We start from the raw sequence: 143,451 nt of genomic DNA, 5'->3' as shown, positions 1-143,451 counted from the left end.
CATTTTTGTCCCAGTCTCCTTCTGCAGACTCTGTCTCTCTCTGGAGGCTTTGATGTGGACGACCTCAACGCCCAATGTCTTGTAGGCGGACAACTCTTTTGTCTGGAGTTTGAAATTCCTTTGGACACATTTTTTCTATCTCATCATGAGGAGGCAGAACAAAGGCCTTCAATATGGTCTTTGTGCAGATTGAGGCGGTGCAACGTCTCCATTTTCAAAGTTGCTCTGAGTCATATACTAACATGGCAAACAAACAAACAATCATGTAGTGCCTGCAAGGATGGAGCACTGCACTTACATTTGCTGACTGCTATGTCTGCAGAGACCCAATCCTGGATCATGGCGTTGGGCTTAGCTGAGATGTGTGAGTTCATTCCCGTAGACATGGCTCTGCTGCCAAAGCAAACAGGGCTGTGGCATGGTCACTATGCAACCTTTTTCAACTTAATCCACTCAGCATGTGCGCCCCACCAGCTGGACAGAGTCCCCTCCCACTACGATTCACGAAAGGGGCTCTGAACAGCTCGCCGTAGAACTCTCGTGGGGGACGGAGCAGAAGTCAAGCCGAGATGAGAAGAACTAATTTGAGCTCACTGTTGGTTTTCCTGCCAAAACTCCTTCCCTGGCTGTGCACCCCTACTCCTCCATCTGCCTATATCGCCCAGAGAAAACAGACAGGATCTTGCATTTGACTTAGACGAGGTGGAAGACAGCTTGATTTAAATGCCATTCATGTTGCAGCCAGTAAGAAAGTTTGTATCTTCTTCAAAGCCTGTTTCCAACCTTCCTCTGAAGTTATGTTTAACTTCTCTTATCTCTTCTATATCCCTTCTTCTAAGAAACAATGAAAACCTGAGCTGCATTTTACAATTTCTCTCTATCAACATCCCTAAATACTGAAATATTACAGGGGGTCACACAAGAACAGAGAAAAGTACCACTCAGGCTGTGCGTGCACGGCCACCAGCTCAGCTGCAGATCCTGTAATATTTTCGGAGTTAATCAATAACTGACCGACTTTCTGTTAAATGCGTCCTGAGTGCATGGGAACTTGACATCTGCTGATAAAGCTGTTGTCTAGTCTTGTTACTTGGAAAGAGGAAACACTCGCTCATGCAGTTCATGTGAATTGTTGCACGGCACAGTCATGCAGCCGATGTGTGTGTTGGACTGGTGTCTTACAATTTCACAAACCTCTGGAGAAAAACAAAGCCAATTAGAATGGCAATCAGTTGAATGCCAAGTCCCAACAGTTCCCATGAATTCAATCAAGCCTTACAACTAAGCCAACAACCAAGCTCGCATTTCCTGGGAAATACGTGAAAATGTCAAAACAGACAAGTCCCCACAATGTCTGTGTGTAAAGAGATTTAGGTCCCCTCAACACACCAATACCTCGACCACACAAACACACCCACACAGTCTGTTTACACCCTGTGGGTTATAACAGGTTATTTAGTGTCTGGACGAAGGGGTTGTATAGTTATTAGATTGTGCTCTAGTTCGAGATAAGACTTTACAGACTCATGGGAACACAATCCACCTGTTGGAATCTGACTATCTTAGTCTAGAGTATAAAGAGGCCTCAACTTCTGTGTGTGTGTTGCCTTTATGCATCTATGCTGCCCTTAAAAAAACAAAAAACCAGCAAGACGAAAACCTAATACCTCTTTGATCAATGTGTCTCTGAAGAGCTCACTGTTTGTCGTTCATTCATTCTGCTTCTGATAGCACTAGAACTATTTTGTAGACACGTAATAGAGTGGTTTAATCTGTAGGCTTCTGGCCTTGTTTGATGAGAATTGGCTTCATCATGAAACACACACACACACACACACGCAGGGAGAGAGTGCGTGTGTGTCAGTGAGTTGATTAAAAATGGAAGTACCTCTCCCCGGTCTCTCTGCTGTCACCCGATCCACTAGTGCAGGCGTCCGCACACACGATGGCATTACCTAAGACCGGAGGAGCTTGGGTTTCTCATGCAGGACAGATACAGTCCGGCCCATTCGTCTCCACCATCTCCAACAGCTTCCCGAGATAATGAACCCCAAAAATGTGCCCGGAGAGCATCCATCACAACGCAGCCATTTAATCTCAAACTGAAGAATACAGTGTTTCTGCTTCTTTGTGACCGGGAAGAAAAAACGTATTTCAGTCGTTTCAACTGCATCCACATCTATCTATGCACCTGTACCTGTAGTAGCCATGGTGATTCCTATATTACTGTTGAATTGTGATGGAGTAGAAAATTATGACTTGATTTGAAAAAGTCTGACAGGTGGGTGCTCGGGTGCTGGAGGGTGAAAAAAATATCCACAAAACTCCATGCTGTAATGAATTGAAACCACTGTAAGAAAACATAAAGATTTATATAAGCCAGCACATAAGCTGCCAGAATGCTTTCAGTGTTTATACCATCCGTAGAAAATGAAACATGTAAACAACTAGAACACATGAGATATTCACAGCAATTCTTTACTTATATGAAACAACGCAAGTAGATTTCTATTATTCCTTTGAATTGATTGTCTGTAACATGTGCTATGGATTAGAACGGGGAAAATGTAAGGAAAAGGTCAAACAAATCACACGATCTGGCACATTGTTTTTCCAATGTTGCACGTTTGAACCCAGAAAATGAAACCTAAATGAATTGATTGGATATTGGTTGGATTGATTTAGTGTCTGCTGACCCGATGACCTCCTGCTCTGTTCCTGCAGGCGAGCGCCAAAGGTCCGCCATCTTATTACAGAACAGATAATAAATGAATAACACTGAGGTTGATTTATTTTGGTTTTCACTGCATTGTGCGAAATCACTCAACTATCAGGTCAAAGTGTGTCTGTGTGTGTGTGCACGCATTTGTCTGCTAATTGCAATAGACTTGTACGTGCATGATTGTGTCTGTGCTCATCTGACTGGAAATTCCTGAATGAGACAACAGAGGCAGCCGGGCGAACGCAGGGTTAAGCCTGGCGTCACTTTCGCCCTCCTCTGGTCGGGGTCGGTCACTGTGGTGTCCATTCTCCGTCGACCACTGGACCTGTTTGCATAGCGAATCATGCAGTGTCACCTGGTTGCCACAGCAACAGTGCAGTGTGGTCAGACCTTTCCCGTAAGTGTGGAATAATAACAGATCCGTATCCTGCAGGATCACCATCCTTTCAAGTGCCTTTGTGAGAGCAGCTTTTTTTCTTCTTCTTTGGCTGGTCTCTCTTACAGCTGCACCACTCGTCCACCTGTTTCTCTCTTTCTCACGTTCTTTTTTGCCTTCGTTGCTCCTTTGTTTCGCCTCAGCAAGTGGGTTTCCATGAAAGCCCCTACTCTGTGACTGTGGTGCTTTTGAAATGCTGCACCCTTTGCCTGGCACTGACCTGGTGATCGTGCATGTGCGGCATCTGTTTCCTGATTCGCTCGCACACCTCGATACATTGACCTTTCGGGAAATAAAAAATTAACAGAAGCAGGCTAAAGTTTCCACATACGCAACTTGTGTGTGCTACGTACTGGAAAACTCATGACTTTTAAAGGGGGCCTATTGGGGAAGCAGTGAATTCAGTTCCACATCTAAAGATTCATAGCTTTCCCTGCATTGTGTTGCTTTGTCATTCCAGTAGCACTTCACAATATTTAATAACTACAGCCAAGCTATCTTAATGGAATCGATAAGAACTGGCACGGACTTCTTTGGTATTAAGAAGCTCCAAAGAAAGCTGACGCGCCACAATACAGATATTATTGTTGCTTCCACAGAAGAGGTGTTATCAGTGTCCATCTGCACACCCTGAGCACACGAGCAGTGTCTGTGTGCACAGATGTTTCCTAATAAAGTCTTGTCCTCTCTTCAGAGTTGTGTTGTAAAAACCTACCCAGTTACAATTGGATAGGTCACCTCGACAACCTTCATCCAGAACGACAAATTGGCGTTCGTAAGAAGTATGCGAGAGAAGAGAAATTCGACTTGATAGCCAAGTAATGTGCTGCAGCTGCTTTTGTATATTCTACCATGTCCGTGTCTTGACTTCATAGCGAATGGAAAATTGAATGACTTCAGTTCCCCTCCCATGTGTAACGTTAGGTTTGATTATAATACAGTTTGCTCATCGTGGGCATCATCCTGTATTTGTTGTTTCCCTAATTTCGAAAGCTAATTTGTGAGTTTTTCACTTTTGGGAATAGTCTTGTTCCTGTGAAGAAAAAAAACATTTATACATTAGCAAAAAAACAAAGTTTACTGAGTCCAATGCTCATGAAGGATGTTTTGTGGAAAAGCAGTCAATCCACCATCTAAGATAGGTATATTGGTGCCAAATCTGTTATTGGACTATAAATCAAGAACCCTTGGAGGTGAATCAAGGGTATTTGAATAGAACTGCAGTGTTTCACAACAAAAATTGCACAATAGATTCAAGTCAGAATTCCTCAAAGTGTATAATTCAAAAAGAAACCTGCCACTGGACTGAGCCACGAGCACTAGAAGCTAGTTCTGCTCCTCCACATGTGCGGCCAGCTTTCCAGATGTGGTGTTTGTAAATGTGTGATTGTAATTTGTTTATGTAAAGACAAAATGAGAGCTTCCTGACCTTTGGGTCCCATTTGTTAAACATTTACATGTTGCTATCCCCCTTTTAAACACTGCAGCTAACAAACATGCTCTGTCTGTCCTTGAGCAACCGCATAGAAATAAACTCATGGTGACTTTGGGGGAGTGAGTAGGAGTCCAAGGATCTCAGACTCTTGGACCCAACTGAATATATTTGAATGGTTGTGGAAATAAGCAAGAAAGTCTCTAATATGAAAACTGACAGGAAGTGCTGAACGTGATGTAGAGTGTAATGAGGTATTTCCCTGTGTCACATCTGAATTACTGGAAACTCATGGACATTTGAATGGCACTCATGTAATTTGGCTTCCAAATAAGGCATTTGATTTCCAGGAAGAACCCAGCACAGGAGGCAGCATTTTAGGTTGTTCAAATGTCAAAATTGACTTTCTTCTACCATGTCACCACGATGTATCCCTGGCTTGTTTCTTTTCATGAGAGCGAGGTTTGTGATGTTGCAAGCCTGTTGATTATGGGAAGCGTTTGCTTTCTGCTTATCTCATGTGTTAAGAAAAAAACTCTTGGTTTGCAACAGCCTGTTCCAGGAAGCAGAGAGAGAGCCTGGTTGACACAACTCACCTGAGTCCGATTACCATAAAGATATAAGGTTTTACATCTCTGATGTCCGAAGCTGCCAGTGTTTCACTCTCACTTCCCACAAATGCACGGAAAGATCTCGTTGTGTTTCATGGTGTATTTTTCCTCTGTTTTCTGAGGCCACACGCACACACACACACACGCACGCACTCACACACATACACACACCAGATGATAAAGTGACATGCTTGAGAAACACTGCACCAGATGTGATAAAGCAAGTGCATCTGCTCTAACAATAAACAAAGTAAAGCTCGACTCTTTCGTATGACAAACATACAGGCATTAAGGAGGTTATGTTTTCACCCCTGTCTTTCTGTTGGTTGTGTGTTTGTTGGTTTATTTGTTAGCAGGATCATTTCCAAACTATACCGAAGCTATTTCCACCAAACTATGTAGAGGGATGTGGCCTGAGCCTGAGAAGAACCCTGGTGTAGATGTAGATTTATTTTATTAACTTTAACTATATTTTATGACAAATACATCGTTTTGACTGTCACACCGCTTCACTTTTATCTTTATGTACACAACCATTTTAGTTTAAATAAGGTATTGAGCCGCACACAGAGGCTGGAGTCCTCCTGCAGCAGCCGTGGGTTTGTTTCGCTTCCCCATTCAATTTCCCCATGTCGCTGGATATAAAGTACATTAAAGGTTGTGTTTCCATGAGGCTGATGAGTGTTTTCTCACTGTGTTTAGTGATTCAGTCAGTAGGTAAAGGAATTTACAAAAAAATCTGAAATCAATCAAACTCTCTTGGAGGGGGCTACTTACCACATACGCACTGTACCTCACGATACCACCACAGAGAAATGTGAAGTGTAGTAAACCTCAGGGGAACCGAGAGTACACTCATATCCACACTGCCGCAAACGAAGCAGTGGAATCATTCAATCTGACTGGATGCTTACTTTTTAAACTTAAACTGAAACAACGCAACACTTGTGGTAAAAGACTCACAAGGGTTTAGAGGAAACCAATTGTCTGGCAGGAGGGGGGGCCTCCGGTGTTATCATCACACAGGGGTCCCGACGGTGTCACTTCCTATCACTGCTGTGGGAGAGAGGAGGGGGAGGCTACTCTCGACCTGATGTGACGAAGAGAAAGAGAGAAACACGATTGTTCTTTATCAGAAGTAAAATTGTATTTATAAAGCACCTTTCATACATGGGGGTTGATTCAAGGAGATTTACAAAAAACAAAACACAGAGACAAATTTAGAAGAAAACAAATCGGAAAGCACAGTTCAAGACTATTTCTGAACAAAAATAAGATATTAAAGGGAGTTGTATAAAAGAGATAAAGGATAAGAAGAGGCAAAAGAAATAAAAAGGATAAATCCGTATCAAAAATTGAAAGGGGGAAATTAAAAGTAATAAAATAGGAAGAACTGTATAAAAGAATGATGTACAGTGATGGTTTGACTTTTTTTTAAATGTAAAGTGGATTTTTTTTTTTTAGAAGTGGGTAAAAGCGGCTGGTGGGGCTTTGACACACAGATTCCTGATGAATGAGTAAAACAGTGGTTGAAGCTCCGGGTCCTCTCTCTTGATTCATCTCCTCGTTCCCTTGGGGCAACTTGTCGTGAAAACGTTGCTTTTTATTAGTTTCACAGTTTACTCATGCACAGTTTACAGTCAGTAACTCAGGCTGACTGCATTGCATGTCTATCTGTTATGGGAAGTGGGGCCGAGGCCTGACTAACTGACGTGAGCAGTTTGGCAAGCGAGGCCAAATTTAAACGCCGCACTTCCAATCACAAATGTGTCAATATCCTGTTTGAGTTATTAATAAAACTGACACGAGAAGACGGAGGACCTGCTTGTGTCGGGGCCTGATGTTCCCACGTGTGGATTTGAGAGTGTGAATGATATTTACAGAAAAGAGAGAGAGAGAAAGAAAAGGAGGATGAGTTAAAGAGGAGTGTGATGGTTTTGCATGAAATGAATCCGCGTTTGCTCAAGACACACACAGGCAGTGAGCAGCATCTGAAGGGTTTCCTGATACGCCACAGGATGAGTCACACTTCTCAGAGGCCACAATCAGTTCCTTGAATCGTTACTAATAGCAGAGCAACTCCCCTCCCCTCCCCTCTTTCTCCTCCCATTCTTCTATATATGGACGTCATTTTCTCATTCATGCAAAGTGTGTCAGACCAGCTGGCGCAGCGGCTGAAGGCTCCATTGCTTTGTATTCCTAATCATATAAATGGTGTTTTCTTGTATCATATTTTCTTACTGATTACTACCTCCGCTGAGGAGATTATGTTTACATCATTTGTTTGTTTGTCGGCCATTTAGCAGGGGTACACAAAACATAGACTGGATGAAATGCCATGAAGCTTGGTGGAAGAATGTGGCACGGGTCAAAGGAGAATTCATTCAACTTTGGTGTGGAACTGTATCAGGACTATTTTCCTTTCTTTAACGAAACAAGATAGGTCATTTTCCAGTATTTTGTTCATGTCAGCCATGTTTAAGGGACTGAGACTTATGAGTTTGCATAATTTGGGGCAGATCCAAATAAAACCCCTGATCTGATGACCTGAAATGTGGAGGTTTGTGCTCGATCAGTGCATATATTCTAAATTAACACAAAGATTCTGAGTAAAGAGCAATTAATAGTTCCTTTCCTCTTCTTCTCTCCAATAAACTATGAACTGGTTTAAAATGGTTGATTATGAGGTCTAATTTACACACCAGAAAAAATCTCCCCCTCTTGAATTACTGCGTAGTGTAATATCGAGCATTAACAGTGATGCCCTGTTAAATACAGGCCACCACATAAATACACCCACTTCTTTTTGAAGGATTTCACTTTCAATTTAGTTGAAAGGAATTCACTATTTTTCATCAGAATGGAAGTGATGGTGGACAGGTTCGTTGTAACACAACTGTCTATTTCCAGATAATTACAACTCCTCTGCATGCGGTTTGAGGTAAGTTGTACAGCAAACCTCACGACCACACATGTGAACTCTGATAATGAACTTCACAGCAGATAACAAATACACACACTGTTCTCACTGTTTTACATTGATCCATTCACCACAGGATACCGCACATTATTTTCCCCTTTTTTTTATACAATGGCACCTATGCCTCAATCATTATTTCACACTAATCAGAGCTATTTCCACACTTCCTCTGGCTGGTAAATTGAGCAAGGGCATTTCTTGTTAGAAGCCTTTTGCAAACATAGACTGTACTTTGTATAGCATCGCGGTGCCAGGATATACAGCAAGTGCTGCGTGTAGCAATGTATTTTTTTCCTGTTTTGACCAATGTAGCAATTGTGACATTAGTTCCAGTATAGTCTGTAGTTCCACTTCCTACATGGACATGGTTTGCGGTCAACAACGATGTTGAAGTTTTGAGAGAACTCATAGCGTTTCTGTTACTGTGACTGGAGAACTAAGTGTGAAGTCACATTTGGGCAGAACGATGAACCAACATGATAAAATAAAAATTTTCGACACATAATATATCTACACAGGATGTGTGACTCTGAGTGAGCATGAGTGTGTGTGCCGATGATGGGAAGAGTGATCCTTCCCAGTTTACAGTCACCGTGTGTGCTCAGTGACTCAACCTGCTGGAACAGACGCTCAGAATCACCTTTGTTCATTCAAAGGGTTTTCTGACAGATCTCGCTGCTTTAGACTTTTCCTCTGACTGTGATCAATAATCACCAGCCAATTATAATAACCAGGGGTCTGGATGATTGTGTCCTCGAGGAGCTATTTAATGAGTTTGCCTCACACTCGATCTACGGTGGAGAGTCATTATGTAGCCGAATCCATGTTTCTGTGGTAAAGCGGATTTGTGGGACTGTGTGTTTTACACTTTTAAACAACCACCAGAACAAAAAAAGACAAAGGGAAACTTTTAAGATGATTTTGTGAACTACAAAGGGATGTAATAAATGCAAAAAATGATCCCCGCACAAAAAAGAAAAAAACAACGAGAGACAATGTATTAAATCCTCCTCCTTCTCTAAATCTCTGTGTATTAGACACATGAGTCAGCCCAGTGAAAAGGAGCCTGCCCACATGTATCCTGTCCTCAGCTGACCCCTGAGCTAATTTTTCTAAATTCCATGCTTACTTACCATCACAGGCGAAGCAATGGAATCCAGTAAAGGTTAAATATTCAACACATTTTGCTGAGGGTCCAATGCGCAACTTTATATTTTCTCTCAGTTTGTTACCAAGCAACGTTTTGGACCGTCCTCGTGAAGGGCCCAGTTGTTTCCAATCCCGTGAGTCAGTCCAGGTCAACTGCAGTTATTATTGTTTCCAAGAGGAGTCATGGGTTCACATCTCAACCGTCCCTGTCTTTCATTAACATGAACATGACGCTACTTTCAATGCATTCACGAACACAACACATTGTTCCATCTTTTTGCTTTTCGGTACGATTCAGAGGTATCTTGGAGGTTGGTCGCTCATGCAGTTCACGTGAAACGTCGGGCAGCACAGTCATGCAGCAAATATCTCATTCTACCTCGGCTCTCAGCAGCGAATGCTTGTGTTGGACGGATGTCTGGACAATTCAGAAAGCCTCTGGAGAAAAACAAAGCTAACTAGAATGGCACTCAGTAGAACACGCACCTCCGCGGAGGCCCAACAGTCCCCTTGTGTTCAATCAAGCCAACAAAACAATGTGGATCATGAAATCAGGTTGCAGAAGAATATTACCTTTTGTAATTATTATCCTGGGAAGTACGTGGAAATGTCGAAAACAGTCTCACAATGTTAAAGAAATGGAAAAAGAACGTTCCTGGATACATACCAAAATCAAATATGGTTAATCCTTTGAGGGTCTCGGAGAGGAGCTGGAGCCAATCCCAGCTGACTGGACAGGTCAGGACTACAGTTGTTGTCAGACATGCACTGGGCTCCGCAGATCCTTCGTATTTTCACCAGAGGAGGTGCGTGTGTGGACGCAAATGCCCGAGTGGGACGCTCCACAGTTTCCGAGAACTTTATCCACCTGACCTGCTGGTAGAAATCTAAGAGAAGCTGATGTGTGTACAGGAGTGAGGGGGTTAATGACGCGTTTTATGACGAGTTTGTGGTGATAAGAGCTGACGACAGTGTTGAAGGTGCTGTAAACGGTCATGTCTGCTATACTCTGACATTTAGTGTAGGGATGGGCATTCGATTAAATTGTCTTCATCGATCGTCAGGAGAGTTAATGACGAATTTTCGATTAATCATTAATATTTTTATATTAAAATACACTATTTATGGGCTGTTAAAATGCAGTGAAAATAGAAAAAATACAGCGTGTTTTCTCATCTTGTGGCAGTTAAACGGGATCGTTCAATGGTTACACTTAAAAATATGCGCTGCTGTACTCTTCAGCCCCGCGGAGAGAGCAGCTAGCCGCTGAGAGCTAGCTCGATCTGACGGTTCTCGACCTCTCAGTCCGGTCGTTGTCACGTTCTCACTCCCGGAACCCCTCCACCAGACCCGGCTTTGTCTGGGTCCGAAGAGGCTAGCTTTCGAGCTAGCCTCCGCTAGCTGCGGCGGCTAGCTGCGGAGCTCGGCTGAATGTCCGCACACGGACCCTCAGTCTACGGGGAAGGGAACCCGGAGAGACCCGGGTCTGGGTGAGGTTCCGGGATTGATGACGTGACAACAACCGGACTGAGAGGTCGAGAACCGTCAAATCCATCTAGCTCCCAGCGGCCAGTAGTGTTGCTTCGCAGTGTTGGCAGTGAACGCAACATAATTTCGTTGAAGACAAAATAATGTCCTCGACGAAATTCTTTATGATCAATAAATCGATCGTCCATTAATTATGCCCATCCCTAATTTAGTGCAATTTAGAGTCTTCAATTAACTTGCATGTATTTGGGCTGTGGGAGGAAGTCAGAGAAACAGGGAGAACACACAAACTCCACACAGAAAGGCCCTGGTCTGAAGCCCCTTCCCTAGCAACCAACCAGCCAACAAGGTTGTAGGTCCATGTAACTGTATTTGTTGTTTATCACACAATGAGAGCTGCAGTCCCCAGATGTAATGCTCTATTATGCTGTAATTCTAAATGTGGCTCTGTTGTTACTGAAGAGACAGCCCCTGGCATCAAAACACCATTTCGCTGGCCCTGCTCTGACATCTGGCGAGGTCCATCCCAGAGCTTTGCTTCTATATGTTTGTGCCACACTGAGCAAAATGAAATTAGCTTTGAAGGTTATTTAGGGTGTTGTTGTTTTTTTCGCAGCATTGGTGATCCTGCCGTGCTGCCGCCTCATTTCCTTGCTTGTGCTCACTGGTGTCGAAAAATCTTGGTGACGTCCAACGCATCAGACATGAGCGTTTAAAGCAGCTCTCATCAAGCATCGCTCTCAGCTTAATTAGAAAATGCACCTCATGGTTTGGAACTCATCACTGGATCTCATTAATCAAGAGTTTTCATGATTATTCAATTCTACTGACACTCATCATATACACGCACAGGACGCTGTGTTGTTTTTTAATTCATGTTAACCGGATAAAAACTGATGTAACTGATATTAAGCAATTTCTTTTCTATTTTTTCTAACGCACAAATGAAGACGACACTCTCATTTACACACACACAAAGCCGTGTCCCCATGAATTACATTAACTTACATTCAATTCCTGGGGATTTGCCTTTTTGACCATAACCTTAACCTTAACTTAAAACTAAACCAAACCTAATGTTACATTAAAACATGTCTTCACCTCAAAATATAATGGGGATTATTATTATTATGGGGATTTGTTTTTTTGGTCCCCATAAAGAAGACAACTCCCACAATGTGACTGTAAACAGATGTAGGTCCCCACAACATGAGCAATACACACACAGACACACACACTTGACTTTTGGAGAAAACAAAAATTGGCAAGTGTTTTATAGGGAAAATCCAAACATTCATAAAGTTAAAATGATCTTTAAAACATTTTCAACGTTTCATGCCAATGGAAAGCAGCAGTATCTACGTCCAGTAGGGTTTCCCCGGGCTTTGTTTCCTCTCAAGGCCAGTGAGCTCATAATGGTGGGCTTTATCATCATGGCACTGGCATTTGAGGTTTAGGTTTGTTGTGTTGTGAGAGCTTGCATGCAGCAGGACCTGCTCTGGAGTCAGTGTGTGGGCTGTGTGGGGCCCGCAGGGACACAAAGAGCAGTGTACACTATCAGATTGTTCCCTGCTCACTCTGTTGTGTGTTGAGCTGTTCCCGGAGCGTTCTGTGTTCCGTGCATTTCCCTGCAGTGGAAGAGATGTGTGTCTCAAGCGCACACCTCTGTGCCAACTGCTTGGATACCTGTCATGTCCTGACAGGAACTTTGTTCTGAAAAAGTTGCAGCAAGGCCACGCCTCTGTTGTGAAAACAAAGGGTTTTTACACAGAAGTTCTATGTAAAAATAGTTATTAGTATGGTTCTGCAGAAAGCCAGATCTGTCTCAGTTTGTACATGTGTTCTCTGGAAATCCTTGGTTACATAATTTTTTTAAATGTCACATGGGAAGTTAAACTCATCATGTTACCTCAACTTGCACTACCCTCAAACCAGAGAAATGTGTGGTAGAAAGTACGATTACTTTGCAACTTTACAACACTTTATAAGATTAATTCTATCTAACTTTGAATTGGTTATTTTTAACTTCAGTCTGGTTAACAAACAATGTATTACCACACATTAAATTAGCTGGCTATATACGAACCCCCATCAAAGTTTGTCCAACCTTCACCAGCTGCCCTATTAAAGGTTCATGTTTATGGATACATTCAAATTTGTCCTTTTTGCACATGTTTTTGTTCCCCCTATGATCCAGTAAGTGGTTTCCCTGTTTGCTGACGCACCGTCCCGGCAGGCCGCACTCCAGGTCATTCAAGGTCATTTCTGGTCACCTGATGACCCCTGTTACAGGAAAGGCCACCTGACTAAGCTTGTGTTTCAGCTTTTTGTTCTCTTATCATAACCTTGTTGCCTAATTTGCGCAGTTACACAGTGTAAATACTATATAAAAGCAATGTCACATACACACACACACACACACACACACACACACACACAACACACACACACAAGGCTGTCATAGTATACTCAGTGAGTGGCTTGATGTATTGAATGGCTGTCACGCTATCAGGGAGTTTCCAGTAAACCTCCCGACTCTGTCCACACAAAAATGTGGCTTTAGGTCTATTTTTCTCTCAAGTATCTGAATTCCAGAGTTTGTTCATGTTTCACGCTCCATGCTGGACATTCAAAAGCTTTGCTTGGAGCCAAACTGGTGGAAGAGCAGCAACTACACACAAACAACATGTGTTTACATAGATGCCTATAGCAAATCCAGTTTCTCCAACGGAAACAAGGATTACTCTTGTCTGCCTACAGTGGATGTGTTGTTGAAAACATTTTTATTGGAGTCCAACAGTCTGATTCAACACTGGCTGGGTTGTTATGGTGTATTTTAAGTGCCCGAAATTGTTTTCTTTGGAAATGTGTTTTCAGAGGAAGAGAGACAGTTCAACAAGATGGTGCGTGCTGGAATCACTAGGCGTGAAGAATATCACCGCCACCAGACTACAAAAGAAAAGCCTAAAGATTTTAAAGAACACGTCTCACCCAACTAACGGCCTTTTTAATGTCCTCCCTTCTCGTAATAGACTAGAACAACCAGATTCCACAATCCGTCACACTCAAGATCCAGCTCCTCGGTGCTATTTAAGAAAAGGGAAGTAAAGCAAATGTCTTTTTTTATCATGCACTTATCCACTTTAAATGGTGGGTCACATCTGCTGATTATCACTGCCGATTATCTTCTTATCTATGCATTTAACACGCTAAGTGTATTTTAATGATTTGTTTACTTTAACATTCTTGTATTTTCTTATGTCAATGTTAGCGTGAGCTCGCCCTGACGACTTCATATCTACTTTGTTTACATGACAATGAAGCAATGAATCTTGAATTCTGAATCAGGAATCTACATTAAAAACTGTGCATTGTATGTCTGAGTGTTAGTCAGGAAGTTTCCTTTGCGCACGAAAAACAATGAACGTGTTTGGGAGTGTGTTGATTGCTTCACATTAAGTGACACTTTCACGGGCGTAACGGTGAGAGTCCTCCTCACCATTGTAACTTGCAGAGGAAATGTGCGTAAAGAATCGCTGACGTAATGGCAAGTTGCGCGTGAGGTGACATCCTCACATGTCATCTAATTAAACACCTAGTTAAAGTATTTTCACACATGACTCACAGCTGCTGCTTTAAAGCGAGTGTCTCTAAAAGATGCCAAACACAGAGACGGTGCTAAGTCAGTCCCATATGGAGGAGCAGGAATACACAGGTGTTCGGTGCAACCACCAGATAAAATACTGCAAGTGGTAAGACAACCTGCAAGGTCTCAGCAGATTTGCAGTTCAGAGTTGCGAAAATGTCAGATGAACAACTGTAAATGCAGAATTCGTCACAGCAGGTTAATCAGAACACCTTTTCATGTCAGTGAATGAACCTAACAATACAGGTCATTCATGTGTTTTTAATCGTTTCGGGGAACAACAGACCTCTGTGGCACCGGGGCCGATCTTCGGTTACACAGACGATACTTGTTAGTGGTTTTAAATCCCTGGTTGGTTATGGTCCGTGAATGAAATATGAAGCTGTGAAAGGAAAAATACAGAGTATCACCACACTGACAAACACTTATGTGTGAAATGACCTAGTTCATGAGGTGGTGACAGTCACACTCTTGTTTTTGTCATGTAACGTGTCCTTCGTTTGCGTTGTAATGTAATGATAATGTGACGTGTGTCTGAATATCAGAACGGATGCACACAGCTGTCTCAACACACTCAACAGCGCAAGCACAGGCTCACCCCGGCTTTATTTTTAAAAAGTCATCTGCTCATGTATTTCGTGCTAAGCATCTATTATAAGTAAAATTCAGAGGAAATTTCTGAGGAACTACTGGTCATGCCCGCAAGTCATAATTGTGCATCTCACAGCTGTTACTGACTGTTTTGCCACAACCACACAGACAGCAGAAGGAGTGCCAAATTCTCCTTTAGGGTTGCGTATAGGTTACTCAGTGTTTGAAAAGAGTTTTTAGCTTAACACAACAGCACAATTCTCAAAGTGTTTGGCTACTAAATTAAGGAATGGCTAAAATGAAATTCCTGGGTTATTCTTGGAATCCTCCCGGGGATATTGTCTGGCAAAACTGTATGGTTCCTGTAATTGTATGTTTTTTTGGCACTGAGTGTGCTGATTTGATGTGTGTCGGAACACGCACAATGTTGTGACTCTCATAATAACTAGTATAATCGGTTTGTTTCAGTTCAGTTTATTTCATTCCACAACTGTCTGCTATACTTTGTATGAAATGTCTTTCTACTCCATGAACTTTCCTTGACCTTTTTTTTTGCATTCACCTTTCCTGATCTTGTAAGAAACAAAGATGCTGATGAGAGCAACAGAACTGACGTTGATCCAGTGCTGACTGCCTTAACGGAAGAATGTTCGTTCGCAGTGTTTCCTCTTTCTGACGACAGTTGTGTGACTAGAATATCATAAATATGCAAAGGAGTTAACCCCCCCCTTTGCCCAGAGTTATGCGTCACATTGTGGTGTTGAGAACTCTCTCCTATTCTGCTGAACATAGACTCTGATAGATTCTCGATTACATTCTTGATTATGTTCTTACATATATTCTTTTATTTTTGTTTTCTTATATTCTCTGTTTTATTTCCTGCTTCAATAAATACACAAAAGACGATATAAGATTCTTATTTAATTTCTCGTACAGAGAATTTCCACCAACTGAAGCATTGGCTTATTATACTCTTCATAGCCAGAATAATTCCACTGGTAACCCTATTAGGCCCTTCCAATGAATTCCAACAGAAATAAACAACATGTCCATCTTTTTTTTTTTTTTTTAAGAATGATGTTATTGTGAAAGTATTGTGAATGTCCTCAAAGCCGAATTCCATCTGTGGTTTCAGCGAGCACCATGTAGCCCTGGATCCTTTACGGCATACTGCAGATTAAATAAAGTACACATATACAAATACTGCATTGTTTGGTTCCCATGGTGATGAGAAGCTGTTCCCCACAGTGACTGGGAAGAGTACCAACGTAAGCATGCAGCCGCATTACCAAATTGCGTCACCAGCCAGGTCCAGTGTCATAACGTGACAAAGACACACCCTGTTCCAATAAAATACTTTCTATTGACTGAAATACACACAGGCACACGGTGTTGTTAAATAACAGTCAAATAAAAGCTCATGTTACTATGTTGATTATTTATAGAACAAATTGTTCAAACTTCTTTTGTCTGCAGACACTGACGACAGCACAAAATGTCACAGGTTTTCAAATAAATTAATGATTTCGAAGGAAAGGATGGAGCTTTTACTTTAAGGGCTTGAATATATATTTACAACACATGCAAGAACAAAGAGCATATGTAAACATGCATTATGGACTGTCTGCAGAGCGGCTTATTAGTTATATGTTGACCGTTCAAAGTGTTTCCCACGGAGACAAGAGGACCAGGAAGTGAGTCAGGGAACCACCTGAGTACCCCTGCACGGCAACAAGCTTGTTAAACATGTTGCCACATTTTCTCCATCGCACACGTATCTGTTTAGTGCTGTTTGATTGTCGATTACAGTTTGCATGTGGCTCGTAATTCGCTGCCATATGCGAAGCGGCCCCTGATTTCCCGTATTGTAACTCAGAAATGTTTAAACAATGTAGTAACGTGTCGTGTGCACGAACCAGCATCTAGAAATACGACATTTCACCCCCGGGCCAGGCCACAACAGCATCTAACTTCTGCAGCTGTGAGTCAGAGGGTGTTTCCCGTCTGTGCGGGTGGACTGTTAGGGATTTCTCTTCAGCTGACAGTGTTTACATTCACTACCTGCTTTGCAGCTGCAGTCACCCCTCACTTCCTGGAAATGCAAAGAAGAAATGTTATCAGTGATTTACCTGAAGCATCAGTTTTTCTGGAACTGAGTGATTTATCACACGAAAGCAAAACTGAACCAGTCAGACTCGTTTATAGTTTTATCTGCTCTGCAGTAAATTCTTGCACTTGTGGACTAGTATGAGTAATGGTTTCAACTGTAGTAATTGTGTTGAATCTGTCTTCTCACCTGCCGGCTATTGGCTCACTGTGTAGGTGTGTGGAGGCGCGCTGTGACACTGCCTCGCTGTGGTTGGCGTGTGAGACAGAGATCATATCCAAGGAGATGTAAACATTTCAAAGTGGCATGTTGGTACTTGTATGTCTGGTTTCCAATTAAACCCTGTAGGGAGGTTTTCACATTAGGACAGGCGCTGTAGGATTAACACATCAACTAGAATGGCAGGAAAGCACATACCTGCCGCCAAGAGCCAACAGTTCCCTTCAATACAATATAGCTGCTTCAGATTTCACACACTCGTAAAAATCAGCTCCCTAAATGTACAATTCTTACAAAAGCCTGATCTCACGCAGTTAAAGAAAGTGGGAGAAAGATCCTGACCCAGACCACATCCTTTCATCAAGTTTCATGGAAATATGTTCAGCTGGTTTTCCACAATCTTGCATCAAAAAACAAAACAGATAACAAAACAAACCGACCGACATGCAAACAGACAGGGATGAAAACATCACCTTGTTTCCAACCGTCTGAGACCTGATATTAAAAATACATGTTTACTATTCAGGTTGTAATTAGCGGTGGTGTTTGCCCACATACTAAGACGAGTGGAGAAGAATATTCGAAAGTAATTTGAATATAATGTGGAACAACAGCAACCCTGTGAGCTCAGCGATAAAAACACAACTTGGGACCTCTTCACCATTTTATTAGATTGTAAAGGTGTGCATTATAACACCTATATGACAGAAAAGGGATATAAAGTGGATCGTAAAGATGCTATAATCCTAAGACTATTGATATGAAGTAACACGGAAAAGTGTTTCCAATGCAGGAAACACAAAGATATCTCGGAACTCAGACTAAAATAGCTGAGGTCTTTTTGAGAGGTGCCAGCTGTGCTTATGTTCATTGTCGTCAGTGGTCGTGGCTTAAAATCAAACTCCAATTTTGCAGTTTTCCCTCTTATCCTTGATTCATCTGGTTTCCTGCTTTGTCCTCAAAGCAGAGCCGGGACCTAGACGTCTGCACAGACCTGCTGAAGTGGCAGAGCAGTCAGTTTGGATGAACACAGTGAAGATGGACATGCAGATTTATATTTTTACAGCCTGAGGTTGAGCCCAGGCTAGCACAGGGGGAGTGGAGTGCTTACAGTAAATCTGAAGGCCTGGAAGAGGAGGAGGAGGAACAGGAGGAGCGTGCCCGGAGAAGAGTCTTGGTGGGTGGGACTTGCGGCCTGTGGTGACTCAAGGCTTCTCCCTGGTTGGCTCTGGTACCTGGCATCTGGACCTTATTACTCACAATAGCTCCATGGCAACCAGCAGTTGTGGAATTGTAAACACACTGAGATACTGGAAAGATTAGTGGGAATGGGGCTCTTGACGTCTCTCCATATGCTCGCAGAGCACCAATGAGGCTCTCAGCTTTTACTGGGTGCACACGTGCTGAACACAAAGGGAGAAAATGAGGAGAAATTAGCACAAACAGACCTTCGCCTCTGCACAGGATTGTTACGATGTACGCAGCTCTCTATGTCAGAGTTACTTCTTCCACAGTAAAAAGTGAGTGCATAATAAATGCTTTAAATTCATAGAACACTGCAAACTTGTTCCAGTTCTTATAAAACAACATAAAACATTAATCTTGCGTGTGAACAAAATATCAGTCTCAGAGAAGATACTCTGAAAAATGAATGATCCTGCTCTCTCTATACGACAACAACTTTATTTTGTTGACTTGCAGTAAATGGTTTAGCTTCTGTAACCCCTAAAGTTGTTGTCGCAGAGATGGTTTCTATGTAATCGTTTGAAGAATCACCAGACAACAACATACATCATTCAACATATTCCAGAAAGAATAGTTCTAGACATTTTGGCATGGACCAGTTCCCGCTAAGTATTATAAAGTAAACTTAACTATAAAGTGTACCCCTGTTGATTTGTTGGTTCTGATGTTTGTTTGTTTGCCTGTGTGCAAGCATGATGACTCAAAATCAACAGAACGGATTAACATGAAACTCGGTGAGAGGATGACAAACGGACTTGGAGAAGAATCCATTACATCTGCGTCAGGGGGAAGATCCAGGATTTCTCTCTCTCTCTCTTTCTTTAAGACTGTGACATTTTGTTCCACATTTTCACTGTTTTCCCAGAGAATTGTTCAAGGATCTTGAAACGCTATCATGAGGCATTGAAAAAAAATGTACAATGCCTATGAGGCTTTTACATTTACATTTTGTAAAGACACCTACATGGCAAATTAGTCATAAGCAATAATAATGCTACATACAAAAGTGCACTGCTGGGCTTGTATTTATCAATCCATCCATTATCAACACTGCTATTGCATTGAGATTGTATGGCATTTTTTTTATTAAACATTAAAAGCCTTGAATAAGTGTCTTAACATTTGATGTAAACGCTATCCTTCCCCCTTCATCATCTTGTGCTTCGCCTGGAGAGTTTAATAAAAGCCAAGGAGGATTCATGAGGATCTTCCTGAGAAAACCCTGATGTGGAAGGCCTGATGGTTTCAGATCAGACAGAGAGCAGTGGGCGGGGAGGCCATGAGAATACCAGAGAAATTCTCCTGAGCAAAACACTGAGCATGTTTAATAGACTTCCTCTGGCGGTCGGATTGGTTTCAGATGTGTGTGAGGCCTTGGAGGTGTTTTAGTATTTAAAGCCTTTGAAAGGTTCCTCAGACTCCTCATTAAATACCTGATAAAGAAACATAAAGCGCTGGAAGACGTTCCAAAAGGCTCAGTTTTATTTTAGCAAAATTTACACTACACATAAACCCTCAATTGATCACCATATAGTAAACTATGCAGTGTTGTATACACATCTATCTGCTGCACTGTAGCTCAGGCTTACTTGGAAACAAGGAGGATGGGATGATTTTTTTAAGCTAAGCAAATTTGCAGTGGCCACGGACTTATTTGGTGTTATTATCACAGACAAAGAGAGGATTTAAAAGTCCCCAGTCTCATCCTGCACTCACCTCCTTAAAATGAATTCAGCCAGAAAAGTGATTCATCATCTGAACCACCACTTCTGAGTAAGGATTTAAAAACTGGAATATTTAATGTTTCACTCAGAAACGAAACGACCCCTGGCTCTGTCTGAGATATAATTCACATTCACGAAGAAGCGTCTGAATGTGTTTTTTTAATAGGACGGGTATTTCACATGAGCGCATTCCAAGAAAAAGTGGACACGGTTCTGAAGCACTCAGAGTGCAAATCACCTCGGAGACCCTTCATCTCATTGAACCCTCCGCACTGAGAGGAAACAGTAAAGTGCTGCTGTAGCAGGTAGCGCCGGAGCGCCTTCCCGTAACCACGCTGGCTATGGAGGTTATTGCGGATTCCTGTTCATCCATCATTTTAGCAGTTTGCAGTAAATGTGCATGGTGCATGTATTCCTGGTTTTCTCCTAATGATACTGTACGTGTGCAGCGGACATGATGGATCCATGTTTTGACAGGGCTGGCAATAAAGAAGCTACAGAAAGCCTCCGGGAAAGTAATTGATTGATAATCACAATCAATAGATACAAAATAGTTTAACCCTTGTACAATACAATATGATCAATCCTGAATCGTGGGGGGGTGGGGGGCTGGCTGGATCCAGCTGACATTGGGCGAGACACTGTGCAGCCTGGACATGGCCGCCAGTATATCACATGTCCAACATACAGAGAACAATAACCAATCGGTCACATTCACACTTACGATCATTTTTGAGTGTCCAGTGAACTTAATGCTAATCTGAATGTGTTTGGACTGAAGGAGGAAGCTGGAGAAAACCCACTCAAACACGGGGCAGAACCTGTACAATCCACCCAGAAAGACCCTGGCCAAACTGGGATCCGAACCGGAAACCTCTCCATTTTCTGTCTTTTCCTCTGACCTCATTAATATCACCCAATACAGAACTGACCACAGATCATTGCTAGTATTAAAACAACATTATAGGGTTAAATAAATTAATTCTTACCATAAAGATGGACAAGGTAAAAACCGTTTCTCTCCCATACACACACACCGACAGAAACCAGGCCACCTTTTCAGAGGAGAGACAGCCATGGAGTACAGGATGGGTTGTTCTAAGAATAATAATAATAATCCTAACAATGATGTTGATGCTAATGTGTTTCCCAGTTCAGATGCTTGGAGTTGACATGCTTCCTGATTGGAGGCTTTGTTAGCTTGCACTTGTTTTTTAAAGAAAGCTAAAAAAAAAGATGACGTCAGACTGTTAACCTGCTGGTTAAAAACACAGTAAGACAAACACGTGTTTATTAAACCCAAGAACAAGTTGATCCAAACAGTCGGAAGCGGTCTGTTTGATTACTGGACATGGTGCATTCATGTGTGCCGGGAAAATACAATTGCTCTGTATTGAGGTGCAGGTGTGTTTAGTGTGTGTATTCATGTGCAAGTTGGGGGACATTTCTGAGAACATGTGTGCTCCTAAAAAGTCACTCATGTTACAGGCAGACAGCTGCATCAATATGAATGTGCATGTGAGAGCATGTTAGGTCACGTTGACACCCACAGAGAAACGCTGTGTGTCACAGCAGAACAAAGGAGTCACCTTATGCCAGGCAGTTACCTCACAGTTCTGTTGTATTTTGTCTGAAGCGGCCGCGCCAGCTCTCGGTAAGCGGAGGATGTTATCTTTGAACATCTGTTTAAAGTTGAAACTAGGCAGGTGGAGTTTTACATCAAGCTTATCTCATAGAGGGAAAACGTCAAAGTGGTGATACACTGAGAGCTGCTTGTTGTCAGTGCAGCGTCATGCCGAGCGGCGCTTTCCCATGTGGGTTCAAGGAAGCAACTAGTGCTCATTTAAGTTTCCGAGGAAATCATAAAAAAATAAAACGGTGAACTTGTGGTCTGACCTCAGCAGCGAGTTGAGCCAAATGGGATGCATGCAAATAATGTATTTCAGTGTCAGTGATGTAAATCCTCAAAGGAAAAAGGGAAAAGAAACATCTAAATGGAGGCAAAGTTTGTGACAAAGCAAAATCAGACAACAAGATCTCATTTCATAGAAAAATAGTGCTCTTTATTATAAATTAACAAACGGTTCTCACAAATATAAATAAGTGCAAAATCGTATCAGTCTGCTCACTTCGTCAAAACTTGTCTTCAAGCATCCGCAGCCAGTGGTTTTCGGCCGGCAAGGGTTCATCTTTACAAAAGACAGCACAATAAACAGATTCACCGCTTTACCTTCACTCATGTAAACATTGTTTTAAGGATGAGATACGTTTCAGACTCTTCTCCTTATAGGGAAAAGTAAGACGCCACATTTCATACATTCATTCATTTGCGTGTAAGTGACAATCCTGTCTGTGGCACAGGTACTGCCTCATGTTTTTGGTATGCGTTTCCTCACTACTGGTTTTCACACAAACTTCTGATTTTGGTTATAATAGCTCAGCAGTGGTACTCCTCTCTCAGGTTAAATTCAGTCGTGTTCCAACAAACTGTTATCAAGTTCAGGCAAATCTGGCATAAACCTTCCCTCTAAACAGAGTATCAAAAATATATCTTCTTTCCACATTTGATGGTCTCATAAAATGTCTTTTGAGAATAAAAAGTCTGATCGTAAAAATCAGATCCAGCTTTTATGGATGGATTGTTTTCTGAGGCGGATGTGCGTGAGCTCGACAGCCTCACAGCACAATGGTTAGCAGCAGCAGCAGCAGCAGCAGCAGCAGCAGCAGCAGCAGGACACGGAACCTGTGTGTCATCAGACTGGAGACGGCTGACTGTGATCCTCACTTCAGTTTTCAGTAAGTTGAACGTCATCAGACGGCAGAGGGGAAGAGGAGGCCGACGGCGTCATCTCTCATTTCAAGAGGTTTTTTTCTCTGAGGCCTCTTTGTGCCTGAGTCCTCATCAGTCCAGTATTTCTGAACCTGAAGAGAAAGATGTCCACACACACACAACTTTTCAGTCCAAAACTGCTCCTTCTCACAAGCTCAGTCCCGGGCCCGACTGGTCCTGTCTCTGCTTCATCTTTACTCCTCACATGTCGTCAGACGTGGCTGCACTGGGACCATCACGTTTTTCCTTTGGGACACTTTTTCTGCTCCTTCAAGAGCATCAGTCCAACACTTCTAGATCGGATCATCGTACGCCTGGAGGAACTCCTTCAGAGAAAGAGGAAGTTGGTCTCTTTTAGATGAAATGTCCAAATGTCCGTTGACCGTTTTCCTGCACAGGTGCTGCAAGGTGGACAAGCTGCAGGAGAGAGGTCTGATGAGCTCCAGGGGGATCTTCTCCCCTCCAGAGTAAATGAAGGACATATTTCCACTGTGCGTGTTCCCCTTGCTCTGAGGCATGTAGTGATGAACCAGCTTCAGTACACAGTCAAAGGTGGGAGCAGACTGAATGTTCTTAGGGTCTGTTTGCAGGCGAAAAGAAGCCGAGTCGCATTGGATGCGCAGGTTCTTGGTGCCCGATGAGGTTTTGACGCTGAGCGTGAACAGGTGCCTGTTGTCGGAGCTGTCCCGGATGAGGAAGGCGCCGGTGGTCTCAGCCGCCAACATGGCATTGGCCTCCTTCCCGGTGATGGCGCCCCAGTAGAAGCCGCTCTCCTGGAGCTTGTTGTGCGTGGCGAGGACCATCTGGTGCTGTGCCTTGGAGGTGAAGGTCTTGTAACGGTGAGGCTGCCGCATGCTGGAGTCCAAGAGGCTGCTGCTCATCGCGGAGTCAAACTTGCTTTGAGTTACCATGGCGCTGTGCCCGATCTGTAGATCTCCTGGGGAGCACCGACAAGATGGAGAGGAGGTGGAGTCCAACAGGGGTTCAGAGGGTTGGATGGGAGGGCATGAGGAGGTCAGCTCTCTGTTTGTCTGGAGGAAAACACCTGATGAGAAGGAAAAAGAGGGAGACATTAAATATAACATCCATGTTTTAAGTTTTAACACACTGATAAAATAACTGATCTGCTAAATGTTGAGCTCTAATGTAAATCTCACTGGGACACTTTAGTTTTTTCCAGATGTGGAACTTGTGCCTTTAAACTTCACACAGCTCAATGAGGTTGTTCTCTCTCTCTCTCTCTCTCTCTCTCTCTCTCTCTCTCTCTCTCTCTCTCTCTCTCTCTCTCTCTCTCTCTCTCTCTCTCTCTCTCTCTCTCTCTCTCTCTCTCTCTCTCTCTCTCTCTCTCTCTCTCTCTCTCTCTCTCTCTCTCTCTCTCTCTCTCTCTCTCTCTCTCTCTCTCTCTCTCTCTCTCTCTCTCTCTCTCTCTCTCTCTCTCTCTCTCTCTTTTCTTTTATCATCTAAAGACCAGCAACAAAGAGCCAGCTTGTGTGACTCCTCCGTGTTTAACTACATTTCCTCCATTCATTGAACTTCCAGTCGTTTCGCGGAAACTTTCTGTAATCTGCCCTCGGGACTCGGTCAGTTCCAGTAAAAACAGCGTAATTCCCGATTGCGCAATTTTTACGCACAACGACCTCCTCCCTTAAACAAACTCTACTTGACTTTTTAGACAAACACTAAACACATTATGCTTGAACTTTTGTTATTTAAAAAAACTCCTATTTTTAATAAAATAAGCGCTGGAAGAAAAAAAAAAAAAAACCATAGGAAAAAGAGCTTTTATTACCTTCAGTGTTTCTCCAGAGGGGCTCGTATAATAAATCCAAAAGCGCAGGAGGGAGGAGGTCGTCCACACTTAGTCCTGAGTCTGTCAGGAGGTGGAAGGAGTTTTTAAAGTTTCTCACTTCAGATGTGTCTCCTCTGTGTGTGAGAGAGAGCGAGTGTGTGTGACAACCAGACTCCTGCCCTGTTGAGATCATATACCCCAGAGCAGAGTTGACTCCTCCCCCCGGTGTGAGCGGACTCCTCCTCCTCCTTCCAGTAAACCCTCTGGGCCTGTGTCTTTTTCTCTCTCTCTCTCTTGGCACGTTGTCAGGAAGCAACGATTGTATTTTTTTTACTCTGATTCCTGCTATGAGAAGAGGACACCCCCCCTCCCCCACCCACCCACCCACACACACACACACACACACACACACACACACACACACACACACACACACACACACACACACACACACACACCACCCCACACCCTCATCTGTTCCTCCAGAATGAAGTTAACGAGGGATTCCAAGCAATGGTCATCTACACTTTGTTATATATAAACTTCTCTTTTATTTTATTAAAAATTCAGATTTCAACCTTTTTTTGTGAATTCATTTTTTTAAGAACATGATCATATGTTATTCTTGCTTTTCTTTTCTCGTATTTCCTCCTCTTCTCTTCCTGGTTCTCAGTGGCCCTTCAGTGTGTTTGGTGGTGATTCATCCTCCACAGCCGAAGCGGTTTGTGTAATCGGGTTTCTGAGAAATTCACATTAAACACTGAGCACCGTTTCCCTCCATAGGGGGCGCCAGATTTTGAGGAACTTGCTTATGAGAGCAGCTGGTATCGCAGGGCAACGGTTTACTGTTTATGCGCTTCCCTTCAAGCGTTTCTGAGCATTGAGACAAGTTCCCCAATATTTGGTAATATCATAAATACCCGAAACTGTGAACGCAGACTCTTATTTGTTTATTTTAATAACATGGTCATTATTAGACTCTAATAAGTTCCATGTTGTTAAATGAAAAGAAAAGTCAGACAAGAGCACAATTTTTAAAATACATAAGTTTACCTCCAGCATCTACTAATAAAGTCTCCAAAAAGATTTAGGTTTTCTAAGAGACATAATGTAAAGTAGTTGTATAAGCAGATGTTTATGTATTTGTTAGGAAATAATAAAAGTGCAGGCTGGTGTATAAACAGATCCCATGAATATAGGTTATGGTAAACTACAGCTCATACTTCCGACGAGGGCAAATTATCAAGATTCATGAATTATTCTCTGGTAAATGCAAAAAAAAAAATTCCAAAGAAACCTTATGTCACAATGTTAAATCCCAGATCTGCACACCAAAAATGAGTGGGATCTTCCCTGACAAATAAAGCCTCCTTCAACCAAGTTTTGTTGAAATCCGCTCTGCTGTGTTTGTGTAGTTCTCCCTTATGTCTCAACACAAGAAGTTAGATACTGTACTTTAGTAAACATTGATGTTTTACATGTTTTACTTGTCCAAACAGCTTTGTGGGTTTCACATTTTGGATATAACATCATTCCTCTTTGCAGTTCCCCCGCCCACGGTGATGACCCGTTGACTCTACTACCTGTGAGCCTGTCTTCATCATCACTTTACCGATCAGTGGCTGTCTACATGCAGTGTGTGTTTCACAATTGTCTAATCTTTGGCAACATGCGTGTGACTGATAGAGTGCTCATATCATCTGCATCAGCTCACTCCCTGCTGACTCAGCAGTGACCAGCTCAAGCCTCAGGTGGTGAATTTGTTGTAGATCAACTCCAGGCTATGGTGTCGTGTCGTTGGAGGTCTTAAAGTGCTGTAGGGCGAACATACCAAAGAAATCTGACAAGACGAGAAAACCAGCTCTTAAACTTCTCCGAACAGACGGGTCCTGGGCTCAGAAACAAAAAGATACACGCCGTCGGCTTTGGAGTTAGTCTCAGAGACCTTGGGCAACGGATGGACGCCACAGAGTCGGATGGTCCCTGGTAAAAGCCAGCTGTGTCCACAGAGGTGAGTCAGGTGTTGTCTGATTCAGGCCATCATTAGGATAGAGAGCGGGGGGGGGGGAGGGAAATCACTACAACAGCCTCTTAACGGTCCGCTTGTTTCCAGAAAATCTATTGTGTCATCATTGTGAGGCACGTTTTTAGCATCCAAAGTCCCCCCTGGGATCCCAACTGGAGTCAATGGAAGGAAAAGGAGCAGAAAGTTATAAAAAAAAAACACTGAGGCGGTATTTTAGTTCTCCTGGTTTCCATGGAAACCACTATGCACATAATTACAGCATGCAGACTTGGCCTATTAGGAAGTCTGCTGTAATTTCCCAAGTCAATTTCCCCTGTTAAAGTGGAATAGAAGGTACTTTTGGTACAGCGGGAAGGAAAACACTGAAATAAAATAGACCTTTCCCTAGATATGAAGATTTGTCATAATAAAAAAAAGTAAAATAAATAAACCTAAAAACAGTGTGTACTTAACCAGAGGTCAACACTCAACTGGTCGGTCAGCCGAAGCCGACCGAGGGAGCTGGAGCAGAGAGGGGCTTCTACCGAGGGACTCCATCCAAACGTCTGAGCCTCAGGGTGTGAGTCTTGGCAGTTACAGCTTCGGCTCTGTTGTCTGTACGTGTGTGCTTCTCTGTGTGTGTTTTTCTTTTTTCAAGTTCAACGCAACCTCCCCTTTAATGTCATGAAAACAATAATAAAAGTTGAAATTCACATGCAAAGTCGACCGGTTCGGCCTGAGCGGAGCCCGTAAAACGAAGCCTCTGCATGATAGCTTGTTGGTTTAAACCAGTGTTTAGTGGAAAAGGCAGCTGTTTAAGTTTTCCCACACTGACTCAGAAATTTACTCTCATGGTTCCAGTAAACCCGTCGGGAACGAGAGGGGGGGAAAAAAAGGCAGAGCTGTCTTTTTTCTCGACTGGAAACGGGGCTGAAAAGCAGAAAAATGTTATTCGACAAAATATTTTGGAGCTGCTTTGGCGGATTTCACTGAACAGGGGGATCTCTAAAAAGCTTTGCAAGCTGTGCCAATTCTGGGAGATTATTTGCGGCGGTGGCAATTACAAAGGCGCCGCATATTGTTTGCACAGCTGAATATTGTCAGTCCTGAATTCAGGTTAAGTCAACAACGTCATTTTTTTTTTACCATGGCATCACATGAGATAAAAGGTTGTAAGCAGAAACGGAGCAGCTGCCGTGAGATATACAAAATACTGTACCATTGAAATCAGGTCAACTACTGTGGAAGTGTGAGTCACCACGAAGGTTCCTGCTTCATCACTCAGTCCAATTCCTGTGTGTGTTCCTTGTTGTAATGTCAGCACTAGTTACATAGTATTGCGCTTCACAGCCTCAGGGCTTTTACCGTAAAACTTCCTTGTTGGTTGTGTGATCAAAAATGATCTTACTAATTATTTCCTGGTTACTCTGCCTCCCTCATTGTCTCTCTAAAACTCACACACACTCACATTTTTCCTTGTTGTGTCACTGTCAATGCTGGTCTTTGTGTGTATCTGTGAATTACAGGAACTGTCATGTGTGATCTCTGCAGCTGAGAGTTAAAAACAAGCAACAAAACCCAGGGGGGCCTCACTTTTCTTCCACGATTCATACATTTTAACTATGTGTTTTTGGTATCTGTCTATTATGATATGCATCATGTTGACTACAAACATTTTAACATTTTTCCTTGGTATGTGAAGTGACGCCCGGAGTTCTCTAAAGAACATTTTGTTCAGAGATACTCATCGACAGCCTGATTGTGCAACTCCACTGAGGGTTTCAGGGAATTTACAGGGAAGACAACTTGTTGTTAGCGTTACTACATATTAGTCATTCCACTTTATTTGGTGGGAATTGACAGTGTTGTGCTGTGACATGCAGATATTTAAGAGTTTAAAAACAGTAAAACAAAAATAATTCTATAAAGACAAATGCAGAAAAACAGAGAATCTGAATTTGCAGTTAAAATCTATAATGTGCAGAAAACTATACATCCTATTTCTGTTTGTGTGCCAGACGTGTGCTTCACCTTGTGTGTCTGCATGTGTGTTTTTACTAAACCCGTGTCCACGCTCCTGAAACTGACGCAGAGTCTGTATATGCAAATGAGAGAGTTACTTGGCACTTCGTGTGAAGAAGTATGAAAGGCAAATTCAGGCCTAACACGTTGTGCATATGCAGTTCCAGCATTCCTCCATGCGTATCACGTGCGGCCTATTTATGGCTGCCAGGATCATTGCTGTGACGGCTTTCCTCTGAGAAGTGCTAAAAGAAGAACACAGAGCCATTAACTTGTGCCTGTCACACCCACAGCATTATCCACAATGAGGCTAGACACTCACAGCTGTTCTGGGTTAAGAAGGTGGCCTTGTTATAAGGGAAATAGAGAGAATTTTTCATATTAATATAGGAATGGACCCCATATCACTGATTCTAGGTCTCCCAAGTGACTGTTTGAAAACAGCAGTCAACAAAAGATTGCATAATATTTTAACATTTGCAGCTAGGAAAAATATTCTTGTGCAGTGGATTAGTGACAAGGTCCCTTCTGTCTGTGGTTGGCGCAAAATTATTTTTGAATTGATCCCTTTAGAATATCTCACCAACATCATGCATCACAGTGTAGATCAGTTCTACAGAGTGTGGCGCCCATTTTTGGATTATATCGGTCTAGACCTTTCTTCCACCCTATTAAAAGGACTGCTGTGGACTTGAATGACATTCGTGCACTGTGAGATTCATCACCTATTGTATCATGCCATATGTTTATCCCTTATGTAAGAGCTGTCATGTATGTTTTGTGCTTGTTTGTTTTGTGTCTAGTTTTGTAGACACTGTTTGTTTGTTGAATAGAAACAAAAAACTGCAATAAAAACAATGGGAAAAAAAAATCTCCTAACCACTCCATAGAAAATCACAACTTAAAGATATCTCTGTTCCAACAGGAGCCTGTTGCATCCACAACTTTTTCAGATACATTGTTGTGAGTCTTTGTTTTACTACGTCGGCGCTGCCAGATAACAATCGGCCAACTTATCAGCTCCAGGCACAGCTCTAATACCTGAAACAGGAGAACTGTTGTTATTCTCCGTTGGCTTTACGGCCTGAGTTCTTCTCCTGGCTTCTACTTTCCCATCATGAGCCAATGACACAATAAAAGGAATGTGCAGTGTTGTTGTGAGAAGCATGTGGGTCACTTACCAACACTTTGTCCATGTGACTGAGAGCGGGCAGCTTCAGGGGGGGGGGGCTATTATTGAAACCAGCATCACAGCACCGACTTCTCAAACGCTGCGCTGGAATTTCGAAACCCTATCTTTTTTTCCTAAATCACACACAGCTGATGTGGAAATGTGGAAATTACATATTTGGACATTCAGTGCTCACTCTCGAGAAGAAATACAGGAAATGCATGTTGTGATGGGAGTCAGTGTGCCTGCACAGTCATTGTGTTGGGGAACAAGTCAAAGGAGAGAATGTCACCAACGTAATCAGATCCTGGATGCTGGTTTGTCATCGGTTTCCACTGTGAGCCACATTGTGCTGCATGTGGTTGTTAAACGCAGCACACCTCAACACTTACTGGAAAAGTGAAGTTCAAATATTTGACATAACAGAGTGAAAGTCAACTGATGAACAGTGAAGAATACATGTCGTGAAATGATCTTGCTGATTGTAGAGATTGTTTTTGGGGGTGGGGCGGGTGGCGGGGGGTTGATGACACTTCTCACATGCGAACGAGCCTAAAATGAAAAGAACTTAAAGAAAACAAATATTTTTCCGAGCGATACACGTAGAAGACACTGACAAAGATGTGAAGTTTTTGGCAATAAGAGCTGAAGACGGCAACAGCCAGCCACCAGGGGGCGATTCATTCGCTTTGGCTTCACTTTTGGGCGGCAGTCATCATGACATCCATCTTTATCTACCTTCTTCTGATCTAACTCTGGGCGAGAAAAACAAACATGTTTTTACAATGTACAGTAGGTCATGTCGAAACTAGGACAGAAACCGATAAGCAGCCTGAAGGAAACCCGCATTTCCCGGATAACAATCTGCACTTTCCTTCTGACAGGATGTCACGTCACCCCGATGCTGCGTGTTGCATCTGGAGAATGCACTTCTCCCTCGTGTCGATGAGATCCTGATGAACTGCTGCCTCAAACATACTGGCTGCATCATGGCAGATAATTTGATTGATCCCACGCTGCCCGCCTAACTCGGCTCGCCTGCCACTGCCTGCCACCGTCGATTTATCAGGATCATGTGCCTGGGCGACGGAGGAAGGCCAATGACATAATCGGGATCCTAAAAATGGACTTTGATTCCCACCAACCTCAGAAATAGCCGGCTGATGTCATGGGGCAGATGGTAATGCATCCGTCTGCACTCCGAAAGCAGCTTGGCTATGGGATGCTGTTACCTGAGATCACCTTGTGGAATGCTCTAAAGCCAAAAGGCCGTGCAGCCCAATCGTACATTAGTGCCCGTGCACGGAACACAGTAATCATCTTTAATTTAAATATTACTCTGCTTATCCATATGGATCTGCACACACATGCAAATGCCACACACACACACACACACACACACATACCACAGCAGTAACTTGATCCCGAGCTGTGCCAGTAAGTCTGATATTTCCAGATAGATTGAATGCGTACGTGCAGCGTTCAAACAGCGGTTTTGTGGTCACTGTTCCGACCGGGGTGCTGATAACCGTCCGCGACAAGGACAAGTCCGAGGACTGGAAGGACTTTGACCCGTGTTTTACTTTACAGGCACGAGACCCTCAAGTCATGAGTCATCTTTTATCTCACACTCCGCGTTGTTTTTTAAAAAACCCTGACTCAGTCACAGATGTTGGAGGATAGTATGCACACAATGCCTCCTCCGTCATCCCGAGGACGGCTTTGATCCCCCGAAACGATTTCCATCTGCGTGCATGACTGGTCCTTCGGTGACCTTGCACGGAGTCTTTCACGGCAGACGGGATGAAGTCATATCAGGGGACAACTGAGTCCCGAGCCGTTGGTTCTGCTGAGTAGGCTATTGTTGCCGGTGCAGGTGTGTTCCTCTTTAGATTTGCCTCATTCATCTCGTTTATTCAAATTGCAGCGGCCTCATTGGTCAACATGGATGTGTTGCTTCTACAGCTCTGTTCTCTTTGTATCTCACACAGACCCATTCTTCCCTCTTCCCGCAATGGAGAGTTGCAACTCCCACACTTTGAGGATTGCGACCCCTTGACCCTCGGGAGGCCGCTGAACAGGGCCAGCTCCTGTACGAATAGATTTCAGAAGTGTATCCTGATTGAAGGCCTCACACAGAAGAGAATAATCGCTTTTTACTTTGAATTTAACCCTCAAATGATGCAGGCTTTTGCTGTTTTGCAAGAGGTGCAAACAGGTCCTGGATCAGGCATCTTAAAGGAGCTCAACAAGCTCAAACCTCTCTCCCTCTTTCCGAGGCACTTCCTCTTGTCCCCTTCTCGGTGGGCACTCCCTGTAGACAGGAAATACGACTGGAGCCGCCCCAAACCACTGCCTCCTTTTCCCTCTTTTTTCCCGTTTTTAGCCAGAAATCTTGGAAGGAGGGGACGCTCTGTCCCAACTTTCGACCTGCACGTAAACAAACAATCCCCCGGTTCCAGAAATCACCGAAGCTTATCCTTCTCAGCCGAGATTATTGCGATGCCACCCATTGCCGTGATTATTGTCCCGCACAATGAGCTGCAATCAACGCGCCTCATTTAGTCGTCAGATAAATCACGAGGAGAAGAAAAAAAAAAGGTCTCACAGAAACAAATCACTCGGCTCCTCAGACCGCATTAAACAAATTCAGAGTTTCCCTGAATTAGAGCCACCCACAGTTCAATGAATGTGCAGAAAAATCCCACATTACCATTTCCCCCATTGGGACAAACAGCACTCTGTCTTGTTGACATGGTTTTTCTGCAGCTCTGCATCAGCAAGTTCACAACCAAAAATATGGTATGCGAGAAAAAAAAAGCGAAGTTTCACTTTCCAGTAAATCTAATGAATGTGCCGCACAGACAGCATCTGTCTCGACTCAGACTCGGTCCCTTCAGCTAATGTCATACAGGAACAAAGGTTTTAGACTCGAGGTGGCTGCATCATTACTCAGACAGCAACTGCAGATAGTTCCTCTTATAAATACAAATATTCCCAGCTTTTCATCACTTGTCTGTCTATTGTTTGGCGTCATAAATTCCAGCATGCTCCGGTTATAGATGGAGGGAAGTGGGGCTTGTGTTTCTTCACACTCTCATATCAGGGTCAGTTTGTCAACAACCTGCAGACAGAAGGTGAAAGAGGTGCTGCAGTTATCGGAGGGAAAAAGCTTCTGTGACAATTGCTCTCAATAAGAAGTCTACATCAGGGATATCTCAAAATCTGCTCACTAAGCAGTTTACACTCAAACAGAATCATTTCAGCTCAAACTTAAAATTAGGGCCACAGAGCTATTTTTCAATTTCTGCTATTATTAAATGTGTTGCAATATTGCACAAGTGGGCCATTTGAAAAACTTGCACAACTGCATGTCTGTGGGCAAATGATGTGAACTGATTCGGTAAATCATATCCCGCCGATGTTTTATTCTCCTATCCTGAGCACAAGCCAAAGTTTAACAACTTTTCTCTATCACTGTCATAACAATTTACTACCAACGGCTGGCTCACGAGCAGCGTCAGGGATATACGGTAAATACCTTGTTTGCACGTTTATACGAGCGTGCGTGTGCGTGTGAGGCTGGGAGGTAAGATAGTGGACGGGGGTGAGGGAGGGGTGAGGGAGGGGAGGGGAGGGGGGCGTAGGCTTTGTTGTGGCTGCTTTTTAACTCCCTTTCTCAGAAACCCTGCCTCCAGGATGAGTTCAGGGTCTCTCAGCAGAGCAAGGAGATTCCTGCCAAGAGCATTAAGTTGGATTTATTCTTACAGTAAGGCAACAATGCATCTGTCGGGCGCAGCACCTGAACAGAACCTCCACAGAAATCACTGCAAATATGTTTTATCCAAACCAAAAAGTGAGCACGAGCGGCCCAGGGCTCCAGTCTGTCTCTGTGTGTTTCTTTTTCTTTGTTTGATTTGCATAAAAATGCAAAGGTGTTGTTTCAGGAATTCACTCTGACAGCTCATCTAATTATTTGACGGTCCCGTAACAACGATGAGTCACATGATTGGTAGCTTCTTACCTGGTAATCCTCAACTTCAAAGGAACACGCTGTTCATGCGAACAAGTGAGACCGCCCCTAAAGGAAATTCTACACAGCTGTGACCTGGTTTTTGCGTGAAAATGTCAACCATGGCACGTCGCATATAGGTTCGCGTGACAGTGTTTGTGCGTGCATGCCTGTCTGCGTGTAACATTCTTTGCCTGCATGAGCCCGCTTGGAGAAGGAGCCCGACGTGTGTGCCAGCTCAGGTCAGGCCCGGACACCGTGGGGTGCACCCTGCCTCCCGCCACGGTGGGCCAGGAGGCAGGGGGAGGCCTCCAGAGCTTCTGGGAAACAGTCTGGGCCTAATTGGAGCCTGACTGGTCTCACATGTCTCCACTTACTGGAGGAGACGGAGGATCCCGCCGCCCCGGCCAATGAGAGCTGCAGCGGGCCCAGGCCTTTCCCCTCCCGGCATCAGCATAACCACAGACGAGCAGACCTGACATGACAGCATGACTGAGCGCTTGTGGTTGAGTGCGTCTCGGTGCAGTGAGGTCAGGTACACGGAGCCGGGCCAGGTTTTATAGTGTTTTCAAAGGAGACATCTGAGCTCAGTAAGAATCCCTCTGTGTACGGTTTGTTCCAAGGATCTTCAGTCTGGACAGTGTGTGTGTGTGTGTGTGTGTGTGTGTGTGTGTGTGTGTGTGTGTGTGTGTGTGTGTGTGTGTGTGTGTGTGTGTGTGTGTGTGTGTGTGTCCCTTCACACACTCATTCTGGGCTACAACTGATCAAAGATTTACAAAGGTCCACATTCTCTGCAGTGAGACATACGAGAAGTGAAGAACAGCGCAGATGGTTAAAAACAAACACACCACCACCACCACCACCACCCCTCCCCCCCCCCCTCCTGCTGCTGTTACTGCTGCTTCCCCACCACAACCACACATTCACCAACTTTTTTTTCTCACTTTCACCCCCCCCCCCTCCTCCTCTCGCCGTGGCAACCCGCCTCTCGTTTCCCATCAGTCACGGTCACCTCCTCGGCCCGTGACTGTAACTCTCAAAAATGTCATTATCATCCTGTTTCACTGCGGTGCTGCAAAATATTACAGGCAGTTTGTTATCCGGCTTCCTTTTTTTTTTTTTTACAGGCAAAACTCAATTTATTTAATAATAACACAAATAACCAAAGATGCAAAGCAGGAATTTTATTTGTAAAAAAAACAAGTCTTGATTTTATTGTGCACATCTGGAACAAGTTCTCTCGTAATTTGTAGCAACTTTCTCCCAAAGCACTGCGGGTAAGTTCTCAAGGGGAAATATCATGCAGCCATTAATGTTGCCATGGTTGAGGGCATGATTGGGTTTTCTGAATATAAAAATAAAAATATTTTTAATCTTGCAGATCAACGGGTGTTTGAAAGCAATATCTTTGTTTTTCTCTCTTTTTACGCCTCAGACAAACTTAACAATTAGAAAAAGCTTTGAACCCTTTACATCCCATGACACAACTGTTGTTGCTTTCACTTTATTACCTGCTTAACATCACCCAGAGGTCTCAGCAGCTTCAATCAAGCCGCACTACATTGCACACACTCCTGGATATCAGTTCCCTAATATTCCAGATTTTTTTATTCATCAAGATCCATGAATTATTCTCTGGGAAATAAGTGAAAATGTCAAACAACGCAATGTGAAAGAATGTGATAAAACAATCCTGGATCTGCCCCCTGATTCAGATCGGCACCACATCCATCCACCAAAATTTGTGCTAATCCATTCAGTAGTTTTAGGGTAATCCTTCTTACAACCAAACAAACAAACAAAAACTGATGCAGCCTGGTAGTCTATATCTGCGTCTCTAAGTCTATTATTGTGTCGAACTGCCCTTGTGGTGCCATAATAGCTCTGACCCATTAAGCTTTGGAATCCACATGAGCTCTGAAGGTGTCCTCTGGTGTCCTGTGAGTTTGAGGGTGGCCCCATTGTGGCTTCCACACATACTGCATGAGATCTACAGGACATCAACACCTCATGTTCCCTCGAGAATACTCCTGAAGAACCTGCAGTGTGGCATGATGCATGGTCCCTGCCTTTAGGGAACATGAAACCACCTTTACCATGAAAGACTTGGTGTCCAACATAGAACATGCGTCCTACCCAGGTACATGACATGGTCCACGTGATTTAAAATAAAACGTGATTCATCCGATTAGATCCCCTTCTTCCTGTTGCTCCATGTTGCAGGTCTGATGCTCATGTGCTCATTGTGTAGCAGTGCAGTCACTCGTCTCTGGAATCGGACCACACAGGCCAATCTTCCCATCAATGAGCCTTTGGCGCCGTTTGTTGCCACTTCACAGGTTTGTTTGTTAGCAACCAACAACTGGAAACCAGCCACACAGCAAATAACCTGCTGTTCTAAAGATGCTCTCATCCACATCTCGCAATCTTGTCCATCTTCTTCAAGCACTGACTGTTCTCAGTGTTGCTGTGTCACATTCCCCATTTCCTTAGAGCTGCAGTTATAACAATGTTGTGTTTTTTTACAGGACATATGAAATGGAAAAGATTTTACAATGATGGTAATTGGTGTAAATTGTTTAAAATGTCAAAACAATGTATCCCTCATGATATAGCGTGTACGGTTTGCCATGGTAACCTCACCTGACGGAGCGCCAACACGTCCTCAGATGGGGAATTTAGTGTTATATATATATATATATATATTATATATATAAAGGTTGGAAAGCCAGATGAGAGGAAATTAATGACTTAATTGGTTCCATATTATAACTTGTAAATAGATAGTCTTCATTATCTTTTCTTTTTATTACACCTCTTCTCAACACTTCAATCCACGCATTCACTGTTGAACCTTATACGTTTTTTCAAATTTCTGATTAAATTGAAAACTTAGTTGGAAAATGTTCCCATTCATCTTCCCACTCAAATTCAACTAATTTGAGCTTTGAGGCCACAATACTTTCAGCTCTGGAATTTGTATTCAGGTTTTAAATGCGTCAGAACCATAACAATCTTTCCAACAAGGACTCCAACATCATAATGAAGCTGACGTAGTAACTTGCACACACACCTGTAAATACCTCGTAGTATTTCTGAGTTGGCACTGACCGAGACTTTTCTAAAGAACTTCTGGTTTACTAATTTGCATTTCCTTGGTAAAAAGTTACAACCTAGTTCCTCCTCCACAGAACGTAGAGAATTCTAGATCTAGTGGTTTGGAACATAAAAAAAAATAATTTTTTAATAATAAAAAATAAAGATTCTTCTCTTTGTCATCTAAACACAGTAGTTGAGTGAAAATAGTGCTTTGTTTAAAATGTGTTCAAATTTGACAGGAAATACCTCTACAACTATAAAAACCTTTGTGTGAAAGTTGTCTTTGTACACAGAACTTTAAATATTTATTTAACTGTGAAACTTTAAGCTGGAATTCATTTGATTATATTTGGATATGGCAGCAAGCCAGCACCATTTCCTCAGAAATTGCATCATCTTGTTTCATTAGTAAGTGATTTGCATACTTGTTAAATAGGTACTAGAAACTGAATGTAGAACTTCCTGGTTTCCTGCAGTCCTATCAACTGTACAAAGCCCAGTGCCTCAGCGGTCCTGGTACCATACTGCCACCTACTGGAGCAACATGAGCTTGCCTGACATTCATTTACACTAACACACCGTTTGTGACAAATCTTTATTTCAGCTTGATTAAATGTCGATGATAGAAACCTCAAATCAAACATTACTGAATAGAAGAACAAACAGAAAATGGCACAACTAATAAGAAACTAGAATTAAGACAAAATAACCACTATACATTTAAGTATGTACAACTCTGATAAATAAACCAATACTGTCTAGAATTATGATTGCTTAGCATTTTTTCCATATTTCTCTAAGATTAGTGCGCTGAGAGGAGAAGAGAAAGGGAGGGAAACAGGAGGGGGGCAACTGCTCGATACACAACTCACGCTGCACTTGCAAAAATTGTACCTCGATGCAGTTTTGGATATTTGACAAGACGTCGCGTTAGAACGGCCATCAAATCAGCCTCAGTCCTCCATCTTTTGGGGTCACCACCGTTCCTGATATGAGCAGTAGTTTTGTTTTGTTTCACGTCGCGCTTCCTGAGACGGGGGACAACCCTGTTCCTTTCCGGGCATCGAGCTTTGCCACACGTTGATTTGGGCTGCTTTAAAGCTTCTGCAACAATAATGTCATATATATATACTGTATATATATACACATCATCTTAAACATAAAACAACCTGAAGCACACAGTATTGTACAATGATCGTGGGGATGGCTGAAATGCCACTCGAGTCATTTATAGCTCTGAAAAGGCAGAGGACAAAAAGATTAAATGTTCAAGTGGGAAAAGAAAAGAAATGAATTACTGTCGCTAACCAGCAGCATTTCTCGTCACAATTCATCTAGAGCGCCAGGCACCGTGCAGCAGTAAAGTTACTTTTCCCCCGAAAAATAAAATGATACAGTAATAGAAGGGGTTCTTGTGTTTTGAGACGAGGTAAAAGCATGAAAAAAAAAACATGTAGGGGAGCGGAAACAACATCTAGAGCTCAAGAAAAGGCCCAGGGTGATGGGACACTCGTCCCTTTAGAATAAAAGACACTAATGCGCGGATATGCATCTCCGAGACCTTCAGGAAATGAACAGATCTGACGCTGAGACCCGGCCCAGACAGGCAGACACCCTCACCTGCAGCGGTACGCTTCACATTTACAAAAAAACTGAATAACAGTTGGGTCTGGGACACGGGCTGAGAGGTTTTTCACGGCTGAGAGGATCCACGTCAGCGGCGACACGGAACAATCTCCTGAGTGGCAACTTTTTTTTTTTTTTTTTTTTTAAACAGACAAGTTTTTGTTTTCTTTTTAATATAAAATCACTAACAGTTGGCAAATTATCCCCCCCAGTAGTTTATCTTGCAAGACCATTTTATTTTACAAAAGTAGACAAAACAACAACGGACTCAAGAGGAATCTACAGTAAAAGCTGTAAAAAAAAAAGTATCACCCAAACATGTTAAAGCACGTCTGAAAAGGTCCTAACTTTTCTTCCATAAAGCGAGCAATATTTTGGTTTGGGGCGCCACACGCGATCAGACCTGCTGAGTTAAAACGATGTGTGCTACGGGTGAGAGTATGCATGTTGTGCACATTACGCGTCGTAATGCGGGAACTTGTGTTTTGGATTTCGCTGCAGCAAGATTCCCTTTCTGCTTCCGGGACAGAGAGCGCACACAGAGCTGAGACAGAGAGAGAAGGGAGACATTCAGACGAGAGGTTAGAGGAAGCTTCGGCCTTGACTCTTATTGACCATGATCCCCGGCATGCTTCCTGTTTTTTCTTTTCTCGGCCAGTAGAGTCCCAAAGCCAGAGCGAGTGTGTGTCCAAGAGAAGTCCCCCTGGAAATTGTCTGAGGATGTCCTTAACCGTGGCCTCTGACCCGGCCCGGAGAGGGCGAACGGAGACCCGGGACCCCCCTGCTCCGGCAAGCGCAAAGTCAGAAAAGCGTTCAGTGGATCTAGTGCCTCTTCATGGAAGACACCTTCTTTTTCCTGGCCGCTAACATCTCGTAAAAGGGATCCCTGCTGATTGCAGCTCTGTGGGCAAAGGCGGAGAGGGAAATGTCACAGAGAGGCATAAACGGTTTGAGCGTGCAAAGTGCAGCACCCGGTAGAATACTGTAATTTGAGCTCCTTTTTTTTCCAATGTTTTTCTAAAGTTTATCTTTCGCTCTGATTTCAGGTCGACGTTGAAATAAAAATTGTTAAAAATAATATTTGCATGTGTCATTAATCATTTCTTGTTTAATTGGAGGAGTGGAGGGAGAGACGCTTAATCTGGCCCCCCCACTAAATTTGTGGGGATTTAGTTCAACCTATACTTTGTGAAGATGCCTAATAAACACCTAAATAAACCTTAATTCATAAAACATGGTTACAATGCAAACAGGAACTGCTAATGATGTATTGGGAAAACTTCTAGGTTTAACTGACTGGACATGCAGACATTCTTTTCTCATCCCAACAAAGCCCCAAACTGGTTGGAGCTTCTAGTACCAGTATCAGGCTTTGAAAACTTAAAAAAAAAAGCTTAAATAAAAAACCATTTACTTGATGCTGTTCATCCATTCATCTTTCATCTCAGTGGTGGCGGCAGAAATGCGGTAGAAGGTATGGTTCCCCTCCACGACGCGTCCGTCCGCCTCGGTCTTACAAGCTTTGATCACCTGGTCCTTATTGTCCGGGATGAAAAGCTCAAAGCAGTTCTGCAGAAGTAAGAGGCGGCAAATTACAGCAATCCCCTCACAGACAGATTTAAACACTGTAATGCAACTTCCTGTCAGGCAGTTTCATTCCTCTGAAGTGATCTTAAAATGTCAACGTGAAATAACGCGAGTGCCATTTACTAAATGGACAGAGAGAGGACTGCAGCAAGCTCCTCTTTTGATGGCTCACTTATGCAAAGGATAACTTGCACTTTTACCGGGCTGTGCATCAACCACTGGATAATTTTGGCGACATTTTGCTGAGAAAGCACAGGAAGGCAGCGATTAACCCGTTAATTTGTCATCGAGGGGAAGTGAATACTATTATTTACCAGCCTTTCAATCAGGACGGCTCTCGTCAAAAGTTATTTGAAGTCAATAATTGCAAGAAGTCGTATTTAGTGGTATGGCTCTGTGGAGGAGGGGGGTACCTGAGAGAATAAGAGCAGCTTAAATAGAGAGCACAATATGAGCTTTGCAAATTGAAGCTGCTGGAGCCAGCGTAGAGATCTGCTACCGTCAGATCAGATACTGGATCGACTTTATCACCTGCCTGAACCAACGCTTTGCTCAATTCAATTATCTTTGTTAGTTCCACTGACAATAAACATCTTTACATATATGTATATATGATGTCCGGTTGCTATTCGATTCCACAGATTTACCTGCGTTTGGTAAAAAGATGGGGCTTCAGCTACGTCTCCGCTTTTAACCAATGAAGGAGTCATCAAACATTTAAGTCAGTTACAGGATTAAACCAGGAAAAGTGGACTTTTTATTTAGATGGGACCTTTACATTGGAGTCAATTCCATCTCCCTCACTGTGTGTAACCACATAATAAACCAGCAGAGGGCGCTGCACTTACTGGCTTCTTATCCTCCACCTCCTTGATGCTCAGGTTCTCCAGGGGGATGATTCCTCTGGGCTCTTTGTCCTGCACAAACATAAAAAAGGTGTAAATCCACACGGGCGACAACATCATGAGCAGCTTTCCGCCCCCCCCAGTGGGCCTCAGGAACCGAGCTGTACTCACTGTGGTGTACTCAAAGTAGTACAGACAGTTGTCGGTGAGGATGAACCACCTCCTCTTCCAGGTTTTTACTCGTCCCCCTGTGGAGCAGAAAGCGAGCGTCAAAGAGGCTCAACGAGAAAAAAGAAGAGAGAGAGAGAGAGAGAGAGAGAGAGAGAGAGAGAGAGAGAGAGAGAGAGAGAGAGAGAGAGAGAGAGAGAGAGAGAGAGAGAGAGAAGCACCGAAGCACCGGGTAGAGCAGCAGACAGGCAGACAGATGTATGGGCAGACAGACAGATGACGGCTCCTTTTTACCCAGATCATCCCCATATTCACCGCATTGCAACCATGCACCTACCATCACCACGACTGCATAGCCTTCAGCTCTCTGCTTCACTCCACCACTTAATAACGGTTTCTTATTATTTCCTCTTTGATGGGTTTTATGATAATTGGAGTAGATGTGGTGTTGTAAAAGCTACACATCTCCATAAACGTCTCTCTGGATCTGGAAACTCTCATCACGTGGCCCCCGTTTATTTTTCTTCGTTTGCCGACTCGGCGTAAAATCAGATGTGTCGAGTCAGGACACAGATCTATGAGCTCGCTGAACTTAATTAATTAGCGTAATTACCATAGAAACTACAAAAAATGACTAAGAGGAGTTACTGAGGATTAAAGGGAGAGTACACAGAAAAATTAAAATTCACTCCACATCAATTCACCACTATGCAGATGGAGGCGTGGGTGAGTAGATAATGAGTGAAACTATCCCTTTAAGTTTACTCCTCTTTCACGCCCAGTGGGAACTCCCTGGTTAAACTCTGCTGCTCGCTGATCTGTGGCTGACCTCTGACCTCCTTTTGTCACCCGTACTTCCTGTGGGAGGATGGGACGCCAACAAACTGAGAGCGGCAGGGAGCTCGGCGCCTGCAGCTATGCTCAGCTACCTTACAGGCATCTCAGACTCGAATTTCCTGTCTCGTCTTTGAAAGGTAACTTCCCCGGTGAGCAGGGGGACAGGATTTCATGGTAATCATCCCAAAGACCTGAGCCTTGACTAGACCAGACCAGACATTCCCACCACCACTGTTAGTAAAAAAGCTGCATTGTGAAACCCCATCTACCAGGATAGGAGGCTTTACGGATGAATATATACACACATATTGAACACACTTGTACTATCATATAACAGCGCTGGCACTGTATATGATACCCCATCATTCCACACAACTCGTGATAGGTCGCACACTTCAGCCTACACTTGTTATTGTCTACAGACGCTACCGCCACACTTCAAATGGGACAGGGCGGAGACGGGCAGCTCCTCGCCGCCTCATCCGCACAACAGAGAAGCAGACAGACAGACAGACAGACAACACACAGGCGGTGGCAGAATCACAGAGCCAGGCCTATACGGCTGATTGGGTTGGCCGGAGGGGTTCGTGATTTGTGGGTTTTATGGTCAGTTCCTGTCATCGCTCAGAGAGAGAGAGAGGTGACCGACGTCTGATGAGGCGGGGCGTCCCTGCAGGCTGCTGCTGAGGGTGGGGGGGGACGGCGCTCGGCTGGAGTGGAGCCGAGCGGAGGGAGTCACCCATGCAAGACGGAACTGTGGGAGGCCGGACAGGTGGAGGATAAGAGGGAGCGGGTTTTCTCGTAACATATCCAGTTGCTGATTTTTGTGAAATGTTTTTCTCACGACGATGATTTTTGCATTTGGTTGATTTATTTGTTTTATGATTTTTGTGCCCAAAAAAAAACATTCAGACCAATCTAAAGACTCTAAAAATCGAATTTAAAGAAAAGCTTTGTTGTTGACTACAAAAATGCACAAACTATTGAGCATATGAATCATCCCTGAATCCCTGTTCGACACACTCCTCTGCCCACGCTTCTCTCCCACAGTCTCGTCCAGTCCGATCCAGCACCGCACGGTCGCCCTTCAGATTAAATAACGGCATGAGATAAGGAGAGCAGAGCCACATTTGCGAAAAAGGTGCAGTATTCCCTTTCCATGCAACCGGAGAGCAAACAACAATAAGCCAATGGGTAAATGGCTTCATGATCAATTTGGAGAGACAGGCAAAAGTGCTTTTGTTGTGCTGGCTGCATGGAAATAAGGTATAATGCAGCTTCCAAAAAAAACAGATTGAAGAGAGTGACCACCACAGCATACAGAGAAAAAGAGGGTCGGACTGCTGGGCAGAGTGGTCACAAAGCATCGGCTCCCAGAACCAGGCCCCCGGGTGGCAAACGCACCCGGCGACCACCCACAGAGATAAAAGGAGTGTGGTGACACCACCAGCTCAATGGCAGACTGAACAGACAAACAAACATCTGAAATCCAAATGAGTCAGTGGAGACACAATGAAAAAAACAACCCTGTATGGATGTAAAAAAAATAATAAAAAGATGAGAACGAAAAAGCATGGCAGACCACCGAAAGCACCTGAGAGCTGAGAGACGGGCTAGTGTTTGGGAAGAGCAGGTGTACATACCTCCTGAGGAAAGACAACAGCCAAAATCATGGGAACAAACGAACAAACGAAGAGGAAAAGGAAACAAAAAAATGTAAATTAAATGATAAAGAATTACAGCACCACAGTCCTGTCCGAGGAGGCTTTGATGCACTGCTTCACAGACTTTATTCAGGAGGGTCAGTAGATTTTTACCAATCTGCTGTTAATACATCGGTCCACAAGGGGGAGTTTCACTCAGTGTGAACTACTGTAAAGCACTACATGGATTAATCACCTCTTCTTGTATGAATTACAGTTTTAATCTCCGGCAGTTTACCTTCCACCATGATTGATCAAATCTGTCAACATGGAGTCATTGGAGAAAGAGAAGTCTTCACACACTTGTGAGTGGGTTGTAAAGATTCACAGCGATCTGAAGATTTAATGTCAGTTCACTTATTATTGTTTTCTTCTTGTTTTTTCTTTCAACTAAAGTTCATTGTGAATCTGTACAACCGCGAGAGATCTCAGAGGAAACAGAGGATGGAAACAGACCAGAAAATGTACCAGATCGAGTGACTTCCTGTGAGACCTTGGTAACAACAAAGGTTGGCCTACGTGTGTGTGTGTGTTCGTGTGTACATGTGTGTGTGTGTGTGTTCGTGTGTACATGTGTGTGTATGTGTGTTTACATGTGTGTGCGAACAAATGATTCAGTCAGATATTGGCAAAGGATCAGGAGAAAAATACGATGGAAAGTTCATCAAACACTCTAAAACATTAATATGGGACAAAGTATGCATTTCAAATCTTAAGTGAAAATCTTCTCGAGACTATAATGTCCCACAGGAAAAAAAAAAGGAAAGGTTCACATTTTTATTTATAAATATACATATATTTACAGTAACATGAAATCTGTGTATGTGCACACACATGAAAGTCAGCATTTGTGCATGTCCGTGTATGAAGATGCGTCTTAAATAATTTAGAGAACCTCTTCATGTAGTGCTCTGATCTCAAGGCCACATTCATAATACATTAAAGGAGGAACGTCTTCAGATGTCAAGGGTCGAGTGTAACACACACGCCCTCACAGGTGCTTCTCACACACTCGCAGGTTATCGACCTCGGGGGCAACATTTCGTTATTACGTTCTGTTGCTGATTTTTGTGTTGCTACGAAACGCAATGCAAGGTTATCTGTCAGCGTAGTGATGAAAACCAACTTTTTTAGCAATTATACATTACAGTGTACTGAGCATACGCTGCATTTCTAGTGCCACTCACCCAGTTTCAGCAGCCAGCCCTCCCTGTCGGGGTTGAAGAACGTGTGCGTGAGGTCATTGCCGTCGTCCTCTGGGATTTTGAAAGGCTCGTTCTTGATGCTATCATACAGGTTCTACGGCGAGAGAGAGAGAGGTGACCGTAAATAGAGAGCTAGTCTGAGGTCTGCGGAAAGTGCACACATTCTGAAAAGAGTGCAGCTCGGGTCGGAATTTTTCTGTCAGAACCCGACCAAGCCAAAGACAAAATTAGCTGAGCCAGTCCCAAAAGAGATATTTTCCCCGATAACAGGCACGTGCAACATAACAAAAAAAAGGAGATGGCCCTGCTGAACCCAGCCTGACTCGTCGGGACCCAATGAGTCGGATCAGGTCCCCACTCACCCTGAGCAGGTCTTCAGGCAAGTCCCCTCCATCGTTGATTCCTCTGTTCATGGAGATGAATCGCTCCACAGACGGCTTGTCCTTCACGTTGGGGTTGTGGAGGCTGGTGTTGAGCATGATGATGGCAAACGACAGGATGTAACAGGTGTCTGTAACACACACACACACACAAACTGAGCGGTGAGATTTGACCAGATAGCAGAATGTTGCCGTTTACCATAAAAATGCAGCCAGTGTTTTTAAACGTGCTGTTTAAATATGAATGGAAATTAGCTGAGCTGAAAAGACTGCACTTTGAGGGCCGCAGTGAAATGGATTGGAGAACAAGTGGGTTGGAGTGAAAGGCCGCATGTGGGCAGCTAAGTATGCATATGTATAAGTGTGTGTGAGTGTGTGTGTGTGTGTGAGTGTGTGTGTGTGTGTGCATGCTAAGAGACAATGTGGCCGGCACACAGCTGACACAGCAGCACTTTATCTGGCCCGTTAGGCTGTTGAGAAGTCCCATGCATTATTCACATCCATCTGCAATCATGTTAGAGGCAGTCGGGCTGTCTGCTCGGAGCATTATTTCCCAAAAGCCAGACACTCTTCCAGAACACAATTAACCTCAGCAGACTTTGTCCAAGTTAAATAAAGAAGGTTCGATGCCACTTCTATTGATATTCCACTAGATCTCTGGGAAGTATGGAAAAAGATGGCAGAGAATAACAGAGAAGAGAAATATTTATCTGGTTAAGTTCCTTAAGAATATAAAAAAAAGTTAGAATGAACTTTTTTTTAAGTCAGATTAGAAATGTAACTCTATTTATCAGTGTTGCTGGCACACTAACAGCTCTTTTATCTGAGGACTGCACTGAAAGTCCGGCTGAAAACAGCAGGATAGAGTTACCTGTGGACTGGAAAACGCCGGCATTGCACTGGCAGTAGCGCTGAGCGAAGGCCTCCATCATGCGGTCGATCTTCTGAGCTTCTCCCGGCAGTCGAAAACTCCACAGGAACTGTCTGTCAGGGGGACACGGCTCAGTCGTCAGCAAACACATTCACTTCCAGTGTGAAGAAAAGCTGAATTATTCCGTTCGGGCAGAGGACTCCAACCGAGAGCTGCATCCTAACTACATTTAAATGAGGTGAGGATCATGCAAAGTACTCGATATAGTGTGGCAACACGCTGTCTTACCTAAGGGCCTGAACCAGGTTGAGGTCTGTGAACTCATGAAGCTCCACAAAGGCATGGAGGACTTCGATATTGAAGTCATCTCTACAGGAGAGAAAACATAGATCTTTTACAGGCTAAATTTAATATCGGCACAAACTGTTATGTCTAACTAACTAGTATTTCTGTTGAGTATTTAACAGATAATAAACAGTTTATAATAATAATATAATATATTCATGTAAAGAAAATCCTCATAATGAGAATCTGGAACCAGTAAGATAAATGTGCACTTGTGCTTGGAAATAAACCTATAATAATAAATCAAACAATAATCCAAACAGCAGGTTAAGACCATCGAACGATAAATTCATAACCCAGATCTGTCAGAGTGAATTTTAATTTAATTTCATGGATGTTAAGACCAAACCGAGCCTGTATTGTTGTGGTTGGCTCGAAAATCTTGAGAAAATTCTTATCACTGCATCAAAATTGAATAAAATTAGATCTCATCATAAACCTGTCTGAGGATTTAGCTCAGGGTGTGATCTGGCTCGAATGGGCTTCTGATGTCAGTGATATGCTGCGTCCTCCAATCATCCCAAAGGAGGAGGCCAGGCCACCTTTCACTTATCATCTAATCTCAGTCATGACATCATTCTTGACCTTCGCGCCCTTCAGAGTAAACGATCCGCCCTGTGGGATCCTGGGGCGGCTCTAAGGAGCTCTCGTTGACAAGAGGATTATCCAGTCACTGCTATTCCCAGTGGAAAAGTGACCAATCATATCGGAAGAGCCCCTCACTCCTCAGGCTCCTCCCTAAAAAAACATTACTCAGACACCGTCCCCGGCCTGTGACAACAATCAAACAGAGACTGCTCCATTTCCCGGTTTTCCCTCACAGACCACGCCCCCTGACTGTAACGCCCTCTGACACAGAGCAGGGCGTACCGGCCATTTCCTGTATTGTGCGTTTACTCTACAAAGCATTGCTCTCGAGCGAGAACTTCAAACGCATGCATTTCCAAATCCTGTTGTCACCGTAACTAAGGGATGACTGAGATAATCAAAGACAGATGGAGCCCATTGAGCAACAGGCAGGACGGTCTAAATGTGGGACCAATAATCTGTTTGGGAAAGGAAGGGTGTGTCCCTGACCCAGAGGAAGCCGAGCAATACAGAAAGTATGCGCTCGCCATTCGATGATATTATCAACCACGTGGACGGGAATGATGACGGCGGGGGTTAAACGGAGAAACAGAGAAAAACTAAAGCATCACAGAGACAGTTTAAATCCAGACCTCTCTCCGAGGTAATCGCCGATGGCTGTCTTGTTCAGGCCCTCGCCCTTGTAGAGGAACTGAGCGATGTCGCCGCTGGTATTCTTCAGTAAGTCGTTCTCAATCAGGAACTGGATCCCCTGAGGAGGAGACAGGAGCCCCAGGTTACATCCTGCTCGTGAGGAACATGTAGGGGAAAGTAATGTCTCTTCAGTTACTTCCTCCTACCTTTTTGGGGTCCATGTTGAATTTCTTACGGCCCATCGCCACCTGTTTGCTCCTCTGCATATTTTTCCTGAAAAATAAGAGAGTTGTTGTTAGTTTTTCCCTTTGAAAACCTAATGTAGCATATGTCAACAATTGTTTTTTATTATTGATTCATTAATAATCCATCAATAATGTATGTCTTGATTAATTGATTAAACATTTTGTTCTATATAATATGAGAAGACAATAATATACCAATCACAACTTCCCAGAAAATGTATTAAAAATGGAGTGACCCAAATACAGAGATATTAAATCTGATTAAATTACTAAGAAAACCAGTAATATCATCTGAGAAGCTGAAACCAGTGACTCTGGACCTTTCGCCCAAGATCAATCCCTCTTATATTGCATTCAAATTACATTCACATTAATCTATCACAATATCTATTCATCATGGCTCAGAGAACTACAACAAATACTTAATTTCCTGAAAGTAATTTTCCCATTCACATTTTTTCATGTATTTGTCTGGGACCGGCGTTTATCCCCCCCTTGATGAAGCGTTTGACATAATGCATATGGGAAAGTCTCATTTCTCAGGGCCTGGAGTTATTCAGGGGTCAAAGTGCGCTCCAGAAGTCCGCCGTCACTATGGCGACATCTCCATCCCCAGCCGGTGAGAGGTCATGATTTCTTCCCACTGACTCACTCACACCAGCATTCCTCTGGCTTCCGTCTGCCAAAGTCCGACACTCAGCTGAACCGATTCAGACGGCCTTTTCGTGGACAGTCTTCGAGCCAATCAGCGGAAACTTTGATCACAAGAAGGTGCCTTATCCCTTAATGGGGTTGAGATCCAAGTGCTGTAGGAATATTCGGCCTCTGATGGGATCCCTATACACTTGAGTAGACCGAACGCGAGCGCTTCCTCCCCTGAGACCGTCCATTGTCTGCCTCTGCCCGTACACCCACTGCATTATTCAATGAGGCGGGGGGGGGGGGTGTGCCTGATGAAACATTTAAACTGCCTTAAAAGCATAGCCAATTTGGGGAGGGGTTTTCGGTGTGATGGGCTGGCCCGACCTGGCCATCAAACATGAATAATTGACAGCTTCATTTGCTAAGTTAATAGAAGGCAAACAACACGCCGATTTAGGCAAAACAGGGAGGGAAACGTGTGTGATGGGGATGAGGAGGAGGAGGAGGAGGAGGAGGAGGGTCGGGTCCGGTTCTCTTACCTCTCCTCAGTGGAACCCAGGTTCTCGATCTCACTTGTCACTTCTGCTATCTCATCCTTCAGCCGCTGCAGAGAAAAAGAAAGACGATTTATGAGTAATGGGGAGTAGAAGAATTCATTCATCATAAGTATCCTGACACCAGGGGGGTCAAAAAAAAACATGAGCGCTCCATTAAACAGTGCTCAAAGGCAAATATCTCTGAGCTTCAGAATGGTGGCATATGAGCGTTCACTTGCCGGTCGCCGATCAATCAATCAATCATCAATCAAATTTTATTTGTATAGCCCATATTCACAAATCACAATTCGTCTCATAGGGCTTTAACATGGTGTGACATCCTCTGTTCTAAACCCTCAGCAAGAGTCAGGAAAAACTACTAAAAACCCTTTTAACAGGTAAAAATACGTAGAAACCTCAGAGAGCCACATGTGAGGGATCCCTCTCCCAGGACGGACAGAATTGCAATAGATGTCAAGTGTAGGAAAACATCATCAAGATTACATTTTTTTAGCAGCATTGATAGGGTAGATCACAATGTGTGAACTTAAAAACTTGAGAGGGGGGGGGCCAAAGCATCATTGGTTTCTCGCATGCGTATCCAACTGGATGGGAGACAACTACACCCAATCCCGGTACAGGACAGGGTGAAGGTGCAAGTAGTATTGAGGTGATCCGTGATTTACTGAGGCGGTTCACCTCACCCCAGTCGCTCTGAAGTATGAACTCACAGTGACTGCATGTAAGTCATATCAGATAGTGTGTGTGTGTGTGTGTGTGTGTGTGTGTGTGTGTGTGTGTGTGTGTGTTTGTGTGCGTCTGCCTCCCATTCTGAATTTGATTAGGGGAAGAACATTTGGGGATAACCTCGATACAAATGGAGTAAGAAAGCTTAAAAGTGGATTATAGTTTGTGTGGCTTTTTTGTAATTGACAGCCTTAGAGGCAGATTTAGTCGATCAGGCCTGCTGGTGCCAGACTGACGCAGAAAGGCAGATGCAGAGGCCAGGAGGGATGGAGAGGGTGATGTCAGGCTGATGAAAGTCTGGAATAATAGAGTGTAGCATAAGAGAAGTGCTGTATACAGTCAGAGCTCTGTTGCTATTGATCATAAGACACTACAACGCTCCCAGTAAAGGATTACAAATATCAAGGCTCTCTATTCATATCCAGCCACAGTGTTAGCTTATTATTTCTCATGCATAGTACCAACTCACTTTATGCCAAACCAGAAAGGGAACATCTGTGTTTTCTGCGCAATCACAACACATTCCTGAGATGCTTGTCTCTACAAACAAAAGGCCATGCTCATACAGGAAAGTGGGTGGTTGTGGTGGTGGAGGGGAAGTTTCTGGCATGCTGACCCTGGGTGTGGGAGTCAGGGAGGAGGAGAGGGGTCAGCGTGCAGACCACGGAGGAGCAGGAGGAGGAGGAGGAGGAGAAGGAGAGGATTGGGTGGTAGTGGTGGCCAGAGAAGAAAGGGGAAGGGCCTGGGCTCATAAAAGAGAGAGTGTCGGATCACGCCTCTGATATTTGTCTGTCAGGTTCCAGCGGAAGTTGAGACACCCACTGGGACATCTGGAGGCCGGCTCTCCTGCCAGGCCGGGCATGGAGCTAGTTACTGACTGACAGAACTGACCTGACCTGAGCTAGAGTAATCAGCTGCAGTTTCACTTGGGTGAAGGCAGCAGTCCAAAAAAAAATCATCGTCATAGCTCATGGACAGGAATCAAACAAACCACTTAAGGGAAATTCGGCTGAGCTGATTTGAATCCTGGCTCTGTCTGGGAACCGGAGAGTACACGAGATTATTCTAGCGGCTGCACGAGCACAATCCTCACAAGAGCATAATGCTGTTTTATCTGCACGTAGAATCATTTGCATGATTTATTTTATTAAGCACATTATATTCAAAACCACATTTCAATGAAAACGCCCAAAAAAAAGACAAGTTGCACTCATAAAAAGAGAAGGGTGGGCACTTGGTAAGAAATATCTCACATTCCACTTCGGGTAAAATGTATGAAGGACTCAGAGGAAAGAGGAACTAGAGCAAAGGCAGTGAGTCTGGCTATGAAGTAAATGTTTAATCACAAAGCAGAGGAGGAGACAAACTAGTGCAGTGTCTGCAACTTGTAGGTACAAAACAATCCGAAGATTCTTGGCCATTATGTCTCAAACCTGGTCATTTTAATGGGGCAGCATCTAGCATATTTTGCTATGGTAAGTTCAACTGTGATTTATAACTATGTGTATGGGATTTCACTTTCACAATGACTTGCATTTTGACACTCTATTAAAAATGCTGATATTTTAGTTTTACAAACCTCTACTCATCAGAATTAATAAAAATCTCGTGTTTTAATACAGTTTTAAAGAAGCCCTTGAATCGATGCTCAGTGTTACCTGAATGTCCTCCAGCAGCTCCTGTTTGCGCCGGCGGATGTTCTCCAGCTCCTGGTGCTCCTCTGGGGTGAGGTCGTCCGGGACTGTGGAGACATGAGAGAGAAGACGAAGGGTTGAAAAAATGAATCCCAAAATGTATGAAACCTTTATCCTTTTGTATGTATATCTGTCCCTTGAGGCATATCTCTGATATTACAGTGTACGGGAATAACATTTTGTCGCTAACATCTCTTGATTTTACAAGGTGAATGCCGGCGATAAGAGGTGTTGAACCACAGTGACATTCAACAGGAGCAGGTGATATGTGGTCAGAGGAGAGGAGGGAAGGTTCCATGATTTGTTACGGCAAAATTAGCCGTGCCTTTAACAATCAGTGTGCAGGGCTCCTACACCAAGTCTGCAGCAGCACAGCGCCCTTTGAACAGGATTTAACTTTGACTAAACGAAACCACTCAGGACAGCGAGGCAGCATCAGTGCCAGAGTAGCACAACGGTGACAGGTCTCCCAGCTCCGTCACTCCTGTCACTCACTGTACGCAGCTATAATTATCTTTGTCTGTTTCAAGGACTGAGGGCCGAGCAACGTGTCCCGGTTGACGGAACTGAGAAGCGCCACTAGTATCAGCACTCTGATCATAACAGCAGCACAAGCACAATCTCAGTTTCATTTACGTTAGCACTGCACCGCACGCACTTCCTCTTGTTTTTCTTTCAGACGCCATTTGAAACCGAGTAACTCATGCATCAGATCTCCTTCATTTGTTGCTTGCTTGCATGTGATCGGTTTATTGTCAGTCAATATGGAAAGAATGTAGTGACTTGAGGGAACAAACTTTGATGCGTGCACGTTTTCACTTGCTGAAGAAATGCATGATATGCTGATGCATTACACAAAGTACAACAACAATAGTCTCATTTAATGACTCCAGACTACAGAAATAATGCAGAACTCATTAACAGTTCCAGAAAAACTAATAATAAACTACACAGAGTGAAATTGAAATAAAAACACAAATAATACACAAATTTTGCCACGATTTAAGTGACAGACTGAACTTCCTTTTGGCGTGAAATGAAAGTCTGTGATCTCTGAGGTGAGAAACACTAACCATTCAGCCGCTGGGCTGCAAAACAACTTTTGCAGTTTCACAAGACAATTTTTTTTTTGCACGTGTAGCCCCAAATGGCAGTTGAACCCTCTGAACCCAAACAGTGTCAGGAGCTGCTCCGGTCACAGCGGTTGTTCTCTGTTAGAAGATCATATCTGTCACTCAGGGGCTCTTCCTCCGATTCCCCCAGTGGCCGAGCACACGTCTCCTCCTGTGACCTCTCCTCCTCCCCTCATTACCTCAGGAGCAGGGTTCAAAGGTTGAAGGGGTCTCGGGCCGACTCTGTGAATGTCTGCAAACGGTTAACTAGGTGTTGGTTATAGAGTGATGGAGGCTGAGGACACAAGGTCCTGTTTAACTCTTTCCCCAGTTTTCCATGATTCCACCAGTGAGTCAGTGACCCAAAAAAACAAAGCTCCGTCTTCCTCCAACTTTTTGAAAACATGAATTCGACATTAGTCCCACATAATCCTGACAAAACCGATGTGAGTGGCGAGGTGGCGTACGTGCAGTAAAGGGTCAGCGGACTTAAGGTTACAAAAACTCAACAAAAAAAAAATCTGGCAATCAATAAAAGCAAGGACGCAACCATCCATCCAGAAATTATGAGCTTCATAGGGCTTTGAGAAACATACACAAACACACCATCATCAGCTAATTTCCAATTTCCTCTACAGAAGCTTAAATCCAAATATAGGATATATATATAGTCTTTCCAGCATTTTTTATCCACTCCATTTAATAACAGCAGGCATGCAAACCTAAACATCTCGAGGCAAATACCCATGACATTGACTGGAATGTCTGCTAGTAAACGATGAAAAGCTCCAAACAGGAGCCTTATGTCAGGAGTCTCCAAAACAAAGCAACACAGTCTTCCAGTATTGTTTTCAGACAGCTGGGGTGGCGCTCCGTTCCGGGTTGACCTTTCACACACCATGCCTCACAGCCTACAGCCAAATGTTCCGGGTTTCCATGGAAACCACGAGGACGAGATGACGGCGGGTTACAGCAAAGATAGGAACCAAAATAAATTGTTTGCACGGTCTTGTTTTCGGTCTTGTTTCTCACTCGGTCAAACAGGTCCCTCGAGAGCATCTCATACAGTACCAGCGAAGACATGAGTGTTTAATATGCAGACTGGGGAGCACAAGGAGGCACAAGTGCACAAACACAAAAGCCATGATGTACGTGGGTGTTCTTGCATTTATTTCCTGCTGAACACAAGAAGATAACTGGTCCAAGTTCGTGTGGGCGCTGGATGTTGTCTTATCTAACCAACGATCCTGTAGTGTGAGGAGGTTACGGAAATAATATCAATGTCACCAACTGAATCTGAGCCTCCCTGATTTTGAATCGTAAGTATCGAAGATGTTTGACATTTTTCCTTCCAAATCGGGGAGAATGTAGCATGAAATCAACAGCTATCCGGGGAACAGAAACACACGATTTCCAATAACAGCGAGCTGATGAGGGGACGCCATCAGCTGGATGTCATGTGCGCGTGTTTGGAACCAAAACATGTCTGTCTACAGCGTAAATAAGACTTTTGTTTCCCTGTACAAAAGCACAACAAACCTGGTGGTTGTGCAAAAGTCTCTCAGTCTCAGTTTCTGCGTCTCGACTGAATTAAAGATTATAAAAGATTAAAAATCAGTTACACGTGTTGCTGTGACTGTGAGAATCCTCGTGTGTACAGCTGGTATTATAGATTTACTCCCGATCGACTGGACGACTTAATGTCAAGCTGAGCAAACCCAGATCTTGGCCATGTGTTCCGACGCACAAATAAAACCCAAAGATAGCACGAGCTCAAAGCAGGAAGTATACATTCCTCTCTCTGAAAGCGTGAGGTCAGGTTGGTTGGCTGGCAGAAGCTAAAAGAAGCTACGCCACACAGCACAGGACAGCGGGATCTAACAACTGCCACCACAGAGTTCTTGGCGGAGAGGAGCACCACAAAGTGAAGGAGAAGAGCGACGGAACGGACTATAATTTGACACAGAAGAGGAGACGGAAAGAAAATGCGCAAAAGAACGTGATCACTTGGGGATGGAGACTGTCCGTCTCCCCTCTTGAAGGACGGGAGGACACGGACAAGGAGCTTTTGGAGAATCCGTGTCTTACCCCATCGGCAGCGCAGATATACGATGACACTCTGAGCCTGCGATTAAAGAGCAGGTTTTCTGCCCAACGTGCCGCCCTACCCCTTCACCCGTCATCCGACATCACCCACACAATCAGGACTTCACAGAGCCAATCAGGTGCACCCCTCACTGCCTTCCTGACTTCGCCCAGAACTGTCGAGACCACATCGGGGGAAGGGAAAGGCCCCACCCACGCTTGTGCCAAGTGGGTGTCATTTTCCAGGACACAGCAGATGAGAGGGGGTGGGGGGCCCATCCATTTAGGTAAGCGCTGAGAGCTGCTGGTTTCTCTTCTGCCTCCTGGATGTTTTTCAGCAAAACCACTGCACTGGCAGGGCCCCGTGAAAAGAGGCCGTCATCAGAAAAAAGACAGGAAGTGAGAAAGACGGGAGGGTAAATGAGGTCAAGATAGAGCGATGAGAAAAGCAACCGGTTCTGTGAAGACACATTTACTGGTAGTCTAATAAAATACACGTCTCGTTGATGCTGTGACGCAAGAGGACATTTGGTGTTTTCTGCTTCTTATTCACGAGATGTGATTCTCCTCTTCTGTCTCGTCTATATCTGACTTCAGGAGCCTCTTAGAAGCAAGGGGCCCCTTCAGTAATGTCTGGGGCGAGCCTGTAAGTGCTGATTTCCACAGAGCCGCCCACATCTTCACTCGTTTGAGCACTCGAGCTATCTGGAAAACAGGTCAATCAAGGGGAATATGCACATGGGGGGTGAGCATCCAATGAGTGGAGCCATATTAAATCAAATAAATACCACGTGCACACACACACACACACATCCGCAAAGGTGATGTTTCCTTATCAGAGGAAGTAGAAGAGGCTCAGTGCAGAGGTCCACAGACTCCATTTTCTGCGTGAAATAAGTTGCTGAAACCAATGTGGGGCAAATTGATAAAAAAAGCATTCAGATCAGATTCAGATCACGACCTTATGTCCACCGTAAATGCTCTTTCGCCAAATCCAGGACAGTATTATCTGAGATTTGTCCTGACACAGCCTGGGCCTCATTACTCTCGAGTGCTTTGTAGCCTAAATTTATCCCTCACTACATCCCATTTTAGAGGAAGATCACATTCAGATCACATGCATGCCGATCCCCTTCAACTCGACACAATCCTTCACTTGAGCGGCCAAATCTTGTTTAATTTATATTTTTGACCACCTCATCTTGTGTTTCTAAGAGCGTCTGCGGATTTCACGAATGGGCGAAGCAGTTTTTCAGGCGAGGGCTGGGTCAGCGGAGCGAGCTGGGGAGGTGACATCAAGGGAGATACCAATTATAGCTCCCTGTCCCACAGCGGCGGAGCCCACTAATACGCACCGTGATTACCATCCTGGCAGTAAAGGCAGATGTCTCATTTCCACCCAGATCCCTCAAGAACTCTCCTCGGAAAAATAAGGAAATTAGAAGTCTGAGTGCTCGCAGGGATGTTTCACCCTCCTCCTCCTCCTCCTCCCTCCTGCAAATGTGACCCAATTGAGGGAGCCCAAAAAAAAAACACAGACGTTCTACCTAAATAAGATCCGCATCGGGCTCCCGGGACGTTTTACACCATAGTGTGGACTCTTGAAGCTCCACAGCCGTAGATGGAGACTTTGTTGAATGTGTTTCCACCTCAATACTGCCTGTGATTTGTTGACTTTGGGAACATGCAAATACATACAAATCCATTTCCGTTGCCACTCGTTTCTGTTCCTGTACGTGATCACATTTTGATGTAGAGCACAAACTGCTTGGAGACGGATGAATGACCCTGGTCACAGTGGTCGCTCCCTGCACAAGGTTCTTCATTTGTTCTTGTTCACAGCTTATTGCCTCCATATCCAAACAACATTAACTTGGTCCACACACACACTTTTCATTAGAGTTGTTCATTCACCTCCTGCTGGTCCTCCATCATCTCCCCTGCTCTTTCTATCCAATCTCATCTCTAAAATGCAACCGGGAGCATCAGTTTTCTCCACCTTCTCCCATCCCCCATGCCCCCCTGGGCTCTTGTTGTGGCTGTACAGCCTTTTGTCTTCATATAGTATCATGGGCAGTTCTCTTTAAACTTGTTAAAAGGGCGACCTCCCAACCCAAGGTCCCAATCAATCGCCCTCGAGCCTAAATCAATACGAGCGCCAGATGTGAAGAAGAAGCAGCCTCTACTTCATGAGGTTTAATATATCCAGCATAAAACACACACACACACATGGGATGGACAAACAAATATAATCACACAGTCAAGATGACACAAAGTGTATTAAATAGATGTGAGGTTGCTGATCTGTTCTGCTGTTTCCTGCTTGAAGCAAAGGTGATTTAAAACGGGATTGTCTCGGCTGCAGATCTCTGATATGAGACTAAATCTCATTACTAAAGCAAATCCCACAGGGACCCAGCCTCATATATATTTTACACACACACACACACACTAACATTATATTGATTTACATTCATTTCCAGAATACATACTCCAGCCCTAACCTGAACCTTGAAATTCAATGACTTGTGATTTAGGGACATTTGCCTCGTCCTCATAATAAAGACAGTCCACAGAAAGCAGATGTGTAAGCAGGTCGCCACAACATCTCTAGACACACACACACACACACACACACACACACACACACACACACACACCTTCAGCCTCTCAACCAGACAGTCTGTATCAAAGCAGAGTGCAGGGGGTGTGAAGGAATGCAAGTTAATAAACCGGGCATGATCCCGAAAGAACTCGTTGAACTCTGACCTCCTGATCCATAGCTGCTGCTGCTGCTGCTGCTGAACTCAAAACAGAATCAGAACGAGACCAAAGAAAGGGACCCCCCCCATCCCTGGATCAAAAAAGCCACAAAGCGTCCAACCTGACCTGGCCCGAGGGTAGGAGGAGGTGAAGGGGGAGAGAGAAGGAGCCCTGTGTTTGGTCGGGGGGACAACACAGAGACAGTGGGCAGAGCGGTGGGACGATCACAGCTCTCCCTTTGTGTCCGCGAGCCGCCTCTGGGGACATTCCTCCACGCCAAGTGACGGCTTAAGCGTCCTTGGCGTTACTTCCAAAGTTTAGACTCTTTGTGTCCGATGAAGTCGCCTGATGTGGAGTGAAATGTGAAAACTTTGTTCCACCTCCAACAGGGTCATAGGGTGCATCTGGATTTTTACAGCTCCGATATACGAGCGATGGTACCCCCCTCCCACACACCCGCGGAAAGACCCCTCACCCACACTGACAGCACCACATTGCCCTGTCAGTGTCAGTCAGTGGAGCGACAGTCACTGGCCTGAAGGCAACAAGCTACAACCAGGGACCAGGCTGGAGAATAGAGAGAGCAGCAGAAACAAAAAGTCAAACCTCCTCCTGGTTGGATGTACACTGATTATCCTACTAGCTCTTTAATAACTCAGAGAAGCATTCATTAGCTTCACTGACTCGATCATCAATGCTGTCAATGTGAGGAGAGAGCAGGTACACTCAATGAAAACTGACCCACATGACAGCAAGGGCTACAACCAGGGACCAGGCTGGAGAATAGAGAGAGCACCAGGAACAAAAAGTCAAACCTCCTCCCGGTTGGATGTAAACTGATTTATCCTATTAGCTCTTTATTAACTCAGAGAGGCATTAATTATCTTCACAGACTCGATCATCAATGCTGTCAATGTGAGGAGAGAGCAGGTACACTCAATGAAAACTGACCCACATGACAGCAAGGGCTACAACCAGGGACCAGGCTGGAGAATAGATAGAGCACCAGGAACAAAAAGTCAAACCTCCTCCTGGTTGGATGTAAACTGATTCTCCAATTAGCTCTTTATTAACTCAGAGATGCATTCATTAGCTTCACTGACTCAATCATCAATGCTGTCCATGTGAGGAGAGAGCAGGTACACTCAATGAAAACTGACCCACATGACAGCAAGGGCCAAAGACCATCAGCTCCACACACACACACACACACACGGGATCAATTCAGCAAACACAGACACACACAGGCATCGGCAAATCAAACTGCTGACCTGAACCGAGAAATCCCCAGAAGTGTCACTTTGTTCCGTCTTTGCAGGAAGCTCCTTGTCTTTTTCTACTCCATCTTCATGTAAATCAATTTAAGAAAAAATAAAATAAATATAAAAACACCCCGGCAGTCCGTGTTTCTGTCAGCTGCTGTTCGATGCCGGCCGGCCGCACGTCAACATGTCGAGCGGCAGAGAGAAGGAGCCTGCTCCCCCGATCAGGCACGGAGATACTGCCGGCGTTTTCATACATGCAGCAGAAGTATCAGCTCCCAGCCGGCTCACAGCACACACACACACACACACACACACACACACACACACACTCTGACTCAGTCCAACTGGGGAAGGAGCCTTACTCACTTACTCACTCCCTCCCTCCCTCCCTCCTCACTCTCTCCCTCTCTCTGTTTTGCTGTCACTAGCATTTAACATGGAGGCTCCACCCAGTGGTCATTCCCTTTTTCTGCCTCCTGACTCACACACGCCCACACACACTCACGCACACAAACGCACACACATATACAAGTTTATACAAATCAATAAAAATTAGGGCTGGGCAAGTTAACTCGTTTCAATCGAGTTAACTCAAGTGATGAGTTAACTCGATTGTTTATCCGCCAATTATTTTCTTTTTTCCTGTTCTGCAGCAGTCAGCAACAGACTTTCACAAAATAAAAGCCTGACTTTCACAATAAAACAATAAATAATCAAACCTGAGTTAATGTGAGAAAAAATAATTAATCGAGTTAACTCATCACTTGAGTTAACTCGATTGAAACGAGTTAACTTGCCCAGCCCTAATAAAAATATGACTTTCTTCCAATGCTGAGTTGATCTAATGTTATTTTATATTTGATGTTTATATGTCTTCCTGGCGAATTCAAGTTTGGTAACGTTTCCTCAATGGGAAAATCAAATGTATGTTCATAATTTAACATTTAATCTAAATAACTTCTGCAAAACTCGTCAGGTTACTATTTTTGTCGAAGATCCAAATGACAGTGATATCATTTACTTTCCCAAAAGAAAACAGGTGCTACATTTCTGAATTTCATTGGCAATAAGAGAAAGCAGAGATTATCTTCTTTGCCTTGTAGCTTCTTCATGTTTTAAGTGTCTCAATCCGATGGCTGAGCCTCATCACGTGGCCACCGGTCATGTCTGATCGAGCAGAAAACCGGCCAATAATCTCCAGCCGATCCATCGAGATGTCCTTAATAATAAACTAATATTGACTGACCTGATGGGCACACTAAGTGTTTTACAGGGCAAGATGCACTATCATGTCCACCAGGGCCACAGAGTTTGCATTTTTAAGGCTTAAACCTAAATAATGTTTCATTTTCAAAGGAGGAAGATAAACGAATCTTAATTCGGTGCCTCCAGAGCCAATATGTCAAAAAAACTTTTAATTAAGATGAGTATGAATTGTTCTTTGGACACATCTGGTCAGGAAGTGATGAGCAGTTGTCATGAGTCAGCACTTGAAGCCAGACCTGCTCTTCCCTGACCAGTCATCCAACCAGTCATACTATCACTACCACCTCAAAAGTCCACATTAACAATGGAGCCTGTGCTGATGACAATCATGTATTCTTGTCACGTTCAGGCTGGTGTCTGAGCATCATCCCCGTGCTAATGATGAACTCCCAGATGCATCAGCAGCACGGAGCAGACGGAGCTCTTGCCTCATGTCTGTGTGAAGTGGGATGAGTCAACCTGGAGCCCTCTGCTGTGCGGACTGAACTCTGCAGGCCCCCAGTGACGGGGCTTCCTCTGACTCATGTCAGTATGGGATCCATGTGTTTGTTGACAGGTAATGATTTATGTCCTGCATTAAGAAGCTGTATTTCCAGACAAGTCGAGTGTCTCAACATTAAACGGCAACAGTAAAGACATAATCCTCAGAAAAACACATCTTTGTTATACCAACATTTGAAACTTTTAGGAAAGTCATTTAAGCTTCTTTATGATATAAGGAATCTAATCAAAGTGATTTTAATCTACTGTTAGTCCCTCTTTTATACATGTTCTGTGTTTTATGCGTCTTGTATTTTTATTTAAAGCACTTTGAATTGCAGTTGTGTCTTTTAAATACAGATAAAACCTCACATTTAAAGAGCAGGTGCCTTGTCTCTGTGCTGTTCTGGGAAAATCACAGAGAAATTAAATATTAAGTATATAAACAATGGATTAAAAAATATTTTGGCCTCTGTTCAAATGAAGCAACGTCTCATTTGAAACAGGCTCATCTGCTGAAAGACAGTTTGTCATCTGGCACAGCAGCAAATCACCATGACAACTTTCCAACTTGTAAACAACGTGTCTGTGAGAAGTACATTTTTGTAATTTGTTATTTGACTTCCTAAATTTTAAGAATCTGAGTAAAGATGTTTTAATAGAGGGTTAAAAAATCAAAAGTTACCCATAAAAAAAGATAAATAATTTTAATCTGAAAGAAAATCCGGAACTTTTCTCTAACTTTCTTTCTTTTTTGTTCTACAGCACTTAACAATTTTGTTGAAAAATAAAAGTACAGCTGAAATAAAATCTCTGCCCGGATTTTTAACCATTGCTGTTCCTCGTTATTGTCTGTCACTAAGCAACAAACTAAAAATAAATAAACCGCTTCCTCTTTACATGAATGGTCTGGGGATATTTTCATGTGTGTTTGTATGAGCTGAGATTTATTCTGATACGATTTGACACTTGTCTGGATGCAGATGGTTTTAAAATGACCCTGTCAGACCCCCAGGAGAACAATGGCCACTCCCCCAACAGTCTGCTCGCAGTGGTAACGCTGCTCTGCAGGAATGCTGGGACCAGAGGATGTGACAGGGTGGGAACTGGGAGCTGGAGAACGTATAGCTGGACCCACCACCACACACACTGCTTCAGTGTAAAGCAAACATAGAGATTCTTCCACAGCACAAACATCCTGCAGCTGCTCACACACACACACACACACACACGTTCAAGCCATCATTATACGCACAAAAGCATTCTGTACTAATCTCCATTCTATTGCATTGGCGTTTATCATCATTCAATGTTTTGATAGACCAATATGGAGTTGTCTTATTGTTTTCCCTGAAAAGCGGGACAGTTATTTCTATCAACAATGCGTGCTTTTGTCCGCTGATGCTATTGGCCTTGATTCTTATCGGGGTTCTGCTACTGTCAACATCCTCCCTGGCCAGTAGGAACAAAAATTCACACACACACAGATTCAGAAAACACATGATGGGAAAGCTGAAGGAACCACGCATTTTTCTACATCCCTTTCAGCTTGTCTTGTGTTCACTTTTTCTGTAGCAGAGCGGTCTCGAAAAATGTAGCCCACACACAAACTTCAGGGCATCACTTCCCGTCAAGCATAGACTGTCGAGCTCTCGGCTTCCTGTTTGTGAGCAGTGAGATCAGAGGAGTGAAAGCTGTGGCTGAACCCTCCCATCCTGTGGGAAAGGCAGTAAAATAACCGTTCTTTCTTACTTTAAACCTTCTAATCTATCACAACACATTCTTGAGCGGAGCAGCAAAACCAGAGAGATACAGAACGGTTTCCAAGAAAGCAGCGACAAAAATATCTGCTAATCCATATCAGGAGGGAAGCATGTAATGTCACGCAAACATGCTTTCAGTTTTATGTCTATATTACCTGCAGCGCAAACACAGAATAATGCTGAGTATCACTGAGAGCGTCAGCCGCCATCTTGAATTTCTGAGCCTTATCAACACGGCGGCTCACAGAGTTTATTCCTGTATGAAGAAAAATGACTCCGGGCGTGTCTGTACCTGCTGCGGAACAAACCTGAGCCACACTCATATCAGTGCTGGGAGAGAAGAGAGGGAACTGAACAGCAGGCTCGGACGGACGGAGAAAGAAAAGCTGCATGCCACACTCGTATCTAAAGTATCGTCTTGTTCAGTTAAATGTTCAGAACAAGATGATCTATTCGTGGAATAACATGTCTTGTCCCTGGCCTGTGTGACGACAGGTTGAGATAGAGACACATGCAAACCAGTCATTACTGTCAACAGTAAGTGTGCAGGTATTTAGGGCTCTGCGGGTCAATCCTCCTGTTTTCCTGACAGGCAGCAGGAAGTTTCAGCAAGGCCAACAACTTACAGTCGCATTTGTTCACATTTAATCAGTCACTTGATACTTGAGTTCATAAAATGTGAGAAAAGTTCCTGGATCCAAAGGTTAAGAGGTTAAGAAACTTGACTTTGACTTGAAGATATCCACTTACAATCATAACAGGGAGAAAAACTGTAAAACATCATTGAAAAGCTTCAACCAGGAGGAAATCTGGAATTTTATCTTAAGCAATTAGTACTTTATCAAACTTTTTGTGTTTTCTGTTCATTTGTTCTCTGTCAAATGAATAATTGATATATTTTTTAGCATTCTTGAGCTTTCTATTATTAAAAGTGATTAAATAACAATGAACAGTTGAATCCCACAGGTATCTTAACGTTACCATGACAGACAGTTTATAAATTACTATACTATCGTTTTTTTTTTAACCCTTTTCATTGACTTGTGAAACATCCTTTCCTCAAAAATGTCAGCAGTTTAGCCTTCTTTGCTTTTTTCTGAGCTATAAAACATAAAACTAAGAACGCCATGATGAACTGGACAGTAAATACTTTTTGTCTACTGCAGGAACTATAAAATAACTCAAACTGAACCTGGGTGGAAAAAGGAGAACTGCAACTGATACAGAGTGAAGGCTAAAAATGTGATTATAGGGCGAGGATGAGGGTTATCAAACGGCCGGGGCATTAGTGCCAGGCAGGGCACATTGTTCTGTAGGGCCCATTAGAGCTCTCAGCACCGCTCATTAGGGAACCATTACTGACAACTACGTTAACTTCCCAGACCACCCAGCCCATAAACGGCAGAGACAAATGGAGTTGAAGAGAATCGACTGTTCCCCCCTCTCTCTCTCTCTCTCTCTCTCTCTCTCTCTCTCTGATCTGTGTGCATGTACCAACAATGCAGCTGTGTGCCAGCCGGGCCGAGCCGTGGGGCCGGGGAGGCAGAGAGAGTATGCAAAGTTCTCCTGATCCATCAGCAGCAGAACAAAGGAGCAGCAGCGTCTAACAGGATCAGTCAGTCAGACGTTCACTGTTCACTAACACGATTAATAGTGACGCAGGTCCAGGCTGCTGCTAATTAATGCTGCGGGACTCAGAAACAAGGGGCTTTCTGTCGGGCTTCAAAGGCGTTTGGTGCTAATGCGATAATACACTCCATTAAAAAAAAAAAAAAAAACTCATGTCAAAGTGTTACAATCGTCTTTTCACACAGGTTCGAGGGATATTACAGCTGCTAGAACGGGCTTCAGAAAGGGAGAAATGCCACTTTTAAACTGAGCCAAGCGATTTTCAAAAGCAGGGATCACACAGGAAATTGAAATGCAACATGTGAAACAATGTGTTGCCTCCAAAGCTGACACTGCAGGAGTGAAGCGCCTGCTCTCACACCTGTTGCTGCCCTCGCTGAAAGCCGACACTGGGGATGTTCCCTTCGGAGGCAAAAGCTGTTAGACTGGGACCACTGTGTGAACGGCTGAGCTCTGACTCTGATACCAAATGAATACATAATAACACACGCAGCTATACAACACAACGTATTAAACCTGGCAATGCAGACTCACAGATGCTAAATGGGGACAAAATAAAAAGAAAGGGAGCAGCAGATACTTCAATAAGTATACAAATAAAATGTATAACTTTGATATCTAGTGCCTGATGTGGTGACAGATTTGAGAAATATTAGTATCTGTGTTTGTTTAAACATATGAAAACTTTTAATTTGCAGAATAAACAATTACATTTGCATTTGATGTCAATTCAAGGTCTATATATCTGGTTGTTAGTCAGTTGGTTACGTTTTATTTCAGTCTCAAAGGTCTGTATCAGTATATTAAACAAAATAAAAGTGCCTAAATACTTGCATTTGTGTTTCCTTATAATCTATAGTTATTTATAATAAAAGTGTATGGTTTAACTGTGTGTACTTACAGTTTGGAAATGACATATTGGGAATAAATGCCAATTTTATCAAATATATATCAGCTGAGTAGTCAGTTTTCAAATTGTATTACACACTTAGTGTGTCAATATCAGTGTCAGCTTCAGGAAACACCAAAACATAAATATTTTGTATTGTCCATTATTTTTGTGGAATCTCTTATTACTATACAGATTAAAATATAAGTCTTTTTTAAGTAGCATATTTTTATTAAGTCTATTTTATATATTTAGTTTAACCACAGCTTTTTAATGAATCGTACGAGGATCTGATTGTGAACACAACAAACCACAGTGATAGTACAAATGGCAGAGGAGTAAACACTGTAAACAAGGCCACACACACAAAAGTACACACACACACACACACACGACTACTCCACACACACACGTTTGGTTCCTGAGAGTGACTTTTATAAAAGCTGCTGACGCCTCACATATTATAAACATGTAATAACTGTGCTTTTCCGGTGAAGACGTGAAAATGTCTCTCACTCACCGATCCCGTCTTCCGACTTCAGCACCATGGTGTCCCTCTGTCTGTCCTCGCACGTCCGAGAAAAGTTTCAGCCGAGTCGGCAACTTCGTCGAGTACAATCGAGATTATCGACCAACGAGGAACGTATAGATTTCTTTTAAAGTTTCTATTGTGTAAATGGAGAATTCCTCCGGGCGGCGGATCGCTGGCAGAGTGTCGACAGACTGAAGGAGTGGTCTGAGCAGCCGGGGGAGTTTAACCAGCCGAGGTTTCCTGTGAGAGACTTTCTGTCAACGCCAGACACAGACAGGAGGGAGCTTCCCCTTCCACGCTTTCAAAATAAAACTCCACCACGAAGCAATTCCGTCAATCTGACAGTCCCACATGTTGCTTTGGTGAGAATAGGAAAAGTGTATTTGCTCTAATTGATTGAAATGTATTTATTTTTTATTATTTATTACACTTAACGGCAGATGCATTATATTACATATATATCACTGTATTACATTGCATATTGCAATTTGACACTGTTCACTGTTTTGCTTTTTGCATTGGGCATTGTGCATTTCACCTTTTAATTCACTTTTTATAGCTTTTATCTTTTATATACTTTTATATATATATGTTTATGTCTAAATAAATGCTACCTTGTATAAATATTAGAAAAAATTAGTAAATAAGAAGTAAATAATGACTAAATATATATTGTTTTTTTTATAATTATTACTATTGTTTTTCTTATGTGTGGTGTATTTATTGTGTTTTTATGTTTCTATGTTCATTGTATGAACCAATAACCAAAGCAAATTCCAGGTAGGTGTAAACCTACTTGGCAATAAATAAATACTTTCTGATTCTGATGTGTTTTGAATTATAAACTATAAGAAAATGTTGTAATAAAATACTTTCCAGGATTCAGATTTCACTTTAATCAAGTGTAATAATATTGAGGCATATCCATTGCAGCCTGAAGATCATAATAATAACAATACATTTTTATTTAGCACCTTTCTTACAATAAACACAGCTCAAAGGGCTTTACAAAAAAAAGTATTGTACAAGTAAATCAAGAATTAACAAGTTATGATCATCGAGCATCAAGTAAAAATCAATAAGCACATGGTATTGGTTGACTACAAATGGGGTTCAATTAGAAGCGTATAATAATTATTATTATTATTATTTATTCGACTTATTTTGAAAGAGAGCTTGATCTGTATCCGGTAACATTCCCCTGTCCCTGGTGATGACACTGCTCTGCCTGAAGGTGCAGAAAACGGGCCAGATGACGCGTTTGGTGCCGCCTGCGTTCCCACCCTGTTGCTCTCTCTCTCTCTCTCTCTCTCTCTCTCTCTCTCTCTCTCTCTCTCTCTCTCTCTCTCTCTCTCTCTCTCTCTCTCTCACACTCACTCACACACACACACACACACACACACACATATATGTATCTTCTGTACTTTTGGCTGATGTGCAATATTTATATGTGTGTATTGATTACACTCTCCCTGCCCCCACTCATTCCTGTCTCAACAACAGGGTGTTTGTGTGTGTGCGTGTGTGTGTGTGTGTGTGTGTGTGTGTGTGTGTGTGTGTATTTAAAGGGTCAGGAATTGTCCTCCCTTGATCTACTGACTTCAGATCAAAGTCAACCTCCAGAACAAACTCTGGAGTGTCCACCGTTCTGGACGCCGCCTGGAAAATCCCACTCCCTGGAAATCAGTCACCATGGGAACCCTCACCCATTGTGTGTGTGTGTGTGTGTGTGCGTGAGTGTGTACGTGCAGTCAGCCGAAGTCCACTGTTACACAAGTGAAAGTGTGGTCCCACCCTCTCCAGGCTGCTAATACATTAATTTGGATGCGTCATTTAACGGTGAAACTGGTTCCGCAAAATCGTGGTGAGACTGAAAAATATATTATATATAACTTTAACCAGCTTCTCGTCATAAACATTCCCTCTGGATTTATTGTTTCAACACACAGTCACCTATCTGCTTGTGAGAAGTGAGTTTATCAGCCTGCTGCTTGTGTAAGTACAACTGTGCTGCTGTGAGCCAGGAGCAGGCCGAGCTTGTGGCTGCCTGTTGATGAACACATGAGGCCGAGAGGAATGCTGCGCTCACAGCCAATGAAAGAGGCCAGGTAGAGGGAGAGAGAACAGCTCCTCTCTCTGCGTTTATTTCTCTCTCACCATCATTCTACCAGACGAACGATGGGAGAAGACACAACAGTTTCTTCCCTCTCGCCGTCTCACTTCTGAACAGCCAACCCACTGTGGCACTGTGCAATAACCCTGGATCTTTATAATAACCACTGTACAGTTTCTCCCGAAATTATATTATATATTATATATATTATAATTATATTTAATTATGTTTATTTTATTTCATCCTCACTGTATAACCGTAATACACATACCGTTTAATAATTATCCCCGCACTTCTTTTCTTAGACTGTCGCACTGTTTGTATTTTGTATCGTTTTTGTGACTGTTTGTATTGTACTGTTTTGTTTTTTGATGTGTATTCTGTGTAAGCACACTGAGAGCCACTTTACCGAGTCAAATTCCCTGTTTGTGCAAACTTACTGGGCCAATAAACCTGATTTTGATTCTGATTCTGATGTTGAGTAGGGACAGCAAATACTGGGCTTCACCTCTCGTTTGAAGACTTCATCAAGACTTCTTTCTGTGCACAGCCACTCCATTTCAGGCACTCTTCTTCAAGCTGTGCGACGTGAATGGCTTGGTTGTGCGTCCCTAAACCCGCAACGACGGACAATGCGGCCCTTTGTGAAAGTGAGACCCGTACACACAAAGTTTCAATTCATTGTCATGGGTTCGTCTGTTCCCCAGAGCATTGCTGTAGATCGGTGCTAAAGAAGCCGGAACAAGTGAAAGCAGAGAGAAGCGGCGTGACCTTTTCTAAACGATCAGCAGAGATCATGAGTCGATATCAAGGAACAAAGTTATCGCTTGCGACTTCCGTGTCGGCACAAAGACTGTGACAAATTTATCGAAAAAACATCCAATCGAACGCTGAATTATGGAGTGGGCAGAGGTTTTGGTTCATGCATGTTAAAAGATAGAGAAGAAACTCTTTGAAGGACTTTCTGCTGCTTTACTTCTTTTTTCAGCAGTGAGTGACAGTTTGAAACAGGAACACCAGACAATTTAAAGTCATGCACATGTAGGGGAGGGCTAACCTTCATCAATAGCAATACAACATTATCTGAATTTAACCTTCATCAATAGGAATATAACAAACATCCGCTAATTATCGATACAATGCTATCACAGTGCAGAGGTATAACACGTAGCTGATCAAGTATTTGTCTTTAAGTAGGATAAGTGATGGATGGATGGATTGTTCCTTAAGGAGATATAGAATTAGCTCTGTCTGAAATGAAGGAATGCTACAGCGTCACATCTTTCCAGCAGCAAAATCAACAGTCTCAGTTTGTTATAGACTTATAAAAAGTATACTCTCCTAACTCAAGCCAAGATGACACTAATCATATCATGGGGTTGTGTTCTAAAGAGTAAACTCCTCGAAATTAATGAGTGAAACAGAATAAAATAGCAGCACCTAATAGGATGAATATTAATTGTAACTAACTAATATTATGAATAAGAGAACGTTATTTTATCTAGGCTTTTGATTTGATTGATTGGAATTTAATTTTATTTATTTGTATTTGTATAATTATGTCTTTATTTACTTCCATTTATTCTTATATTTTTATATATGTATATTTTGTTTTATTATTTTATTTAATCTTATTTAAGTTGTTTAATTTCTGCCTCTTTTTCTTTACCCTGAGTGTTTGATTGTGGGTTGGGGGCGTTCATAAACGTTTGTATGTTTATAAATGTTTGAATGTATGTTTCTTATATGTAAAACTCAATAAATATATTGTTAAAAAAATTAAAAAAAAGAGAAAACTCCCTCCAAACAGACAACAACAGGTAAAGTGATCAAATTCTTTAAAAAAATCTGTGGAATGACCCTTTACATCGCTGCTTTCCTGAGGAGAGTCCTCACTGGTTCAAGCTGTGTTCGCCTGAGGCAACGTAAGCTCAACTCTCTTCAGTCATCATATCACCGAGCCAGCACGGGGCTCTGTCCTCTTCAGACAGAACACTGCTGTGACAGACCCTGAGTTGAGATACACTTTGTGACATTGCTGAAGGTCTGAGTTCTTCTTTTGTGCCAGAAAATAACCTCTACTCATCCTGTGAGAGGAGATGCCAATAGTGACCCCTGCTGATCATTTGCCATATTTACAGTTGTACCAGCAGGAAAAAAAACTGAAGCAACATGTAGGGAAGCATAACTATTGACCTTTACCAAAGGTTATGTTTAAAAAGTTTTTTTCATTTGTTTGCTTGTGGGCAAAATTGCACAAAAGCTACTGATCTGATGGTCAGATACTGTCACGCAGACAGATTTATCCTCACATTTAGAAACATCGAGTGGTTTCGTGAGCTGCAGGGTGTTGGGTCATCTCACACGATGACATGCCTGTTTTTGTTCTCCGCCTCTTTCACATACAAACAACAAGCCCAAAGAGGCTTGTTGAGAAACAGGAGCTTACTATGTGCATAGCAGACATTCTTTGGCAAAAGCTGTTGCTGGTGTTTTATTGCTCCATGCATGACTAAATGCACGAGCTGATTTCAAAAAACGCTGCCCTGCTGACACAGGTAATGAGCCCTTTGGATCAATCCATCCTATAATTTTCTGGGCGTGAGGGAGTGTGCCCCTTCAGTTCGATTGCTGACACGAGCCATGTAGGAATTCAAGTGTATATTTAGCTTTAATATCACTTTTCTTGTGTGTGTGTGTGTCTGTGTGTGTGTGAGGGAAAGAAAATATATACCCAGCCAAATACTTTGCAATGAAGAACACGCTGCAAATATAGCATGCACATCACATATCTCAAACAGCATATTTCCTTAATGTCAGCCTGCAGCAGAGCTCGCCCCTGCCCTTGCACATATGCATGCAGGAAAACCGCTGTCAGAGCCTGTGACTTTGCAAATCAGTTTTAGGAGGAGGATGCGAAATGCAGCGAGCGCCTGATGAAGAAGGACGACTGGAAGCCTGGTGAGTCGCTCTTCCTCAGGCCAGGCTCACAGCAGTTTGCACGGCGTTCATTGCTGCACTTGACATGGTCACCAAACACGAGCATTGGAAGACTGAAGGCTAAGGAAGCAATCATCATTATCATCATAATCAATCGGGCGATCACAAAGTCCCTGCTGGGAGTGGATCTGCAGGCATGTCAACACAAGGTCTGCACAATCACACAATAACAACAGGACTTACAGTTAGAAGAGTCTTGTTGCCGTGTCATTTTAACAGCGGTCACTGCACCATCCTCCCCTTTACAAAAAGCTGATTTGGCAAATATTCCAGAACAAGCACCCCCCCCCGCTGCTGCTGCTGCTGCTGCTGACGGACCTGTCTGAGCTCCCAAACAGACCAGTGTGTCCCCAGCTGCCCCTGGAGCCCACATGACTAATTTCTACTGTCAGAGAGGCCAGGAAAATCCTGGGCACACCTGCCCGACTCAGCAGATGCAAATGTGTGACTCACCACACATGTCACCGTCCTGCGCCTCAATCCAGCTGAATGAAAAACTCCAATCAGTAAAACCAGCGCCTCCACCTCTGTGTCACTGTCAGCTCTGTGTCCCGTGAAGATTAAGTTGGCCAAAGATTCACAGGAACCTTTAAAGTTGGGAAGAGCAACACCACTGCTGAAATCAAACGAGTTCTCCCCCCCTGACAAATATCACGAGAGAACTTCTTATTTATAATTACATATCTAGGAGCGATGTCATCGTGCTGCTGATAAAATGTGCTGGTGCCAGTTATAGATGAGTCACACATGAATCACTCGCATGATTCACGATTAAAAGCAGAAACAGAAACACCACCGTCCAGCCTCCTCCCACCAGTAGAGGTGAAGGATGTATAATGGCTGCCAGCACAACATTAGTGTTATCACAGTTTATGACACATGCAGGCGGTCGGCAGCTGAAGTGAATGAGCCGCTTCATGTACTGGACTGGAGGCTGAATATTAAACTCACAAACCAGTATTTTAAAATTACAATTTGTAAATTCAGCCGCTAGGGGTCTCTCAATCAAAACAATAACAACAGCTATGAAGTTGTTGACTTCAGCACTATTGCTGATGAAAATCTCATATCGTCTTCACAGATGATTCCATGTTTGAGTTTAATTCACATCGTGCTGTAAACGACAAATAATAAAAGTGATTTATTACAAAAGTTACAGCAGCGGCAAAGTAAACAGACATGAAACAGCCTGTTGTGGATTCCTCTGGGTTCGTTGGAAACATTTTGAATATTGTCCATACAAAAGTAAACAAAATATATAACATAGGTCTGGTCCTTTTTGGAAATTTCAATGAAGACCTGTTTCATATTCAAACTTGAGCTCTTCTGCATCATTTATATTTTTTGCTTGATCAAAATCTGTGAAATGTTGCTGTCACCACCAGAATCCGGATCACTTCCCACTCTTCAGTTTTCGTGACAATTTTCCCATATTTCACACACGTGCCCGGCTGCTGATTCAGGCGTTCTTAAAATCCCTGAGACAGCACCGCTTCCCCATTGGTACACACTCGGTCAGCTGATTCACCACAAGACGGGGAGGTTAAGTGATGTCAACACTTCAAGGTAATACAGCTGCAACACCTAACAACCAACACACACACACTCACACACAGTATTACTACAAAATTAAAGAGCAAATCTGGACTCAGACGGCGAGTATAAACAATCTCCTGAAGAGACTAAGCCAGTTTCACTCGTGCCTGCTCCTCCATCTGTAATAAAACTGGGAAGTAGTGAAATCTGTTTATCCAGGTTTGAGAGGTGATCTCCTGTAAACACAACCTCACAGCCAACACGTCAACTATCAACTGGAGAGAGAGGATCAACTTTAACCGTGAACACAGTCAGTTGGAATGACTTCGGCTGTGAACGTGTGTGAGACCTGCTTAAGATTAGATCTGCTCGGTGGAGTAATTACTTTAGCTCGGCCTCTCTCAGCGTGTGTGTGTGGGTGGGAGGGGGAGAGGTTTAAGTTGAGCTAAATGAGGGAGCCTCATTAAGCCATGAGAAGCTCCCGCTATTTCTGTCCAGCTGCCTGTTTGTTCGGGTGAAAGATGGTTTGAACATGATCACTCAACACTTGCAGCAGGACACCACCAACTACACCAACAGCAGAACCACCTGATGTCAATGGAGCCTGCACCACCCGGCCCACAGGTGTGACTTTACTCTACCTGGAGCTGGTTGGAGCGCCTTCACAGCCGGACACAAGAACGTCTGAAGACTGGACACGCAGAGTTCACCCACTGTCCCCATAGCTGCAGCCTGGTCTGCGAGCGTCGAGGTCTGAAGTTTCTCCCTCTCGAGACGCACTGAGGGAAAGGGAAGTTGCGAAAGGCCCGGACTCTGACGCTCACTCCGAGCCCCTGGACATCGCGTCCAGCAGAGAGACTTCCAAGTGTCGGGTCCTGCCGGGCGTCACCTGTTCTCCCAGTCGGATGAATTCCCCTCCTCTCTCCTGGGAGGCCGATCCCTTCACGTTCACTTACTTTCTCATCCTCCCTCGGCTCGAATGTGCAACTTGCTGAAATCACTTCTGCTTTTTCTCCCTGTTCCCCTTTTGTGCCGCTGTCTCAGCCTCCCTCTATCCTCCTCTGTTCGCTCTCTCTCTCTCTCTCTCTCTCTCTCTCTCTCTCTCTCTCTCTCTCTTTCTCCCTCCCTCTCTCTCTCTCCCACTTGCACACTCTTGCTACTTTTGCATGCAGATATTGCTGCGACCCAACAGACATGCACATACAAATACAGAAAAGCCAGATTGAAATCTTATTAAAATGTCCTTTAAGACAATCCCTGTTTTCTATGACTTTTGCCATAGCCGGACCAATTAGAAAAAACACCATCACAGTGAAAAATCAACAGAAGAAATAAAAAAGAAAACAATTAAGAATAAATTGAAAGTTTCACACAACACGGGATTCCCAGTGACCCGTCGTCGCTGCTTCTGTTTGGTGCTGAGCAGTTTTAAGTTCCCTTTCTACCCTCAGTTGCTTTTAGCTTTTGGTCGTTCGTCGATTTTTTTGGCTTCGCAGTCTTGTACATAAAAGTCAAGATTTCATTGTTGCTTAGCAACAGGGCGGAAGAAATGATTTGCTCCTGGGCAAAACACTGTGAGCCATTTGTTTTGATTCGATTATTTTCACTGCTATTGGGAGTCATTCACCATGGCGAAATCACATTTTTGGGGTCTTGGAGCCATGTTACACATATGGACACACACACACACACACACACAAACAAACACACATTTGCACAGTCATACAACATAATTATCGGTCTGGTTCTGGCACAGATGTGCTCCTAATCAGCGACATTTAATCACTTCGTCTTATGTGGAGCAAATGATAAATATTTACCTCCACTCCTGAACCAAGTCCGCTCCGCCTGCCACTCTGAATTAGCCCACCTGTCAATCACACAGAGTCTCCTTAACAACAGCCCCCCTCATTCACCCTCGGTCATTAGCAGACTCTTTGACCGTGCCCTCTCTGTCAATCACGCCATCAAGGGCAGCGTGTTGGCAACAAGCCGACCAGGCCGTGGCTGAATGCGACGAGGTAGCTCTGTCACTCGCTGCACCTGTTGGTTGTTCACGTGGGCTTCGACGTTGATGTGGCCATCATCGGCCCTGGTTCAGTACCACGGGGCCGAGCGGCTCACGCTGACCCCTGGGTGAACTGCAGAGTCAGACCTGGCTACTTTTAAAACGCTGCAGCTGCACATCACCCAGAGGAGCAGCAGCCCTGTCACAGAAGGAAGAGCAGCAGAGGACACAGTGAAGTCAGCACAAATGTTTCTCTTCTCTTTTTTAAACATGCAGATTCCTCTCCCACTCGTAAACTCCACCACACACAGCTTCATTTGCATGTTAGATAGTTAGATAGATGGCTAGATAGATAGATAGATAGATAGATAGATAGATAGATAGATAGATAGATAGACCGATAGACCGATAGACAGATAGATAGATAGATAGATAGATAGATAGATAGATAGATAGATAGATAGATAGATAGATAGATAGATAGATAGATAGATAGATAGATAGATAGATAGATAGATAGATAGATAGATAGATAGATAGATAGATAGATAGATAGATAGATAGATAGATAGATAGATAGATAGATAGATAGATAGATAGATAGATAGATAGATAGATAGATAGATAGATAGATAGATAGATAGATAGATAGATAGATAGATAGATAGATAGATAGATAGATAGATAGATAGATAGATAGATAGATAGATAGATAGATATAGGGTTGCAAAGGGGAGGAAAGTTTCCGGTAAATTTCCAGAAAGTTTCCATGGGAAGTTTAGCTCGGGAATTATGGGAATTTTGAAAAAAAAAAAACTACACAAATTAAACGCTGAGCAATAAAAACATCATTCAAAACTCTATTTTAAAGATGTATGGAATGCAGCACACGCTGCACGTTGGATTTCAACCCTCAACTGTGCATTCTTCCATCACATGCACAGATAACTCCCAGCATCCTTCACTCTACAGCAGGGCTATTGAGGCCTGCTGTAGAGTGCAGGACTAGTCAGGTAAGTTTCCATGATATTACTGGGAAAATATATTAGCATGCTGATTGAGTATTGTTCATCTGTTCATCTAGCCTATTTCCATTAATTTATCCATTAATTGTAAAATATGTTTACAGACTATTCCAATTGTTTGGCTAACTATTTATATCTCTGGCATTGCATTAGTGTTTTTTTACAAACTTTTTTCTCATCTTATTCTACAGAACAATGCCACGTGCACTATCTCATGTGTGGAGACATTTCACCCCATCCAATGTAGAAGGAAAGGCTGTGTACATTTGCAAATACTGTGCAAAGACCTATGTTAAGAATGACACAACGATGCAGAAGCATATAGTCAAGTGCCCAAAGTTTCCTCAGGGCTCAAATCAGCCTATGACAAAACAAAATGTTTATATTTATGTCTGTATATGACAAGGTAAACACAGTTAGTATAAATTACCCACAACATTTCCAGTTTATTCCCGTATATTCCCGTTTATTCCCGTTAATTCCCATGGAAAGTTTCCAACTTTGAATATTCCCGGAATTTTGCAATGGATGGATGGATCGATAGATAGAAAGATAGATAGATAGATTACTATTACTTACTGACTTCTATTTTTGACTACCCTCTTGCTGCTGTAACACTGCAAATTGGGACAAATAAAGAATTATCTTATCTTTTCTTGTCGTTCTATTGGTCACTCATTGAGTAGGACGGTAGGCTTACTATTTAACCATTCATGAGTCTCAAACTTCTAGGTTATTTTATAAAGCTCAAAAGGACGTTAGAGACTCACAGCACCAGTTGCTCTCACTGACAAACCCACAAGGGCCCATAGGTGCCCAGACTGCCCACACTCAATGATCACTTATGCAATAGTTCTCTGAATGACTAGATCCCACAGAGCTCCGGTTGCTCGTGAGCTTCACTGTCCAAAACACTCTTCAAATAACAGGGCCGGATTAATAATAATTTATAACTATCTTTAACTTCTTATAGACACATTATATAGACTTATTATTATCTGGCACAATCTCAGAAATGCTCAGATGAATTGTAAATAGTCAACAGACCCTAGTGGAAATATAACAGAATTGCATAATTGCTATAAAGGCCAATCAAACTCCACAGTAGCGTGACAATACAGAAGATATCCTGTCTAAACTCAACTGGTAACTGAATCTATTCTTTTATAAAGTGGAGGGTGGGGAAGCATAACAAAAATTATCCTCAATCTGAACCTAATCCGTCTATTTCATTAATTACTATGAATCAAGACACCTTCAAATCAGAAAAATTATAATTATAATAATCAGTGAATGTGCCTCTGCACCATGTTGCAAACATCATGTTTTAAGTGGCTGTTCTCAGTTCCTTTTCGATATCTTTGTGCAAACATGCCACCATGTGGACAAACCCGGCAACAACACCCTTATTCTCAGCTTCCTGGAGTTGACCAGACTTTGCTTTAACTCATCTGTCACAAGTAAGTGAAAAACCAATGTGCAGACAAGTCAGGGAGAAACGCTGTAGTCTGTAGTTTCCTCAGCTGGATGCAAACCTGCAGAGAGGTTGATGTTCTGTGTTGGCGGAACTCCCACACGGCCGCCTAATGTTAGCATCACCTCCAGTGACTAACACCTGTCTGTGGTGGGAGCAGAACAAGCAGCTGGCACGGCTCAACCGAACACACTCACACCACACGAGGAAAAAACTCACCCACCTAAATAAAGACTGACTGGGCTTAGTCAGGCCTTCCTGTAAAGTTGCAGCACTTCCAGGTTTCCATTTCATTTCCCTGTTCGATGCAAAAGGTTTGATATCCTTGTTTGTGGGCAGCTGCATCAATTGAATGATACAAAAAAGGCATAAGGATAAATTTGTTGCCTGTGTTATCGGGATGTTTATTTCTGGGTTGTGTCAGAAGATGAACTCCGAGAACTTTCTCACACTTTGAAGGGATAGATTTCAAATTCTCATTTATATCTTTTGATTTTTTTTTTTTGTGACACACTTTGTCTGCTCGGCTGCGTGAGTCCACAGAGACTCTGCTGCTGCTGCTGCTGCTTTGACAGTGTTTCTGCGAGTGTGCTTTGAACACGAGAGGAGCTTAGTGCCTCGCTCATCACGTGGGCAGAGTGGCATAATACAACCAGAAAAAACAAAAAAAAACACACAACACAAGCCAGTGGAGACAACAATTATCTTCTTCGCATGTCAATCACTCAGTCGAGGAGGGAGGAGGAGGAGGAGGGGTCGGGCCGAGAGCAGCGATGGCACATAACCACAGCAACCACACGTATACCTGCCACGCCCATGGACTTCCTTCTGTGTGTGCACGTTTCATTATGCAAAGAGGAACCAGGGCTGCATTGACAAGTGCAGGTAGATGGCAAAAGTGCAGCTGGGACCCGTTTGTTGGCAACCTGCAGTTCAGAGCTTTTGAAGCTTGAGCTAAACCCAATGAATTCACCAAATAACTGATGTATCAGGCAGCAGCACCTTAGGAGCATGCAGTAAAAAAAACTCACTATTTTAGAAGGTTACTGCACTTATATCATAGAAAAGCTATCAAACAAACAGATTAACAGATCCTGTCGCATAAGTCCTGTCTACACCGAAATAAAGAGTCTTGACAATGGATGGAACAGTCCCTGTGCTCAGGGTCAGACGAGCTGCTTTGACTTCATTCACATCCAGGAGCAGCTGATTTGACTGAGGAGGTGTCAGGGACAGTGTGAGTGTTATTTTGCATCTGCTGGGAGCGTCTACGTGTCCCTTCCCTTGCTGCCTCGCTCTTTCACAGATAATTACATAACCATCCAGCAGTTGTTCAGCTGAATTGAATGCAAGGTAGGTAAGAAAGGGACAGCACTGACGAGGCGAAGGCTGCTGCAAACAAATAGGATTATCCAGTATCGTCTCTTTTGGGCAGCCGAGAGGTGTCGATGATGGTGAAGTTGATGTTGAAGGAAGAATTCTCCGCGGACCCAAAACTTGCTTGTATAGTTTAAAGTTTATTACACAAAGGTCTTACAGGTCAGGACGGACTCTAGAGATCCGGAGACATCCACACGCCAATAATGGAAGCCTGGAGTCAAGCCCACATTATATAGAGAGGTTGCGACCCAAGGCAAAACAGCGTCCCAAATCTCGTGGTTCAGCAGGACATAACTGCATATGTATTAAATAAAATAGTGTATTCATAAAGACATGCCTCATCTCTAATGATGATGTCCCATGTTCTATACTCATCCATTAACAGGTCAGAGATCACTCCCTAGAGGAGAGAACTAACTCAAAATACAAGGAGGAATTACTGAGAATCTTAAGATGAGGGCTGCATACTTAAAGATGTGATTCTGGTTAATACCCAGGTTACAGGGATCTATTTATCTGAATTTACCACACCAGCTGCAGGACTGAGGAGACACATGCAGGATGGGCTGTCCAGTATGTCAAAAACATTCAAGGAGAATTCCTCGACACTGCACAAAACATGTATGAAACTGCAGATCAATAATCTCACAGAATAAAAACTTTTTTTTGTTTTTTCATGCAACCCAGAGAAAAGCCCACCCTCCTTCTGATTCGATTTGAAACCTCCAAATGAGGCCATTGCTGCTGATTCTATTTTGAGATGCATTATTCTCACAGAAAAACTAAAACTGCTAAATAATTGAGATGAAGACTCCATCACGGCCTGAGACATGCAGCCATCAGCTCGATGAGATGATGTCAGGACATTAATACAGATGACTCGTCTCAGCATTGAGGGCCTGTGTACGAGAAGGACTCAGAGAGGAGATGTGTGGATCAGTTCCAGTTTCCACCGAGCTGTCAAACAGCTGCAGTGTGATGCTTAATAATTCATCACACAGATCTTTTTTATATTGAGCTCCATGCATGAAGGCCACCTGCACTGGTTATGAAATTAGCTATTATTATTATATATACTGTTGCTGCTATTATTACTATATACTGCTATTATATTGGTATAATTACTATACTATATATACTGTACTATCTTTATATACTGTCTAACAATAACATTACCATCATATCATCAGCACTATTACCATCATCTTGCCACTGCACCTTATCTACCTATTTATCTTGTGTTTCTGTTTTTATTCTTTCTACCTCAATATTTTTTATTTTATTGTATTCAAATATACCGGCTGCTATGACAACTTAATTTCCCTTCGGGGTTGAATAAAGTATCTATCTATCTATCTATCTATCTATCTATCTATCTATCTATCTATCTATCTATCTATCTATCTATCTATCTATCTATCTATCTATCTATCTATCTATCTATCTATCTATCTATCTATCTATCTATCTATCTATCTATCTATCTATCTATCTATCTATCTATCTATCTTAACTGCCAACATGTCCTCTCCTGTGCATGTATTCAACTAATCAAACACCACAGGAGGAGATGTGTATTAGACTGGCACAGGGTTCAACACATATCAGATCACTTGGCACAGCAGCGCATGGACACTGACGCTGAATAGAAACTCTGTGTGTGCGTGAGGAGCTTCCTCTAAATGTCGTGCAGGCTTGAAGTGAGGGTGGGTGGGATGGGGGGTGGGATGTAGAGTTGACCAACCGTGATTCTCGCCCTCCATCCTGGTGGTCCTGATGCTGCTGCACGCGTCACTGTCCGGGGATGTCTCTCGCCAAAGCGCCCTATGGACTCCTTCCTCTTCCTCCTCTTCCTCCTCTTCCTCCTCTTCCTCCTCTTCCTCCCTCCTCCTCTTTCCTCCCAGACTTGAGACACAGGCTCGACACTTTTTCTCAGCTTGTTGATTTGTTGTGTTTTGTCTAACCAGGGCAGTTGGCCGTGCCGTGCCGTGCCGAGCCGCGCTGCGCTGCGGATGCTGCTTCGTCCGCTGTTACGCACCCAGAGGAGCCGGTGGGGCACATGCTGGCCCCACCCACCCCGGGAGTGACGTCACGCTCCAACTTCTCTTTTACCAGCAAACTTTGCTGAACGAATCTGAAACTCTCACAAACGTATTTTTAACATTTCATCCATTCATACACACGCAAACTGTCATGCATCCACAATGACTTTTGGACTGTATACAGATGCACACACAGGCAGACAAAATTGTAAGCTATAAAAAACATAATAATAAAAATATATAACAAAAAATATAAAGAGTCTGAAATCAGCTGTACTGATAGCATATCATGTCATGTCGACAAAAATAAGCATTAATGATGTCCACAATCGGGGTGATTCTTACCTCTATATTGTTCTTTCTTCTCCTCCTCTACTTTGATCTTTCGTGCCGGCAATATGCTGAACTCTTAAAATTGGCAGAATTTTAATCACCTATCAATTGCAAAATATATTACACTATGTACATTTAAATTAATTAAATATATAAAAAGAAAAATTAAATTAAATTAAATTAATAAAAAAAAATAAAAAAACTGCACGCGCATTTCCTGCGCAATGGGCTTCTGCGCAGGATGTGCGCGCGCAGTTTTTTTTAATTTAATTATTTTATTTAATTTTATTAAAAAAATTATATATTTAATTTGACATGGTTATGGTTCATTTTTGTTTTTAAATTTACATATTATTAGATATTGTGCAATGAATAGGTGGTTGAAGTCCTGCCAAACTTACCCATGAGTTGGGACCCAGCTCCTGAGTCCACTGCTGTCCTGGTTCCACCCATGGCAGCGTAGTGGCGTGGGGCTGGCTCATCCCTGCGGCCCAGGGAGCGCATTTCTCCGCGCTGGTTCAGGGGTAAATGATGCTGGTCTTCACAGGTGAATGACCTACGCAAGCATCCATTCAATCACTTTGTGAGACCAACTAAACGGAAGGATTCTATATTGCGTAGATCAAATCTTAGCGAGGAATCTGACATTTCAGAGATGAGAACTATAACATTGACTTGGTCATGGTTGGTAAACTTCACATCCAGGATGTGGCTTTAAAAAGAAATATCAAGGCTTTTAGACACACACACAAAAAAAAAATAAAGATAACACCTGAATGTAAATTGAACTTGATCTTTTCTCTCCTTTGTGTGTATATTAAATATAAATTTAGATGTGTTTATGTAATTATTTATATACTTATCTACATGACTGTCACTCAGCTGGATACTTTCGGTCTTGATCACATATCTGCAATGTTTATGTATATACACATTTGTAAAGTCGTAAACTGCTGAGTTAAATGTAATAACAGGCCTCTGAATCTGCACATGGAGATATTTACCCTTAGGTTATGAACTTGCTTTTGTTTATCATCTGTGGATATTTCATTTATTTTGATGATTAATTTAACTTAACAGTTTTCATTTTACAGGTATTGGATTTTATCTCATTATTTAATCTGAAGTATTGTAATATTGGACTTTAGTCTCTTCATGGTTGACATATTCTGTCACCATTTGCCTATTGACAAATGGTGACATGTATCATTGATATTTGTCCAATGCAAACATACATAGAGGAATTATAATCATGAAAAAATATATATTCGCTCCCGAAGTCTTAAAGGGACTCTTACCTTTGTTGCATTTGAGAATTACAGCACATTCAAATCATCCCGCCTTCCTCCAATGCCCCACCCCCTCGTTCCCATCCGCGGTGTTTTTTTGAAGAAACTTTATTTACAAGCAGACTTTCAACCTATTGCCTCCGCGCACGCACGTGAGTTTTTGTTTACCAAAGCAATGGATTCGGATTCAGAAGCACCGGTAAGTTATATACATTGATGACGTGGGCCCGAATGCGCCACAAGAAGCAGACGGAAAACCTGCATGTCCATGCAGCAAACAGACAGGTCTGTCGGCCAATAAGGTCCTTCGGTCCGAAGAATTTTATTGGTTGAAGTTTTCACTAAATATTATGAGAGTGAAATAATTGTTTGTTTTTACTCCTGGTGGGTCAGTCTTGCATTTTAGAGTGTCATTACCTTATTAATACCAATTTAACCTGATCCAAAAAAAGTGTAAAAATACAACAAAGGTAAGAGTCCCTTTAAGTGGGAAAACCCTTCTGTTAACCAACTTTCCAAAGGCTTTAAGAAAACTGCGGAATGTGCTCACAAAAGTCACAACTTTATTGCACCTTTATAGTATAACTAGTGTGGTAAGAGCCACTTTTCATTATGAAAGGTATCCTCCTTGGTCAGAAAAGGTGGTGCAAAATATAGAACCATCAATGCAAACATGTGGACCGTCCGTTCACAATGGTAAACGTTCCTCTAAGTGAGAGTCACACCTTACAAACACGTCCTATGGAAATCAGTCAGTCCTGGCCTCTCCTGTACTGTACACACTACAGTGACATAGGGAAGGTCTTGCATGAAAACAGACAACTCTCTTTTACACAAATGAACAAACACATTTGCAGATAAATTCTCAAGTTAACATCCACCAACTGATCCAAGTATTAGTAGCACATTAAAGATCTGTCTTTTCTTTTAAATTATATATTTATAACATCATATTCTATAGTTTTTTTTGTAGCCAATTCAAGGCAACATCTCTAGAATGAATAGAAATGCATGGGCAAATCTTTACAGCATTGGGAGGGAAACACAGGTAGCACAAGATGGACTGTACAGTCTTCTACACTGGCAAAGCGTTTTGTTGCGACGTTAGTTTCTCTATATGCATCTGTGTCTGGATTGGTGCAAGATGATCCCATGGTTTCCACACCTGAAATACTCGGTATAAAACAGTTTCTACAGGATGTACAGGATGCAAAATGGTGGTTTGTCATCGTATGAAACAGGGGGGGGGGAGTCTGAACGGAGGTGAAGATGCGATACAGGATGTCTGATTCCTGAGTCTCAGCCCAGTTTGTAGTGTGACCAGCATGAGCATCAGAAAATTGCATAGAGATACAAGGGGGAAATAAATTATTAGCATGTGGCAGTCCCGGTCTAACACAGTGCCTGAAGTAAAAAATGTAACCCTTTTATTTCAGTACATTGGTTTTGTGGTGAGGTTGGTTACAGAGTGGAAAACATCCTGAAAGAGCCTCCGAACTGTGGGACTGATGAGATGAGCTACAGAGTTGAATAGCTGCACAGTAGAAAATAAATGCTCTTGTCCGATTTCCTCAAGCAACCACAACGTCTCCTCTGCAAATGAAGGTTGAACTAATGTGTTGATCTTCAATGTTTCCAGTGAAAATGTTCAGCTGAGCACTTATTTGTGGTCTTAAATGTATCAAACAAACAGTACATAACATGGCATATAACCAAGAGAACAAAAATAAAAACAAACTTACTGTATCATGTTTCTGAACCAATTTAAACCCTAATTTTTACCAACAGGCAACATCTGGTATTTTAAAAACAAACCATAGCGCTGATGGAGGTATAAAATAAAATAAAATAAAACATTATAGATTTAATATAAAGTCATTTTGGATCATTTCAATTTAGAATAATTTCAGGGGAGAAGGATCTAAAAAGGTCACTTTTTTAATGTCCAATTAATTGAACCCTTGCGTCTGCAAAAGCAACAGGTTATGCTCTAAAACAGATTTACTGTATTTAATTCCATTGTCATTCAGAGTTGCAGGGCAATAACTGAGGCTCACAGGATGCCAACATACAGTAATTCATGTGACATGGATGTGTGAGGCTTTTCTGTTAAATACTGCATGGATAAAAAAAAAAAAAAAAAAAAAAGCTTGCGCCACCTACTAATGCATTCCTGATTAAAAAAGGGGTAATGAGTTGTTAAATCCAGCTATGAAGACACTCTTCATGTTGGGTAATTGGAACTTGATGGTGAATGTGCTGTCAGTCAAACAGTTAACAGTCTGCTGTGCTGCTTTTGGCTCAATCCTATTCTTAAATTTGGGTCTGAGGTGAACACAAGACGGATAAAAAAAAGTTTAAAAATAAGAAGAAAAGAAAAAAAAAAAGGTAGAGAAGTTTGGTATACAGTATTGTCTCAAAATCCAGTCGGCATGATCTCAACAGCGCTCTGGACTCTCAGCGACGGACTCCAAACACTCTCTTCCCTCCGGGTGTCACAGACCACTTGCTCCTCCGGTCCTGGATTTTCTGGAAGATGCTGCTGCCACTCCTCCAGCTTTCTCGTTTATAGTTCTTTATTTTCTTCACCTGTTTATTTAGAAGGGGGGAAAGATGATAAAGTGAGAAAAGAGGAACTCAAATTTAAGAGATTATTCCTACAATTTTCTGTCCCGTTTTTTTCCCCACTCACCTTTCCACTGTCAAAGTCTTCATCCCACTCATCGATCACAGTGTCGTTCTTTGCATGGTGCACGTCCTCGATGGCATCTCTACTGATGGCAGATGTGTCTCCATCCCAGCTGAGGACTAGATGAGACAAATAAAATGTGTAAACGCATACAAAATCTTTTGGTTAAAAATGACAAAGTATGCAGGAGCTCAGTTTCTCACCGCTGGCTCCGTAGGCCTTATCTGTGGCGTTCTTGAGCAGCTCCTCCACCACACCACTCGTCTTTTTTCCATCCCAGGCTACCGGAGCAACACGGGTCGCGGATTTATCTCCACACTCACTTCTATCAGCCGCTGGAGCCTGGCTGCGTTTGTAGCCGTCCTTCACTTGGCTGTCCCACACTACCACTGAGGCTGGATATGAATAAAACATTTAAAAAAAACAGTAGAAATAAATAAACTAGAACAGATTAGGCAGTGATTAAAGAAGGCATTGTCAAAATGAAATGAGAAGATGAAATGACTGAAAATCGTGCTGTCTTAGTGTCATTGTGAAACGACCGGTCACTCGCATTAAAGGCTGAGAGGCTGTGGTCGCGCTGCTGGGATTTTTGGCAAATAGCTGATCAGTATAGAAAGATATTACATGTTTTGTGTTGGCGCTAGGGTTGCAAAATTCCGGGAATATTCAAAGTTGGAAACTTTCCATGGGAATTAACGAGAATAAACTGTAAATGTTGTGGGTAATTTATACTAACTGTATTTACCTTGTCATATACAGACATAGATATAAACATTTTGTTTTGGCTGATTTGAGCCCTGAGGAAACTTTGGGCGCTTGACTAAACGCCTCTGCACTGTATTTGCAAATGTACACAGCCTTTCCTTCTACATTGGCTGGGGTGAAATATCTCCACACATGAGATGGTGCACGTGGCATTGTTCTGTAGAATAAGATGAGAAAAAAGTTTGTAAAAAAACACTAATTCAATGCCAGAGATATAAATAGTTAGCCAAACAATTGGAATCGTCTGTAAAAATATTTTACAATTGATGGATAAATGAATGGAAATAGGCTAGATGAACAGATGAACAATCCTCAATCAGCATGCTCATATATTTCCCCCAGTAATATCATGGAAACTTACCTGACTAGTCCTTCACTCTACAGCAGGCCTCAATAGCCCTGCTGTAGAGTGAAGGATGCTGGGAGTTATCTGTGCATGTGATGGAAGAATGCACAGTGGAGGGTTGAAACTCAACATGCAGCGTGTGCTACATTCCATACATCTTTAAAATAGAGTTTGAAATGACGTTTTTATTGCTCAGCGTTTAATTTGCGTAGTTTTTTCTTTTTCAAAATTCCCAAAATTCCCGAGCTAAACTTCCCATAGAAAGTTTCCAGAAATTTACCGGAAACTGTCCACCCCTTTGCAACCCTAGTTGGCGCAGCAACAAAGTCACACGTTTCTCACTGTAGTGTGCACCGCATGAACGCGTGTGTTCATGCGAGTCAACACTCACGTACCTGTGCTTTGTTTGCCCAGTTTGTCATTCTCTGTGATCTTCTTTTCGGAAAGGGGCTCGGCCACGTCACGCTGCTCATCTTGCCCGTTTGAGCAGCGCCTGCTCTCCTCCCACAGTCTCACTTCTTCTTTTAGCCTCTTCTTCTTTTTCATCTTTAATTTCTTTTTCGACTCTCCCTCGTCATCCTGAACAGCTGCAGCCTTCGCCTCAGAATTGCTGTTGGGGAAATAAATACTTTGAGGAAATGTGTTTATTGCAAAGAGTTATCTTTGTATATTTGTGATCATAGATGAAATGTCATGAAGCAGCTGCACTTGAGATTTTTAGATGGGAGAGCAATAATAACAGTGATGAACTACAATAACTTCACTGTGGCTCTATGCCTCCGCTAACCAGAGCAGTTTTAATGTAAATATTTCTTCATGCTTTTCCCCACAGATTGATACAAGGTCTCTGTGACCTTTGACCTCTGAAACATTATCCCTTTATCTTTGAGTCCAAGTGACAACTGATCATAAGTTGAAGATATTCCCTGAAGCAGTCACTCAAGAGGCCAAAACATCTTTATTAAGCCACCGTGACCTTTTACCACTGAAATCTGATCCATTCATTAGTGAGTCCAAGTGAACTTTTGTACCAAATCTGGAGAGATTCCCTCAAGCTGATCTTAAGAAAAACATAAACATACTTTGAAAGGAAATCCAAGTGAATGTCCCTCTCAGCGACACAAGGACAGACATGGATCAAACAGAACCTTCCACCAACCTTTCTGATGCCGAGCACGTCGACGTTGTGTCCTGCAGAGCCTCCGTCAGTTGCATCTTCTTCTTTTTCTTCTTCTTCTTCTTCAACAACCCAGAGTCCCCTTCCTGTTCTTTCTGAGGTGACTCACACTGCGTTGGAACTGTGGAATTTGACTGAGGCTTCTGCTTGGACTGTTGTGCACTGGGATTGGACGTTAGACTCCACATGCCGCCCTGACACCAATCCTCCTCCTGATTATTTGATGTCTCCAGATGAGACGAGACGCACTCCCTCTCCGTCGCCGGCTCTTCGTTGTCGGTCTCCCTCTTCCGCTTTTTCTTTTTCTTCTTTCGCTTCTTCTCACTGGCTGACTCCACAACAATGGCCGGTATCACTGTAGCCGGAGATGTCACTGGCTTTGCGTCACCCTCCACTTCCGAATGGCGCCGCTTCTTTTTCTTTTTCTTCTTTTGGTTGACCTTTTCCGCTGAAGGGCTGTTGAGGTCTGGCTCTTGGGCCGTGGAGCTGAGGTTGTTGGAAGACTTGGGGCTCTTTGGGCTGGGACTGTGAAGCCCGTTGGTTTTCGGAGAAAGGCTGGCGTTTGGTTTTTGCAGTGTGGAGTGAAGAGACTGTTTCTGAGGGCTCTGCTGTTTGAAGGAGCCACTTGAGTGGACAAAAGGCGATGACTGGACTTTAGGGAAATGGAATGGACCAGCTCTGAGGAGAGAACAAGAGATAACATCTGGATTTACCCTGCCAATGTCATTTCACATGGACAAATCTGTATTTTTTGTGCTGTTTTCCTACTGATGTGATATCAGTGTTGCATTTCGTACCTGTGAGCGTGAGAAGGTGAGGCGAAGGTGGGGGGATTAAGTTGATTTTGATGCGTGGGGTCACTGGACAGCTGGCGTGACAAAGGGGGCAGAGCATCAATGTTGCTCGGACTCCGGTTGCGAGCCTGCAGTTATCGACATAAATAAAAACTTGGTGGTCTAAAGAAAATAGCCATGAATGTGACAAAAACAAGGAAGAGAATCAAATAAGGAAAGGGGGTGATTAAAAAGGTATGGCAGGAAAAGATGGAGGGAGGAAAACAAGGAGGAAAGGGTATGGCAGAGAAGAATTAGAAATGGTTAGAAAAAAAGAAACTAAAAAAGGAAAAGAAGACAAACTCTAAACAAGTGCTACCGTGTGGTTGATTAGACAGGAACACTGGAGAAACAACACGTTACGTACAGCAGAAAATAAACTAGGAAAAGGAGTTTACTTGCCTTCATAAAACTACAAATTGAAATCAATGGTCAAATTTGGGACAGCAGTGTGGAGTAAGGGAACAGGAAACCAAGGTATCATGAGCTTGTACAAAGACAGGAAGTGGTGCTGCTGAGGATGGACAATGAAGTTCACCTTCTTGGCTGACAGGGCCAGTTTCTTGGCAGGTGGAGGTGACATGGTGCTGGTGGCTTCAGACGTGATGTTGTTAAGGGCGGGGGGTTTTATTTTCGCCGTCTTCTGCTCCTCCGTGCTCTGAGAGCGCTCCACACTCTTGGCTGGAGACGACAGGCCGTTGGAGCCTTTCCGAGGGGTGGAGGGCGTCTCTCCTACCGGCGCACTTTTGGTAGACAAGGAGTCCTGGCAGAAAACAAGGCTGTGGTTAAGCTTCTGTGCATCCACGTGTGCTACCAACTGCATCGATTAGCCACAAAACAGGTACATGGATGTAATGTAATAACTGATCACTACTTTTTGGGACTTAATCAAACCACAAGGGAAATGCGGAAAATAATTCAAACTACACAATACGTTTTAAATGACATTACTGATGGTTCAGGCCACAGATCTACACACAGCTCTGCCACAGCATGTTGTGGCTGATCTGAGCCAGACTCACTCAAGGCCTTTACATTACAGATGGGTAAACATTATTTAGTAGATGAAATTTGCAACTAAATGGATGTTATTCCATGCCCTTAAATAGGTTTTTCACAGATCCAATTTCTTTATGACAAGGGTTTTATATAAGAATCTGTGTCGTAAAGCTTTCACATCTATTTTATATAGTAATACTCTTTGCACAAGAGATTGTGATCCGACGAAATTTACCTCGATCCTGCCTCTTAAGATTTGTGTTTGTTCTTTTTCACTGCAAAACTTACCTTAGACTCAGAGGTGTCGGCAGAGGAAGAGTCAGACAGAGACTTAAATGAGGTAGATGCCGCAATGCCTCTGCCCTCGCCACCTTGCTTTTTATCTCCCTCCGTCCTACTGACCCCGTTGTTGGAAGGGGTCGGAGTGCTGCTGCGGGACTGCACTTGGCTCTGGGGAGACGGCTTCTTCAGCTTCTTGAAAGGTTCGTCGATAACCGTGGGTCCACCTGGCGGCTTTGTTGGGCCACTAGACGATGAAGTCCAGTTGGAGAGTCTTGGTTGTGGCTGAGAGCTAAAACCGTTCCTGGAAACGGGCAGGCCCAAACCACCATCCACAGACTGGATCTTACGCAGTTGTGCGGGCTCAAGTTTCTGTCAGAAGGGGAATTGCACCAAAATCATTGAAAAGCCAAAATGTTGAAAACTGTAAAAAAAAAAATAGGGCACATCCTTTACCAATATACAAAATGTTTTTATTAAATGACTGTAGTGTCTTATACCTTTGTGACCTGCGGGGAGGAGAGAGGCCCGTTCATGTTGGCCCTCTTTATTTGCTCAGACGACGTGCTGTTCTTCCCCTGATACAGCATCCCCTGTTTGGTGGTCTGACCCTCTCCATTCTTTTTAGTTTCAGGGATCCTATAAGGCATTGAATTGAATTAAACATCCAGTAGGAGCAGAGAAGACATCTTTTCTGATCTGTTGCAGTGCTTCAGGCTTACCTCAGGTAGAAAAGCACATAGGCCTGCTGGTTCAAGACCACTTTGATGTTACTAGAGTGCACCATTGAATCATTCATTTGGTACCACTGTCCGTTGCTTGCCTGAGAGAAAACATGGAAGATATATACTTTCTTTTTAAATTAAGATCACAAGACACCAGAATTCAACCATTTTACAATAATAAGCTTTAAAATGTATTTGCTTTGCTTGTTTATGCTGCTCTACTCCCCAAAAATATGTTTTATCCATGTTTTACAGTCCAAGCTAGACATGCTTTCAAAGTTAAAGACATAAGACACAATTGTACAGTTTAAATCATAGCATCAAATATGTATGCTACTTCTGTGTTAAACAATGTAGTTCTTGAATAGTGGTTACAAAAAAAACCATTGCTGAATCATTGAAATTTTTGCCAGTTGCTTTTTCTACTACGGTGATGTTTCGTAGTACTCCTATTATATGAATCCACCAGATATGGTCGGAAGACGTTTTAAGTCAGGTTTACTTTCAGCCTTAAAACTATTTCCCTCAGTTTTTGTTTGCCTTTATTGTCTATTGTTTCTATGACAAAAAAAATCCTCCGGGAAACTTCGGGACTTTAAATAACTTAGCAGAAGCAGATGTGCATCTATTCGCCTCACCTTAACATAGCAGTAGTAGTGGCCAGCGTGACAACTGTACCCAGAGTGCACCAGGACAGCATAGAGGCCATACATAACAGGGTCGCCTGAGCTCTGAGACATGTAGGGGCGGATGTTCAGGAATTCTGGGTATCCGACATCCTGAAGTAAAGGAACGAAAGACGAATAAGATGGTAAAATTAGACACGCTGAGAAATGAGACAGTTCTTTCAAACGTTCGACTGTGTGAGGATTTCATTGTTAACCTTTGTGATTTTGCCACCGCTGAAGTTGGCGAACCTCTTCAGTGAAAGAGTCAGTACGTTGGATGGTCGATGGAGCGTGAAACGCTTGGTTGCTGGCACTTTCTTTTTGCACCTAGAGAGGGGGGGAAAAAGATGGAACCCAAAAAGGATGTGAATAAATGAATATATATGTATAGGAAAATATTTTGATGTTCTGCTCTATTTAAAAATGTCACCAGACTAGAAAAAGTGACACTAACTTGGCACACATGTAGGCATTCTCTCCGCATAACACGTCTGGTTTAACAAACAGCTCCAGGGCTCGCACAATGTTTGCCGCTTGCTAAAAGACAATAAGAGAAATCTACTGAGTTCTGCTGGAGTTAAAATGAACAATGATCAAGTATTTATGTAATATTTCCATGAAAATTTGACATTAAACTCTTGTGAACCTACCCGAATCTCCACAGCGATGTCCAGGTAAGGGTCATACGTGTCAGACACACTTTTACAAATAGAGCATTTCACTGAGAGACAAAAGCGAAAAAACAAAATCTGACTTTGTGACTTGGGGTCATTTCTGAAGAAAGAAAACCTGTTTATGTCAAAGGTTCACAGTAGTGGTTAGTGCTCTGTTCAAACTTTTATGAGCCACATGAAAATATCTTAACTTGATATAATTATGATGAAATCATTTTTGCATCTTACAAACATGTTAAAGCTTGAAACTTGAAGAAACCGTAATAAATCAATTTGTCTAGAAATATGCCAAATTTATGCATTTAACTTGTGTGCTCGCAAATCTCATGGACTATAAAAGTATCAACACTTACTGAGTCAGTCAACACACCAATGAGATGTATGAGGTTTCGAGATTTTAAACTAATGCTGAGCATCAGAAAAAACAAAATGAGACAGTACAAGAATTAAGCAGTGAGAGCATAGAGAAAGACTTGCTAATTTCCCCTGACAACTTTTTCACTGGAGGCATCTTAAACCATGACCAGATCCAGATGTGCAGTGTGGTTCCATAATTGAAAACTACAGCAAGCATTTTTCACAATAAACATTTTGTTGACAATGACATAAGACCTACTGACGTCTGCAGGGAAATTGATTAATAGTGCAATACTTAAAGTATTAAAGGTGAAAATTCATGGACAGTTTTCAAACATTATATTGGTGAAACATTTTTTTTATGAAAACTGTTAATACCTCTTGACCTGAGGTAACCTCCAAAGATCTGGTGAACCAGCGTGGTGGCCTGGGTCTGCCTGTCAAGCCTACAGACAGGAAGTACACAAAGAAAAAGATCAAATCAATCATCATAACAAACAAACAAAAGCTTATGAGACCATAACGATCATAAAAGAGCTTTACTTGGGGTAGCCATTGAGACAGGCTTTCTGCATGGCATCGATGGTGTACCGCAAAAATTCATGGGCATCCTCCTGGCTTCCAAAGCGAAAATGTCTGGCAATTTCTGTGGGAGACAAAAGTGGATTTTTAGCTTTGCGTTAATTCCATGTTTTTAAAAGGTGCTTTGTGACAATTACTCAACACTGAGTCAAAGCAAAAATGTTCATGCACCTTTAACTGGCAGGTTATGATCATTGTAGTGAGTTCAATAAACTGACTGACCACTGACTGGTCAAAGTCAGTCTCTGTTTAGTGGTGGTCTGCGGTAGCTGAGGCGGTAGACTGGTCGTCCTCCAACCTGAAGGTCGGTGGCTCGTATACCAGCCCAAGCCGAAGTGTCCTTGAGCAGGATGCTGAACCCCGAATGGCCCCTCATAGATGTTGAATGCACTAATTGGAAGTTGCTTTGGATAAAAGCGTCAGCTAAATGATAAGTTATGTTTGTTTTTATTGTCACAGACAAAATATCAGCATCATCACTTATGCTTTGTTCTGTAAACACTCATGTCTAAAACTGCATTCTTACGAAACAACAAAGTGAAGGGACAATAAAAAGACAAGCGATCCACACAGTTACTGCCACTAGACGGCTAACTGAAGGTCTTCAGTTAAAAAAATACTCATACAATTTATTAGAGCAGGTTACAGTGGGACTTTATCTATTAAAGGACGTTTACGCATGGCCAGCAGGCACATTTATCAAGTACTAATCAGTAAAGATTAGAGACTACTCTTTCGTGGGTACTTAGAGGCCTCTAATGTTTGTACCTCATGCAACTCAGACAAGCAGTTCAATAATGATCTAATAAAAAGCTTACAGTCACTTAGTGACTTCAGAAGCCTGACGTCTCGTCTAAAAGACTTGCATTAGAGCTAATGCAGCTGTGCCTCTGCTGTTATTTCCTAATGGAAAAGAGGGGGAAAGTATGAGCTGGTTGGTCATCACCACATTCCCAGCATAGCATCCCTCCAGATTTATGACAATGAGTCACCCTTGAGTGGGAAAAAGGATTAAGAGACCAATCACTATTGACCTTTTCAGGGAACATAAGAGAAGAGGACGTCCTGAAGATTGGAAATTTGGTGGCAATACACTGGAGGGCTGTGGTTTCCTTTTTTAGACCCCCTGCTGTGAGATCCTGTAGTGATTTCACTATCAGTTGTAGTAAGCTTTTTGATTTTTATATGATGACATTGTGCTGTAGTAATAATAATAATAATAATTCATTTTATTTGTAAGGCACTCTTCATCCGAGGATCTCAGAGTGCCACAAGTACATAGTTAAAAACAAAGTCCTAAAAAACTCAACTCAAAGTAAAAACGCCTTCTTGAATAAAAAGGTTTTTAGGCCAGTCTTAAAAGAGTAGTGTTTAAATGAGAGGGGTGGGGGGGCATGCTGAGCACAGATGTGGATTTGTTCAGCGTATGCATTTACATCGTTCTCACAGCTATGGCAAATCTCATGAAGGTGGCCAACAACTAAATAGATGGAGAGGGAGATTCTGAAACACGTGCGGTCATGTTTTGGTTGTTTTTTTTGAAAAGGGGATGGACTGTACATGTTTGTGCTAAAGCTGCTCCCCTCATCCTGCAGTCACAAGGAGACAGAGAGGGCATTGGGGAGGGAAAGGAGGGGGAAAGGAGGGAGAAGGGAGGGAGCGGCTGAGGGAAAAAGAGGCGCAGGAGGTGGAGACTTGATTGCAGCAGCACATAAGGAAGTAGCTGGTAGGGAAGGAGGGAGGGAGGGCTCCTGTGAGACTACAGCACAGTACCTCACCATGTCAAGGTTTAACTTGCACCTCGTCCCTGCTCTCTACAGATTGTTCACTAACCCTGCAGCCACACCGCTCCACTTAATCACAGCAGTTACTGGCTGTCGTCACATGGGATACTGTGGCCTATTGTTGTATCATTGTGCCTCTGGCAATATTCAGCCAAGAAGGTGGCTGTGACTCCTGACATAACCCACAGTGAAACTCTGGAGAAACTGCAAAGACCTAATCACACAGTGTGGTCGCTTCCTTACTTTTCAGGTCTCTGATGAAGGAGACCGGCTTGATGGCATTGCCTGTGTTGGCAAAGGCTTGGATGATATGGTTCTGCATTATACAGATCATACAAAAGCCTGGCTGGTGACCTGAAACACAGACAAGAGCAACAACACAAATGAAAATTTAAACTCGGCTAGTGGACGATGTATTGTTGTAGAAGAAGAGAGAGGAAAAGAAAAGGCAAATGTTTTGGATGCAAGGGAGTGAAAATCTGCCTGACAGAAAGTTTGTCACAATCCATATTCAGGTATAATTCATCGAAAGTTAATAAAAACTGATTATAAGCCTTGAATATGCATTGTAGGTAGAAAAGTGAGTCTTTATCAAGAACATTCTGCCCTTCAAGGCATTTATGGACACATTTGACGCAATATCAAAGGCTTAAACCACTTCAAGTCTTTTTCCCTTGCAGGTCTTGAAAATGTGTTTATCTATTTTAATTCTATTGAATGTATAAAGGTTATTTAACTGCAGCTTCGTAAGGACCAAAGTAGAAAATAATTTGTTTTTGTCCAGTTTCAGTGCTTATTTGTACAAACTAAAAGGCCAGTGAGTTTTAGTTTCCTTGGCTTGTTAGGAGTGATCATAGACCGTTGAAAGAGTCGGGGCCTGAATACAACAATCAATGTAAAGAGCATAAAGCAGCTGTTTTAGTTTTTTCTTCTGCAGCTGCTTTGGTTTGTATTTCACGGTGACGTTCAGCGAAATCTGTCTGCCTGCAGAGTAACAGTTGCAGGGTAACGGCCCTTTTCTAAACTTAAACCTCCGTGTCCCCATGCAGTGTTTAGAAAATGTAAATAAATGGGGATTGTAAATGTTGTGACACTGACAGCGTTGAAGATAAAGAGACAGGCACTCACAGGCACGGCTGTGCTCCTTTGAGAGTAAGTAGTTGGCAAGTGGCGGGGTGTAGGTGAGACACTGCACTGTGGAGTTGAGGAAGCAGGTGTTTCCCAGGTTGTGGAGGCCGGCTCCCACCCTGAACACACGCTCCCATTTGAGGGTAAGCTTGTTTCCTGGAAAGAGCATCTTCTGTGGACCGGGGATCCCATCGGTCTGGCCACCAACCATGTTCTCTGAGACTGAAACGAAGTGCGGTCAATTTTGTGACACAAACAAAAAGAAAACATGACCTAGGCTTTAAGAGCTAAACTCAAATGACAAAAAGGAACGTATAGAAAATGTCTAAAGAGAGCTTACCTTGCCTCTTAATTTGGAGAGGCTCTGTTGCCTTCTGCCCTGTAGCACCCTCATTCCTGGGATTGAGGATGACATACTTGTTCTTTAAGCTGTCCAGTTGATAAGAGAACCCCTTGCTGGCAGGCTCGAACTCTATCTTCTGCAAAAGGACCTTCTTGGCAGAAGAAGCCAATAGTTTATTAAGGTCACCCTCATCTCCTGTCTCCTTTCGGCCGGGTTTTAATGCCTCCTTGAGTTTATCCACTATCGGCATTGTTGGAACATCACTGCAGGGGAAAATAGACCGGGTGTCAAGTGTCGTACATTTTCTTTTGAACAGTCACGTCACATGAAGTTGCACTAAACAACAAGGCTGGTTCACCCAAATTCCCCAAAGGGATCTATAGCAAGTTCTCTGATCACGGCTACACCCCAACGCACCTCACAGTACTGTGGGGTTTAAAGCGGTGAGGGTAAAACTTGTGTTGATCTAATTAATGTTGAAATAATCCCTCAGCTAAGTGTTTATTACCACCCCTGTCTGTTTGTGCTACAGTAGGTACCTCTCCGGGCTACATATCCTGACGTAGCTCCACAACAGATATGAGTGCATCTGAGGAGCCAGCTGGGTCTTGGCAGCTGTCCCCACAGTTATGCAAGCCATCAGATGTCGAGAACAGAGGGTTGGGTGTGTGAATGAGAAGGAAGAGAGCATGAGCATTGAGAGGACATGAGGTGTAAGCAGCTGCTGTTAACTGACAAGCCAAATACATCAAATTCTTACACACCAGTATTTTCCTGGATACCTTGATTCTGTATTGCGGCGTGATTCCTACTGTACATTTTGTCATCAGCAATATGAGAGATGCAAAAAAAAACGGCTTGACAATTGGAACGCATTTGCATCATTAGCCGTCAGTTATCCCCTTTCAATACAGTGGAGCTGAGAGCACTAAAGGGGCCGTTTCAGTTCAGATAATAGTGTGTGCACATTTCCACAGCAACCCTCTGCCAGAGCCGGTCCAGTGAATGACTTCTGACGTGTCATTTTCTACAAAAGGCAGCAGGCTGACAGAATGTTTTCAGTGCTGACTGAGCGGTGAGTAAAGCAATCATTCAGTCCCCCTTTCGCCTCAATTTACTCCCGGTGTAGCCAAGGTGCCCCGAACACAACACAACCCCCACCGACGGGGAAGGCAATGCATCATGTACATTTTACTGTACTGCACTAAAACACCGACACCAAAAAGGCATGGAGCGGCATAAGTGTCGTGCTCGTCAGAGTGGGCCGTGACGTCAAGAGGAGAGAAGGAGGCCTGAACAAGCACTGTACATACAAGGACACGCTGACCTTCACGTGCTGCTGATACTGATACGAATAAGAAAGACACAGAGCACAGCCACACAGCTAACTGCAGGGATGCTACCGCTAGGACCAGGCTGCATTGTTGTTGTATTTAGCGCAATTCAGGTGTTTGATTTAATTATAAGGTCGCGACAATTTGTCATTTTATTATTTCACGGAGACACTTTTTAACGTTCACACTTGAATATTTAACGTCTCAGCAGCTACACTGACAATGAGCCAATGTTTTGATAATTTGAGGAATCTACTCATGAATCAAAGTATCAAAATTAGCTGAGCAAATTTCCATTTATCGATAACACTGCCGACGACTCAGTCAAATCCTCTTATGTCCAAAACATACCAACACGTTTAGACTCAGGTATTAAGATATAACCCTACACTTTACTTAAACCACTGCAAGTAATTAATATGTAAAAAATGTAATAAGATAATTGTTTTGCAGGCTTAGATACCAGTGGCTATGTTAATATGGCTGCTTTCAGATATGAGCCCTGAACTCTGCAGTTCCTCCGTATTTTCTTTGGAGGAGGTGCATGTGTGAACGCAAATGTCCGAATCAGACGATACGCAGGTTCTGACGACTTTCTCAGCCTGGCCTCCTTGTATAAAGTCTGTAGAAATCCAGGAGAAGTCCATGTGTGAACACAGCAGGGGATCCCCATTGGATTCACCGCAGAGAGTGGGGTTATTTTTACGCCAGATGCAAAAAATGAAAAAACAACAAAAAGAAATCAAATATCTCCCGATAAAAAAGCGGTGACACACATGTAGAAGACACCAAAGAAGATGTCAAGAGGGTTGGTGGTGATAAGAGCTGACGCCGGGTCTGTGAATTGTGAGTTAATACGTCACTTCCTGCCTCTGTCTGCTGCACCCGGCTGCTCCACCTCTCTTCTGAATAATAAAGAGGATTTGTTGCTGTTGTGAACGTGTCTGTGCAGAGAACCTCTCGCTGTTTTGTGCATGTGTGAAAGGCAAACTCCGGGAAAATTCCGTAACCAAACTCCAGATTCTACTAGCAGCAGGTCATGTCTGAAACGTCTTATTTTAGTCCTCTTGTAGAACTGATGCAGTCATCATTAACTCCTAAATCTGATGATGCAAAAACAAGCCAAACGTTAAGTTTCCCTCAAATTGCAGGCAGTGTAAATAAGACCAAACAGGTTGGAGAAAAAATAATCAGCAACGTGGACTCAAGGGTCATCATTTTTATTTATCCATATATCCAGAGTCCTAACAATATCTAATCTAAACAGCTTTCTGAAACAGTTGCGTTTAAAATATATAGATTTTATGCAAGTGGCAAAACACCTGCAAATCCCCCCCTAAAAAAATGTCTTGTATTGAAGTGAAAGTAAATCTGAAAGTTTGGGCTGCCCTGAAATTGTATACGACAAAAGGTATGGTGCTTTTGTGTTGTTTTGTCTTAAGTTTACGACAAAATCCCTTCAGGAAATAAGTATCAAAATAGTTTCCCCCCACCTTGGTCAATAAAAAACCAAACACTTAGTTAAGGAGGTGTGATTAGAGCTGTAACAATGAGTTTATAAATACATGTACAGTCCTTGGGTCTCTTGAAAGGCGCTACATAAATGAAAGATATTATTACTATTTGCCAGTAAACTGCACATCTCAGGGTTTTGGACAGTTGGATGAACAAAAACCTTTGTTTAAGTCACCTACGGTTTTCTGCCATTTCATTTACAAAACAGCAAATTAATTTGGGATGTGTTTGGAGGTTTATTAGTAAAATTACCAAATACTGATATTACATGTTTGATAGTGTCCATATCACTTCAGATCACACATGGTGAATTACACCTGAATGCCAACAGTGAGTTACATGTGATGACTTCAAGAGCTTCCAAAAAGCTTGTAAATGTGACAGAGAAAAGTCGGATCAAGTCAATGGCGAAGTACAGATCTTTGGATAAAGGATTTACCCAGACGGGCTTAAAACAGTACTTTTAATTTATAAAATAAACTTTCTTTAATCAAGTGAATGATCGATACAACTGGTTTGTTGGCACTAAAGCTACTTGTGAAACACACACACACGTCAGCCACCAAAGAGCAAACACAGATCCTACAGTAGGATTATTTACAGGAGCACCTGAACGCACATGTGTTCACTCGTGGATTGCAGATGGGGGACTTTAGAGGGAGCACCTGAAGGCAGCACCGTTACTGCTGTCACTTCTAAAACCCCTCTTTCAGTTTAACTAGTCCAGACAACTAGTTAGCTCCCTGGTTCTGCTAGTTACCACTTCCCCGGGTTAATAACCAACCGTTATAACCACCAACCAGCAGCCGGGCAGCAGCCTCCTCCACACAGGCTGGACTCTGCTCCCCGCACCAGTCATCTTAGCTTCGAATGCTAACATGCTAACCTCCCACCACAGCTAACATCGACCGCAAGGGTCCCGAGTTCCCACATAAGACCCCGCGGTCACCTTGACAAAGACTCACACGCTTCTCTAATGGAGGATTTGGTATTTCCGCTGCCGACCGGGTCTTATTTGACCGGTTTTGCTCGCTTGACAGCGGCTGTAGCGGGTTAGCATGCGAGCTAGCTTAACGTGGCGAGCAGCCTCCTTCCTCGCTCACTGCAGCAATGTGGGTTAGCATCTCCGCGTCCGGGTGGCTAACGTGTCCCTCCGCCGCCACATCGCGCCGGTCTGCCCGGCAACACCAAGCCGGGAACAGCCGCCGACCCCCGGCGAGTCTACCCGCGGCACATCGGTTCACTCACCTCGGCCCCAGTCGTGCTAAATCGTTGACGGTAGCGCGGCTCGCTTCCTCAGCTGTAGCTTTCCGATCTGCTATTTTCGCCCATGCTGCATTATCAGAGGGCGGGGACAAGCGGTGATTGACGGGCATCAGGAGCCAATCGGGAAGCAGGTCGCGCCGTCGCTGAGCGGCTCGGCCAATCGGAGGCTCGGGAGAGGAGCACACGTGACCTCCAGCCAGCGCTGTTTACCACTGACACTGAACATGTCTAAAAAATGATTAATGTGAGCACGAAACAAACATCCTGTGTTGTGTTTGACATGTCCTGCTTGTGTACATGTTTGTCTACATGTGTGTTTACATGTGTGTTAGGGATGCAGCGCTGTCACACGCCTGCAACAAAATCCCTCTGGACAACAAATCGCTTCCCCTGTGATAACTTCCCACATTTCTACTGATGTATCATGTATTATTATTCTTATTAGTAGTAGTGGTAGTAGTAATATTATTACTGTTATATAGACCTCCTGATTAGGGTTGCAAAATTCCGGGAATATTCAAACTTGGAAACTTTCCATGGGAATTAACGGGAATTAACGGGAATAAACTGGAAATGTTGTGGGTAATTTATAATAACTGTATTTACCTTGTCATATACAGACATAAATATAAACATTTTGTTTTGTCATAGGCTGATTTGAGCCCTGAGGAAAATTTTGGGCACTTGACTTAATATGCTTCTGCATCGTTGTGTCATCCTTAACATAGGTCTTTGGTGGATAAATGAATGGAAATAGGCTAGATGAACAGATGAACAATCCTCATCAGCATGCTAATATATTTCCCCCAGACATATCATGGAAACTTACCTGACTAGTCCTGCACACTACAACAGGCCTCAATAGCCCTGCTGTAGAGTGAAGGATGCTGGGAATTATCTGTGCATGTGCTGCATTCCACACATCTGTAAAATAGAGTTTTGAATGATGTTTGTATTGCTCAGCGTTTAATTTGTTAATTTTTTTTTTTTTTTCAAAATTCCCAAAATTCCCAAGCTTAACTTCCCATGGAAAGTTTCCGGAAAGTTTCCGGAAATTTACCGGAAACTTTCCGCCCCTTTGCAACCCTACTCCTGATGCAGGCTTGTAATCCAACTTTACCCTTGTGTTTTTTTTTCACTTCACTCTCATTTCTTGTTTCGATAAATTCTTGCACTGCTTATATAATAAACCATAACTGATTTGACATTGTGTCACGGTTGGGAATAACGCATGTGTGCACATGGATGGGCCCGTAGAGGAATGTACATGACTGTCACATGTTTTCTCCAATAGGTGGCAGCAGACTGCTGTTGTAGTGTTGCAGTGTTGTTTTACTGTACTGGCCTTTACAGATCCTGTTAAATACTAGTTTAAGAAACTAATAATAATAGATTATCGATGGTTTAAGTATATTTTACTGTTTATCTAGTAGTTTTTTCTTAATTCATGCCTCCCTCAAACCAAAGTGAGGTCTTAACATTAACATTTTGAAACTAACAATTTAATATCTCTTAAATGGTACTTACTTAGGGCACTTTGTAGTTTTGCTTTATTTTTGAATAAATTGTACTTTCTTGATTCTTGTTGTTCTTGGTTTGTACCCTCGGGGTTGAATGCACTTATTGTAAGTCGCTTTGGATAAAAGCGTCAGCTAAATAAAATGTAATGTAATGTCTTTTTCTCCGTGCCTGTTTGGATCATCACAATAAAGTAACGTTAACGTGATTGAATTTGATTATTCAAATTACATAACTACCAATTAAAGGCACTGTGATTCTCTGCTGGATTCAAATCCCCTTCGGAATAAGATGTAATCTGGAGTTTTTCCTCAGTCTGTATACAGAGCATTGATGTAAAAAATGACCAGAGCAAAGAGTTATAACAGGGTTTGGGATTTAATAAAAAAGTCAAATGTACAGTATTAACTCAGTCAGACATGCATGCAAAACTCATCTCATATCAAAAGTCCCATGTGAAACCAGCACAAGACATCATCATACTTCACTACAGATTCCAATCAAGATTGTTTTTTCACACTCGTTAATTTATAAAGTCACTTATCATCCGTTATACACGTTTATGTTCATTCCCATGACTCTCAAATAAAACGAATACTTGGTTGGAATGTGTTCTTGAATTCAGTGCCCAACAGGATAAGCCCGTAAACAGTAAGGCCAACAATTTGACGTCTTTCAAACTTTGTGTATTTTGAAAGAAACTGTTAAAATAAACTGTCTTCTGTGTCATTTGTCTATATTTTTTTAAAGTATCAAAATAAGGGTTTTTCTTTTGAATACATGGTTGAATCACAATATCTTCTTAAATAAAATATGTTCTTACAATTACCAAAGCATTAAGAGAAGAGCTGTAATATTAAAAAAACAAAATACATCATACAAAAAGGAGGATTCAATCCTCTTTTTTTCCAGACAAGAGACGATATGACTGCTGTGATCATTGTGTTCAAAGTGCATTCTTGTCTTTTCAGGATTGTTAAAAAAGAAAAACAATATCCAAAGCTTTTATCGAGTGCACAGGCAGTAACATGCCACTCTTTTATTCTAAACAGATTTCCCACACCTTAAAAAAACAAAAGCCAAAATATTTGCATATAATTAGCACATGAAGAATACGAGAGGCAAAGGATGTCATTAACTCCGTGGTAGCTCGGCTGACGATTATCAGTTCATGTTATTAACCAACACAGAGACTCACAGAATTAGTACACTGAGTTTTAGCTATGTTTGTATGTATGAGTTTCATTATAAAATCAAAAGTTCCTTTGGTTAAAACAGGAAATGAAAACTAGTAACAAGAAATTACTAGTGCAAAAAAAATCAAAAGGACAGCAAAGAGTAACCTTAAGCTGTGATGATTATCCCTTTATTTCAGCAGAGGGAGAAGTGGTTTATGAGGAAGTGCTTTAGAGTTTGGGGTAGAAGCATCAGAAAGTGCTGAATTCATAAGACTGATCGATAAGAAAAAAAACAAAACAACGAATGAGTCCTGCAACTAAAATAATCCATTACATTATTTCCCCCCAATCTGACCAGAGTACACACCCTGCAGCTTTCTTGTGGCATTTAAACCTTTGTTCAAACTGTGGACATCCTCAGACCATGTAGGACAGTGGTGGATTTAAGGATCCTCGATGTCCAGGAAATCCTTTTTGGGCGGCGCGGATCCTCTGTACCAGGCACAAGAGTCATCGCTCCTCTTGATGCAAGCGTAGTGTTTGGCCTGCTCTCCGTAGACCAGTGTCTCAGTTAGCCAGTCCGTCCACAGGCACTCGGCTGGGCCGCTGACCGTGCAGGGGACGGAGGTGCAGCGGGTGATCTGAGGAGGAGGGGGAGAGGAGACCGAGATCAGGGGACTGAGCTTACAACACACAATGCATCTCAAGATTTTTTTTTCCAACATCTGATTCAACACTTTAGGTTCTCTACCTTGCATTCGCAGCCCATTGAATAGCGCTCGGTCAGGCTCTTCCTCTGGGTGGGAGTCAGGGCATCCCAGGGCTCAATGAATTGGCACAGTGTGACGTGCATCTTCCCGTCACTCTCCAGTCGACCTAAAGGGAAGAGAGAGTGATGAAGAGGCAGTTAGAGGATGTGAAAACTGATAGGAGGGAAACATTATATTCTATAATGCACGATTTAGTAAGGTTGCATGGTTCGAATCCCGGTTTGGCCAGGGTCTTTCTGTGAGGAGGTTACATGCACAATGGCATTAGGTTGGAGACCCTTAATTGACCCTCAAAGGGGTAAGCGCTATTGATAATGGCTGGATGAGAAAGGCAGGCGCATTATACCTGTGATCAGGTACTCTTCGCCATCAGTCTTCAGATTCACCCCACACAATGCGGAGGAGGAGGCGGTGTAGATGGCTTCGATCGGCTCGCTCGGACCTTTGAACATCTGAAATTTTTTAAACAGAGGAGTAAGAGGTGAGAAATGAGAATTGGATGTATGACCAAACATAAACGGCTAATTAATCCCTTTACTCCATGTACCTTGAGCTGTTTGACGTCATACTGGATCTGTGTGATGGGATATCCATAGATATTGTTGCCAACTTCAATCTGCTGCGATCCAACTATCTTTGCCCTGATAACTGGAAAAAGACAGAAAAAAAGAAAAACCACACACATTTAAAAAAGGCATTTTGTTTGAAAACAGAGTCTCTGAGTGAAACACTATTGACATGTTAAAACTGAACTACATCTAGGTCTGTCTGCGTCTGATCTAGGCCTTTCCCTGGGTTCGGCTCGCCACAGTTGGCCACAACACATTGCTGCGGCTTGGATCTGTGGAGTTTGCATGTGCCAGGTGCTGGGAAGACAGAGGCACATGAGTGTTTCATCAGCTGCAATCAGAGGGAGGAATGTGTGCTGCCTTCTCCCCGGCTCCTGGGCCGACACAGGAGGAAGCCAGTCAGCAATCTTAAAAAAGCTGAACTAGAAAAGCTCCCCTCGCCCCGAGGCCTCTCTGCCAGCCTTGCCTCTCTGTCTGGATCGAGGTGCTGACATGCAAATACACCCCTCTCTCTTTTTGTGCACAGCCCCCCCCCCCCCCCCCCCCAACTGTCCCCTACTCTCTGTCTCTCCCTCTCTCTCTCTCTCTCCAGTAAAGTTCCAATTCCTGGATTCGTTGAGGTTTGGACGGGCAAGAAACATAATGGTTCAAGTGGAAAAATATTATCAGAGCCATGTCAGATGAGCCTCTGGGTATTCAATAAAAAAAATATGACTAATGTGTTCACACAAACATGTTTTCCTTCCTGTGAATCCAAAAGCTGAAGTATAGCATGTTAATTAACATGCATCAGTCATAGCTAAATACCTATGAATTACAAGTATTTCCCAAGTTGCAGTGATTACTTTAAATGCACATGGCTACTGCTGAGAAAAAGGTTTACAAAATCTATATTTTAAATGAAGGAGGCTAGCGACAGAGCTGAGGTTAACCAGATGTTCCATCTGTTGTCCCAGATGAGTCGTCTCTTTCCCAAGGTGTCAGCTCCCGTCTGCCTCGGACCATCATAGACCAAATAAAGATAAAGCCCTTTAATTTGGTTTTTACACGGTGAAAGGCATGAAGCTGTGAGCCACATGTGCCCTAATTCAATGTCAATAGAGTCTTCCAGAACATCTCCTTTTAAGGGTCTAAAGAGTCGACCTTTCACGAAGGCAAAACAAGTGGGGGGGGGGGGGGGGGGAGACGAGAGTGTGTGCACAGACGGGGAGAGTGGCAGAGTGATGAGTGGAGAACAGACGGGAAGAGTTTCATAAAGAGATAGTAACAGTGTTCCGTGCAAACAGGGAGAAGACCTTCAAAAGCAGAACTGAAATACTGTCACAAACATACGAGTTGACAGGGGGAGGAGGAGTTCGAGAGCAGAAGAGACTGGGGGGGGGGTGGGGGGTGTTAGTTCGCAGCCAGGAAAATGTGCAAAACACTGAGCTGGCACGGCCTGCGTGAGCCTCTCTGCGCTGGGAGCCGCTGCAAAGTAGCAGATACACTCGCAAACAAATACGTGGTTTAGAATGACATGCTGCACCTCGTGATGATCCGTCTGCACCAGTCAAGATGGTTCTGGTTTACAAACTGCCTCACACACACACACACACTCTCTCTCCCGCCCGGAGTTAAAGACAAAATAAATAAATAAAACTCTAACTTCTCTGGCTACACAGTGGATTAGTGGTAATCCCCTTTGCCTGAGTTTGCAGAATCGCACACAGATCACTTCTCATTCGACTGCTGTAAAGTAGACCGGGTGGAAATATGCACAGTATGTACAAAAAGAAAAACACTGAAATATGAGGCTTTGGGAGAGTTAGAGTTAGCTCTTTTAAAAAACATTCAATATGCTTGAAAATAGACAAATTATTCAGATAAAGACGTGGATTAAAATTCTATGTGTTTTCTCCTATTTGTCAATTGCAGAACATCCATAATAAAGCAATTTAAACAGTTATCCATCAAATACGAGCTCTAACTTTGCCAGTACAGATTCGGTTCGTCCTCTGTAGTTGAAGAAGTGTAGGATTACAGCAATTCTCTGTCCTGATATCCAGTGCAAATTCTCTCAGGAAAAGACGGTGTTTACTGGAACAGGCTGACCATGCCCTTTAACAAAATGATGCGTTTCGTAAAAGCGCGAGCTGTGGGGAAACATCTTCTAGTTGCTCAAACAATAAACACATTATTGTGTACGTAGTATAGTGGTCGTGTGTGCTAAAGTAAATGCATTTCATGTAATTGCAGGGCCTGTACATTCATTTAACTCTCCGAAAAAGCCACAGAGCGGTCAGACCCTGAACGAGGGAAACTAACCAGTGAATTCAAACCAGCTCCTCTGCTCATCCTCTACAAGGATGTTGTTTTACGTGAAAAACTGCATTTTCCCGAGTGTTTAAAACCATCTTCTACCAGCAGAGTCGAAAAGTTACATTTCAAAGCGATGTTTTTTCACATTGACGTGAACCTGCCGCACAGATTGATCCATTGCACTCTCACCAGAGGATGCTGGAGTTTAAAGCAGCTGTTGTGAGAGCTTGCACACAAATTCAAAGAGGAAATCTGGTTTTAATGTCAGCTCTGTTTGCACAGCTTGCAGGACAGCGTTTATACCGGAAGCCACGTCAAAGCCGGCTTTCCTTTCAGGGTCCCGAAGTGACTCGCTTGCCCTCTTTTCACAGAAGAAAGCAGGTATAATCACAGAGGATTGCAAAACAAACTGCAGATACATGATGAGCGCAGCATATGACTGCAGGACATTCCTGTTCCTCGGCCAAAGACCCAGAGGATTGGATTTTCGATTTGTGAGGAAAGATTTGTTTTTTTGTTCTTGCTCTGTCAGATAAATGAAATAACGTGTTTACAACTCAAGTTGATCTGTTATTTTCTTTTTGTCTACCGGAGGGGGAAGATACATGAAGCCAGGGTATAATAAAATAAAAAGTAAAGGTGTATTGTAATGAGATAAAACTAGATTTTTGGATTCATGGCTCTGCTACTTCAACTTTCTAACAGCATCTTTCAAAAGTCTCTGCTTTGACCTTATTCACTGTGCGCTGACTTTTCCTCACGCATAGGAAACTATTTACAGTGTGACGTCATCAAAACACACAGGGAAAGTGACACGTTCACACATATGACACAAACCTTCACTTCTCTTGAGCAACTTCAAAACCCTGAAGCCAAGTTAGCAAGCTACTCTTGTTCTTGTTGTCATCACTACGCAGGAATCAATCAAGGCAATGTTTAACTGTGTAGAAACAGCATGGGAATAACATACATTGTTTGTGCTTCACATTAATACTATATTGAATAAGTTCCCTGTGATATTAATTGCTAACTATTTCAGCAGAGAGTAAACAGAGTTCTAAAGAATACTAAAAAAGCACGATGATGCCGGGGCAATTAATGGTGACCTTCATTTTGAAGAGGACCACTCAATATAATATTGTAATCACTTAATCACACAACTGTTAATCCACTCACTAACTGTCAATGGACCAGTGACTTTATAAGCAAATGAACTACAATCGTTTCTCTCTGAAATTACTGTTGGCTTTTTAGCAAGTTCACGATTGTTGACCGAACTGGATCTCGTCAAACACCACATCTCACTGTTCTTTATCCCCATTTGACTCTAGATGGGATCATAATTATGAAATAAACACTGTGCTGTATTGAAGAAGACTTGAAACTAGCTATTGACACCATTAACACTTTTTGCAACCAGTGGAGTCGCCCTCTGTAGGTCATCCAAGAGAATACAGGTTTTAGGACCTTCCGCATTGGCTCCACATTCCGGACACAGAGTCTATGATCCTTTTTTTATATGAAGCAGATGCCGAGGGGGTTAAAGGTCAGTTAAGGACCTGACCTCAGAGGCATGTCAGTGGCCCCTCTGACCAAATGACTCCGGGAATCCATCGGTGAAGAGAAACCTGTGAATGAGACAACTTCTGTGCACAGGCCACACATTCGGCAGCCAGCCCACGACCAAGAAAAACGATCCTCGGCAAAAACCTCAATTTAAATAAGTGGACAAGCCGGTCACTGTTTGAAGCCGTGAACTTACGGCCTGTGTTGAAGGCGGCAACAAGCAGGGTTTTGTAATAGGGGAACTTTCTTCATTGGGCTTTGAGCGAGAGTAGCATGAATGACCTTTCAGCAGGATCCACTTTGCAAGGGAGGAGGCGAGGTAAATACTTAAATTACAGGCTGCTTTGTTTTGTCTGTTTGTTTGCGTGACACATAAATTCCAGAAATAACAATTATAAGGAGTGTAAATAACACTGATGGGAACTCTGATCAGCATCAGGCAAGGGTGTGGCAGAGGTACTAATACTTTTGAGGGCTTCTTTTTAAATATAGGCTCAGCAATAATTACCTCATGAAATACACATGAAATAGAAAAAGTAAAGTACATTTATGTGGGTTATGAATCTAAAATTCTATATTTACAGCTGATTCGAGCAGGAGAGGAGGGCAGTGGAAAAAAAAGAGTGAGGGAGAGAACTTTCCATCCTCCTCATCCTGTTGTAAACATGATGAGAGTAAGGAAAGTCTGGAGAAGTTTCCCCCTCGGTACTGAAACACACTTTGCATTCAAGCAGCTTGAAATCCATCCATCAACTTACCGACATCCGAGCTGCAGAGAGCCTGCTGGGGATGAGCCGGGGAGCAGCTACAGGCTTCTGCTCCTTCCTCCACCCGCCACAGACACAGGATGGCCAGGGTCACAAAGCAGCTGCTCAACGTCCAGGTCATCTTAGAAAATATTAAAATAAGGAGCTGGAGGAAAAACAAGCGTGAAGGCAGCTGCGCCAAGTTCCTGAAGAGGAAGTTTTTTAAAATGTCCCTTTGCCTCAAAGGAATCAAACACTGATTGTCTGATTGTCAAACTCTAGACATGCACAACTCGTGTGAGGTTCCAGCTGAGGTCTGCAGCACTGACGCCTCCTTCTGTTTTCCTCCACAGTCCCGAGCAGCCTACTACTTTATACCCGCAGGCTGCAGCAGGCTCCTCCCACACTGAGGCCTCAGCCAATGAGGAGCAGGCTGCGGAGGTCAGGGTCTCCCAGAGTTTACACATCCACCGCAAAACCCACGTCACCGGAGCTGCTCCGTGATGGGCTGCCTCACTGTTTACATCTAAACACTGGTGCACACAGAGACATGCATTTATCCTCCTGTACGTTTCCTATCAACCCCCCCCCCCAAAAAAAAAATAAACACATAACCTTCAGTTTTCCAAATCTAAAATTCCACCCAACAAAATACCCAGATTTAGATCTAATAACAACTTCAGCCATGAGCTCATTTAAGTTTACTTTTATTGTAACTTTATAAATGTAGTTACTTTATACGTTTTATAAGAAAGTATTAAATATAACACATGCACAATCTTGTGCTAAGATAACATAACACCAAAAAACTGTAGACAATAAAATAGAAAGAAATATGACTATATATTTATACTATATATATGAATATACACAGAGCTGTTATATTCCAAAATGAATGGGAAATAAAGATAGGGATTAAAGTTACAGAATGTCCTACAGTTCTTTCTTGAAATATAGATTTTAATATAGTTTAACACTGGTTATATTAGTATAAAAGAGAAAACTGGTCATATATTATACAACGGAAAAATACAGAGAGGGAATAATTTATGTGATAAATAGTGTATTTTCATTACAAATTAAATATTGAAACATTTGAAACCTATCCAACCATAACCCTGAACAGATAAGAGTTAAGGTCATTTTGTCATTATCGCAGGAATGTCTTCGTCTAATTATCTTTGCGAGCACATTTGTGTCTCACAAAATCAGCACACAAGTATTTTGTGGTTTTGTCGTGCCAGTTTAACTATTCACGGGAAATCGCCAAATGGTTCCTCTAGGGAACGTGAATATGACTCAGTTCAGTTCCTGACAAAGACAGACAATCAAAGTCAAAAGGGGGAATAGGGTTTCTACAATTCCTGAACATCTGCAGTAGGATTATGGATTGGTTGTTTGACATTTTGGGAAATATGCTCCTGAGAAGATAAGCAGATGAGAAAATGTGAATCTCCAGTTGCCAGTCGGTTAGTTTAGCTTAATCTTTTAAAACCTGAAACAGCTAGCCTGGCTCTGTCCAAACCAAACCTGCCTTTTACCAGCACCATGTTATGTCTTGGTTGTTTAATTAGTCCAAAAACCAAAGGCGGCACGGGCCACCTTAAAACCGCACCCCTGTAATCATTATAATTATCTGTGAAGGTGTTCTGCTCTGGTCTGACCTCCATCTGATCCACTAATCGCAGTATCCGTAAGGAAGCATGAAGGATGAGTGGAGGAGGAGTGGCGCAGAGGAGAGAGGTGACATCATCCCCTCAAAACTTAATGGATCCAATCTGGCGGCATTTCCCCCGGTGTAAGCTACCCCGACCCCTCCACCCTGTCTGTGAGAGAAACATTATGCTATAGTCGAATTCCTCAGTTATTTCTCATCCCTCACGCCTGCGTAAAATAGGTAGCTGCTCAGTTGGAATGTTCACCACTGGATCACCACATCAGGAAACTGTGGATCTCTAGAGCTCTGGGTTTGTGGACTCCCGTGTTGATTCTGGCTCCGACATGGGGAGATCACAGTGACGGCACGGTGTGTTTGATGATTAGAGCTGTTGATGAATAAGGAAGAAAGAAAGGAAGAAAGAGAAAGAGAAAAAGAGAGACATAGAGAGAGAGAGAGAGGACTGTATCTGCATTCCCTCCCTGACATCATATTTGGCCACCGACTGTTGGTCTTCTGGCCAATGTGGCAAATATTTTCTCTCTTTTCCATAGTTGAGCATTTTTCGCCTGTTTGCTTTTCCACAGGTCTCTGATGTCTGTGTAAGAAGGAGCAGGGAGGAAACTGGGACACCCAAGCTAAAGTCATATCTGGGGTGACTCAAGTGCCCCTGCGTCTTTTCACTGAGGGGAAATTTTGGACATTCGTTCATAGTCGTCTTTTAGAGGGAGACCGGCGCCATGCTAGATAAGGAGAGTTTCCACATCGCTAGTAATTTTGCAAGCCCGTATGACTCGTAAGTGGAAAGCGGAATTAACCAGACACAAAAGTGAATCGCAAATACGAGCATCGACGCAGACGCCGTGTGTGCAACAGAAGTTAGGACACATGTAAGGAAGTGACACATCCAAGACGAAATGGGTGGAAACTCACTTCCGTCTCTCTCTGCCGTTTACCAGAAGTATGAGAGGAACAGCGGACGCCTTCTTCTGGGCTAAACCTGCCGCTCCCTGTCCAAACACTCAGCTTCCTTTGCACCGAGATGCCGAATGATGTGGTTGGCTCCGCTCAGATCACTGCCGTGTCCCAGACTCCCGGCCACATTTCAAATGACCTCACAGCACGACCGTTCTGAGCTATTTCCAACGCTGCAGCTCTACCTAGAACAGGCTTTTTCTCGCCGGTTAAAATTCGGGATTATTGTATCAACATATGGTTTTGATTTGTTGAACGAGGGCGGAATTGTCGAAGAAGTGCAATGTAAGCAGCCCCCCCTGTGTACATTACCCACTACAAACAGCAAAAGGGGCTTAGGAATGGCCCGGACCTCCATACCCTAAATTACAGACTTGCAAGGCCAGGAATACTCCTAAAAAGAAGTGCCCGGTAAGGCAGAAAAAGAGGGTCTCATTGTGGGAACTGGTGGGTGCTGTGGCAGTGACCCACATCCTCCGACTCCCACCCCCTCGGCCCTGTTGCCTCCGCACATCCCTTTTGACCTGACCACCACCACGCAGCGCTTCAACTATCCATTCCCCCTTCTGCACCTCCACCCCCGCCACCCCTCCTCCTCTTTACCATCTTTGTTTTGATGAGACCCGGCCACAGCCCGGTGGTAATTCCCAACATTTTCCATTCATCAGAAGGGGCCTATTCTAATTTTATTGTTCACCATGTGAATCAGCATTACCGAATTCTCATAAGGTGGGACAGTGAGGAGGAGGGAAACATCTGCTCGGAAGAGAAAGTAATGAAGTCTTACCATTGTTCCAAGTAAAACCAGAATTTCTGGATTGTGCTCTGGAAATAATTGAAATCCCTCGGACATTTCTAACGATGCCAGTAACAACCATTATGATGAAATGCTGAAATCGGAGCCTTTGTCAACACCTTTGCATGAAAATGAAATAAACAAAGTCAGTGTCAATGAAAGTGCCTGGTGCCCATGCTGCCATGCTTGTTGTTGAAGCAACATTTAATTTGTGTTTGCAGATTTCCAAAGAAATCTCAGTACACAATTAAAGATTATTTTACACATGAGGAAGCAGTGATAGTAGAGTCTGCTTCAACTGCTCAGGTTGAAATAAGTGAAATTGGGCAGACAAGATAAAGAGATGGAGAGTGAGGAGCTTTACTGGATGATCACTGAAATTAAGGCACACAGCACATTTCAGTATTTCAAATTAATGGAAAAAGAAAATCATCAGATTGCATTAAGTTGGGGAAGCTACTGAAACAGGACTTTTTGGGGTCAGACGGTGAGAACCCTCAGCAGTCTGGTGTCACTGCTGTTGGGTTTCCCTTAAAATGTAACACACACTTTCCAAGTAATTTTCCTCCACGATACCCGGATGCTCCATGACAAGGACGTCTGAGGATGCAGCTGAAATGACTAACAATTTAAACAAGAAAGTGATGGTGTGCACGTCTTTAACCTTTTCAACCCTGCAGACTCTTGAGCAACTCTACTGTACCGTCACCAAAGACATCACCATCACAATTACGATCATGACAATGATGATGAGGACGAATGTCAAAGGTCATGGCCACAGTGACCTAACAAAACACGGTTTGGTTCATGTGAACTCAACATCTCAGGAACAGCCTGAGGAAAATCAAATTTGGTACAAATATTCACTTGGGCTGATAATTCTATTCAGATTGTCAAATAAGACAATGCACTGATAGATGTTAGATAGATAGATTACTATAAAAGAACGCAAACAACATTTGTGAGTTTTTCGTTTCACTGTGTGATTGGGCAACTAATCAAACTGAAGAATCCATTTGTCAAGAATGAACTACTTCTCCATACTTCACCAAACACAACCCCTCTATCCCCCCTTCACACAAAGGCAGTTCCCTTTTCCTATGAAAGAAGTAAAAGCTAAAAGGTTCAGTGTGTAGAATTTAGTGACATCTAGTGGCGGAGTTGCATGTTGCAGCTGAACACCCTCTCACCTCACGCTCCCCTTCCAAACATGATGGAAAATCTGTGGCAGCATTCAGTTGTCATAAAAACTCAAAAGGCGTTTAGTTTGTCCAGTTTGGGCTACTGTGAAAAACATGGTGGCCTCCGAAGAGAGGATCCACTCCTGATGTGAATATAAAGTATTTAAATATAAAGGGCCCATTTTAGGGTAAAAAAAACTACAATAATTCAATCAATTCAGATAATCACACATGAGTAAAAACATTACTAGGATTATCTTATATTCAATTTCTGCAAATAGCATAATTTACCCACATCTTAGACACTGGACCTTTAGTTCTGTTGCTATTTGCTGTGTTTTCCTTATTACAACACAGTTTCTTCTAACATGAGGGGAAACTGGAGTATTTCAACAGATAAATCCAGAGTTCAATGGGTTAAATGGGTTTGCCTAAATTGTTGCTCATAAAACCACAGAGTAAAATGTCTAAATTCTGTTGTGACTTGTGGTTGATTGTTGTAAAGGTCAAATGACACAACAAGGACAACACAGCCAGTCACTTACAAAACAAGTCTATCCTGTGAGGAAATATTTAAACTTTCCCTTCTCATGAACAAATGAGTTTACATTGAGCTCACCGTCTGACGTGATTACGTGTGAATGAAAAGACGCCATTATCTCTGTTTACAATCAAATCACAACCCAACCGTGAGTGTATCTCAGAGGAGTCATCTTTAAATATACACCTAGATCACGTCTTCTTTACAAATAATCGATCACTGCCTACCACGTCATGTTTTGGTGCGGTCATCGAACGATACGTTTCTCGGGAACTCGTGAGTCACCATGTGTTCTATGTGGTTGTTCAGCCCACCTGCCCAGGCATGCAGGCCTGCATGTTGTCAGAGTGAGACCGTGTGACGCAGACATGCAGGAGGATTAGAAAACAGAAGTCTGGTGCGGGGGGAAAACAGAAAAGCCCTGGGGCGATAAGACGATTCCCGAAAAGGAAACGGTCATCATATCCTCAATCAAATCCCCCCGTAACCACAAACACTTTCACATCCAGTCTCTTATCTGATGTTGAATCCAAACCACATGTTTGAAGGTAGTTTGTTTTCACATACTGCTGCAGGAAAGGGATGATAAATATGATACAAATGTGACTTTTAACTTTTTCACCCAAAAAGTACAATGGCACTGAATTGAGCACATACCTCTGCCATTGCCCAACAGTCCTTTTAAATTAAATGAGGCTGCATCAAATTTGGTATTGGTACCAGTCCTCTACATATGCCAGAGTTTGTTTCCATCGAGATCCATGAATGATTTCTTGGGAAAATGGTGAAAATGCTGAGAGAAAAACCAAACAAACCGCACCCACATTTAATGAGTTTTCCCTAACCCATTCTGCACCCTTCCACCAAGTTGCATCATAATCTGTTCAGGAGTATTGGTTTAATATTCCTGAAAACAATGGTTCAACGAAGGAATTGGAATCACTGTTGAATCAAAATCTGTCTTTAAAGCTCATTAATCTTATTATCATCATACCACATTGGTTGAAGCAGTTCAAAACACTGTACAATGATAATTTTATGTATTTGGGAGGTTTCATAAAGTTTCTGGGAACAGCAAAGATATAGTCCACAGAACACCCCTTGCAAAGTGATAAGTATTAATACCTAAGTTGAGTATTGTTACCTATAGTTACGCTAATTAGCAGTTTTGTTAGCAGTCTTTCTTCAAAGCTACCCAACTTAAATTAAGCTCATATTAGCATGACATTTAGAATAGCTTATTTAATGCTTTTTATAACTTTTTTTATCTAATGTTTTTGAATATAGACGTGAGCATATGAACCCTTCTGACAATAAACCTGTATGTCCTGTGCACAAAGGCTAAAAATTAGTCTGAGCATTAATTGAACTTGCCCCCACTTGTCATCGTATCCATCTCATCTGGTTACACTGGGTCTTAGAAAAGGAAAGTACCAACACAGAGCCTTAAACACTCAATGCATTATTTATTTCAAAATTTCAAAAAAGAAGCAGGCAAGGATATGATTGATGAATTAATACATTTGTAAAATTTGTGAAAACACACTCAGTTACACGGATATAGACGTTGATTAGCTGATACACGTTAAGTAGCTGATTGCAATCTGTAGAATAACAACCTGACCAACTGATCAGGTGGGAGAAGTGATCAGGTGGCGACATATTCTGGTCTCACTACAAAGACGTAGGAGAGCTTGTCATCGGGACACGGGTAAGCAAGCGTACTGTTCCCACCGAGATAGGCCAGGTCGAGCTTGAAGTCCTGCACCTGACAGATGTACTTGCCTCCGCACATCAGCAGCAGCTGGTTACGAAAGAGGATTTTGTTGCGGTCGTAGCTGTTCTGTGGATACAGCCTTGTCATAGGGAGCGACTTGCAGCTGACCCCTCGGTTTGAACATTCTTGTCGATTGGTGAAGACCATTGCCTCCCATTGAATCCTGTTGTCCTTAAAGATCAGGCTGTTGTGCAGAGGCGTGTACATCGCCCTGCCTCTGGACTGACCACGGGCAGAGCCAAGAGAAGCGCTCCATGGATTGGCAGTGTACACCCTAGGCCTGAAGTCATCATCGTCTCCGTTGAACTGTGGGTTGGACAGAAGTTTGCTGAAGAGGAGAATGTTAAACTGAAATGCTTTCAACATGTTGTCACGATACAGACTCTTATGAGTGCCGTAAAGAGAAGAGTTGGACTCAAGCTCATACAGTTTCTCCGCAGGGATCATGGGGAAACGAATGCGATTCAAGAGGTCAGCCTGGGTTTCTAAACTGATGGAGTTGTCATTCTCTTTGATCCAGCTCTCTACTGTCTGGAGCAGAAAATACTCATCTGGAACCACCAGGTCTGAGCGGGCTAGGATTGATCCAATGAGCTCCACGGGTAGGGCGGCCCAGGCTGGAGAGCTCTTCAGGTTTTCGAAGTTCCAGGCCAGGTACTGGATGCAGTTCTCCTGAAGAACCAGGTCCTCGGTCTCCTGGGCATATTTGCATATGGACACCTGAGTGTGAAACAGAGGGTCATCTGGAAGGATTATCGAGAACAGCCGGGCCATGGCCTCCATCAGCTCCTTCACCCCAAATCTAGAGGCCATCCAGTGGTAGCACTGCACAGAGGGCAAGGTCACATCTATCTTGCGGGTGTAAATGTACCTATTGAGAGGAAAAGTATAAAATATTTATTAGATTTTTGAAGGATGTCTGAATGTCGAGGCACTAAGAATCCTCTTAGTTTCAGTATACCTAATGAAGGAGGAGAAATAGGGATTGCAGGGTTGGCTGACGTCGACAGTGATGTTAGAAATGTCCTCTGAAGCGTTGAAGAGAGGGAATTGCGAGAGGATTATTTTGTGTGCACTGATTTTTGTTTCCACCGTTTCCAGAGTACCGTCGTCCCGTCTGTTTCCAGTGGGGCTGTTGACCAAGATCAGGAAGTCAGAGCCGTTTTTGCGGTCAAACAATTTTCCGAGGTCACCAGACAGATTGAAACTGTGGTCCAGCAGGTGTCTAGAATCACCGGTGGTGGAATTAGTGCCTGGAATCACAAATGGGATGAAGATTTAATTAACAGAGGAGCATGAAGAACTGAGATCAGAAATTATCTACTTTTGCTGAATCAGTGCTGTCGAAGTCTCACTACCTACTTTTTGTCTCACAAATGATTCCAACATCCTCTTTGTGGGTGCAGTCAGTTACTCCCCAGCCTTTGAATCCACAAGTAAACAGATGATTCTCTGTTCCTTTACAGGTAATATCATCCAGCCAGATGGGTCCAGACACTGTGGGATGTGAAATCAAAGAAAATCCATTTGTTACTCATTATGGCAACAAACAGCACACACAGAGGGCCTCAAATCACAATTCCTCACTCAAAACAATAATTTCACTGCCCTCTGCTGGGGGATGAATGGAAGTAAAGGGCACCTTGTCCATAGTCCTTGCCGATGACAACAGATTTTGCCCCGGAGAATTGGAGCTGACGACACACCACCTGGGCCTCAGCCATGTCCCAGCCGTCGTCACACACTGTTCCCCATTTGCCGTCATGGTAGACCTCCACGCGACCCTCCGAAACGCTCTGAGAGCCAAACAGTCTCAGGTCACCTTCCTTCTGCCCTGTCGTCCTCCCTGAGTGCAAACACAGGTCATATTCACCAAGGCCCCAAGGTCTCAAATTAATTTAATTGTTAGTTTTATACAAACGATGATGAAGTGTATGAGGTGACTCACAGAACGGGTCGAATCGGTTCGCATTTCCAGGGACATGAGGAAGTAGCAGAATCCCCAGAGTGCATAAGTTTCGAAGCGTCAGCATTTCTACACACCACTGCAGAACTCTGAAAGACGACAGAAAGGTCAGCGTGACAGATATGCTCTCGTTTCTGTCCTGAACATTTTAAAATTATTATTCTGTTTAATGGTAATGTGGTGCAGGGAGTATATAATTAGTTTTGGGGTTTCTTTGCACATAGTTTTATGCATTTAATGGTTTAAAAGAAGCCACGGTTGCATTCATTAAATTCAATGTCAATTAAGGTTGAAAATGGCTATACTGAAGTAAGGCTGTCACAATATCATATTCCCCTTCACAATTATCATGGCAAATGAATTAATAATCATAATTGTGATGGCCGTACCAGCAGCCACACCCTGTACCTCAGCAACATGGTGGTAACCTTTCTTTCTTCCATTTAATTTGCTTAGTTTAGTTTTTGCACACTCCTTAAATGCCCATACACACATGTAACAAATAAATAACAGGACACATAAGATTTATTAGCAGTTATCGGTTCCTGGCGGAGTCGTCTGGCTCGGCCATCAACCGCCGGTCCAGCTGCAGCAGACAGGCTTCAACAGTCTTCATTACCAATTGGACTGCACCACCTCCCTCATAATTACTGGGAGGGACATTGGTTTGTAGATTTTTGGCTGTCTTTTGATTCGTTTTGATATTGATGTTTAATTATTGTTCATTAGTAAATATTAGAAAGCATTAGACCGGCATGTTTTATGGTTGCTGTAGTTTGTTTAAATGTTAGTATGTCTTAATCTACCTCCTGTTATGTTTGAATGGCCCGATCAGCCACTATATATATATCTCCCCTTTGTCTCAGTTGGTCAGTTTGTATAACAAATTAAAATTAAATAAGATGATAATGAGAATGCTACTCATCAAATTCAATTATTTATCTGATATCATAATAAGTGCATTATTAACATACAGATTTTTTTAAATATCACAGTTCTGGTCATTACGACACCCTGGAATGATGCTTAGAAGAAAATACTAGATATTAAGAAGCCACATTACCTTCTTCTTCTTCTTCTTCTCTGTTCTCCTCAGATGTCTTGTCTAAAGTGTGTGGTTCAAGCATCACCTCTTTATGTCCTTCTAAAAACAAGGGGGGTTCTAAAGCTTCACTTCTCCAATTCTGCTGTTTTCCATAAGTTTCGTTCCCCCCCCCCCAAAAAACAGGCTGTTGCAAAACAGTTTTCTGCCCAAACAAAACCGAACACTTGTCTTTGTTCAACCTGTCTCTTAGTAAAGAGGATCCATATAATGATATATATAACAAGAACTCAGAAAAGAGGAATCAAGAATTTACTTAGTCAGCACACCCGCCAGACATAAAAACACATGACATACATACAATATCATTCTAATTTCCTCAAATCCTTCCAATGATGTCGATTTTTAGTTTTTTTTACGAAGAATAAAAACAGGCATTCAGTGATTTCCCCTGACAATATTTATGTGTTGTGTGTACAGAGTGATGCAGTTTGACATGGAGCAAAGGGGGAAACGACCTTTGACCTTTTCAGAGTGTAAGGTATGTGCATAAAAATGGAGACTAATCACAGTCTGATGAATCAATCGTTAGTACATTCATTATAAGAAAGGCTACAGTAATGTAGAAGAAGGAGATGATGCACCACGAGAAATGCTGGTATTGTTCGGTCTGACGGACACGTTCTCTGGAGCCACAGCGGGACCACGCCTCAGTCTCAGCCCGCGTGTTCTGCTCCTCGCACCGAGGAGGATCCTCCAAGGGCCTGACTTGTGTCTTCTGCAAACGTAATGAGGAAGCAGCGAGTGCATTACCTTCGACAGTGACTGGCTTGTAAACAAAATAGAACTACAGTGCAGTGGCCTCAGGACCGAGTCTCCGGGTTCCTTTAGATGAACTCCAAGCCTTCATACTTCACGTCGCCAATCTTGGTTTCAGGTAAAAGGATTTGTCCGTCAAGCGTGAAGGCCGTGATGTACGTGGCCACCTTTTCAGCGTCCTCCTCCGACTTGAGCGCCAGAATGATGTTGTCGTTTGTGTTGGGGACGAACTTGAAGGAGGAGAAACCGTGAGTGGGGTTGAGAGGACCCACCCGAGCCATGACGATGTCTTTGAAATCTGGCGAGCAGCTGAGGACAAGGTTCGTGGCGCGACGCTCGTCCGCCGTCTCTTCGTAGCGGTCCATGCTGGCGCGGCGGGGGATGAAAAACCAGCGCTGAAGGGTGTCGCTCCACGCCGCTGACTCGTGGATGAGATAGCCTGCAGAGATTGAGAGGGATGCAGTGAAGGGTAAAGCATGGAAAAGAAAAATGGAAGCAAATGTACGCAAGACCAGATTTAAATGCTCACCTGGAGGCTCTATCCCTGCAGCGAACTTCAGAGATCTGTACCTGGGGACCCAGTTCTGGTGTTGCACGTCCCCTCTGAAGCCGACTACTTTTACCCATTCGGGGTTGTTGTTGACGAACTCGCCCTCACCGGTGGTCCACTCCTTCCCCAGACCACCGATGTACAGGTGCTCGTCTTTCACTGCCAGCCACTCAGCTTTGAACCCTATCAGGAGAAAGTAACAGCAGATACACTGATGTAAAAATACTATATTATTCTTACACACCAGTTATGGGAAACAAGCTCCCAGAGAACGCCGGGCGACAGTGGTACAACTCTCAGTTCTTTTAAATCAATGCTGATGACATTGCCCTATAAATAAATACAATTTGTTTTTACACTGTACTATTACTATTTCATTTCCTATGCCAAACTTTTTAATTTAATTCTTAAATTAGATTTCTTTCCATTGTGTGATGTGGCTTTTAAAATTTGTCACACTGAATTTGATGTGGAGCACATCTGAAACATGCCATGAATCTCTCACCTGACACTTTAGGTAAGTAAGAAGTCACTTGTTAGCATACATGCTGACCTTTGGCAACGCTGCCATCGCCGTCGGGTAAGATGACCCAGGGCACAGCTTTGTCGCCGTCGATGTGGTAGACCACGCCCGTTCTGTCGTCGACGCTGTACAGCTTCCCGTTGAACACCACCAGCTCAGACAGCTCCATACCCCTGCCTTTCTCCGACAAGTGGCTTTCCAGCACCACCCTGTCCTCGTCCCATTCGATCGCCACCTTGTCGCCACTATTGGACACCAGCAGGTACCCCCGCCGCAAGTAGCTGAACCACGTCAGCTTCTTGTCACTACGAGAGTTTGTGTCCAGGTCAGCGATGACCCCAATGCGGTAGCGTGTGCCCTGCGGCGTCCTCTCAGGCAGACTGAGAGGGTAGGTGTCATTATAATGGCCATCGAACTGACGGGTGTCACCGTGCGTGGCACTCCAGCTGAAGGGGTTGTATTGGCGAGAGCGAAACGCTGAGCTCATGTTCATGAAGAGCAGCAGGAATAACGAGAGGGCGAAACCCGCGGCCACGATGGGCTTCCACTTGAGGCGGAACCGAGGGTCCGTGGCGTTGGCCATAGAATTCAGAACAGGGAGGCCTCCTACGGAGATTCGCAAGGAGTTCATAGGCTCATTCTGCTTTAGTCTAATGTAGCCTGGGGAAGCGGACATGGAAGACAGAGGCCTGGAGTGACCTAAAGAAAAGAAGAGAAAGGGAGATGATGAGTCATATCCACTGGCAAATCACTAAAGAGAGGAGGAGCTACGGCCTCCTCTGTGGTGTTCACTCAATCAAAGTTTGACTCAAGCTTCTTGCAGACATGCACTGAACTGGAGTCAGTTGCTTTGGGCATTCTTTGGAAATCTCCAGAGAATGTCTAAGGGAGGAATATGTCCGGAAAATTCCCCATGAGCGAGTGGATGAGTCGATGACTCGTGTGAAAGACGCAAAACCAAATGATTATTCAAACTTCTCCAGATAAAAAGGAGACAACGAGGCTCGGGAGCTTTTGATAAGAAGGGCCGATGGCTGGGTTAATGTGCTGTAAACAAAAACAAATTATCTCATCAGCAGATTTTATACGTAATTTCCTGCCTCCTTAACGCTCCTCTAAGGCATCCACCCCTCGCCTGAACACTACATAGGTTCTCCTGCTGCAATCTTCATATGTGAAGGACAGGAAAAGACCAAACCCATTTGTCTAAACATTTTCCAGAGTTCATGTCTTAAAACTGCTCAAGTGGCCGATCTACGGATTATACTAAACGTCCCACAATAAATCTACAAGTAAGAAGAGTTCAGCAAATCCTTTTCCATATGTGTCAAAAGGCTATTGTCAAAAAAAAAAAAAAAAATTATGATTAGGTCAAGATTAGGTTATGATTGAATGTGTGAGGGCATTAGGGTTAGGGAAGGGAGTTAGGGGTCAAGGTAAGGAGAGGTTAAGGTAAGAATTAGGTTAAAGATAGGTTTAGGCTAGGTTAAGTATAGATTTATGTTAAAGTCAGGTTAGGATAGTTTAAGGTTAGGTTTAGGGTAAGGTTAAGGATGAATAGAGGTAAATGTTAGGCAAATTTTAGGTTTAGATTTGGGTTAGGTAGAAACGCAGCTACTGCTTCACCCATCACAATTAGCCAGTTCATTTGATGGTGCATGTGTTAACTCATCCCCAGTTAAACCCATCTTACATTATGAGGTCTTCAATATTTCTATAATAGTACATTTGGATTCAAAAGAACCGTGCTCAGAGAGGCAAAGCATGGCGTTCATACTAGTAAAGTCAGGTTTTACCCTGTTTTTTTCTTCAATGAGTTGTTTGCATTGAGAAACACAACACCATAAATGAAATCAGTCTTTTCATTATTGTTTTATGTCTGTAAATCAAATTTGTTCTAATATCTTAACATTCATTGCACTGCACATCCCATATTAAAAAAAATGTGAATTGAAAAAAAAAAGGCTATTGTCACATATTGTCCCTTTCAAAGCCTCTTCTTGAATTAGACTGCATTATGTAACTGCTCTCGTCTCAAATGACAATTGCAGGATGATCAATGTTTATTGTTGTTAAAACATTTAAACATTATCTAAAATTGACCAGCCGAAGAATACAGTGGACACCAGGTAAAGTAAGGATTTAGCAGCCAAAAATCGCCTTCATGTACTGAACTGAGTAGGGTTGGGTTTGACTCCTTATGGATACAATGTTCTTCTTCTAAAAGCAAGAAAGTATTATGTCTTCTTTTTAAAGTTACAGTCTCTTTTTATATAAGGAATAAGCCACGGTAAGTTGAGGCTAAAGGCTGATGAGCTATGTCACTTGGCAGGAAATAGTTGTTCCACCTGCTTTTACCTTGTGAGTGAAACGTTGCAGAAGGCTTGTTCTGAATATTTCTTAATCCTGCTGCTCAACATGAGAACTGAAGAAAAAACAAACAGTCTTTGAAAAATAAGCTTCCTTTAAAATCCAACAGCTGTCACATTTAGATAATAGACCCAATCTTACTCACCTACTCTCCCTCCGTGTTCACCTGAATGAAGTTTGTTCTCCTGACAGCAGGCAGATCACTCATTTAACGCTGTATTCTACACGACACTTAATAGTTCCTGGCACGGCGTAAGGGTTGGGTGAACATCATGTGGCCTCTGGAGAGGATTGTCAACGTGGAGGATGGGAGGAGCAAGCTCAACAATGTGAGCAGGTGGACAGGTGGAACAGGAAATACAGATGGCTGATGTGGCCCCAGCAACTCTCAAAAATGACAGAGCTGAATTTGTGATCAAACTTAAATGTAGATATTCAGCTCATGATTAAAGTCCTAAATTAAAGGTTCAGTGTGTAAGATTTATATGAAATGCATCTTTTGGCAGAAATTGAAGATATAATAATCTTAGGGATGTTTTCACTAGTGTGTTTCATCTAAACTGTACGAATAGTTATTTTCTTTACCCTAGAATGGGCCCTTTGTATTTAATTACTTTATATCTACATCGAGATTGTGTCCTTTCCATGGAAGCAGGCTGTATTTCAGTCCAGACTGGACGAACTAAACACCTTTTAAATTTCAACAGCAACATGCAGATTCAACACTGGTTGACTGGAGTCACAAAATTTTACACACTGAGCCTTTAAGTAAAAAATAAATAAATAATACCAGCTTCTCTAATGTGCTGTTAGAGAATTAATCTTTGAGTTCGGCCTTTGGTTATACTTTGTTGATGTTTGAATATGTTTTAAATAATAATAATAATGATAATAGAAAAATGTATCATCTAATGGATCGATGATGGAAACAATCAGTTGTTTGGAAGAACCTTTGGGGGCTGATACTGATATTGAGGACAATTTTGATACCAACACATACAAATTTGCAGTGATTCCTACCATGTCATTATCAAACCCTAATGACAAAGAAATATAATTGAGGCTTGATATTTTACAGTTTTAACAAACTTGAGATTTGAAAGTAGCCATGAATAAAAAGAAAAAAACAAATACAAGCAAACATATCGAATGTGGAAATGAGAAAATAAACTCAACAGACTTCTATTTGCCTCACATAAACACTGATTCTGTCTGTGAGAGGCTCGTATCAGCCCATAAATCAATCAGGTTCTAGTCGTAGCCTTATCTAATAAAGAACTTAATACCCTGAGCTCCAAAGGTTAATAGCAGAAGAAGTTTCTAGCTTTATAAAAGTTAACATTACATGTCTTACTTTTCCTTATCTTATATGACAGAAAGTGAACTATTTTATACATCTTAATATTGAAGGATGTTTTCATTTATATTTGCTATGGGGTCTAATGTCTAATGTTAAATAGATCAAATGATTAATGGAAAATAATCACCAATCTTGATTTCACATAGCTGAAGAAAACGACGTTCAGAAGTAGATTCTTCATTCTAGTACATAAGGAGGTGGAGAGGAGGAATATTTATTTATATGATGTTTCTACATAAAGTTAACATAAAAACTAATGAGGCATTTAAGTTAAATCGTCTCTGTGCTGCGGGTCACAGTCGTGCTCTGTGGTCTTTAACTCTGTGTCATTCGCTCGCAGCTAAATTCCTCTAAACGTGGCCTCACACACACACTGTGGCCTGAACACGGCTGCGTTTCTCTATAAGCAAAGCAGCGAGTGAAAGAGTCTTTCATGAGCGAGTGACCCGAGCCAAACAAAACAGCCCCTTATGACATCAACATCAGGGCCCACACACTCCTGGCAAGAATACCATCCTTCTCTGAAATCCACCACCAAGTTGCTTTTTAGTTATTTAGCCTAAAACACTTCTTAGAGTCCCACGGCAACAGAGTCCGATTTGAAACCTTAATTTAGTAATCCGGCGTTACCTCTTCTTTTCCTCCGACCAGAACGCGGAGCCGTCATCATCAGATTTACCTCCACGACCAACCCTGAGCTCTAATGTCTGGTCCTGCTCATTGTTCGTGGTGCAACCATGAAACAGGCTTGTACTAGAGCAGGTGAACTTTAACTAGACTTGGAGGATTACGAATTCAGTCCAAAGGGGCAAATCTTGCAGGAGGCCAACCCGGTTGACGAGGTTGTCTTTGGTCTTAGCGACTTCTCGGAGTGGCCGGGCACCAGAGGTCAAGGAAAACATCTGCACAATAACTCCTTAAAGGTGAAAAGCCTCAAATCCTGCAGGGTGAATAGTTGAGAGGAAAACCTGTGGCCGCTACAACGACTCGATCACTGCATGACGGGGGTGCTGCTATCACGCAATGAGCCTCACAGTGCTCTGACTGGACAAAGGCCAGAGATCGGCCTGATAACGGTGGCAGAGCCTTGAACGCTCGGGCCACAGGAGCCCACACTCACTCTGACTCTTAGAAACATTAACTGATTGAACTCTGTGTGGCCTTCAGTCCAGAACAACACGTAAGGAGGATGAGTGATGATGCAGAAATCATCAAACGTAATTTCTTTATTCAAGTTCTGTTTTATTTGGTTTTGATTTATTGTGATGTATTGATGTTGATTAAAACGGTTATTTATAAAGTTAAACAAAATAAAAATCATGCCTCAACCTCTCAATTTCCCAAAATATCAAGCCTACATTTCATACAGGTTTGATAACAACATTTTAGGAATCATTACCATATATATATATATATACAATATATACCTCGCTGATATATTGGTCACACTAATATTCAGTACCCTCATATTGCTATCAGCATGAATCCTGAATGAATGAATCCAGCATGGAAAAAATGTATAGTTTCATATGCATCTATTAGAATGTAATGTGTTCACTTGTTACTCTCTGTACCACTGGGACACCTCTTTTTGTTTGACACTGTGCAATGACATCAAAGGCTTTGATTTGAATATCATTTGCAAATTCTCTCAGTCAAATCATTTGATTTTAATATACTCTAGGTCGCTCTGTCTCACATGCTCGATTACAAAGTTCACATTGACACCTAGGTATTAATGTAGCCATTAACAAACTGGTTTTCTGCTGAGGCTGAAGTTTGCGTGACACTGGGAGTTGTTTCTAATGTTGTGCCCAACCCATTGACAAACATTTGCAGGAGAAGATAAGGAGCAGCTCTCTGTGGAGTCGGTGAAACAGCTTCGACTACAACCTCATAAATAATAATTTATAAGAATTAATATCAAAAAAAACATACGAAGTGTGGAGTTGTTCTGCAGGAGTGGAGTTGTTTGTTTGAGGCTCAGCATCAAAGGATTCATGGTCCATGTATGTCCGCGTTATAACTTCACAGTATTCAGAGAATTTTCCGTGGACCAAACTAAAAACTCAAAGTAAAATTAAATTAATTATTATCTCAAAGATGTTTTTTGTCCTTTTAGGTGGTTTGTATCTTATGTTTGTTTAAGTGTGTAACTGTCAGCAAAACCGGCCAGTTTATGCAGACTGTTTTATTCTTTTATTTTAGGGTTGGGCTATATATTGTTCTTATGTTCAACTACGGTTTGGGTTATTTTCGTTGTCTTTTACACGTAGCGACTCCCCTCGCATAGTTACCTGCAGCAAAGGAGCGGACGGTTTTTTTTCGACACACCTGATCCCTCGTTTCCGCCCCAGTGCAATAAAATACCTGCCGTCAGCCCGGCACAGATAGGAGCGGAAACCAAACCGGACGCCAGCTTTGCGGCATTTCTCGGACCGAAAGAACCATCCAAACAACTTTAGCTTAACACCCCACGCCAAGCGGAACGAGGTAAGGAAGCTGGTCCCATTTACTTTGCTGCGGGTAGTGCGGAAGGGAGTCGCTGTCACGTTAATGAGTCAGATGTCTCACGTGGCGATTTGTTTGTTCATTGTATTTTAACGTTCGTGTTTGGTTTTAATGATTAAAATCTTTGTAACTTGTAACTGTCATTACAGTTTTACGGTGTCACTACGGCAAACCAGATGTGAGAATAAAGAGCCGTGTAACATCAGTTCAAGAGACTCAGCGTTTGTGTGGAGAAGCGGGGGGCCGTTACAAAGTGTATGATAAGTTTGGTTTTCATTTCACAAACACGACTCCGCAGACTGAGATGGCAAAAATAACCTGAAGTCTGTGGAACAAACTGTGGGGTTATGGCTTAACACTTGTGGGAACAGTGTGTTCAAATATCTCAGTGAAGAATCCCGGCGGCTGGCCGCTGGGAGCTAGATGGATTTGACGGTTCTCGACCTCTCAGTCCGGTTGTTGTCATGTCATCAATCCCGGAACCTCACCCAGACCCGGGTCTGTACGGGTTCCCTTCCCCGACTGAGGGTCCGCGTGCGGACATGAAGCCGAGCTTCGCAGCTAGCCGCTAGCCGCAGCAGCTAGCAGAGGCTAGCTCCGGACGCTAGCCTCTTCGGACCCGGACAGGGCCGGGACTGGTGGAGGGGTTCCGGGAGTGAGGACGCGACAATGGCCGGAGTAGGAGGTCGAGGGCCGTGGAGTCCAGCTAGCTCTCAGCGGCTAGCTGCTCTCTCAGCGGGGCTGAAGTGTACAGCAGCGCAGATTTTCAAGTGTAACCATTGAACGATCCCGTTTAACTGCCACAAGAGTTGTTCATCTTGTAATAAAGACCTCAATGAGGAAACACGCTGTGTTTTTTCTATTTTCACTGCATTTTAGCAGTCTATAAATAGTGAATTTTAACATAAAAATATTAATGATTAATCGAAAATTCGTCATTAACTCTCCCGACGATCGATTAAGACAATTTAATCGAATGCCCATCCCTAATATAAATAAAAATTTACCACCACAACAATTTAATACAAATATAAATATCATCAAAACAACTAAATAATTACATAAATATCATCATAAGAGTTAAATACTAATAAACATATCACATCAGAATTAAATACTTATAAAAATAAAAATGTATCACCACAACAACTTAATACAAATATAAATATCATCAAAACAACTAAATAATTATATAAATATCATCATGAGAAGTAAATACTAAATAAAATTTTTAGGACTGCAAAGCAGCACTGGGCGGGCCCGAGCACATGCATTTTGAAGTGTTGCATGCGTTTTGCCTTAAAAAAATAATAATAAATTCCTTTGATCTAGGAAGACTGAAATGAAAGGATTCATGGTCCATGGAACATCGTGTTTTAATGGCGTGTAATCAAACTTTGACGCGACACCACGGTCGCACCGTGTAATTAAAAAAATCCGTCAGTCAGTTTTTATCTCCATCTTGTTTTGATGAAACTCATCTCAATTTGAAGTTGATCCGATGAAAACCCTGGTACAAGTGCATCAAACAAAAAATGTGGAATATGGCCAAAATGGCCACTAAATGCAAAAGAGCAGGCTTCCTGTTGTGTTTTTCCAATTGCATCTGGAGACTTTTTTGTTTGTCTGGTCATGATACACCTGTATATTGATTTTTGTGAAGACCGGTCAATGTGAACACGTTCCAGGGGTCTCGGGGGGGCACCGTTGAGCCATTTCGCAATGCCCATTGAAAATTCCTTCAGAATACGTAAATTTTCACCACTTTCTAACTTTCTGCAAATTTTGGTAAGAAGTTGAGCATGGTAAAGCCCTCAAAAAGCCAATTCATTTGCCTGAATAATAATATCCTTACAATAACAATAGGGTCCTCCCTGACCTTTGATCAGTGCTCGGGCCCTAATAATCCTTACAATTTCAATAGGGTCTCACCAGACACCTTTGATGTCTGTGCTCGGGCCCTAAAAAATTCCTTTAGAATACGTACATTTTCACCACTTTCTAACTTTTTGCAAATTTTGGTAAGAAGTTGAGCATGGTAAAGCCCTCAAAAAGCCAATTCATTTGCCTGAATAATAATAATAATCCTTACAATTTCAATAGGGTCTCACCTGACACCTTTGATGTCAGTGCTCGGGCCCTAATAAGTCCTGTTTCATTAGATCATTGAGGCCAGAGCAGTCAGTTATTAAATCACTAGATATTTATAAAAGTATTGTAACGATATACTCTGATACTATACGAATCAATAACTCTAATGAAAACTGAATTATAGTAACGAGTCATTCTTAACAGGGAGAATTTACAGGGGTGAAAATGTCGAGTGTTCCTGCTTTGATCTCCCTGAAGGAGCACATCTGGGTGTTGGGCCCCGAGGGAAGAAGATCAAAGAGACACAAGAGAGAGAGTGTGTATGTGTGTGTCCTGGGTACTTATTTGTGTTGCCTCTTTAGGACTTTCTCCAGTATAAACACTGACCTTGTTAGGACCTCATGGGGACCGAAGCCCGGCCTTTATGAGGCCAAACTTCACTTCTGAGCTCCTTTTATAAGTTTAGGGATAAAGTGTGAATTGGTCATGGTTAAGGTTAAGATTTAGGTTGGGCTGTTTACAATGAATGGAAGTCAATTAAAAGACCTAACGTGAAAACCCTGTGCCACACCTGTGTGTCTCTGTGTGTCTCTGTGTGTGTGTCTCTGTGTGTGTGTGTGTGTGTGTGTGACGCCCATAAATAGTTCACATTTAGCTTTAAGGCAACATTTTTTTGTACATCAAGGACTCCAAACAGATGTGTGTTACACCGACAACCTGATTGTTCATGAGTTTTTTCTCCAGAGATGTTAAAGTATCTGTCATTTAGCTGCAGACCCCCAGGAGACCCCAGAATGGCCCCTGGGACTCTAGTACTACTGCTCCACTCTTCTACACACACACACACACACACACACACACACACCCCACACACACTATACATGTATACAGTATACATGCAAGTGGTAAGTGTGTGTTTGACACACAAGTGGGATGTTTGTGTAGGTGTTGAATGTGTGTTAACTGATGTCCCTGCCTTGCAAGCATCATATAGGTAGGTACACACACAAACACTCACACATACACACACAAGTGGGATGTTTGAGTATGTATGTGTGTGTTGAATGCGTGTATTGGCTGATGTCCCTGCCAGCAGCACAGAGGTTACCACACACACTCAAGTGGGATGCATGAGTAGTTGTGTGTGTTGAATGTGTGTGTTAGCTGATGTCCCTGCCTTGCAAGCATCATATAGGTAGGTACACATACAAACATTCACACACACACACACAAGTGGGATGTTTGAGTGTGTGTGTGTGTGTGTGTGTTTAATGCGTGTATTAGCTGATGTCCCTGCCCTGCCAGCATCCCAGAGGTTAACACACACACACGCTGGCACACACACTCAAGTGGGATGTATGAGTAGTTGTGTGTGTTGAATGTGTGTGTTAGCTGGTGTCCCTGCCCTGCCAGCAGCACAGAGGTTACCACACACGCACAGACACACGCACACGCACGCCATCACAGACCTCTGGAAGCAGGATCACTCACCTCAGATGTTCGATGCCGATCCGCGGCTCACATGTCGGTGTTCCTCCGCCGCGGCTCCTGATTCCTCCGCGGAGTCGTTTAGCAGAGACGCGATCATTACTTCCTGTATGCTGATGACGACATAACCGTGCACGGCGTGCGCGCGCCCTGCATACTAGAGGCTCTGTGGAACGCTGCCTTCGCGTGCACTCGGAAATCTGACGACTGCAGACCGTAGACTTTAGATAGAGCTGTAGAACATGGCAGCTCACTAGAAGTGTAGACAAAAGCGTCTCGGGCTACTTGAAATAGATAACTTTGGATTATTTCCCGCATTAAGATAATAAGCATACAAGTGTGGAATAGTGAACAGACCAGGGACTTAAAGGGTGAGAGGACCCGGGTCTTATATCTGCAGAAAAAGACCTAAAACTGCAGTAAAACAAAGAGACGCAAAGTGGCCACACAGAAACTACTTCAAATGTAACATTAAAATGCTGCACAGCTTTGTGCCTTTTCTGCTGAACTGCACCTGTCAGTGGGGAAATTGTGTCTCCAGGCTTTTATGACACTAATATTATTCCTTTGATTGAAAGGGAAATAAATGTGTGAATGTTATTCCTATTCTATTAGTTTATTATCGGTGTTTAGCTTCACTCTCAAGCTGGATAGTTGTCTGGTTCAATGAGTTTGTGTAGTTTAGTCTCGATATGTGAGAATATATGAATCATACATCTTTCTTCACCTCTGTATAAGATCCATACAATACACTTGCTTTGTTCCTTTGCAGCCGTCTCCACTCTCCACAAGGTCCTCTACGCCCAGCGACACAATCACAAGTCAAATATTGACTAAAGGCGATCACAGCCCCTGCACGGAGTCCGGCTCCTTCTCTATAGGAGGATATAAATCACCAGAGCTTCAAAACCAGATCAGTTTTTATTTGACACACCTTGTGTTATACAAAACACTGTATAAGGCACTTCAATGGGGAAATATTGTAAAGCCTTTGAACCTGACAGTAAAACTGCAGCACGTGTAAAAAGGTATGATTACAAACATGGAAAAGCAAGAGGGAAAAAGAATGTCGAAAACAATGGTTTGATTGTCATGCACCTTGGCTGAAAGGATTAGGTTGGATAATAAATATATAAATTTTCCACAACATTAAAGAATTCCTGAAATCAAACAATGTGAATTACATCAGTTAAAGAATAAAAATTGAACTAAATAAGGCACACAGACTTCTACAGAGGTAGCCGGCATAATTGGTTTGGCTACCTCAAAAATAAACTTAAATAATAAACTGGAAAGTTTGGATTTAAACCATCGCAACTAATATTAAATCAGATATGAGAAATTAACTGCTCCCAGCCTCAGTGCATAAAAGCCATTTTTTCAGTGGTTGCTGATTTAAAAAAAGAAACAAAAACATGGCGTTACAGTAGTTACAGAGGGAACATTGTCAATGCACCCATAGATTAAATAACATGAGTTTGTTTTATGAGCAATAAAGACACCTGGATCATTTTAAAGGGACTGATTTCTTGTTTTTAACTGCTGTAAATGAATTTGACACAAACAGAAACATGTTCATAAAAAAATTGTGATGCATTCCAACAATGCAAAGCAGATTTCCAGACAACAAAAAAACCCTAACTTGTTTGTTGATTTGTGCTTTGACATTAGCAGCTCTCAAATTGCACAAAATAAAAAGAAGCATAGGAAGAACCACTAATGTTTTGGTACAAAGACACAATGGCACAATCATATTCACTCTTATCAAGACAATCTCCTTCCAAATTTTGTTTAGATCTTTAGAGTTCACTTGCTGTGTGTGTGTGTGAACAACTCGGAACCCAACAACCAAAATTTACCAAAACTTACAACTTCGGAACGAACTAAAAACGCATCATGGCACCCAAAAACATGCAAACACTTTTGCAGGAAGAACATCGGAGTGCAGAGAACCATCCAGGTTGTAAATGAAAACATTGGCACATGTCTTTACTTGAAAAAAATAAGAAAACTCCCCGGTTGGTTTCATGCATTTGAATCCCAGTTCTTCAGTAGGTTGGAGGTTTGTAGTCCCCTGGCGCCTCCTGATTTTGGGGGAAAGGTGACTGCTGGTAGCCCGTGGGATTACTGGGGTACGGGGCGGGTGGGTATGGACCAGTTTGGTCGCCATCTGGGTCTCTGTAGTCCTGGTCAAAGTCATTCACGCCCTTACTATACCGTGCATATGCAAAGTAGGACGAGAGACCCTATTGAGAGACGTGTGAAACAGTGAGTGAAGTGTTTTCCAAGCCCTCAGCTTTAAACCAGCTCAGCTGTGTGTTAGCAAGTTAAAAACCGTTGCTAGTCAAATGATGGCCACACCAGGAGGAGAGGACGAGAGGCTTACCCAGGTGATGGCTGAGAAGAAGGAGAAGGCCACAATTGCACGCGCGGCATCAGCGGGCAGAGAAGACTGATCAACAGTGTGGGACCACAGGCTGGCCAGGACACAGAAGCAGATGAACCACAGCAATGTCCAAGCGGCTATAAAAAAAATAAAAAAATACAGCTCAGACATGATTAAGGGGACAACATTGAACTTGACTGCTGCACTTCCTGTTTTTTTATACATGTCCTTTATTTTAGTACAACTCCAGTGAAACCAGACTCTCACCTGAGAAGACTAGATCTCCTATGACGATGTATTTTCTCTCCTTGGCGTTGCTGATCTGTGGGAAGTAGGCGTCCAGCACCAGGAAGACAACACAAGCCAGGAAGGCCAGGACTCCGATCCCCACACCGTAGCTGCAGGCACTGTCGCTGCCGTTGAAGATGCATAGGGCGTCTTTCGAGTCAGGTGCGTTAACGTAGCCCTCTCCTGTGATAGTCGCGAATACGACAATGGAAAACAACTGCACAGAGAAGGGACACAAGGGGTTAATACCAGGAGAGGGAGGGAAGTAAAGAAGCAGCTGCAGGGCTTCCTGCTTCCTTTCCTATCATATGATCCACATCACATGAAGCTTTTCACACAGTGGAGCTGAGCAGATGACACTGGGGGAATTTGAAACCCTGATCTATTCCAACAATTAATCCTCAGAGATTCCTGTTCCTCATCCACTTTTCACACAAGAGCAGAGAGATTAATCCATCAGTCAATTAGAGGACTGAAGATAAATTAATCAGCAACAATTCTGGCGATAAAAGTACATGTTACGGTTTATCCACTTTGCTGCTTCTCTGTGTTTTTAATTTCATATTGAAGATCATTGGGTTAAGACTTGTGACTTGATCAAAATAAAGATATTACATGGACTGGTTTGATTGCAATGCACCTTGGCCGAAAGGATTAGGTTGGATAATAAATATATAAATTTCCACAACATTAAAGAATTCGTGAAATCAAACAATGTGAATTACATCAGTTAAAGAATAAGAAGTGAAAGTGAACTAAATAAGGCACACAGACTTCTACAGAGGTAACCGGCTAAATTGGTTTGGCTAACTCAAAAATAAACTTAAATAATAAACTAAAAAGTTTGGATTTAAACTATCGCAACTAATATTAAATCAGATTTGGGAAATTAACTGCTCCCAGCCTCAGTGCATAAAAGCCATTTTTTCAGTTATTTAAAAAAAGAAAGAAAAACATGGCGTTACAGTAGTTACAGAGGGAACATTGTCAATGCACCCATAGATTAAATAACATGAGTTTGTTTTATGAGCAATAAAGACACCTGGATCATTTTAAAGGGACTGATTTCTTGTTTTTAACTGCTGTAAATGAATTTGACACAAACAGAAACATGTTCATAAAAAAATTGTGATGCATCCGAACAACAAGATAATACAAGATATTACATGGATTCAGAACTAAGATTGACTCTTAATGATTGTTCTTGTGAAATGTTAGTGCCTTTAGATCCTCAGTAGTTTTATTTTTTTGGATTCAAGAAATAAGGTGACACTGCTTTTTAACAACAGAAACAAAAAACTTTTAAGTGTACATAGTTTTCTACTGATATTGTAAAGGAAATTCTAATCAAGGATCTTGATTTTCATTATACTATATATATATTGGAGGATTCACTCTCCCAGTATACATATGTGTGTATAAATATTTATAAAGATGTTTATGTTATAGCAGCAGCAGCAAATAACTGCAACCAAGTGATAGAATAATCGTGTAAAAGTGAAAGAATGAGGCCACATAAAGAAAAGTGACTGTTACTAAAATGAATCATCCATCTTGGTGAAATGAATCGTGTGAAGAAGGCAACAGGTGACGCTGCAGAACAAGTGCAATGGCTTCTGACGCGGAAACCCCCGGAGGAGAATGAGTCACGGGTTCCTGCACTGGAAAACAACACTGGTCTCACTTTTTAAACCAGAACTACTCTGAGAAAAACTATTAAAAAGCAAAAAAAAACTCATCCCCTCATCTGGCGGTGACACAGCACCAGGACGGGCTAGCTAACCTGAGCTAGCCCGGTCCAACTATTGCGACAGAACACAAACGTAGTGGAACTTTATTGAATGTGTATTTGAGGTTTTACGGTTAACTCCGGTTCCTGCTGCGGTGTGAGCGGCGAGTTACACCGAGCAGCAAGCGAACCGGACCGGTCCGAGCCGAGCCGGGCCGCGCACATCTGCTCCCCCGGGGGTCGGTGAGGTGACAGCTGGCTAGCCCCAGATGCTAGCTGTGATGCTAGCTCCGTGTCGGTCCCACTCACCCAGCTCAGGCAGCGCAGGATGGTCTCAGGCTGTCTGGAGAATTTCACCGCATCGAAGGTACCGCCGGCCAACGAGGCCCCGTAAGCGCTGCCCTGCATCTTCCAGCGAGTCTTGATCTGTCAGCGATGGAGGGGTTCGAGCAGCTGCAGGAGCGGAAAACTTCCTGTCAAACTTCGGGACAGTTTCAGTTTTAAGGAAAGTCACACTTCCTGAAAACTTCACTGGGCCCCGCCCCCCTGCCGCGGTGCGTTCAGGAGCTCCCCGTCAACTGACTGCGGAAAGCTTAGAGTAACGTTTCCACCTTCCACTTCCCCACAAAGACCGAAAAATAAACCCATTCCCGTCACTCCTCACTTTAAATAAGGTGGTGAATCCTTCTTTTAATATTCATCCGTTATTTCCCCCTCTTTATTATTTTAACTTTGGCAGTTCTTCACCGTAACCACCATCAAAGATATATATTTAGATATATATATTTTATTTTCTATTTAAAATTTTTGATATTCTATTTTATTTTTATTCTATTTTATTCTTTTTTTTATTCTATTTTATACTATTTCTATTTTTTTTTTTTTTTTTTATGGGTTGAAATTACTGAGCATTGCTTAAAGAGAGCCTGTGACCTCAGTATTTCATTGACAGTGACTGCTTCATGTTATCTCTGTTCATTTGACAATAAAAATCTTGAATCTTGAATCTTGAACCCCAATAATCATGGAATGGAACAAACTTTGTTCAACTGACTGCGTTTCAGGAGCTCCTAAGTAATTTTGTTTGACCTAGTAAAAACTCACTTCACTTTTATTCCTATGTACAAACTTGAAAATTAAAATCATTCCTCTATTTGTACAACTAAAAATAAAACATTTAATCGTAAACTGACACCCCTGTGTTTATAAAAGCAACAGTTCACAGAGTGAAAATCAGATTCACGTTTATTTCTACGTCCAAACCTAAAAATAGTCAGAACTACAACCACCACTTCTAAACATCACTTAATCCTTTGTCAATCTTTTTTTTTTTTAAACATATATTTATTGGTTATATATAGTTTTATACATTTACATCAATTTACATATATACAAGACCCTTCCCCAACCTGAACATATGGCATCACAAATGGAAATAAATATTACAAAAGTCACAGAAATTGCTAAGATATGATTACAACATAAATTCAAATACAAAACATTACAATGAAACTACTAATTTGTTTAAACTAAATTAAAACAAAATTGAATATGTAAAATAGATTACAGTCACTAACAAGAAACATACATACGCACAGCAGACATTCCTCACACCAGATTAGTCGCTTCACATTTCCAATCCTTTGTCATTCTGATTTTAAGTTGCACGTGCTTCTGTTTTTTTTATACCTCCACATTACTGCAACTTCTGTGTCTGCATGGATGGACACCGATTTGAATAACTTAATTTAGCATTAACAGTTTCTCTCTGTGGCCATTAGTGGGCAGTAAAGAATCATGATTCTGAATGCACTCAGTTCAAGAGACTGCAGCTCAAAGCAGCTTCAGTTTGATAAAACACCTGAAACCAGACTGATGCTTCCACGTGAACCTTTTAGAATTAACACTACACACTAAAAATGTTAATGTAGACATTGTTCACAGATACGCAGGCAGGTAATGCTTGGCACCAATTGCAAATAAGTCACAGCTGTGTTGAGTGAGATGGGGAAGAGGAAGTGACACGTTGTTTGATATTAGTCAAGGTTAGACTGCGGCTGCCCTCCTCTTTGGCTTTCATCTGCATCCTCTCTACATTTGTGACATTTGGTGCGGATGGGGTCGATGTCCCAGCAGCTCGGTGATAAGGGTCAGACGGAGGATGTGTGAGGATTTCAACAGAGAACAGTGACCAGTGCTTGACTTTACATAGTGGAAGGATTAACAGAGGAGCTGATTGTCCTGTATTGTATGATATGTCAGGTGAGGAAGAGTGATTCTCTGGGAGCTGTGCGTTTGCATTAAAATGACATCATCACGGAGTGGGTTGCACAGCGTGAGGTTCCGTGTCGACGTTCCTCCAACGGATTCTGACTATGAGTAAGTTCACTTTTTGTCTTTCTGGTCTGTTACTTCTTGTACCTATGTGTTTTTTAGATACACTAAATGTAAGTAAATTCTTTGTTGGGACACAACAATGCTAGGCCAGTATGCGCATTTCAAGCGTCTGAGTTACTGTATAAAAAGTGGAGCCACTCTGTACCTGCAGCTTCAGCCGTTGACAACTACAATGGTTAAGCTTCAGCTTGAAACTGTAAATGCTCCTGTACTGAGGGAGGTCAGTGTTCAGAATTTCCTCCTTTTGTTGCTCTCCTGCAGGAATCTGAGTGAAGGTCAACCAGGTCAGCGCTCCTTCAGTGAACCAGCAGATGGCCCCCGGGGGCGCCCTGAGACCCTGCAGTTGGATATGATTGAAAGCACAGGTACAAAATACAGATTGTTTGCAGTTTAATGCAATGCAAATCTTTTAAACTTTAAAGTTGACCCTGCAGCATTTACAGTAAAAATAAATGGTTCACTTACACTTTAGTACCAGTGGTCAGCGTTCAAATAAACTCTCTCAAAGGACTCAGGACATAATGACGATGCATTTTGAGAATATACCACCACCCTTGCATCCAATAAGCATTTGCCAAAATACAGAACGATAAATTAAGTTGAGTTGTTCTTGGTTTGATGTCAATCTGCAACCAAAATCTATTAAATTTGTATCATCTAACTTTTTTTAAAAAAAATTTAAAATATTTTTATTAGGAGGTAAGGCACAGTAGAACAGGAATCAATGTCAAATTTACAATGAGTATCACATAATCTCTGTACGACAATTAACAATATACAGAGATATTGACACCATAAAAATACTGTGCATCACGATGGGTTAAGAGTAAGATATACAGTCTACCTCCTAAGATGTTTTTCTTAATTTATGGACCACATGAACTTGGTCATGCGAACAATACATTACACAATTCAATGAAAATAACAATAATAATGATAAATAAATAACTGAAAATTCTATTAAGTAAAAATTAAGTATTTAAGCTGTCATCTAACTTTCGCTGTCTTTTCAAAAATAAACAGGACATCACAAAAAAAGAAATAGGAAAACCAGCTTTTCCAGGAGAGTTTACACAGGGGAAGACCGCATGGGGGATGATGCTCTTGATGCAGAGCCGCTCACATCTCTGCGGAGGCCCCACTGTTCAGCTGCCACCCAGAAGTTCCTCTCTCACATGCCGAGCTGCAGCGCTGGTGAGCTGGAATGGGCTTTTACTCTTTAAGTTGTCGACAGGCCTGAAAACATTTCTGTGGCAGTTGGTGGGATGAGATGAAATATTCAAAATATTCTCCGTTGTCCACAAAGGGAAATATAATTCAACAGTAGTGTCCAACAAGAAGGACCAGCTGGTGGCCGACCTCCGGGGCCTCTCTGTGAGGGAGGGCAAGCGGAAGCTGCGGGCCATGCCACTCAGCCTGGGCAGTAAGATGGGGCTCAGGTACGTGTGACCCTGGAAACATGAGATTACCAGTAAAATAGAATACCTACAACTGCGATAACAAGTTTTAAATAACTCCCTCACCTGTCATTTCCTAGCCGACTTGCTTTTAGGGACGTAGGTTCAACTACCAGCAGAGTTATTCAATGCTGCGGTGGTCACAGTGGGCACATTCTAAGGGTGAGTACAAATGTTGTGCTGATATGTGATGAGGTACAAATGATCGTATATGCATCAGTCGCACGCTCATGTTTTTCTCCCCTCAGACTTGTCGTCAATGCCTGTTCCGCTGCTTCAGCCTCCTCGGCTCCCTCCGGCTGTGGCATTCAGCCATGAAGAGGGTGAGGGGACGTTTCGGAACAGGAGTGCTCTCCTATTTCCTGTTCCTCCGAATCCTCCTGGGCCTTAACCTCCTGCTCTTCATCATCAACGGCCTATTCGTGGTCATTCCTCAAGCCATCCACCCTCCTCCTCCTAGTAATAGCTCTGACACTTTCACTGGTCTTGAGCTTTTAACAGGCAAGGTAAGGTGGCGTTAGGTCAGAGCAGTGTATACATGTTTATTCCTTTCTCTTGAACCGGATCTCTTGTTATCTGTGGCAGGGCTACTTCTCTCATAGTGTGATGTTCTATGGCTACTACACCAACACCAACCTCACAACTTGTCATGTTAGTGACTATACTAACCCATCTTTGTGCCAAACGGGGACATACAACATACCTGCAGCCTACCTCCTCACCATCGCCTCCACCTTCTTCGTTATCTTAATCATCCTGGTGTACAGGTTAGACAACGGGTGGATTATTTATGCATTTATTTCATTTCAGTCCAGGTTTTCTGTGAGTTTTATCGCTTTATTGTTCTCCTGCAGCATTTCCAAGTCCTTCGGGAGAAGTTTTCACGTCCTCAAGTCGAAAGGGAATTTGGCAGTAAACGTTTTCTGCGCCTGGGACTTCAAACTGAGCAAGAAGACGTCTGTCAGATTTCAGTCTGAGAAAATCAGCAATCAGCTCAAAGTATGCGGCCGTTTGAATATTCCTTCAGTCTTTCTTGAGTGTAAATACGGACAGATATCAGCAAACCTGACGTTGACGTCTCCTTTTCGAAACCAAAGAGTAAATGTAAGGTTGTAAACCATAAAAAAAAAAAAAAATGAACATATCATCATTTTTTAAATCCTCTGTAAACCTGATAACAATCATCTTGACAGACTGAGCTCAGTGTCACATGCTTAGTCATGATCACACTCTGTTAGTTTCGGTTCAGCAGGTTCACACCGGGGAAGTTTTAAAGATGCATTTCACAACCTGGCTCCTCAGCCTGCACACAAACAAACTTAAGATGGCCTTTTTCGCACAAGGGAAAGATTTTTAAATATATAATATATAATCATAAATCGCAGCAGTCACGTTTAATAGAGCTGAGACACAAATTTCGCTGGTTGGATGTCATTAACGCTGCTGTTTCCAACAGGAGATTCTGTCTGAGATGATCACAGGAGACGGTGAAAAGAGCTGCAACCAGCGACTCTGCCACCTCATCGTGCACTTGGTGGCGTGGACTTCTTGTCTGGCCAGCATCGCCCTGGTTGCCATGGGGATGCACTTCCTGTCAGAGGTTTGAGAAAACTTGTGCAGAAAATGAAGTGCACCCAGACACAAAGGATTTCATGTACATCTGCAAAAAGATCTGTGAAGTTTCTCAACACTGTACCACAAAAATAACCCTGATAATTTCCTTCCTGTGCAGTTTGTATACTTCCCCTTTTGTTGTCCTGTCAGACATTGTCGATTTTTTTTTAGAGTATATGTAAAATGCTCTTAAAAAAAAATAAAACGAAGAGACGTGTTTTCAAAAAAATGTTCTTTCCCCTTGTCATGTCCTCTGAAAGTTGGGACGTCCCATCTGGCAGACACATTTTATCAAGGGCATGAATTGTATGTGCTCTCCACCCACACCTAAAACACATATTTCTCATATGGTTCTGTTGTACAAGACGAGAAATGGAAGTTGAACTGTCTTCCTAATATAGATTTGTCTCATGTTTACTTCATATGAGCATCATCAGTTTTTCTCTTTACCTTCAAAAAACGTGCGTTTCGCATTCTTAATATTAATAATAAACTTCATTCTTACAGAACTTTTTCAAAACACGTTACGCTATGATTATTATGTGCACAGAGCTTCGACAGCCCTCAGTGCAAATGAAGGCTCTGTGGTGGAAGGATCCTGGTTTCTGTAACAGTGAGAACATCTCTGCATGAGGATCTCAGGTTATGCAAATTATCGTGTGGTATTAAAAATATCTCATATACAACCAGGAGCCATTTGATCAACACAAACTTTTAATCAATCATAAAACCAACAGGAGCAGGTAAAAAGAGGCTAAACGGGGGGTATGTGATTACTGAAGCAGAGCAGCTGAGTTCTATGTTTAACACTTTTTTATTGGTTTTCTTTGGGCAATCAATACAATTATACAATTACACATCACAAATCTGATTGAAATACCCCTACCCACAGTAAGACCCACCCACCCCCATCCAGAGCAGATGAGTTCTTCTGAACACTGTACTCATTCCAGGGTTTTATCCTTTAAGACGAGGAGATAAAAGCAGCTACGACTGTTTTGTCATCTCTAGGATTTCAAATAATTTTAATTACAGCACTGAGGTAGAGATTTCCTTGAAACAGGCTTATTATGATGTAACAGGTAAACAGTTGGCCAACACCGTTCCGAGCATTCCTAGCTCATTGCATATGCGAAGCAGATTCAAGTACTTTTTCCACAGTAGCCATTTTGACTCCTCTTACCAGGAAAAGCAAAGCTAGAAAAAAATCAATCAATAAATTTAAATCCTGGCAAAAAGGTTGTTTGAACTTTACTTTTCCCTCCAAAGGTGTTGGTCTGCAGCCGTCACTGTGATTTCTCTGTTTCTTCACAGGACATCATTAAACCTGAAAGAGACACTCAGTTGCTGCTCTTGCCTGCAGTGGTGTCGGGAATCAACCTGCTCCTCCCGGGCCTCTTCAACCTGTGTGCCTGGGTCGAGAAACACGACTCACCCAGTGTCAGTGTCCATGTTTCCATCTTCAGGTGAGAAAGAACCATGGGTTAAAAAACTACAAATAAATCACAATCAGTCGTAATGCACCAAACGTTCATCATCAAAAAGGAATGTACATGTAAAAGAATGTCCTTCTTGAACGGTATTTGGCCTTTATGATGTTAGGTGTTGATAATGCGGATTTTCAAAACCATCAATGAAGTTTCCAATAACTTTGTGTATGAACTCAACATGAGAAGAAATATATCTCTCATCCTGAATTTGCTTCATTGCACTCTTTATTGATGCTCCCATCTGTGAAGGGCTTTTTATGGATCCCAGAATCCATTGCGTTCTCAACACTCGTCTGTCCGCTGTGGTGCGGAGGGAATGAGAGAGAGGGGGGGGAGGGGGAGAGAGAGAGAGAGGGAGGGAATGAGAGAGGACCCAGATCGCTCACACTGGGCTTTGAGCTCATTTATTACCTCGTCCTTACCTCGGACTGCTTCGGGTACGAGTCTTCAAAGTGTCAGTGTTGGTTTCATAATGGCGTTTTAAAAGTTTAATTTTACACAACCGCCACAGACTCGGATCAAAGGAGACGCACTGGTCTGGTTGAGCTCACTGCAGGAGGAACAGACACAGACTTTTCTGTCCTCTCTGCTCGAAAGACTCGCTTTTCAACGTCAACTTTCCTAACTTTTGATTACACCATATTTCGCCCTCATCCGTGTGTCTCCGTCTGCGTGCTTCTCTCTACCTAGCAACCGGGCTACACATGATATGAATCATATGATAGCAACACATAGAACCCAAGCGGCTCCATCGGAGTGGCGTAATTATGCCTGATTAAAAGTCTCTTAAAAGTCAAATAAAGCCGCCGATGTATTTATACTTTTTTCTTTTTAATGGAGAGTCGCGGTCCGGATGGAAAACTCTCACGGTCCGGATCTGGACCAGAGTCCACCAGTTGGTGACCCCTGTTTTAGTGGATAAATACAATTCTGGAAGATTTCACTCCAAGCCCTATAATTACTTATGAAGTCCATTTGATATCTTTGGTAATTGAGATCTGTCTCCTAATACAAATTGGGAGTCGAAGGAAATGCTGATGTATTCTCGTAATATATTTTAATGATATAGCAAGTAGATAAAATGTTTTAATCAGGAGACCCATAAAACCCTCCTTGGAGGACAAACACATTTTGAGCCCAGTGAGCCCATATATTGATATTGGATTTACAAGTGTAATATTGTTATAGATAAAATAGGAGAAAGTGTGGCTACTGACAATGTGCTCCAGTCAGGTAAATAAAGGTACAATGACATTATGAAAGAAAATCTCAAATAACGTGAATATATATACTGCAATTAATTAAATTCTATAAAAGTTCATATAAATACAGAAATGATAAGAAAACCAGTACTATTTAGATTTATAAAATTACATAAAATGATCACATCTTGTATGTATTTAGTGAAACCTTGAGCTGCTTTTGTCAAATGGAAAATATTTTGTTTCAACGTATTTTTCTCAGGAACCTGTTGTTGAAGATCACTATTGTTGGAATGCTGTGTTACCGCTGGCTGGGGAGAATTTCTGAGGAACAAGAAAGGCATTTGCAGGTTGAAAGAGTCTCTTGTTAAAAAAAGGTCTAAATAGTTTGGAGTTGGTGGAAAGAATGTTGTTAAGACACAATGAGTCAAAACGGAGGTCAAGGCACAGGATGTCGCCTCTAGTTAAGCACTATGAGATCAATTGTGATTGTTAATATGGGCTAAAAAATTCTAAATTTGATTGATGGATATATATATTTTTTATTATTGGGAAAGATGTCATTATCAAATTACGACAATGAAATGATGTTGAAAAAACATGTTGCAGTTCAACCATAAACCTTTTTTTTAATAAATAACAATAAATAAAGTGAAAATACAAATACAAACAAATATATAGATGTTGAATCAAGACTATAAACATTTTTTACGTAAATTGTTAACATAAATTCATTTCTGCATTGTTTACGGTGAAACAACCTTGAATCCACTTGTTGGTGTTTTTTCACGTTTAAATGTCTCTGCTGTCCACAGTGCTGGGAGAACTTTGTGGGTCAGGAAGTGTACCGCCTGCTCCTGATGGACTTCATCTGCACGTTGCTTTACACCTTTCTGGGAGAGTTCCTGTGGAGGCAAGTTGGTGCTCTACCCGCAAGTCATGTACCATTTTATTCTAAAAGCACTGGTCTCAGTGGAGCTAACCGCCATCTTCCCCTCCAGGCTCTTTACCAAGCAAGTACGGGGAAGGGACAGAAAGCCAAAGTTTGACATTGCCCGTAATGTGATGGAGCTCATTTATGGACAAACTCTTACTTGGTTAATACACAGAGTTACACCACATTTTGGAAAGCATTTCAATTCATAGGGAAGGTGAGTTCAACATTAACTGGTCTTCTGTTCTTCCCAGGATCGGGGTGCTGTTTGCTCCACTTCT

The 143,451-nt window shown here is 42.6% G+C and overlaps 8 protein-coding genes across 9 annotated transcripts in view; 1 reads left to right on the top strand and 7 right to left on the bottom strand.

Annotated features, from left to right (window-relative positions):
• Nucleotides 1–22,391: 22,391 nt before the first annotated feature.
• socs3a (suppressor of cytokine signaling 3a) lies at nt 22,392–25,124 on the bottom strand. Its single transcript, XM_061089453.1, has 2 exons — nt 24,970–25,124; nt 22,392–24,225 (listed from the first exon to the last, which is right to left on the bottom strand). Exon 2 carries the CDS (start codon nt 24,089–24,091, stop codon nt 23,474–23,476), a length of 618 nt encoding a protein of 205 aa, XP_060945436.1. The 5' UTR covers nt 24,092–24,225; nt 24,970–25,124; the 3' UTR covers nt 22,392–23,473.
• Nucleotides 25,125–38,124: 13,000 nt separating this feature from the next.
• cyth1a (cytohesin 1a) lies at nt 38,125–65,927 on the bottom strand. The gene is made up of 13 exons (XM_061089423.1): nt 65,703–65,927; nt 51,895–51,977; nt 49,493–49,557; nt 48,273–48,339; nt 48,066–48,184; nt 46,789–46,869; nt 46,501–46,613; nt 45,612–45,760; nt 45,232–45,343; nt 41,508–41,584; nt 41,340–41,408; nt 40,319–40,473; nt 38,125–39,805 (listed from the first exon to the last, which is right to left on the bottom strand). The coding sequence occupies exons 1-13, from the start codon at nt 65,728–65,730 to the stop codon at nt 39,727–39,729; spliced, it is 1,197 nt and encodes a 398-aa protein (XP_060945406.1). The 5' UTR covers nt 65,731–65,927; the 3' UTR covers nt 38,125–39,726.
• Nucleotides 65,928–83,319: 17,392 nt separating this feature from the next.
• On the bottom strand, nt 83,320–99,438 carry usp36 (ubiquitin specific peptidase 36). The gene is made up of 20 exons (XM_061090182.1): nt 99,364–99,438; nt 95,264–95,529; nt 94,924–95,145; nt 94,039–94,149; nt 91,973–92,075; nt 91,808–91,875; nt 91,049–91,119; nt 90,853–90,935; nt 90,614–90,725; nt 90,369–90,509; nt 89,728–89,828; nt 89,506–89,644; nt 89,015–89,377; nt 88,266–88,490; nt 87,692–87,816; nt 86,877–87,572; nt 86,113–86,327; nt 84,807–84,998; nt 84,607–84,722; nt 83,320–84,503 (listed from the first exon to the last, which is right to left on the bottom strand). The coding sequence occupies exons 2-20, from the start codon at nt 95,514–95,516 to the stop codon at nt 84,372–84,374; spliced, it is 3,468 nt and encodes a 1,155-aa protein (XP_060946165.1). The 5' UTR covers nt 95,517–95,529; nt 99,364–99,438; the 3' UTR covers nt 83,320–84,371.
• A 1,820-nt stretch (nt 99,439–101,258) lies between these two features.
• Nucleotides 101,259–108,356, bottom strand: timp2b (TIMP metallopeptidase inhibitor 2b). Its single transcript, XM_061090005.1, has 5 exons — nt 108,039–108,356; nt 103,395–103,495; nt 103,194–103,299; nt 102,829–102,953; nt 101,259–102,718 (listed from the first exon to the last, which is right to left on the bottom strand). Exons 1-5 carry the CDS (start codon nt 108,166–108,168, stop codon nt 102,521–102,523), a joined length of 660 nt encoding a protein of 219 aa, XP_060945988.1. The 5' UTR covers nt 108,169–108,356; the 3' UTR covers nt 101,259–102,520.
• A 6,266-nt stretch (nt 108,357–114,622) lies between these two features.
• On the bottom strand, nt 114,623–118,114 carry LOC133022705 (galectin-3-binding protein A-like). The gene is made up of 6 exons (XM_061089579.1): nt 117,983–118,114; nt 116,902–117,008; nt 116,596–116,799; nt 116,316–116,450; nt 115,915–116,206; nt 114,623–115,824 (listed from the first exon to the last, which is right to left on the bottom strand). The coding sequence occupies exons 2-6, from the start codon at nt 116,984–116,986 to the stop codon at nt 114,825–114,827; spliced, it is 1,716 nt and encodes a 571-aa protein (XP_060945562.1). The 5' UTR covers nt 116,987–117,008; nt 117,983–118,114; the 3' UTR covers nt 114,623–114,824.
• Nucleotides 118,115–118,259: 145 nt separating this feature from the next.
• On the bottom strand, nt 118,260–129,776 carry cant1a (calcium activated nucleotidase 1a). Of its 2 annotated transcripts, none has more exons than XM_061089581.1 (4): nt 129,677–129,776; nt 119,884–120,552; nt 119,310–119,513; nt 118,260–119,219 (listed from the first exon to the last, which is right to left on the bottom strand). In XM_061089581.1, exons 2-4 carry the CDS (start codon nt 120,527–120,529, stop codon nt 118,849–118,851), a joined length of 1,221 nt encoding a protein of 406 aa, XP_060945564.1. In that variant the 5' UTR covers nt 120,530–120,552; nt 129,677–129,776; the 3' UTR covers nt 118,260–118,848. The 2 variants fall into 2 exon arrangements, with proteins under 2 accessions (XP_060945564.1, XP_060945563.1); XM_061089580.1 differs by lacking the exon at nt 129,677–129,776 and adding an exon at nt 124,214–124,593.
• Nucleotides 129,777–130,575: 799 nt separating this feature from the next.
• syngr2a (synaptogyrin 2a) lies at nt 130,576–134,616 on the bottom strand. Its single transcript, XM_061089661.1, has 4 exons — nt 134,386–134,616; nt 132,327–132,564; nt 132,060–132,196; nt 130,576–131,919 (listed from the first exon to the last, which is right to left on the bottom strand). The coding sequence occupies exons 1-4, from the start codon at nt 134,482–134,484 to the stop codon at nt 131,722–131,724; spliced, it is 672 nt and encodes a 223-aa protein (XP_060945644.1). The 5' UTR covers nt 134,485–134,616; the 3' UTR covers nt 130,576–131,721.
• Nucleotides 134,617–136,191: 1,575 nt separating this feature from the next.
• The window catches only part of LOC133023713 (transmembrane channel-like protein 6), a 9,082-nt gene continuing 1,822 nt past the window's right edge, over nt 136,192–143,451 (top strand). The window contains 14 exon segments of the mRNA XM_061090781.1: nt 136,192–136,241; nt 136,735–136,838; nt 137,497–137,667; nt 137,780–137,912; nt 138,011–138,135; nt 138,138–138,436; nt 138,516–138,697; nt 138,785–138,929; nt 139,387–139,530; nt 140,859–141,010; nt 142,499–142,586; nt 143,052–143,149; nt 143,238–143,333; nt 143,425–143,451. The exon segment at nt 143,425–143,451 is cut by the window's right edge and continues 49 nt beyond it. Coding sequence (XP_060946764.1) covers nt 136,192–136,241; nt 136,735–136,838; nt 137,497–137,667; nt 137,780–137,912; nt 138,011–138,135; nt 138,138–138,436; nt 138,516–138,697; nt 138,785–138,929; nt 139,387–139,530; nt 140,859–141,010; nt 142,499–142,586; nt 143,052–143,149; nt 143,238–143,333; nt 143,425–143,451 — 1,814 coding nt within the window.

Source organism: Limanda limanda, chromosome 17, assembly GCF_963576545.1.
Source record: "Limanda limanda chromosome 17, fLimLim1.1, whole genome shotgun sequence".
Classification (NCBI taxonomy): Eukaryota; Metazoa; Chordata; class Actinopteri; order Pleuronectiformes; family Pleuronectidae; genus Limanda; species Limanda limanda.
Note: the sequence above shows the minus strand (reverse complement) of the source record. Positions and strands in the feature narration are given on the sequence as shown.

Coding starts and splice junctions, on each gene's coding strand:
- socs3a (XM_061089453.1), bottom strand. CDS start 24,091: ATGGTAACTCAAAGCAAGTTTGACTCCGCGATGAGCAGCAGCCTCTTG.
- cyth1a (XM_061089423.1), bottom strand. CDS start 65,730: ATGGTGCTGAAGTCGGAAGACGGGATCG. Junction 48,340..49,492: donor CTGGGTTCCACTGAGGAGAG/GTAAGAGAACCG, acceptor CTTATTTTTCAG/GAAAAATATGCAGAGGAGCA. Junction 40,474..41,339: donor AGGTGGAGGATAAGAAGCCA/GTAAGTGCAGCG, acceptor TTACTTCTGCAG/AACTGCTTTGAGCTTTTCAT.
- usp36 (XM_061090182.1), bottom strand. CDS start 95,516: ATGCCGATAGTGGATAAACTCAAGGAGGCATTAAAACCCGGCCGAAAG. Junction 95,146..95,263: donor TCTCCAAATTAAGAGGCAAG/GTAAGCTCTCTT, acceptor ACTTCGTTTCAG/TCTCAGAGAACATGGTTGGT. Junction 89,645..89,727: donor TATGTGCTTTTCTACCTGAG/GTAAGCCTGAAG, acceptor AATGCCTTATAG/GATCCCTGAAACTAAAAAGA.
- timp2b (XM_061090005.1), bottom strand. CDS start 108,168: ATGACCTGGACGTTGAGCAGCTGCTTTGTGACCCTGGCCATCCTGTGT. Junction 102,954..103,193: donor CGAAGAGTACCTGATCACAG/GTATAATGCGCC, acceptor TCTTCCCTTTAG/GTCGACTGGAGAGTGACGGG. Junction 102,719..102,828: donor CAATGGGCTGCGAATGCAAG/GTAGAGAACCTA, acceptor CCTCCTCCTCAG/ATCACCCGCTGCACCTCCGT.
- LOC133022705 (XM_061089579.1), bottom strand. CDS start 116,986: ATGCTGACGCTTCGAAACTTATGCACTCTGGGGATTCTGCTACTTCCT. Junction 116,207..116,315: donor AATCATTTGTGAGACAAAAA/GTAGGTAGTGAG, acceptor TTGTGATTCCAG/GCACTAATTCCACCACCGGT. Junction 115,825..115,914: donor TATTTCTCCTCCTTCATTAG/GTATACTGAAAC, acceptor TCCTCTCAATAG/GTACATTTACACCCGCAAGA.
- cant1a (XM_061089580.1), bottom strand. CDS start 124,253: ATGATGACGGCTCCGCGTTCTGGTCGGAGGAAAAGAAGAG. Junction 119,514..119,883: donor CGATGGCAGCGTTGCCAAAG/GTCAGCATGTAT, acceptor TTCTCCTGATAG/GGTTCAAAGCTGAGTGGCTG. Junction 119,220..119,309: donor TGCAGGGATAGAGCCTCCAG/GTGAGCATTTAA, acceptor CAATCTCTGCAG/GCTATCTCATCCACGAGTCA.
- syngr2a (XM_061089661.1), bottom strand. CDS start 134,484: ATGCAGGGCAGCGCTTACGGGGCCTCGTTGGCCGGCGGTACCTTCGAT. Junction 132,197..132,326: donor AGGAGATCTAGTCTTCTCAG/GTGAGAGTCTGG, acceptor TTTTTTTTATAG/CCGCTTGGACATTGCTGTGG. Junction 131,920..132,059: donor TCTTCTCAGCCATCACCTGG/GTAAGCCTCTCG, acceptor GTCTCTCAATAG/GGTCTCTCGTCCTACTTTGC.